Source organism: Schistosoma haematobium, chromosome ZW (genome assembly GCF_000699445.3).
Source record: "Schistosoma haematobium chromosome ZW, whole genome shotgun sequence".
Lineage (NCBI taxonomy): Eukaryota > Metazoa > Platyhelminthes > Trematoda > Strigeidida > Schistosomatidae > Schistosoma > Schistosoma haematobium.
In genome coordinates, this window is record NC_067195.1 from 19,942,234 (window position 1) to 20,049,846 (window position 107,613).

At 35.0% G+C, this 107,613-nt stretch overlaps 5 protein-coding genes across 9 annotated transcripts; 1 reads left to right on the forward strand and 4 right to left on the reverse strand.

Moving 5' to 3' along the window:
- Positions 1 to 9,884: 9,884 nt before the first annotated feature.
- MS3_00002964 (uncharacterized protein) lies at positions 9,885 to 37,098 on the reverse strand. 2 transcript variants are annotated; one of them, XM_051210637.1, is made up of 4 exons: positions 36,273 to 37,098; positions 27,506 to 28,386; positions 19,381 to 19,713; positions 9,885 to 10,747 (listed from the first exon to the last, which is right to left on the reverse strand). In XM_051210637.1, exons 2-4 carry the CDS (start codon positions 28,337 to 28,339, stop codon positions 10,046 to 10,048), a joined length of 1,869 nt encoding a protein of 622 aa, XP_051070652.1. In that variant the 5' UTR covers positions 28,340 to 28,386; positions 36,273 to 37,098; the 3' UTR covers positions 9,885 to 10,045. The 2 variants fall into 2 exon arrangements, with proteins under 2 accessions (XP_051070652.1, XP_051070651.1); XM_051210638.1 differs by lacking the exon at positions 36,273 to 37,098 and having other exon boundaries at positions 27,506 to 28,148; positions 28,187 to 30,225.
- Positions 37,099 to 58,280: 21,182 nt separating this feature from the next.
- Positions 58,281 to 63,478, reverse strand: LIN54_4 (Protein lin-54). Its single transcript, XM_051218685.1, has 8 exons — positions 63,329 to 63,478; positions 62,993 to 63,290; positions 62,881 to 62,951; positions 62,720 to 62,844; positions 62,542 to 62,682; positions 62,337 to 62,505; positions 60,302 to 60,757; positions 58,281 to 59,161 (listed from the first exon to the last, which is right to left on the reverse strand). The coding sequence occupies exons 1-8, from the start codon at positions 63,404 to 63,406 to the stop codon at positions 58,685 to 58,687; spliced, it is 1,815 nt and encodes a 604-aa protein (XP_051070653.1). The 5' UTR covers positions 63,407 to 63,478; the 3' UTR covers positions 58,281 to 58,684.
- A 5,064-nt stretch (positions 63,479 to 68,542) lies between these two features.
- Positions 68,543 to 80,293, forward strand: MRTO4_1 (mRNA turnover 4; the record flags this gene model as incomplete). Of its 3 annotated transcripts, XM_035730612.2 has the most annotated exons (6): positions 68,546 to 68,573; positions 68,612 to 68,667; positions 68,703 to 68,806; positions 68,839 to 69,049; positions 74,173 to 74,340; positions 79,116 to 80,293. In XM_035730612.2, the coding sequence occupies 6 exons, from the start codon at positions 68,546 to 68,548 to the stop codon at positions 79,347 to 79,349; spliced, it is 801 nt and encodes a 266-aa protein (XP_035586790.1). In that variant the 3' UTR covers positions 79,350 to 80,293. The 3 variants fall into 3 exon arrangements, with proteins under 3 accessions (XP_051070654.1, XP_035586790.1, XP_051070655.1); XM_051210641.1 differs by having other exon boundaries at positions 68,543 to 68,573; positions 68,612 to 69,049; XM_051210640.1 differs by having other exon boundaries at positions 68,546 to 68,806.
- Positions 80,294 to 84,315: 4,022 nt separating this feature from the next.
- On the reverse strand, positions 84,316 to 87,431 carry LAMC1_18 (Laminin subunit gamma-1). Its single transcript, XM_051208613.1, has one exon. The coding sequence runs from the start codon at positions 87,134 to 87,136 to the stop codon at positions 86,525 to 86,527; it is 612 nt and encodes a 203-aa protein (XP_051070656.1). The 5' UTR covers positions 87,137 to 87,431; the 3' UTR covers positions 84,316 to 86,524.
- Positions 87,432 to 91,632: 4,201 nt separating this feature from the next.
- On the reverse strand, positions 91,633 to 97,815 carry MRPS31_1 (28S ribosomal protein S31, mitochondrial). 2 transcript variants are annotated; one of them, XM_051210642.1, is made up of 9 exons: positions 97,447 to 97,815; positions 94,658 to 94,775; positions 94,555 to 94,620; positions 94,452 to 94,520; positions 94,386 to 94,418; positions 94,297 to 94,334; positions 94,182 to 94,256; positions 93,985 to 94,149; positions 91,633 to 92,863 (listed from the first exon to the last, which is right to left on the reverse strand). In XM_051210642.1, exons 2-9 carry the CDS (start codon positions 94,687 to 94,689, stop codon positions 92,589 to 92,591), a joined length of 753 nt encoding a protein of 250 aa, XP_051070657.1. In that variant the 5' UTR covers positions 94,690 to 94,775; positions 97,447 to 97,815; the 3' UTR covers positions 91,633 to 92,588. The 2 variants fall into 2 exon arrangements, with proteins under 2 accessions (XP_051070657.1, XP_051070658.1); XM_051210643.1 differs by having other exon boundaries at positions 92,546 to 92,863; positions 94,452 to 94,620; positions 97,715 to 97,815.
- Between the last annotated feature and the right edge of the window lie 9,798 nt (positions 97,816 to 107,613).

Consider the following 107,613-nt stretch of genomic DNA (forward strand, 5'->3'; position numbering starts at 1 on the left):
CTGCTAGCTTTAGCAAGAGGAAGGATTTATTATTTGTGAGTAAATGACTTTTCGTTTATGCAAGTAACTGAAATTCACTTTTTTATCTTATGAAATATCAAACTCCAAGTATCTGTGAAGTTAATATTTAAAATGAGCGATTCTTTTCAAGTTTTGTCGCAAATTTTTAAATCATTTTGTTTGGTCACAGAAGTTTTCAAAGTTAAGTCTTAGTCCCACAATTTTGTAGTGACTTTTGTATAAAAAAGGCTTAACAAGGCCATCAAAAAAGTAGTAACAGAAAAAAGGAATCGATGGGAAAAGTGTTCTGTCGTCACAAAACCTCTCGAAATATATAACGTTCTGAGTTTCTGAACTGAGAAGAAACCAAAGATCATTTAAGCTCATAGATATGTTAACATAATCTAATCACTTGATGGGAACTGGAAATTTATATCACCACTCATGTTTGTACATAAAATAGTATAGAGTAATCAAGAACATACTCTGTTGCTATATGTGCATCGTAACCAAATCACTTTGATGTAACTTTATATCACAAGTTTTAGTATGCTTGTTATGCAACTAGGGATGGAATTCGAATCTCCCATTTCGTCCTATATTGTAGTCATTAGCTGAATATGCCTGTATCCTAGTGTTGATTTTTGCACTAGCACCAGAACTTAGGAACTTTCTCTTCAAATGCCCAGAGTGTTACCTACTGAGCTACTGTGTCCAGATAACCACAATCGTGTTCAATAGATATGTGCGTATTAGTAAGATTTTGTAAGATCGTGCTATGAGTTTAAGGGAAATTATCATATCTACGTCGCTCTATTGCTAATATTTGAAAACAAGGAACCACCATTATTTCCACATTGAGAAGTAAGAACACAAAATAACGGTACAAGTGAATGTTTATTCACTCAGAACACGACGACAGTAGTAAAAAATACGCTCATTTATGTATTGATTTGTGCATCCACTTGATTAATAATTAAAGAAAAGTTGCATATTCGAAAAATGCTCAGAGCTATAACTAAATCACAAGCTGCATTTTATGCTGAACATGGTTCACGTTAATTTGATACCAATAAAGTCATGCTGGATGAAGATCATATTAAAAATAAAACCAATCTTTCGTTGAGTAAATTACTAAACTGAAAATTAAAAAAAGAATATTATTTTGAGCAGTAATCACACCAGATTAAAAAGGGAAGTAACATTCAGCAACAATCACAATGAGTAAAAAAATTGTGATCTCGTATCTTTATCCCGTCTGATCAGAATGGTCTTCATATGGTGAGTGAAATCACCAATCCTGGGCAGTAAAATTCCTGTATCCAGCAAGTTGTATACTTATCGCATTCGAAGAGGAATGTAGTAGGTTCAAGTCCCAGCATTGGAACGCAGGTACATTTAGTTGATATCTCTCAAACAGAACTCATCTTCGATTCGACATATCGAATATACTACGTAGAACGCACGCTGGACGGTTCCGTAAAACAATGAAAAGCGGTTCTGCTTTCAGTTAAGCTGAAAAGATTCAAATAACATTTAAAGTAGGTGTTAAAAAAATTTTAAAGATGAAAGATGTCATGTCGGAAATAAAGAAACTACTGCACAAACATTATGAGTTAGAATATCTGTTTAGAAATTTTCGAAGTTCCTATACTTCGATTAGGTTTGCGAAAATATAACTTTTTAACTAATTATGCACTAAATAACAATCAAAATTACATTTGAGACAGATAAACTGATTTGTTTCAGGACTCATATAATACATTATACATAACCTTCAATCTTCTATTTTCATCTTTCGTTTTGTTCCACCATCTGAATTGTCTTCTAGTCTGGTCTTCAAGTGTTCTGCCAGCTCTGTGCATTCAATGCACTGAAACTCTTCACATCGTCTGACAATTGTAGCAACTTCGACGTCACATTCCGCTACACACTACTTACAAACAATTTTGTGAGTAGCGTTCACTACATTAGAATCATTGCGATGGATGAGCACTTTTATCATCTATTGTGAATTTCAGAACAGATTTTACTACTGAATTAATATTTATTTAATTAGTTTTTAGAAATCTGTATTCCTTTGTTCAAATAATGGCAAGTCACTAGTAAGCATATTGTAACTTGTAACTACTTTTAAAAACTAACTCATATATATGACTAGTATCGAAAGTATGAAACGTTCACCTTATCTAGTAGTTCATATTCCCAACAAAGGACGGAATATTAGAAATAGAAAATTAATAAACTTTAATATCTAACAGTAGTTTGCTCAAATCATGGAACACTATGGTGTTTGAAACGTCAGGTATTCATTTCCAGTTTCGCCACAAATGTCAACATTTCATTGGACGAATATCCATCTAGCGAGTTTGGTGAGATAACCTTTAAGCAAAGCTAAAGTGATCTTGAGGATGTTCACTTACTAGTGCTAAATGAGGGTTATGAACCAGTGTGAGGAATTAAGGTTATGATTTACAGTTGATGGTTAGGGTTAAGAATTAGATTTAGGTTTTTCAATACGAACTAACATCAGCTAAATTGTCAAAACGCTATATAACCAAACGGATGAGTGAATTGTAATTTAAATACTAAAACGTTGTTTTACCATAAAAATGAAACTTTATTTTATGACAGTGGCCTAGTTTCAGACCTAAAGATTAAATAATAATAAAGTACATTACTGTCCTAGAATTGTTTCTTTGTCCACTTTGTTACGACTATTTAGTCAGTGACATCCTTAATCTGAACTATCTATAGGTTGGTCATCAATTTATGTTTTAAATCCATGCCATATATATTTTGACGAGTACATTGATTTTCACACAGTTTTACTATTCAATCATTACCCGTGATATTATTTCACTGATAGTTTTAGGATGATAATTTCTATAGCATTGGCCATATATATATATATATATATATATATATATATATATATATATATATATATATATAACTGTACTAATTTATTAAGGTTAATTACTAACCGGATGTCGACTTTATTATTATTTATATTTCATTAATTTACTGATATTTACTACCATATTCTTTGTTTCTATCGGACCTTGTGATACTGCAAACATGATTATAATGTATGATAAACCTGTTGTATTTCCTTAAATAAAGTGTTCTATTTTTCTAAAACATCTGGTTTTTCTGATACATTCTAATTGTATACAAAGAGATGAACTTAATAAATTTCTAATCATGAAGATGACCGAAAACTGAATTATCTTTACCATGAAAATAGGGCACACAAGTAGGTAGTTTACATATTACTTATCTTGTTATTTTATATGTACTTTATACATAAATTGGTTGTTGTTAATAAATCCAATTCAGTGGGTTAAAGCTTAATTTCATTAACAGTCCTCAGTGCAATACATTTAATCATAAACGAATTTCTACGCCTGTACTGAAGATCAATGATAGGTAAATTGTTTCACAGTCAATATTTTCTTGAGCGATCGATATTATTTTCTGGTGCCTGGGTTTTAGGGATTTACAAAATAAATTATTAAGACTCTTTCATTCTACGAGGCGGTTATTATACGGGAATCTTGAAGGATTATAGTCAGATTAAAAGTGTCAGCATAAATGAAATGTAGTGTAGTTTGTTTTTTTGTCTCAATAGAATTGTCATAAAAGGTTAATGCAAATATACGGATGTATGGCGTTTATCTTTATCTACATGTACTGAGATATAATTCGAATGTCAAAAGAATTTTCGACTCTTATATGATGAGAAATACCATTAAATTTATCATCTTTTCTTGATTGTTACAAAGAAAGTTCTGCCTACTCTTAGTGTTACATAATAAGCTGGTACTTTTCGATATATCTTTAACTGTGACATTTTTTATAACAAAACTCTTTATCAATATCTTTGATAGTTAAATCTGCATATTTTTAGTGAGAAGATATCAACACCAAGAGAGATGAATGATCATTTACTCTAGATTGGTTACAACCAGGACATTGGTTCTTTATTTTGATATTAAATAATACACCTGTTGATTACTAAATGTTAACTTATATTTAAACCCTGGAGCTAATTGGAATGGATTGTAAGTTATAAGTTAGAATATAATGTTAATCAGTCGACATTTTGGTGTATCATGCTTAATGTTCGTTGGTTAACAACAATTTTTAATAAAACACTTGACTTTAGTTCCCACATAAGTTTGTAATCATGGTATTAGAGTATATCAATCGATGAATTGGTGAGAAAACATGAGACAGAAGCAATTGAGAAATACCTGATATCGTGAAATAAATCCTATATTACAATCACTTGATCTCTGATTTACAAACTGATCTGCTACTGTTAATCAATACATTCAGACAAATTTAAGTAATACACAAGTCTGAGGAAGAAAAAAGGTTACAAATCTATCATAAAAATAAAAATTTTCAATTTTTTACGGTAAATCATCTTCAGTTAATAATTCATTTCGAATAGAACACTACAGATGTCTCATAATACACTACTTGTTACTATCTGAAATTTAATATTTGATGGTGATTATGATATAAATCCACTTTAATGAACACCAGTTTTCTCATTCATTTTTATGGAATGGCATAGTTATTAAACATCGAGTGGTATTAGTTACCAGTGATTTGTAAGAACGATAGTCCATTAATGAAAAAACAACTAGATTCGTTGAAAAAGATTCTTCCAATTTAATCCAAGTGCCATAGAAATTATGGAATAGAATGAACTTTTAAGTTTTTTTCTTCCAACATTCCACTCACAACGCAACGTCAGAAATTCCAGTAAAATTCCGTTAATCTATACTTTGAGAAATAATTAGATTGATAGTATGATTTAAATAAGAGTTTCTTTTTTCAAAAAAATTATTCAGATTAAAAAAGAGCACTTTAAGTCACTGATCCTACACAAAATATATAATATTCCCCAGAACATGTTTTGAATATACCATCTTTAACACATATAAACGTTCATGGGCAAAAATCAAAATCGATAAGAAAATCTGGTTTTCTCCTGGTTGACACATATCAACTATCTATATCTGAAATCTTGAAAAAAATCTAGGAAAAGATTGAAGTGCATTCAATTATTCTCAATCACCTTATATCAAAACAGGAACTCAAATCAACAAAACTAGTTTAAAAGTTCCAACCTGATCGATAGAATATAGTCAACGCTAAGGACATAAGAAACATAACATTTACTACTTAGGGATCAATTAAACTGGCCAAAAGTGAAAACTCAGCTTCCATGTATATGTTCATTTTTAACAAAATTTATAGATAGATATGTTTCACTAACGAGTCTTTTAGTGATTCACTCAACACTTCTTTCTGATTTAAACAGGTATAAATTCTCAAAATGAATTTCACTAAAATTTCCGTTGTCAATCTTTCTAGGATCTTCGTAACTTAAGTCCCAATTTAAATGGAACATGCGGAAATCATTCCAAGTAGGATAATACTTTAAAATTACTGTTGGTTATACATGAATACTAAAAAAATGTATGGATAAACTGGAAACAATAACATCAGTTCTGTTATGATCTCATTAATTTCTTCCTCATTGTTTCTCTGTATACCAATTTGACCGAAGTGTAAATTAGAAAGGAATGATTTATGGATAAATTATCTTCTATTAATGCATGCTCACTCATCCCATCATATAACCAAAACCGAAATAAGTCACACAATACAGAAAACAGGAAATTTCCACATTATTGAGTAATGTAAATAAAATGAGTCGGTTAACTAATTATTTATTTTTATGCTTTTAGCTTTACATGATTATATGGGTTATATAAAATAAATGAGATAATATTCCCTGAAATGATGGAAATTTGCAGCCTAGGTAAATATTTTAATTATTATTGAACCATCTGAGATAGATGTATTAATTAAGGAGCATTAATTGGTGCTATGGATAACATTATTGGCGCCTACTTCAAATAGATGTAAGTCTTTCAGTTATTGCTCAAATGTCAAGTCAGTCGTTGTGCTCGTTTGAAAAACTTATTGTGACCAGTTGTCTTTGTGAGCTTTATCACCTTCATTTGTTTTTGCATTCATGTTGATTAGCTTTTTTTTGTTGGGTTCGGAACATATGGTTGACTAACCTTTTCTGTATGAAATGACATCAGTTATGTATTTATACATAACTCTTGATAAAGAATTGATATGTGTAGTATAAGAACTTCACTGTTAATTTTTTTAGAACTTCCAGATTCTTAATTTCAACATCCTGTTTGTTGTTGGTTGCCTTCTTCTAGGTGACGAAAACAAAAGCTGTGCAATAATTCCGTCTAGCTCAGAGAACATAATCCCACCAAAAATGTTAACAGTTAAATTTTATGTGATTATGTCATTAATTTAATAACGTGGTGAAATATTTTAATTGTCCCGTTAAATACTGAATTTTATTAACAGTATTTATCACGACTGGAGTATCTACGTTCAAATTGATGACGAAATGCTATGTAATTAACTGTTTCTAATTAATAAATCACAACAAATAAAAGAGTGATGACATAATCATTTTCATTCAAATATTGTAACAAGTGTCAGTCACCGGTACAATGAAGGATAGTTGGCAACATCGTTAATTACGACCATCTAAAATAAGAACAAATGTCGTTCGTATCTTCGTTAAACATCTTTACTTACCTTGAACTAAAATCACGAACTGTCAACACTAGATAAAACTCTAGCTAAAACCAGAGACACAAATATAAAGATCATGTTGCTAAAGATGGAACGTTTACATGACTGAACGAGAACATTCGTATCAAAATTTCAGGATTCGTGACATCACTGATTCCTTAGTTATTTGTATAACCTTTAGATAATTAAAAAAATTACAATTATACTCTAACTGTTATAAAGTGCTTCTTCTAATGGTTTATGTATTTTTACTTTAATGTATGAATATAGTGTGTGTGTGTGTATAGATTCTTATTTACACAAATAAAATCTACCAATATTAACTTAGCTGTCTGTAATAATTTTTACTGATTTATTAAACTGGATATAAATGTCCCCAATTAACATGTTACTTTCTTTGATAAAAATCACTTTCAATTCAAGCTACTTGTTTCATGGAGTTGTGAAATGGTGAAGCCAAGTAAAATAGTGGGTTTTGCTCCAGACAATTATCTCTAACACATACAATATGGTGAAAAACAGGTATGTGTTAAACAAGGACGAATCAATATATATTGATAGATATATAGATGGACACCATGTAACTTGAGAGAAATCGGCTTTCATCATGAGGCGTCATAGTTCTTCTAAATGAAGACCTTCTAACTCCCAGGGCAGAGTTTAAATGGTTTGGATTATTTTTTCCGGTTAACGTTTTTTTAGCGAGGATTGTCCAGGACAGCGTTGGATGGCGAGTGCTGGTGGGCGGCCTATACTCCTCCACGAGGAGTAACAGGCGTAAGTAAGTAAGTATGCAACTTAAAGTAGAGAAAGTACTTTTACACATAATCTTCACTGTGATTTATCATTTGTACAAAAAGTAATTGTCAAAGTAGTGCTTATCAGTGTTCACACTTGAAATTCGTATTTTCTCCCGCTATGTTCTTGTAATAAAATCCTTAGGAACATTCAATATTCCATAAATGTATTAATACAGAGAGGTATTATAACTCAAGCTTATCTTCACACTCGTCAATGTTAATGAAAATGTCTGTTTGATTTGATAAATATCTAAGATAAAATTGATTGGTATTTAAATAGAGCAAGAAGAACAGTATTTACAGGATACAATAAATTCGTCCTAAGTAACCACTATCTCTATAAGTATTGCATTTCATTTCATGAATAAGTAAGTTTTTGATTGAAATGTTAGACACCAACACCATTGGATGCCGGCTCAGTGGTCCTGTAAGTTAAGCATTCACACGCGAGACAGAAGACCCTGGATCAGAATCCCGCGGGCGGGATCGTGGATGTGCACTGCTGAGGGGTCCCACAATGGGATGAAACGGCCGTCCAGTGCTTCCAGGTCTCCAACGGTGACCTAACATCAATCGGTTCATGATCACAATCAAAAATTTAATAATCTCCACAGCCCGTATACTGGTAAATCACTTAGTTTTTCGACATCAACAGCTGAACAACCTTGGAGTTATTTGTAAATGTGAACAATGATAATTAAGATAGAAAACATGTGTTTAAAATTGAAACCGATTCATTGTCGTGATAAAAATATAAATGATTTATGTTATGAATAAAACAATACTATTACATATTTGCTATGAATTGAATGAATCATGAAAGTGCTACTTTAGTTTAGAGGAAATACAATTATGTAAATAAAACAATATCATTGTTAGATTTCAATTTATGGATTAAATGATCATAGTTTATTTTGAAAAAAACAAACTCTAGGAATTATTATTTCTGATATCGAAACCAAGAATCAACCTTGATAAATAAGGATACTTCGAAATGCTGTCATTGGACCATAAGAAAATAGCTTCCAAACCTACCGACCGGTGATATCTTGCTATATACCGACATTTATTGTTACATCAGCAATCATGTTAATTTATTTCACTTAATGATCTAGTTAAACAGTTGCAAATCTGATATCAATGAAGCGTAAAGTCATCTGCAAGATGAACAATCTTCGATCTTTTAGGTTTTACTGGTGAATATTTTAGGGACATAGTTACTGAATACAATAAAGTAGTATCAACACTTTTCAACTATTTGTGATAAATTTTCATGGTATGAACGATTAATGTTTGTCCTTATAATCTATCCTATTACGTGAACGTTCTCAGTAGATGGACTACTTTCATATATTTCATGATTATAACTATACATTTACATGTAAAATATTTCACAATGAACACTGAGCTACTAATAAGTAGCTACGACATCTATAGTAAATTATGTATATTATTATCAGCTTTATTCAATATTATATTTTTGGTACAATATAGAATTCTCAGCACAAAGTATTTCAAAAATTTCTCGTTTCTTACTTCTTGATCAAACCTGATGATAAATATTGATTGATCACCAGGTAGAAGTTAGCAATCCAGTCAGTTGACATCTAAACAATGTACATTCTTTTCGCTGCATATTGCCAGCAACCACGATATCTGTGATTGTGCCTTTTGTAACTTGTACAACGTAAGGTTGTACACTTTTTCAGAAACGCACCTAAGTAGGTAATATGATTAATAACCATAATGGTGTACTTAAACAAACAAAGTTAGGTAACTAGATGGCAGGAACAGCTAGCCCAGATGTTCAAGCAGGGCACCATCAGATAACTGTGAGTAAATGTTAAAAATTTGTGTCACTCCTAAAATATTAATAAATCACATCACATAATATCAGAAAAATTCATTCTATCGATTCTAGCTTATGGATTTCTTAAAGTTCTCTAAACACCATATCAGATAATCAGATATATCAATAGCAGATATTTCGGTATCGAGCAACACCTATTATCCGGTACTGATAAATTCCATCATAACTTTCTCCTAACAACAAACGAGTATAGTTATGATCACTAGAAATATGCCTTTTGATTATAAACATTTTCACTATGACAATTGATTGATCAATGGGTGGTGATCAATATCAGGTCCTTCTTAATGCAGATTGAATGCTACCGACCAAGTTGCAATGTGGCCAGTAGTCTAAGTGACTTGACACTGTGTACATTATGTTGAGATAAGATGGTGGTTGGAGGTAGTCAACAGGAAACGTTTGGCATGGGTTTCGTGCTACTTGGCACTCGTCAGCAAGGTGTACCTGTAATCTTGAGGGAACTGATGCTCCCTGACGGATTCGATCCTGTGTCACCTAACTTCATAGTCAGAGATATTATCACTATGCAATCAAAATATTTTAATGAAAAACTTTAGTTTTGTTGATTATATTCTTACGGACAAAATATTTATTAGCAGCATTATATTGAACGCAGATTATAAAGCAGAAAGTCACAATTGATTTTATTTAAGGATTTTTAAGATTTTTAAAATATTTTTTAAAATAAAAATATGGTCATTTCAATGGTTTCTCAATTTCAAATTTTCGACAATTCTTTAAGTAGTAAAGGTTTAATATATGGTACGTTTAATTTATTAGTACTTTTATTCAATTGATCATTTGATACAGACATAACAGATGGATTTTCACTTGATGTATTCAATTGAGCTAAACTAGCCGAACGTCCATGAGATTTTAATGGGTGTTCTACAAATTGAATATTCGGTCCAGGTGTACTTGCTTTTCTTTTAAATGGTAATCTAAACAAAGATTGAATACCTTTGGTTGTGGTGAATTTGTTTGAATTACTCTCTGAAACATTAAATTCTTTAGATGTATTCAAATAGACTGTATTTGATTTAGTACTGGAAAAAGTTGAATAGATTGGTAAAGTTAATTGGCTAAAATATCGTTCATTTGACAAATTATACTTTTTATCAGTTACATCATTAGTTTGATAAATAGATTCATTCAATTTATCTAAATTATTATTACTCATTGAAGATTTCGAAGATTTTAACCATTTCGAATAATTATCATTTGTTATAAGGTGATTATTTTTACGATTGTTATTGTTTTGACCAATGACTTTCGGGCATTGATCAAAATCTTTTGTTAATTTTTTTGCTTGTTGAACTGATACTGGTCCCCATGGTGATTCTGTGAATTTTCTTTGTGTTGAATGACGTTCATTTTTCTCTGTAATAGGACTTTTCCAGTCATCCTGTTTAACTGGATTCTAAGTAAATATTAAAATAAATACAAGAGAGAAGCTGAATAATTTGTTATTAAAATTCCTAATCAGCTTTTTTTAATAAGAAAATAAACACAATTATTAAGAATCGATAACTTTTGTAGAGTCACACAAGTATCACTAACGATACTGAATGATTGTTATATTACTTGATATGTACTTATTAACGTTGAGAATGTGAAATGACAGATTCTATCTCAAATGTTTATGAATGATGCTGTATGTAGTTCAATATGGATGTTCTAGGTTTCAGTTATTTGATTGAATGGTAGATGAACATTACTGAAAAGTTTGAACTAGGATAGAACACCACTTCGATGCATGTTTATTTCTAATAGATCTTTGTTTCAATTCTTGACTTAAAAAGAAAAAAACTATACATGACTGCTTGAACATTAAAACAAGAGTTCATCAAATTGGCAATTATTCAACTCCCCACTTTCAGAAGAACGTAAGATTTACATTTTACTTCATTATGACTTATGAACCAATAATATTTACAACTTTCACATTTACTGACTAAAGATTGAATAGTAATAAACAATAAATTGGATGTAAAATAAATTTATCTATTTTAATAATCCTAAGCGGCGTTACTAAAACAAAGATAGACAAAATGGATTAGAAATGTGATGAACTTGTTTGTATATAATCAACACTTACAGAATTAGAAACCTGCCAATAAATAACACTTAGTGAGTGTGTGCTATATTCGATTTGAAAATGAGTATTCCATTGTTTTTTACAGTTAATACATAAATAGGAAACTTTTTTGACACTCAATTTTTAACTCGACTCGATATTGTGTTCATCATTAACTGCTTGTTTTGTTCCATTTCCGAACTCCTCTGTAATACACAGTGATGACTAAACACAAGGTCGACTCTAAGATTTCCCAGTATAGAGGTTAATGGGATACCTTAAGATTACCAAGTTGAAATAACGGACTCCAGTATTTTTTCTAAACTTCAGTCAGAATACTTTTGTACATTTTGGTAATAGTATTATAATATATGCTGGTTTGTCTGTTCTCCTTCGCACAGATGCATGGGATATTCAGTATTTATCTATGGTTCCGGTTCATTTGACTGATAAATATGACCTAATATTTAGAATCGTGTACAATATATATTGGTCAACTCCCACGAGTTGTTCAAAATATCGAGCAACGTGGTTTCTTAAGATAAGATTGAAACGATGACAGTTTATAAGCAATTATAAGTAATTAAACCAAAGAAAAGCAGTTAGCTCCTCCTGTAGGAGGTGTAGCCCCATAAGTCCCCCAACCATTCAGATCAATATTAAAAAGTGCATTTTATAAACAAGGTTTTATTTCATATGTGACTACAAATTTCTCCTAGGTATCTCATTTTAATCTATATCTGAATTATTAGCCATCCATAGCAAACCAAATATGTACTATAAGATTTTTGTAGAGGCTGTTGAGTTTCGCAGTTTGTAACAAAGACCGATCTTAGTTCGGTAAGTTATGGAAAAGGAGAGGTATTCGAAAGCTGCTCTTGATAAAAACCGTGACCAGTTGAATCCAACCATGTAAAGTGCTATGCAGTTACTGATTAATAATAATCATATTTGGTCATTCAGTGCTGCGAATTCAAGTTGGATTTGTAAAATCGTGGATCTCAGCTCAGAGATTAATCGCCTGCCATGAGATCTTTAAGTCTTACGTTTGATCCTTAGTGGGGTTTTCGGTAGATACTGTTGAAGAATCTCATTGTAAGACGAAATCGATGTTCAATGTTTCCAGGTTATAAATTATTGTCTAATTAACATCACTCTGTGATGTAAATTATACAACAAAATTCCTAACCTCAGACATCTTTCAAAATTAAAATACCTTCATATTACTTGAAATGATGATTTCTGAGTATCAGTATCAGAAAAAGCAATGATACAAACCTACCAAAGAAATAATGACATAACATAATGCGGCTTAAAGATTTGTAAATTTTTAACCCAAAAAAAGAGCAAAACGGTCTATCCATTTTTCCGAAAAAGTATTGATCCATTGACGATTCATGAAAAAAGAAAATTAATTCATTTTGATGACCATAATGATATAGAATAAAAGATGAGCCTTGAATATAATTAATTGGTGTAATCCTGTACATAATCTTAAATCCAATCAATTAAGATGCATAAGCAGTTTGGATACCTCACATTTTAGTCTACTTTCAAAACTAGAAGCAAAATTTTTAAATGTTAAAGTCCAATAAAAAAAATTAACTATTTAATTCCCATTTAAAATTTAGATTACTGATATAGATAAAACATTTCCCATAATGATCCTTTTTTTTCCCAATCTAAATTGAATATTTGGTGTATATTTTTTTTTAAAATCGATTTTTCTTTAACCAAATCGCGAAATAGATAAATAGTTAGACAGGAAAAAATATGTGGAATGCTAAATGAGGTAGAAAAGAAAAAAAGAATACATAGCAAAAAAATAGGTCTTAAATGTATATTGTCTTTGTGTGTAACAGCGTAATATATGTACCTACTGGAAGTAGAATGCAAAGAGACGTGAATACGCAAAGTACATGTTTGACTACGTGTGTACATGTATTTGCGTGTGAAGTCGAACAGAGCTAGAAAATGAGAGACAGAGAGACAGACAGAGAGAGAGAGGAATTGAATGAATCACAATTTGTAAATGAATGATATATATTTTACTAAATACACAAAAATATTTTGAAAAATTAAGTGTAGATTTATTATTTTAAGTAGATAACAAAAGTGAAAAGAAGATACATAGATATATATCACCATACTACGTATCAAAATATACTGGGGATTTTTTTTATTATTTTAAATGATTAAAACAATAAATCCCACTATGTTCATACAATTTATGACTCCTCAATAATGCGTTATCATTCATTCTAATTGCATGTACAACAAAAATCTATCAAATTCTTCAATCACTCAACCTATATGAAATCATATATGGAACTAAATGGGGCTTTATATATATTTTTTTTTCAAAAAAAAGAATAGATATGAGTGTGTTCAGGTATGTGTGCTTAGTCAAAAGTTCAAATGTTCAAAAATTTCTGTTTCTAATTGAACAAGTGAATGACACTAGTTGTTGGGGTGTAAGTTCACAAATGGAATGGAAATCAATAAAATTACTGAATAATATAATGTAGTATAAATAAATGGATGAACAGCAGTTTCATTCTTTTTCTTCTTCTTCGTGTTGTTGTTATTATTGCTTTTGGCTTAAATAATTCCTTCATGAATGTCAATCAAAAAAGAAACAAAACAGAAATATACACACCGAATGAATGACTCATTATAATGAATACTCGATAATTTCTTTTTGTTTATCGAAATATTATATAGAAATTAAGTATAAGCTATCTGTTTATAGCTTGAACAATTCAACCCTACTGTATTCGTGAAATTAGTATGAGTTCAGAAGTTCATACCAGATGCTTTAACTGATGTTGGTAGTTATTTAATATACATATAGTCACGAGGAATGATTCCTAAAATTACATTCCAACAAGTCACCCCTTTTTCGGAAGAGATGAACTATTGACTATAAATTGAAGTTTTCATCATTTAAGCCCCTACACTAGTATTCAACTGTCTAGCCTGATTGAAAATGTGAGAATTCAATTAATCTTATTATTTAAAATGAAAAACTAAAGGAGAACAGTTAAAATTAACCCTACAAACTTATGATAAACACAGTGCAATGAGCCAACTAAAGTTCTAGTGATTAGAGCAGTCAGCTTTCAATTATTAGACACTAGGTTCAAACTCCATTACACCTTCTATTTAATCAGTCGAGCAGCATGATTGATGTTCAAGCAAACATGCTACTCCTAAAACCACGTGTATAAAGAAATGATACATGATTAATGAGTTGTATCTAATACATACAGAACATTTTAAAAAATTTGTTATTTCTCTCAGAATATCCTAAAAAATTTCCATCCCTTACATTTAATACAATATGAAAATGTGAAACATGAAAAATATGTACTTATTACTGGTCAGTAAATACAACTTAGCAATTAAATGCAGCTAGAAAACAATCCTTTTTAATTGCAGTCTTTCTATATAGTCTGACTGTTTGAATTGACATGAAATGAGCAGGCTTCATTGTATTAATTAAAGTCAAATGAATTAAGTACTAAATCATGTTTACAGATCACTTGTAATTCCTTACAGGAATAATTTATACAGTGCCAAATTGAATAACTACTTTTAAGAAAATACAAAACAATAAAATGTATAGAGAATTAACTATTGAGATTATAATTATACATAAGTTTACCGAAACTACTCAATAAATCAATTAACTGAATAAATGAATATAATAAAATTTACAAAAAAAAAACTTTATTCATGAACAGATAATAGCGATAAGTTGAAAGGGGTAACTGAAGTTAAATCAGTTTGTTAATGTATATCATATTAATAAAGTTTCTAACATACTTGATTTATATGGTAGTGGTTGATGACTTTCAATTATTCTTCTAAAACATAGTCGATCAATACAATTACCATTAGCATTCAGCATAATAATCGTTAACCAAAGTACATTTACTAGCACTTTTATCATTCAATACTCTTGACCTTAATATAATAATATAATAGTATACAAAGATTACAATAGAAGTACACTAACATTTATTCACTAATATCAATTGCTTTTTTTTAAAAACATTAAACAGTATAAACGACTAAATAAGTGCTCTGAACATTTCAAGTTTAAAGTAGAGCTGTATACTAGGCTTAGATGACCAATGTTATAGTATTTATTAATATAGCTGAGAAGAATTTAGTATGATAAGAGGATCATCAGGGGTTTTAATGACTGTAACCTAAGGATAATGTATTATACTTTATAGCTGAATAGATTCAACAAACTAAAGAGTTGTAGTGCTAAAAGTTCCATTAGCATTAACAATAATTTGAATTATATGTGATCGAAATAAATCCGAATTCATTGAAACGATGTCTAAGTTTTAAATATGAACATAAATCCTTGGTAACTTAAAAGTATGAAGATTTCGTTTTTGTATCGAAATATTAGGTTATTTTACTGTTTGCTGGATTTAACTAACATATAACCAGCTGAAACATTAATAAACAGAATGGGTTTTGTGGAGATTTTAGAAATTTCACAGATTGAAATCATGAGTCAGTTGAAGCTCGACCACCATTGAAAACCTGGTGCAACTTCGTGGATTGGTTGAAGTTAGACATTAACACCGTTGGATGCCTGCTCAGTGGTCTAGTGGTTAAGTGCTCGCGCGCGAAGCCAGTAGGTCCTGGGTTCGAGCCCCGCGTGGTGCGGGATCGTGGATGCGCACTGCTGAGGAGTACCATACTAGGACGAAACGGCCGTCCAGTGCTTCCAGGTTTTCAATGGTGGTCTAGCTTTAACTGACTCATGATTTCAATCTGTGAAATTAATAAACAGATTTTAAAATAATATATTTAAAGTACCGAAATGTCTACAGTACAAGTATAATGACACTAATATATTCTTTTGATCTTTCTTAAATCTAACCAGAAACAACGGAACAATACTGGTAATTACTATTCACATGTAAAGTCTCACTTTCAATTCATTAGTGAATACATAATAAACAACAATCCTTAGTACGTTTGGTATACGTTTATCAATAGAATTCAGATCTCATTAAAAACAATATTAACTCAATAAATTCTGGGTTGTTTTATCAGAAATAAACTAACTAAGAATCTCAACTTTCATAATAAAAACAAGATTACTACTATTGGTAATATTATTATTAGCTTTATTCAATATTATATTATTGGTACAATATAGAATTTTCAGCACGAAGTATTTCAACGAGTTTCCTTCCCTTATTTCTTCATCTATCCTGACGACAAAAATTGAATGATCGCCAGTGTCATGTTAGCAGTTCATGAATCGACATCTGCATAATAATGTACATTTTTCTGGCTGCATATTGTCAGTAACCACGATTTCCGTGATTCGGCTTTTTTGTAACTTGTACAGCGAAATATCATAAACTTATGACAAACGCAGCTGAGTAGGTTATGATTTTACTAGACATTATAATGTGTTAAAACAAACAAAGCAAAAAAAAGAACAGATAACTTGTTGAAATATCTAGGTGGCAGGAGCAAGTAGCCCAGATACTTAAACAGGCCGCCATTATTAATCATGATGCTTACAAATTTTACATCTAAAAAAAGTTGATTTATTGTCTAGACTTTATTTACTTACTTTAACTAAATCAGTTACTTTTATTTTGTTACTGTGTTGTGCATGATTTTTTTTTATTAATTTACAAAAATCTTGGGACAGTGAAAGAAATCTTTCACCATTCTCGATGTATATTTATATTTATATCGAGTACGTAAGCGATAAGACAGTAAAAGCACGTTATACATTGATAAGTAAAACATTTAGACAAAATTGTCAAAACATATTGCTATGTGACATCATCACCTGAATAAGCTGTGCTCGAAACTGTGAATATATTTTATCGTACCAAATCCCTTGAAAGTATGTTTATTTACACGATTGTAATAATTTCACTCAATCATTAGCAGTTATATACATCCTCGATGAATAGTTGGTTTGAATTTAACGGCAAATATAAATACCGTTATATGGGTACATTCAAGCGATCAGTCCCAAATAGAACGAAACATAGTTATGAGTACCACCTCTAGTTTCTATTGATAAAGATAATATAATTTGATTATCCTTCTAAACTCTATAAACAAACATCTCTAAATTCACGACTTATATGATATTGGACCATATTAATCGACTAGAGGATTGTAAATAAACCCGGTTGTATAGCGATTCCCCATTACTAATCAAACTTCATTATGAATAAACTCACATGTTTTTATAGTATATGATGAATTATTTTAAGAAACTATCTGGTTTGATTTGTCGTTTTTTTTAAAAAAAAATCAGAAATGTAATGAGACATAAAGCATTTGTCACATATACGTCAATAAAATATTTTGCCAGAAAAATCATATCCAAAACTAATTTCATATTTGCTTTTAGAGAAGGGGTGGCTACTAATACACATTAAAATGAGTTTCTATGTTCTTCATAATCATCTGTTTCTTTTTCAGAATAACTTAGAAATTTAATGTATGACAGACTGAAACTTATTTTTCGACAATGAAATCCTTGCAACCCATTCTTCTGAAAAGTCACCACGTGAGAGTAACTAGTTAAAGGTTACAGAAATTTCAGTTGTTTTATTTAAAATTAATTTATCATGTTAGAAGTGAGTACGTATCAGTGATAGCATTGAACAATTGACCTGCACATTCTTGAAATAACTGGGATTGAAAATGTAGACCGTTGGATTTCAATTTCTAAAGTCGAAAGCTAGCATGATCATTGACAGAAATAAAGGACCTTAGCTAGATCATGGGTTCCAGACTACGACAGAATACCTCATTTGAATGCACTTCCTTTTGAGGATTGCTATTTGTACGATGAATAAACCAAACTAAATAGAAAGTTGTAACTTGTTAACAAATATTTATCTTATCAGAAGGGCTTTGTGGAGATTTTAGAAATTTCACAGATCGAAACCATTAGTCAGTTGAAGCTAGACCACCATGGGAAACCTGGGAGCACTGGACGGCCGTTTCGTCCTAGTATGGGACTCCTCGGCAGTGCGCACCCATCCAACGGTGTTAATGTCTAACTTCAACCAATCCACGAAGTTGCGCCACCTTATACCATTGTCTTCAGTGAGTTGATATCTCACAACAGACCTGGTTGAACTCCACTGGTAACGGCTTACCACTAGAACTCCAGGAGTATCTCTTGAAGTTGGTCACTGGTGAGCAGATGATGCCGGCTCAGTGGTCTAATGTTTAAGTGTTCGCGCGCGAAACCAGTAGGTCCTGGGTTCGAATCTCGCGGGGTGCGGGGTCTTGGATGCTCACTGCTGAGGAGTACCATACTAGGACGAAACGGCCGTCCAGTGCTTCCAGGTTTTCCATGGTGGTCTAGCTTCAACTGACTCATGATCTCAATCTGTGAAATATTTATCTCTTAATTTTCACACGACATGGCTCCGTTTGTTTTACATCGGTAAAACGATTTGAAAAATAAAAAAAATAAAGACCAGAAAATGATGAAAAGCCAATATAAGTGAAAATAAATAATGTTGTGTTCAATGATCATTTAAGTCTCAGCATTAAACATCCAGAATCGGGAAAACGTCTAATGATTGTTTGTTGATTTTAGTAAATATACTGTTCAATGTTTTAATGAAAACGACTAATTTGTCAACACAAACATCGATCGTAAACAGGTAAGGTAAGTATTCTACTTCTAATAATATCTATTAATGTAACATTAAAATAACACATAGTTACTTTGCGAAGTTGGCACTAATTCTCTTAGATTACCTAAAAAGAATATTTTGGAAGAATTTCATACAGAACAATAATCTATGAATGAAACATTCACCTAGCTTACTACAGTGTTTAAAATTACCATTATAATTAATAATCTACAACAACAACAACAAAAAAAACTACCATAAAGTCGTAACATATAATAAAATAACCAATTTACAAAATACATATCAACTAACCTTTTCCGCAGGTGATCGACAATCTAATTTTGAACTATATACTGGATATGATTGTTGTTCATCTATAATTGATCTTTTCAAATTTTCATCTAAATTATAAATTTTCTTTTTAGAAAAATCTTTTATTCCAGTTTTCTTTTTAAAATTATTTGTAGTTTTATAAAATTCTGTTTTAAATATTTTAGGTTGACAAAAATGTTCATTTAATTGATAATGTAATGAGTTCAATAATGAAGATTCAGAAAATTTTATTGTTTTTTGTAAATCACTTATGATTTGGCTAGCATTTTGAAGTTCATTAATAACTTGCTTGTCGAATTCATGTAAACAAGTCTAAAATTGAATTTAATAAAAAAAAATAATAAGAATTTACAATTATGAAAATCTATAAATTGAATTGAAAACAAACACAATATATCTAATTACTTATATGTTGTAAGTTATATAACTTCAGATCTAATATAAAGAGAATGAAGGATACCTTTAATGTAATAGTGGATCTAATGTGATTAAACAGATTGATGAATAATACACAACAATATTTAAATGATTGAGATCATGAACCGATAGATGTTAGACCACCATTGAAAACCTGGAAACACGGGACGGCCGTTTCGTCCTATTTTGGGACTTCTCAGCAGTGCTCATCCTTGATCCCGCCTCGCGGGATTCGAACGCAGGGCCTTCGGTCTCACGCGCGAACGCTTAACCTACTGGACCACTGAGCCGGCATCCAATGGTGATAGTGTCTAACATCAACCAATCCATCAAGTTGCGCGACCATCTTCCATTGTACTGAGGTAGATACCTGTCTCTATCCGACATGAATTAGCTCCACTGGTCACGGCTTCTCACTACAACTCTGAGAATTCCCTCACGAAGCTAGTCACTAGTGAGCACATGTTAATTACTAGTATAGGGGTTGTGGAGATTATTAAGTTCATGATCTCAATCAAAAACTCAATAATCTCCACAACCCCCATACTAGTAATATTTAAGTGATTACATCTCTAGACAAACATGAAGTGACAAGGTGGAAGCTTGAAGCAGATCTTGTACGTCTCAAGAAAAGATATTAGTCATCAATTTTATATCAATTCAAGACAGTAACGTGCTCATTTTTTTGTATGGTCACTAGTGACTTCAGTTTATCAATATTTTAAAAAATAAACTTCTTATTCTCCCTTTTTTTAAACTGATTAAATACGTACTTAAATAAATTAATGTCATGACAATTGTTTAAACGACTTTAGTGAGCATAGGACTCCTCAGAAGTGTTCACCAAATAATTCTAACATAGTTCGAAACCATAACTTGAAGGTAGTTAATGTTGCACCACTCAGTTGTCTTGCAAAGGATTACAAATCAAACCTCAGTCCATTCGGGATTATTCATTATCATCAGTAGTAATTATTTGACTCCACTGATCACTATCACTAAGTAAAAAGTTGGGAATATATCTAAAAGTTATTGACTAGTAAATGCTGTGCCATTGTTAGAATGTAACGTTTGTAAAGACTGTTCAGTATTCACAGCAAAGAACGATCTTAGCTACCTAAGAACTGTAAACTATAAAGCACTAGATAGCTATTTCCCAATGGTTAGATAACTATAGAATTACTCCGTGTTATAAACTACGTTCACGATAAACAATCTTTCTAAAACTACCATCCTACAAAATACTTCACTATTTAAAGGAAGTAAATATTACGTTTCTTAAATTACCACGATATATTGCAATGTGTACATTTTTGACCAAAAAACTGCTATTCATCATAAATTTTCCTGACTAAATAACCGACTAACTTTATCACTTTATCGATTACCAATTAGTGAACAGTGACTAATTCATACGTTTTGTATTCATTTACTAACTTTTGAATGCCTATAATTCAAGGGTGGATTCGCTTCAGAATATATTCTATTAGCTATTAGGTGTTAAATTAATATTTACATTATCAGTACTTCGATAAAAATCAAAGGTCACATTATTCATTTGATAAATAAACATATTTGACCAACATATAGATTGGTACATAAAATTAGAAACAACATGTGATTTATAGTTTTTCTATCTTTGCTAGGTGTTCTTAAACGGTTGGTACTGCTGTATTAGCTAGAAATGAAGAACATAGCTTCTGATCACCCCAGAATACTATTTAAATGAAAGTATACTTCTCAGAATTATTCACTTCAGTCATTGTACAGAGCTCACTATTAGATTTATTTGTAAACATTCTCAAATAAATTCTGATGATCATAAATTTTTTACATTTTGAGCTATAGATTTGTACTTAACAGTATATTTTCCACGTAAACATTAGTTCAAGCAAAGATAGAAACTGCCATATATGATGTTCAGTACATACGTATCAAATTACACGTACTTTAAAAAAGCGTAAGTTAGGGGGATTGTTAATTCCGCATCTACACCTCTATTCGAAAGAACCTATGTCTCACATGTTTCACATAGTAAAATTTCAGGTTTCTTGTTGAATTCCATTAGTAGCGAAACACAGATACCTTAATCACAGTCGTACTAAAGAGGAACATATCAAAGTAAATTAGCGTCTTAAGAGATTATGAAAAGCCTATTATATTTATGTATACTTTAAGCATACCAGTATTAAACGATGAATTATTGAAAAAAATCAAGTATATATTTGAAGGAATGAAATAAATGGACTTAGAAGATGAACACGTAGTAATCTATTGACGTGTTTTATGTAAAGTTTTATAAACTTCGATATGATATTTAAAGTTGTTAATTGACATTTGTTAGGAAAACCAAACGGCACTAAACAGCTGGAATGAGACTCTGTAGTATTATAGAAATACAAGTTCACACTAGTTTGGGACCAGGATCTAAAAGTTTGGTGACAGGAATGATACTTACAAACTAATGAACTGGAATTCAGTATTTCATTGGATAAAAATAATAATGATATGTGCATTAACAACTGATCTGGAACGAATTAAGTTTAGTTACAGAAAACCATTACTGAGATAGATAATCAAATCAAATAGTAACTTATAGGGGATTGTTCATAATCCAAAAAAGACTAGACCAGAAATATTGAACAGTTAAACTTCATTACACCTGTTTAAAATCATCCTGGAATCTGTTCATCTTTTGATAATGAATAGGAAATAATAAAAGTTTTAAACTGTATAAACTGTATGCTCCTGGTTCTCTATATAATGTCAGTTTGTGATGAGAACCATTAGTTATTCAAGAGAGTTATATGTTGAGTCAGTTCTCTTAACATTTGATGTGTTAGATACAATTCCTATGAATTATTACGATTTCTAAACTGGATGAACTAAACTGCCTTACTTGGATCATTAATTATTTCCAACTCACCTGATTTATCATACATTAGTCATTCAGGAAACAGTTTTTAAAGTTGATTTCCTTTTTAATAACAGCATTTATGGTAAGCATTAGTTTTCAATGAACACTTCCCTTATATTTACAGAATTTATAATATAAACAGTAGATGAAATGATTAATCAGTAATGAAATATAACTAGAGTGATTTTTAGGTAACTAGAAAAAACTTATTTCAACCCATTGCAATGTGAATTTTCCATCTACAAAACATCTTAAGACTATCGATAGCTTCCATGAATTGACTGCAATATGGAGTCTAGTACAAGCACTCGTATATGGTAACTGAGTTTAAATATGTCCCCCTTCCTGCAATACATATATGTATATACATCAGAGCGGCAGGTTAAAGAAATAAAGAAAATAAATGAATTAAACTCTTATATTTAAGTGCAGATTTCCTTAGAATAATTCAAAAACAAATTTGATCGTTTCATCATGATCTCTATCACTTTTTATCTGCTTATATGTTGGTACCATGTAGAGGATTGTGTTAAACAACATTAAGCAAAGAAACATTGAACAATTAGCAGTTTTCTTCAGTGAAGATAGAGATTATGTTTTGTGTTTTTATCTTTTAAGTATATTGTCATGCTTATTGACATTGTTGTTTGTATGGTTTGATAATTTCTGTTTCTTTTTTTTAATACTAGCTAGTCTAATGAATATTCAAAGATTTATGATACAACAGTTTGACTTTTTCTTTTACCCTGAACAAAGCATTATAAACTGAGAATTGGATAACATGAATTAAAAATAAGTTAAAGTAATTTTGCCCAAAAAGTCTGTTTTGTTTACTAATATTTCCATTCTATACTATTGCTTCATCATAAGAAAAAGTCATTTACAAGAAGTATCATTCGTCTGATTTATTCAACAGTAAAAGTTTAAATAAGAAAACTTCATTTCTATTATTCTATGTCGGTTTCATTTTGAATAAATCTGTTTTTGCATTTTCTCCCACCTTAAATCACAAGAATCTAGTTGATGAAATTCAATGAAATCCAAATCTCATCTGCTTCTTATTATCAGTAACTGTAAACTAGTTCACATTTTTTTTTTTAAAGTTTTTAATTTGATTTCAATGTCACATTTAGAAAGAAGGATAAGTAAATGGATTGGTGAATTCGTATTTATCGAAAAACTTAAATTAAAATTATCGGACTCGAAGTTTTAGTTCCAGTACATTTAATTCGATTTAGGACATTGTTCAATACTACTAAGTTTAACATACAAAAGCATATAAACATAAAGGATGAGGGGTAATATTCTGTTCAAGTTTCTAAAAGCTATGAGAAAATTCCTCTTAGTTTTAATGAGATTTGACTAGCAAAGGCCAAGAATAAATAGAGAACGATATCACTGATGAAACGGTAATGGTTCATCAATGTCATCAGATGACAATATCGGCTCAATAGTCTACTTTTAATGGCTTGAGGATCATGAATCTAGAGAGATTATGGTTTGGCACCAATGTTAAAGGCGCAACAACTTTCAGTGCTTCCTTGTTCTCAATGATCAAAGTTAGTGAGTGAGGCAAACTGTCTTGACAAATCTATCATTATGATCTTAGGGGTTGCAAGAGACAAAAAGCTATTAAGCTGTTTTCTTTAAAACCATTTATGAACCGCAGAAATAAGTTGGATTGCAAGCTATTAAGAATTTAAAACTTCTCAGTCTTTCTTCTAACTAACCTGGAGCTTCCCTACAATCCATAGTTGTAACAACTAACTAACTAGACCTCTGGTAATTGACTTCACTTCTAGAGGTATGTACAAAATAAGATAAGTAAGATACTAAAACGGTACTCATAAAGACTCATTCAGGTATTATTCCACTTTGTACATTTTCCAAACTATTGCCTCGAAAAAGGGGTTAATTTTATTATATACACAAATTTTTTCAACAATATGAACAGTTTCAATCCAAGACATTGTTGTGGTACAATCTACTTCGGAGTTTATTTTGAGCTTATTATCCTTCATTATTGCGAACAAATCTGAAATTAAAATAATCAGTCTGACAACTAAAACTATGTTCGTTGATATAAGTACTAACCTACATTTTTTAAGACTATGTAAACATAAATTGGATAGGGAAGAACAAAATATTTACAGTATCAGAACTCTGAAATAAACTGATTCGAAAATATTACTGAAATATTTCCTCAGTCTTTATGATGATACTGTAATGTAAATAAGCAGAGATCTAAAAAAAACAATGTAGCTTTTGTGAATCATTATTAGTGTTATTATTACAACTATACCAAATATTATACTTAATCACAAACAGATTCACGTTTCACTATTGCCACCATACTTGCTATTTGTCAACATACACCGGTAACGAGAAGCAATTAGATTACATTAGTCAGTGACAAACATATTTAGGAAAAAGGTGGACTTGCCAAAAAAAATACAAAACCATTTTCAATGATTCATCACATAAAATGGGTTATTTATTAGAAAACAAAAAAACATTTACGTATTTATCGGTTGCTTTTTTCCATTGAATTTACTAGACCGTTTGCAAAAAATTCCAATTTTGTTGATCAACCTTCTACATACTAATTTTTATTAACGTTATTTTTCAAATTAGTGAATGAATATACTTTTAAAGGAAGAAGGGTATGAAGAAAGAGAAAAAGAGGGGAAAAAATAAAATAAAAATGAGAATAAAAAGTTACAAATGAAAAATATATAAGACATCGGGACCATGGTAGAAGAAGAGTTTGTACCAGTCGCTTTTGCACACATAATCCTGGTCTTCCCAGATGTATGGTTAATGCCTCGAAAATGCAAAAATGATGCAGTCTAATTGTTCTTGGGAGACTTCTACTTACCTTATAGATGACTTTGAACGCAAGCTCTGTCTTGATTGAGTAACCTAGAAATCTAAACACACTTGCTTTGTCCAAGTCAGTGAGTCCTCCGTAGTACGTAGTAACAACTCCGCTAAGAATTAAATCATGATCCTTCAATTGGCCGAAAAGAAATCTAGAGGTGTGGATTTTAAACTTTATTTAAGTGAACAATAATTATCAAATTCCATCAGTCTAACCGATATCTCACATCCATCATGGTTTATCTTCACTGACCACAAAATTTCACCAAAAGTTTGGAAATCCATCTCCAAGTTACTTTTTATTGGTCTAAAGGCAAGACGCTCATCTCACAAACTAAATATCGTAGATTCAATTCCTGGTCATATTTTGGAACCCTACTGTCTTCTTTTCCTCAACAAAGACTTAAACGTTTGGTCCATCTAATGAATGATATCTTCATTCGATGAAGACTGACTCATTTTCTTAGCCTAGTGATGGCACAAAAATGAGTCTGTTAAACATCAGTGTACATCACTTAATATTTATCTACGATAGAGTGAAAGTGTAAACATCATCATTAACATTTTTCAGGATGAAATTTAAAACAGGAAGAAATGGATTCGTAATTCACAAGAAGCGAGAACACTGATCGAAATAACTTCATATGATGATGCTATTTAAGAAATTATTTAACCATAATGTGTCTTAATAATGAATTTAACAGACAAACACCAATGTGTATAACTAGGATGAACTATAATTTGTTCATGATAGTAAATTTATTAATAATTAAACAGAAAATATTTTTATTCATTTGAATAAATGGAGTTTTAATAAGTTATTATTGTCATATCAAAATTAAAGAAATGATGAAGTTTCAAGCATATAATAGATTCAAAGACATCAGGAAGTTACAACTTATGTAGTGGATAAATATGCATCATTAAGATACACGAACATTTATTTTTCTCCCTTACCTCTATTCACACCCATTAGATATTTAGGTGGATTGACAAACATCTGGAATTATAAGGCCTGGTCTCAGTACAGTGTGGTCAAAGCACTACCCCTTTCAACCAATGGGTCATAGGTTCGAGATTAATCTGGCACTTTCGATCTGGGCATTTAGTTAGTTCCACAAGCTTTCATAAAACGTTTTTACTTAGAATGCTGTACATCAACCCTCAGTAAATGAGTTACATTAAGCTTGTCGTCAGTGGTGTAATGGGAAATAATGCGAAATTCCCAACCAAAGAAGAACAAAGACGAACTAAAAATTATCCCATTTTGCATAACATCCTAAATCTACACTTGAGAAATGGTATTTATTCCAAATTTCTTAATTTTCATTACCAGAATCCGAGACAAAACATGAATTGTCAGAGAAATTAGAACCTATAGCAACTAAAGACACATCACGTTCTAGTAATCAATCCATTTCCTACGTCCAATTTATCCATTAAAAATGGTAACGATGTTCATCTTAAGAAGTGAACTTCAGTATAAGTTAGTGTTACTTATAAATAAAATGATCACTTTTTAAATAACACCAATGGAATTGAATTATGTCACACAATATTGGGGATTAAATGAAGTTCCCAATACAAATAACTGGATTGTGATTCAATAGCATTTAAAAAAAGCGGTGAGACTAGAATATTCTAAACTCGATTTCTATTAGCGTAATGTATGCGAACTCAGATTTAACAACCGAAAACCACTCCTTAATTGTCAACGGTCAATCGCTTAATATGAATTCTTGATAAAAGTTAACTTCAGTCTGAATTGATCTTCACAAAACTCCCTCTCAATCTATAAGAAAAATAATTTAATAATTCCTAATGTCATGTTTAATTTTCTATATAGAGAAAAGGATAATAAAATGTCAACGCTCTCATAAAACTGCTTACCAACTTTTTAGTTATTTGATGAAATAAACCATTGATAAGTTGACATTGATGTTTTGTATTGTTTATTGTTTTTAGCATAGTTGAATTCACTGATTCTATAGGTGGGTTAGTTGTTGTGGTTGTTGTTGCTGTTGTCATTATTGAATTGTTTGATTTATTCCTTTGGCACAACTTTCTAGACTCGACTGATGAATCTCTGACAGGTGGATACATGCGAGGAAAATGATGATATTGTTTATGACCAAATTGTTCTTTACTAAAATTATTATTATTATTACTCAATAAGTGCTCATTTTGTGTTTTTGATTTCTTTGAATCGATTGTAGCTTGATAACTTGAAATAGATGAATTAGAATCATCTATTGGTAGATTATGTGGGATAGTTGATGTTTTGTGATTTAATCGCTTCACATAATTAAATGCATCGATTTTCTCTAAGTCATCATTTTTTAAGTTATTGTCATTGTAATCTAAACCATTCTCCCTAAACTGTTTCAGTAACCAGTTCATAAGATTCTCTTCATCATTATAATCATCATCACTCTTATCATCACTGCCGCTATTATTGTTAACTACCTTAACGTTATCTCTATCACTATTTCTTAATGGTTCATAATTTTTCCGAGCTAAGTGAATAAAATCACTATTATTAATATTATCTTGATGAATATCAACTGTTACTTTTGTGCACAGTGAGGGCAGTAAATCCACATCAGAACAATAACTTTCACGATAACGTGATAATCTACTCCGATCATTGGATGAAGTCCATTTTCCTGTTTTATTATCATTGTGCACATCATTTAAATCACCAATATTTAGTTCTTCAAGCATTTTATCTTAGTGGTGCTTTTTTCACTTTTGTAAGTTAATTATCTTTTCTATAAATAAATAAAAATGAACAGAATGGTTAACAATTATAATTAGACACGCCAAACAGTATGAATGTGTTCATGCCCACAAGTAATTATGTACATCAAACATGTTTGAACATCACACTGTAAATTACAAGTGTTGATATGCCAGAGTATTTTGATCAAAATCAATTCTGAAATAGGTCATTTTCTGTTCAATTTAACATTGTTGTATCTTGAATAAACCAACATAATAATATTGAAAATTACTAGAGAAGATCAATATGTAGCCAGTAATGATTAAGAAATTCATGAAATGCTAAAAGGGATCAATAAGTAGAACATATAGTAAAGAAATAACTGTTTTTGTCAGGATAAACCGTTTGATTGAGGGCTGGGATAATGCCGAGGATGAAATGGCTTCTAAGAAGCTTGACTTCAGAAAATATTCGGAAATATTTTAAGCAATAAAAACATCGAAACGATAGATTTACATTTACTCACCTAGTGAGTATTTTCAAGGGAATAAGATTGATATGTTTTTAGTTTCGTAGAAGTAAGCTTGTATGATCGCGGTTTGTATAGTCATTGAACAGAGTAGTACATCCAACTGACTAGTCAATATTGCAACAAAACAAATCTCGGAACACGTAACATCATAATATCAAGTTTAATGTGCAACTTGCTTACACACAAAACGATTAAAATGAAATCATTCCCATATATGACCGAGCCTAAAACTTGAATTCTGGAAACGAAAAACACCGATTATGTATTTTGCAGTATTTTGTTGCATAACATGGATGTAACATGTTATACTAATTAAGTCATTAAACGTCTTTTAGCATAAAGGTAATTTACTTATTTTTAACATTTTCAGCTTAACGCATATGTTCACCTGTTAATATGAATCACTTCATAAGAAGACAAAACGAGTAAATTTGTTAACAAAGTAATTAAGACTTATGTATTTGAATATCTTTTGGATGAATCAGTCATATATATCCTTATTAGAGGATCTTGTTAGAGCTGAAGGAATTGTTTTATTAAGTCTAGTTCGACTAACGTATCTGAAAGAATGTTCAAATGTAATACGGTGAAATTTCAAGGACCGTCATGCAATATTAACGACTAGTATGGCAATAATATATTTAAAATTAATTAGAAGTAGGTTACGCCTGCTTGTACACAAGTTGTTCATTTTAGGACCTTTAATTGCCAGTTAAACGGGGTATAAGGTAACCGATGGGGAGTCATAGGAATTGGAAACCGCTATATATTATCTGTTAGGATAAGGCATAGTAACTTTGTTATTGAATTATGTCCTTATCAGTTTATCCACACATTTTAATCATTTTCAAAATAAAAATCTTTTTTTCGGTTATTTCTGATTTACGCCATCATTTAATGAACATTTATTGATTACTATTAATTTAGTATGAGTGTTGGCTTGAGGAACCATTGTGAATTGGTAGAATCAGTTTGCAAATAACTAACCATATATCATAATTTATCATGTTTTACATAAGTGAACACGTGTAGAGTGTTGAGGACATCAACAAACATATGGTCGCATTTCTAATTAGCTTGACTACCCAAATTCTTGACTAATACTAAATTCTGCCATAATATTACAAAGTTCGGATGATATCGAGTACAGGAAAGTGAGACTTAAATTTTGTCATATTGTACCCCATATCACTAGAAACTACGTAACTATGAATCGATATATCTGCCACAGTATCAAAATGATAACTTCAAAACTGAATTAGTTACCATGTGAACTAATTAACTAAAATAGTTAATTGATAAAATAAATAAATATTGCTATTCATTTGTAACAATACAAAATATGACTAATGTTTATTATAAAGTTCACAGAAATTAGTGTAAGATCATATCATTCCTTATTTGTTCTAATAAGAATCTTATATTTATAAAGTGACTTTTCTAGATTTATTCAGTATTTTAGTAATATCATTAACAATCAAATATCTTTTTTTTCTCTTTTTTTAAAGCAACTAATCAATAAATCTATGAATATTTATGAAACTTATCTGCTAATCATCTTCTCTCAGTACCCAAATTATTAATTCACGTAATATATAACGTTTAGTGAATGAAATTAATTTAGCCTTACAGTTCAATCACCTGACTCAAATCAATTTTTGTTATTGTTAATAGAATATTGTGCAGTTATGAGCACATAACTACCTTAATTAATAGGGTTTGTTAGAAATAAAGCACATGACAACTAGCTAAATCATTTGCTTATAAAAGTATTGCTTGAAATGATTTTATGATTTAGTCATTGTGAAGAGTGACAAAAATTAAAGAATGTTATATTGTATGATAATTTTTTTTTGAAATCATTTAATCTATATGAAACAGGATGTTTAAGTTGAAATATTCTGGATATTTAATTAGTAGTATACGTAGTGAATTTGACAATTCCTTCAATGACAAACAATCCTCTACTATGAAACTCTGGTACGTAAGATTATTTACAATTAATAGATGTACGTAATTAGTGTTGTAATAGAATTGTCATTATTGAAAGTGATTTGAAGAATTCAGTAGTTTATAAGTAGTATAGTACACAAGTGAATGTGAAAGACTGTGCTTGAATTCATTTCGTCCAGAAAAGAAAAAGGAAAATAACCACAAAATAATTTGATGTTTTGATTAGAGTTTGATCATTTAAATGAGATCTCTTCTACTTATAATTATCATCGGGAAATTGTGTATTTATGTAATGCTTATTCTTTGGTTTGACAAACGAAAATTCAACAGAGAAATATACAAGAGAAGTAAATGAAAGTGACTGTGTTTTAAGGTTTCTAAATTATGGGAATTTGCTACAGATAAAGGTCATTTATAGTCTAAAAAAAGGTAAAAGAAGACATGCATTAGATCAAGATTTCTTACCGATATCTTCGAAATTTTTACTGCTTGGCATTTTTGACCCCGTTTCAAATATTTCAGAAATCCAAGATAGACAGATTAATCGTAACTTATTAAGTCAATGAATTAGAGAGTGAGATATAAACTTATCAATGACCCCATTGAACACTGCTTTCTAATTGAAGTTCAAAATTCATGAACATGGGATACAAGCTCTGCATTTAGATCTGAAAATCAGGGGTTCTATCCTGTGTTGAGTAGCAGCTGAGTACCACTGAAAAGTTTGTTTGTGATCCATTCTTTCTCAACTTATAATTTGCTAATAAAACAGATGTGCTCATTAGCATATATATATGTAGCAACCCGTAGGAAGCCGAAAAAATTTCATTCAGAATGTATTAGTATTAATAAATTCACCCCATCAATTCTGTCATCCAATTACATCTTTATTTATAATTGCTGGTTTCAGTTTACATTTTTAAATACCAAAATATGAAAAACGTGCCAGATACAGTTGTTCTTAGTGACAATATTTTTTAAAGTGAATTGAACATACATTGTGTTCAATTATGTTGGATATTTAAAAGCGACTGGCAGGAAGCCCTGAAGTAAGATTTAAATTTAGTTGACACTCTTCAGAAAGCTTTATCAGCGACCTATGTGCCTTATGTCTAGGATTTTAAAACTTTCTAATCTGAGATGCTACTAGTGAGCCATTTGAATGACAACTGATTTGATAAATTTTGCATTAGGTGATCACTGAGTAGAAATCGATGTGACGCTTGTTGATTACTTAGTCTTGATCTAATTCTATCAGTCCTGTCAGTACAGTCACTGGTTTACGTAAACTAACAATACGTGAACTATTTTAAATTGTTTCTTCAGGTCAAAGGATGTTGTAAGTGAACATTGTAAATAACAAAACGTCATTTAGAATGATCTTAAGCTAGCAGGTTTTATACGTATGTGGTGCATTTCGTTTTTAGCATGAACTCATACCCGAACTAATTAAAAAATATCTGTCAATCAGATTGAATGGTTGGTAGTTCTGATCAACACTTTAGTAACTATAAAAATCCATATCAGATCCATTTAAAAAATTATATAATCAGATTAAATTAATAATACACCCAGAAATTAAGTAACTAGATATAGAATAGATTATGTTCAGGTTTAATGATATGTTGTATTCAACTTAAATCCATATCAATCAATGATCTAACTATTAAATAATTTATTAAGCAAATCATCTCGAGTTTTCAATTAGGTGGAATAGCTGAACTCTTTGAGTTTCAGGTAATAACTCATATACTTATACACACACCAACAAAGAATTCAATAAAGTTAATTAACAATAGTCACTACTGTATTCGCCTTTTGAATTCTATAAAGTCACTATCAATTATTTGAGAAATGAAATCTTTATACAAATACGGCGAATTCTTGCTCTGTTTTCTAGATTTAAATTTGTTAAGTAAAGAGTAATTTTCAGTATCTTCAAAATGAATTACATAATATTCTTTGTTCAGTTTCATTGTAAGACATTTAATTTGTTAACAGAGGATTGCATTCATGGACAATCGATATGAGCTGGGGAAGTATTAGGTATCAATGTATACTGTGTGACAACTTTCCTTAAATTTTAAGCTTCAAACTCATAATACAATACAGGACTCTTAAACCTCATAATGTACATGTACAACATCATTCAATTAATGAATCAGAACCCAATGGCTGGCATTTATCATTAGAAGTTAATGGGTAATTTTCAAACATCAGTACATGACAATAGCGACTATCAAATGAAAATTATCAAAATGAAGACTCTGTTTAAATAAAATAATTAAGCAGAAACACAGCTTTCCCTTGTTCACGAGATCAGTGAAATAGATAACTAACTAGAGACATTTATAATATCCTACAAAGTTTTATTAGCTTACATCATTAAAACAACCCTACAATATAAGCTGAAATGATTTTAATTGTGTTCTAATCTAATTATTATTTGTTAAATACTGAAACATTTGTAAATTATGTTCATAGCCAACTGGTTTATTAAACTAATGCCTGTACAAATACACCCATAACCTAGGTTGTCCTAAACCTTCAGTTATCCCTCAATCTAAACTCCTGAATTGCTGAAACAATCACACACCTAAATTGCTTAGCACTATTCCACCTTGTAGCTAGTGATCTTATGTTCCCAATAAATTCATTATCGCATAACATTAAGATGTGTCCCCTAACATTCAAAAAATAATAACCGTACACGGAATTAAAACTAAGTTTTTGGATGTACTCATTGTGGATCCTAACAGACAAATAACAAATCTCGAGTTGATTTCTTATTTCTGAAAAATCCTTAGTAAGCTCAGGATTGCCAGCACTGCATCCTATATGAGACAGGTTAAAAAGGAATAATTCGCTCGTCGAAAATCAAATAAACCACATAATTTAGTTCCTGCTACTTGAATAGGCACACTACATTTTAGTCAGGACAAATGGTAATAAGTACATTATTTATCACCTAAAAACCACATACTCTATGCTTAACTTAAAAGCCAGTAAACATCCAAGTAGGAAAATTATTAATTTACAACAGACAAAGGGAATAACCTCGAGAAATATCCAAAAGATTTATCACTATGCACTGAATGTAATGACGCCAGAAATTAACATTTAAAATGGGTGCATAATTACTTGATTCTTAATACAGGTAATAAAGCATTTTCTCAATTCCATCCAATTCATATATTTCTTTTATGTTTTCTAATAAGCTAGACCCTGATTAATGACAACCAATTTAATTATCTCATCTATAAATATATATAGTTAAATATGACTGTATACTGTTTCTGTTTCCTTAGATTAAACTAAATATTTACATTAGTAAATAGTTCATCAGTCATAAGCAACGTAGAATGTGACACATGTGGATCGGTTTAAGCAGTAATTCCATATAAGCACAGCTAGATGCTAGAGACAGAAATAATAGCAATATCCGGGATAGTTAAAAAAAATTAAGCGTAGATATTAAGATTTACAAAAATATAAGTTCGTGAAATAAAAAGGATAGGCCAATCTTAAAACTCAGAATTTAAAGGAAGATAGAGTCGGCGTATCACTGTCGTTGTGACCCGTCCCGAGCCACCTCACTGAACGTCTCCAAATATTGTTTACAATAATTGCGGAAACTTCAGCCAGGTAATCTAAACCCACCAACATGACTCACTACAACAGTCAACATCTCTACGAACTGATAAGAACTCTTGATCTCGCAGCACACAGCTTCCCTCCAACTAAACTCCTACATTCCATGCTCATTAGTCCGACTAATAATGTCTCTTTACTAGTCGTTTGACTGAATGAAAGCCTAAGTTTAAAAAAGATAGGCTTACAAAGAAAACCTAAGTAGCTAGGAATTAATTGATATTACTTAATCAGACCAATTAAAACTCTGTTCATTCACTTTAATAAAGAGAAGTTTCAAAAAAAAGAAATTACTCTGATAGTTGTATCACTTGTGAAAAATCTCATGAACACTAGTGTTTTTCAAAGATATCATTGACAATATTAATCAGAATGAAAACGAGATTCATTTTAATTACTGGATCCATCATCATTTAAAACATCTATGTCGTTCTAATAATCCATAAAAGTACGTACTAAACTTTACTGACAGTTTTGCATTTCCCTAAAGGATTTCTGCTTTCTCTCAGATCTTATTAACAAAAACGCTTTATATAATGACTAAACTTTTAAATTACCGAACAAAACAAGTTAAAATACAATAGCTCTAATATAACCCTTAGAAAACACAACGTGAACATGTACATGATCTGTTTTACATAATAATGCATGAATCGTCATCAGTAACTCATTATGTACAAGTTCATTAACTAGGCCTTAGTTCAAAGTATTGATCAACCGGTTACGAGCATCCATTTTGAATAAACGATTGGGTAATCAAAATATTATATAACTCAGAAGGGGTTTTTGTGGAGATTGTAGTAATCTCAATAGTTGAGATCATGAGTCAATTAAAGCTAGACAACCATGGAAAGCCTGGAAGCAATGGACGGTCGTTTTGTCCCAGTGTGGTGCTCCTCAGGAGTGCACATCCAGTATCCCACCTCGCGGATTTCGAACCCAGGACCTATCAGTCTCGCGTGAGAGCGCCTAACCACTAGACCACTGCGTCGGCATACAACGGTGTTATGTAACTGTTAGGAGTATTAAACATAATCCTATTAACATGGCTAGGCTGATCACTGAGACCTTCAATCGATTAATTAAAACCTTAGAACTATTATCTAGCTACTACTAAGTTCATTTTACAAATTTTTAGCTTAGCCGGTAACATTGAATGTTTACACTTTTACCACAATGATGACGTGTTAAAATAGTCAATGGTCATTTTTTAACATTGCATGGATCGTTCATATTTATTGAAAAATTTTCTAGCTACAACGATATAAATATATATAGAGGAAAATTTGTTTTATTTTCTAGAACCTGTTCAGGTTGGAATTTCCCGACCAGTCCCTTTATATAACTTGATCGATTCACTGAATTCAATCATATGTAGTATTTTACCAAACAGACCAAGTTGTTGTAAAAATGATTTATCTTATTGAGAAAGTTGAAAAACAACGTGAATTACAATACCAGTTCGATAAATATATGCCCGGTAGAGTTTCTCAATCAAGTGGAATTCATAACTAATTACAATTTTTATTCTAGTATTTAAAAATCTGAATGTATATATACCGAGTGATTTAGCATAATTAAATGGGATCTAAATGCAGATCATTGTATTCCAACTTGATCGTCTGAAGAAGTCGTATGCTCTGTATAATTTGAAAGTTTTAGGTTTAATAAGGTTAGGTTAGTCAGTGTTCAACAACGACAAGTACCAAATAATGATAACAGAGCTATCTAGTATCATTATTTTGAAATAACACTATAATGAAAATTACATAAACATATAAGTTTGTAGGTATCATTACCAAGGTTTGATTTGATAATTTCGAATAAATTGAGCATTGGGTAGATTGTTATAAATAAAAGGATTCTCTGAAGAAGTGGCTTACACTAAGTCACGAAACGTCAGAAAATCTGATTTTTCTACTCATTGAGATATTACAAATGTATTATTTATCTATATACATATAAGTAACTTTTCTTTGTTTCACCAATAAACTGTACCACCAAACATCCAAATGTTACATTGCGTTGGTTACTAAATACTCTGCTGTTTATAATGTGCTTAGTATCAACTCTTCCAAGTGTAGTTTTAAGCAACATAAGTTTAAAATTATTTAGCAACAAATAATGTCATTCTGTTAAGTGTCATACTACATAAAACTTTTAGCCGGTTATCTTCAACCATTCAATACGTACTTATAACTTTGGTAGATTATGTAAATTTTTGTCAGAAAAATATTATATCAGCTGTTATAACTAGTTAACAACATTTAAAGTGTGCATTTTAAATTCATTTATTCAAAAGTCAGACATTGAAAATATTGCATGATATTGTTGGAGGGGGGAAGGGAAAGAAGTTTCCGTATATAAAATATAACTAATGGTTTGTTCATAGTTTCTTGTAAGTAGAATGCTTCCTTAAATGAATGTATGAATGTCTGTATGTGAAATTGAAAGAAATGAATTTTGAACTTGGTATTCATTGGAAGATTTATCATAAGTTGAACTCTTACTTGGATACAATTAGATAAAAGATATTATATTCATTCACTTAATTAAGTAGTAATCATTAAATATTGTAAATTATGTGTAAAAAAAAAGAGGACATAATTTAAAAGTTACAGGGTTATGATAAAATATTTTCCCAGATAATCCCATATTGAATTATCTCGAAATTTGTAACGGGTTAAATGAACAATATTAGTTTTATTATTTACTGAAGCGAGATATCATACCTAAATATATGAATGTTGTATAACTGATGGATAGAAATACATTGAAATGAAATATATTATAATCAGAATGTGTTTTGTGGAGATTTTTAGAAATTTTCACAGATTGAACTCATGAGTCAGTTGAAGCTAGACCACCATTGAAAACCTGGAAGCACTGGACGGCCGTTTCGTCCTAGCATGGGACTCCTCAGCAGTGCGCACCCACGACCCCGCACCACCCGGGGCTCGGACCCAGGACCTACTGGCTTCGCGCGCGAGCACTTAACCATTAGACCACTGAGCCGGCGTCCAACGGTGTTAATGTCTAACTTCAACCAATCCACGAAGTTGCGCTACCGTACACCATTGTCTTCAGTGAGTTCCTATCTCACAACAGACCTGGTTGAACTCCACTGGTAACGACTTCTCACTAGAACTGTTGTGAGATAGGAACTCACTGAAGACAATGGTGTACGGTAGCGCAACTTCGTGGATTGGTTGAAGTTAGACATTAACACCGTTGGACGCCGGCTCAGTGGTCTAATGGTTGTGCTCGCGCGCGAAGCCAGTAGGTCCTGGGTCCGAGCCCCGGGTGGTGCGGGGTCGTGGGTGCGCACTGCTGAGGAGTCCCATGCTAGGACGAAACGGCCGTCCAGTGCTTCCAGGTTTTCAATGGTGGTCTAGCTTCAACTGACTCATGAGTTCAATCTGTGAAAATATATTATACTTAAACTTTAATTATTAGGTAGCACTTCAATTTTATTTAGGTCACACCAGCTCACGATGGATAAGTTTTTTCTTTTGATTCTAACTCGGACTGTTATTTAAAACATTATCAACATGTAAATGTGGATAATTTGTGAATCAAGAAGTTAATGTGGCATGAAAGATTGGTCAATTCGTTGCTGAATTTCGGCAAACAAAAAATGTCAAGTACAGAGATTATAAATAAGACTGATAGGCCCTGGGTTCGAATCCCGTGAGGCAGGATACTGGATGCGCACTGATGAGGAGTTCCACAATAAGACGAGATGGCCATCCAGTGCTTCCAGGTTTTCTATGGTTATCTAGCTTTAACTGACTCATGATCTCAACCATTGAAATTATGATTTTTAGTTGATAACTTACATTTTTAATTATTTATTTCTACGGATTAAAAAAAAACCTATAGACCTTATATTTTAGCAGGAATGTGTCTTTTGTAGAATTTAGCATCCTAAATTAAAGGCGGAATGGGACTGAAGTGCACTTGATTCAGGTGTCATGGATCTTCTGAAAGTTGTACATTTTCTTGATCATACAGAAAAATTATTGGGATTTTTCTCTATACTTTCAATGAATTCTCATCATATTTTATTCCAATCAAACCAAATTAAAGATTTATACGAATATTCGTCAAGATTAGAACGAATAGTTTGACAGTAATTAGGCGCCGAGTATAGAGAAGTCTGGACGAAACGTTGGAATTAGTTAAATTTCAATCGCTGAGAATATTTCAAATATAATTTTCACATATAATGACAAATTAAAGATTGTTATAAAAGTAAAACCCGTAGCACGTGTAATTCATTTTTATAAAAACAAATTAGGTTTTAGTAAGTTGGGTGGGATCTGTCATTCAAAACGTGACAATTGATGTATCGATAGTTGATTTACAATTTTAAAGCTTGCTTTTATCATGCTAACCGAATATGAGTATGATGAAATAACTTACACTTAGCCACAAAAAGTTAGAAATTCAATTTTTTTGCCCACTGAGACATTACAAATTTGTCTTCATTTTTTTATCAATAACAGTCTCGTGCAAATCAAACCTAGGTAATGATATAAGCATTTTAAAAAATTTGTTCCATTACTAATCGACATGACTAAATAACATTTAACTCACTCACTAAATTTTGTTTTCATAACACTTGAGTTATTATGATGTTTAAAATTCAGTTATTGGTTGATTTGAGCTAAAGATGAGACCCATGCGCGGGATCGTCGATGCGCACTTCTGAGGAGTCCCACACTGGGATAAAACGACCGTCCAGTGTTTCCAGGTTTTCAGTGGTGGTCTAGCTTAGATCGACTCATCAATTCAATTGTTACAATACTACAATCTCCGCAAACTCCCATTCTGACAAAGATGATCAGTCTGATAATGAAGACAAATATAACTAAATACTCAGTACTCTTGGTTTTAGAAAGTTGTAAGCTTTAGAATTGTAGTAATATATAAATAACATCACTAGATGGTGTCAAACGACAAATAATTTTTGTTTTGAATAATGTCATTTACTACTTATGAGTATTTGTATGCAATAGACCCATAACCATCACGGAATAATCCAAGTTAACAATAATACTTCACTGCTTATTTTACAGTTCAAATATCGGACTAATCATCTAATTAAAAATGGAGAAACGTTCACATAAAGAGGACCAGTAAAGTACACTAGTTTATTGTACACAGTAAAATCATCACCACTAGATGGACTAGATAAAAATCAAGGTAAAATAGTTTCACCCTCCTTGCTCTTTACTATTAATCCATACAAGCATCTGAACATTTATAAATACATTTCAAATATGGAACTACTTACTGATTTAAAGCAATCAGTCCCTTTGATAAATTTAAATTAATGTAATCTGATAATCTTCGTCTTCTTATTGTACTTACTGATCGCTCTTGATTTACGACTATTGAATAGCGAATATCCCTTTGATTGTTTTTATAAACAAGGATATATTTCCATTACCATAGTATAATTAAGCTGACGCTTTAATTATTTTATTATACAAGTCATGACCCGATTCTAATTCCAAGCCAATAGCTACTTGATCATTGAACAGTGATAATAATACAAACTGTTATTATCATAACTTACATGTTTGACACATTCAGTAAACAAATGACCCCATAAAACAGTGTTCAATCAGTTTTAATACGAACTAAGTACTTTTTCTTAACAAAAATTCAATTGTTATTTCTGATCATTTTCTTCAGTAAACATGTAATAACCACAATAATCCTCAGTAAGTCCATAAAACAATTAATTACTAACAATAGAAGTAATTACACTGATATTACTGTTACGTACATTTCCGAATGAATCAATTATATCATTGATACCCGTAACATGTATTTACTATGCCAATTTATGACATTATGCCTTGCTTCCATCGATTTGAATCGTTTGTGAATCATCTTGTGCTATTTTATCTGTGTATACAGTAGGAAGTTATTAAAATTCAGTTATAATTATAGTTATTGCTATTACTTTTACATTCAAACATACATAAGCATTTTCATACATACATACAATATATATACATATGCGTACATACATACATACAAAAGACACCCAATTATATAACACACATGTATGTGCTTGTAAACTATCATTTTCGTATTCATATATGCCTGAAATAAAAGTATGAATGTCTATAAATTTTCTCCTATGTATATAATATTTTCCCATCTCTATAGAGTACATATGTATCTATGTTGAATGAACTTCGTTCAGAGTTATTAGCTCATTCAAATTGAAAGTACCATTTCCAGACATAATTATCACAGTAAGATACTGCTCTGCGATTGGTTTTATGTATATTTTTGGAGTCATAAGAATACAAAGGTTAGATATTAAAACCAACCAATTAAATTCACCACTTGAATAAAACAAATTCACTCTTTTTCATAAATAATAATAATAAAACGTTTCACAAAATACAAATTGCTAATTTCCCTTTCTGTTTCAAAGTCATTTTGATTATGAAAGATAATGTTCGGTCAAAATATCATTATGATAAGTAAGTAGATTAAACTCGATAAGAACGTCCAATATACAATTGAAATAACATTTTAGTGACTTTACTCAGAAAAAAAGATGAAGCAGCAAACTAGCTTGTTAGACTCAATTTAAATAAAAGTAGTTCTCGCCGAAAAATTTCCATCATATCACGACAAAATGACTGTCCGATGCTTCTAGGTGTTCAGTGGTAGTCTAACATTGATCGGTTGATGATTCTAATAAAATTCAACAATCTTCACAATCCCAAACTGAAAAAAATATGGATATGGACGAAGAATATTCTTTTCGATAAATTCTCTTCAAGTTCTACACTTATATTTCCAAATTAATAACCCAAAAAATGACTAGGTTTAAGGTAAATATATATAGTGATAAATATATTTTTTGTTATATACTAGTGAGTAGAAGAATTGTATTTCTGATGTTTCGTGACTTAATGTAAGTCACTTCTTCTCAGTAGATAAATAACTGAATTAAATTAACCCAAGTGACGGAACATCAGAATTACAATTTTTCTACTCACTGGGATATAACAAAAAATATATTTATCATTAACTCTCTACCCCATGCTCAATTTATTTGAAACTATCAAGTTTAACCTTGTCACTAAAACCTGTAAATACATATAGTTTAAAATTATATCATGAGGATTTTAAATAGCTTATAATATAAGATAAAATTAACACCTTTGGATTTTAGATGAGTGGTCTAGAGTCTGTGTTCGCGCGTGATACGAAGGTCCTGGGTTCGATTCTCACGTACGGAGTCGTGGATCCGCTCTTCTTGGGAGTCTCGTATCATCATGTGAAAGTCATTCGGTCTTTCCAGGTTTGTTCTGGAGGCCTAGTTAGGATCAGTTCGGGATTTAAATTGTTAAACAAACCTGTTAGTGTTGTGATGACTAGTATGCAATGTTGACTTGAATTAGTTTGTACGATAAATGATCAAAATAAATATAGGCAACATGAGGTTAAAGATAAAATTATAATCAAAGGTTAAAATGAATTTCTGATCAAAGATTACGTAATATAAAGAGTAATATGGATTAGATAAAAAATAGTAAATAAGAGTGGGTTCTAAATAAATTTCCTAAACATTTACAAATGTTAGAATAATTCTAACAATCATAATATGCGAGAACAATATAAATTTAAGCTGTGGAAATGCAAAGAAGAAGAATGCATGCTACATCAATCAAATTATGTCCTCATATCTTTAAAATAAGTATTAATTAATTTGGTCAAAAGAAAATAAGTTAGTTATATTTCTTCCGGATGTCAAGCTTCGACATTTTGATCCAAATAGCTGTTGATTCAGTTCTTTTACGAATTCTTGATCTGATGGATTTCGACAAGTGATTGTTAAATTCACGCGTTATAATATTAAACGATATATTTACCTTAAGCCTGGACACTTTTGTTATTGTTAATTCAGATGTATAACTGTAGAATCTCAAGAAAACTAATTCAAAAGTAATTCTGATGAAACTAGAAATCAGAGTGAGCGATAAACTTTAATTACTGACAAAATAATCACTGAAAAACAGGCTGTATTATTGGATTGTGTTAGTGAAAAATGGAGTATGGACAGTATTTTTTTCTGTTGTAGCTTGCTGATCTAAACGGATTTTGATAAAACAAAACAATATGACAGTATTTTTCTGTTTTGAATCAGTCGATTTTAGAGAGTTGTCAAAATTAGTAAACTAATCAACATTTGCAAATTGTTCCATGTTTTCTCTGTTAAACAAGAATAAACTTATCCTGGATTGTATTTTTCAGAGACGAATAGTTGACGGCTCTTCCGACGAACCTAGTACTTGAGTTTCATTTCCCGTAGTCTATTAATGATTTGTCTGAGTATTCATGTCTGAAATAACTTTACTATCTCTCTACCAAAACATATTCAACGTTTAAATAAAAATGATCATATAATCTTGCTTATCCACTTCCTACATATATCTGCAGTAATAATCGGCTTGATACCTCTGAATGTCTTTATCGCCTTTTGTGGTGCATTTCTATGTTTAATCATTACCTAGCTTCCGTCCTTAACTTTAAATGGCAGTGTCTTGCAAGCATTCAGAAATGGGATCGACATTATGTAAGCAAATCGTTGGTTAATTCGTAAATGCTTTTGAATCATGAATATGAAATTACCATCTTTTTATCTCTACAAAAATTATAATAGTGTTCGTTTTCGTAAAATACATTTTCTTGATGTTATACAGTGAACAATTTATTGTAAACAACTTTTCTAAATGGATAATCTGCCATCTGTTAAGAATACTCGACTGTAGTACTGAACAAATACGGTCGCAGTATTTGAGGAAGTATAACCTTACTGACGAATAGCCTTTCCTTATAAGTGTTCCGATGCACAATATTTAGATCCATGGATTCATGGCGACCATGGAATTCGCACATAGAATGAGACTTTTCAGAAATACGATTCCACGGCCCACCAGGCCCTTGGGGATTTTTTGGTAAAACCTTAACCTTTTGACCACCAAGTTGAAAACTATATATTCACATCTATAAGTGATACTTAGCTTTTTAAAAAACCACCTACGAAAAAACTATACATCTCATTTGAATCGGTGGTTATAGAGATGATAATGATCATTCCAGGAATCACAAACTTAATAAATGATCTGGTGCACATAATTCTATTCAAACCACAGCCGAAGTAAAATTAGAATTTCGTTGAGATGAAAACATATAGTTTTGATAAATTTCATCTCTTCATTACATTTTATACATTTATCTAAAGAAATAAATTGTTTTGGAAACGATTAGTTGGTTCAAATGAAAGTAGTCAAAGAACTTAAGTAGATTGATACTAAGTTACAGAAAATATCCCATTAAATAGTCACTGACTAATGAAGCATAATGTTAACTGTTACTGAACTGCAACTGGATTTACATAATGTTTCGTTCATTCATATTACTAGGTTGTCCTTTTGGAACAGGATTTCTCTATTTTATTTATTTTTACTTCATACGTTGCTAATTCACATAGAAGAATGAACACACATGAAAAACGAATCGAAATGTGCTAGTTAACATGGTTTCGACATCTGAAAAACATTTTGCGTCTAATGATAGTAGGATAAGGGCAATTGTGATTGACCTTGTCATGATGGTACATAGTGAATGCCTTTGAACATTTTATATGTGAAAAACCGAGGAAATTTTTAAACCTGTTTTATTATAGTGAGACAGATAACTCAGCAGTTAACTTATTAGTTATCTTACAATTATACCGTAGTACTTTGATTATCTACATTACGAATTGATGATCGACAGCGATTGCATACTAGGAGTTATTAGAAATCTGTTCGTCTTGATATGAGGCTGACTCCTCTGAGAAATGCACTCACGAGATCGTCGTGAATCGAACCTAGGACTATAATGTCTCATCGCGAACGCCTAATCTTGTTTTATTCAAAAACCCATACACTGAATGCTCTAAAAGTCGAAATTAATAATTTTCAAACTTGATACCAAATCACTATAAGTATTTCAACTAGAGGTCCAGTTACACCAGAAGACAGTTAATAGCTGTCTCAATTAGACATAATGTTTAAGAAACAGTTGGTTTAGCTGTAAGCCTGAAAACCTTGTGCAATGGTAACATTATATTATCCGTAATATGATTTCCATCAAGCATGAATATTCGACATCCAATGTTTTCAAGGTGCTACACTCCCTGAGCTAAATTATTTGATTGCGAACTTAATTTTACAGTTTTAAAAACTAAGATTCATTTTTCTCGTAATCAGTTTATAGACTTTGAAGTATCATTTCACTTGGTACTGTTTACTTGAATCTTCCAGTTGATATTTAGGACTGCAGTTGATCAGTCTCTTATTGGCATATGTGCATACTATTAGTATTGCCTCGACATTGCCCTTAATCCACAAGCATCATAAGCAAAGAACTATTATTTCAGTTCAAATCAGAAATATGCAATTTATAAAACTGTCAACATGACGTTGAATAAAACGTATTAATTAACACTGTCGAAAATAATACATGATCATAATGATGACGATTATTATCATTATTACACAAGATAAACAACAGATTTTCTGCATAAAATGTAACCAAACACTTCTGATGACAAGGATAGTAAACTTAAAAACGATGACAAAAGGTCAGCTTTTATTTAATTTTTTTAACTAAAATGACTCATTGAACTATGGTCAGTTTTAATCTTGTCCGTTTATGCTCGTTATAACTTTTCAGTTTGTTAGAAACCTGTATCAAAACGACTGAATTAATTCACAAAAATGAAATTGATGATATTTCGAAATATGGAATTCCATAAAACATAAACTGTCTTATTTGGGATTTACTCAGTGAATACACATTGATTCTGGTATCGATTTTCAGTTCAGTTTCAAGTCCAATTACTATTATGGTGTAAGCTACTGATGTCGGCAGATATAAGTAGTATGTATCATCAGTCGAAAGTGAAATGCCTAGCGACAGAAGGTTAAGAAAATCAAAGAAAAGAGAACAAGAACAGAGGATGATTGATGTGAAAACAAAGGAACAATGAAGACTGAGACGATCGATTGACATTTGCGAATGAAGTATTTACTTTATGGTTCTCAGATTTTACTAAGACATCCTGTAGTTTTGCATTCGAATACATTCGGTTGTTTCCACTAGTGTGCTCGTTTACTACACTATCATTTAAAGACATCAGTAATAACTAGTGTACTGGACAACAATTATCCTTACCATCCAAGAGAGTATAAAAGTTATGTAATTAAAGTTTACATTTTCCTTTTTTATGTTAATAATGATAATAATAATCAGTATCCACTGACACGAGTGTTCCTTGATCGAATCCCTCACTGTTGCTTTTATTTACAAGTCAATGATAAATTTTTCGTTTGTAGGATTACCTAGAAACCGATCAAACTACAGACATGATACTACTGTAGAACATGATAATAGGCAACAGGTATGTAGATTAATTCCGAGAAGTTACAAAGTATTTAGATAGTAGATATATATAACCTTCAATTGTCCATTTGTATCTCTCGGTTTATTCTGCAATCTAAAGTGTCTTCTCGACTGGCCTTTGAGTGTTCTGCCAACGCCGTGCTTTCAATGTATTGAAACTCTTCACTCTATCAGACAATTTTTGCAACTTCAACACCACATTCCGTTACACACTATTTACAAACATCCTTGTTAGTAGCGTCCACTACACTAATATTGTATTCTGATCACATGTTCATTATAGACAATGAACTTGTAGTTTCAGATATTCTTGAAACCTACAGCTAAAACTTTAAATCGATAAACCATCAATTAAATTGAAACTTTCACAGCCAAGTTAAAATGGTTTAATTGAAATGTCGAACAACCGTGTGCTTTATTCGTTGTTTAACCAACAATTTAAGGCTGTTTTCATGAATTATCATTTTATGATAATGAATAGGTCAACCGAAAAAGAAAAAAATATAAATTTCCAATGACCCTGAAAAAACTGCTCTATCAACACATAGAACATCTGTATTCTCTATCGAGTTTGATTTTCAGTCACATCCATCTAAAAGCCACGTTACTGTTTAAAGAAACTGAGATACTAAGAACAGTTTATTATCTATAAATCGATGTCGTCTTTCAGAATCCAATCTTATGAGCGATGTGACCAAACTTTTAATTGAAAGCAAATGCTGAAAATTTGGAGTGTGGCTGTACAAGAATGCTCGTATAGAAAAAAAAACTGATACTTTAACAAAAATCGTTTGATGAGATTACTATGGGTTAACTAAAATTTGACTACCAGTTAGTCATTATCAAGGAATAGAAAGCAAGTTAAGTTGATTGATGATTAACAATTAAATCTCTAATAGTTGAGATCATGAGTCATTTGAGGCTAGACAACCATGCAAAGCCTGAAAGCACTGGACGGCTATTTCGTCTTATTGTGTGACTCCTCAGCAGTGTGCATCCAAAATCCCGCCTCGTGGGATTCGAACCCAGGGCCCATCAGTTTCGTGCACGAACGCTTAGCTTCTAGACCATTGAAGCAGGATCATGGATACCCACTGCTGAGGATTCCCATACTAGGACGAAATGGACGTCCAGTGCTTCCAGGCTTTCCATAGTGGTCTAGCTTCAACTGACTCATGATTTCAACTATTGAAATTATTTAATAAACAATGCTTTTTCAACAACTTTACATAATCCTATTGTTTTGAACTTTGAAATGAAGTGAATAGTTATTCACCAGTTCATTACAGACAACGGAGATGAATTCTCAAATATTATGTTTGAAACTTAATAATAAAGTTATTTAGCATTTTAACGTACTACTGACATTGAGAGATTTTAAACTTTCATTCTAACAGTTTATAATATGAGTGTTTCGTTTGATTTTACTTACATGGTGTGCTATTTTCATATTACAATCTTATAGTCAATGCTTTGCTGCTGATTCTAGACAGTATTACCTTTCGAAATTCAAAGATCCATTCCAGTTTTATTCAGTGAATTCACTAATATTCAATACCCCTCCGATTTAAGTTATTTCTCAAAGAAGATCTGTTTTATAACGATTATGTTTCAAGTTAAAATAAGAGCAAAGACAGAGGAATAACTTAATTTGCCTCTTTTCTGTCTAGTACACAAATTTTAGATCCATTACTACTGACTGACATTAATTTAATCTGTATCACTGTGACCGAGACTTTATTTTTAAAAATTTCCTTATCGATATTTTTATAAAGATATTACTTTAATGAACAAAATATCAATTAAACAATCTATTTCATAACCTGAATTGGTTTATATGACGTAATAATATAGTTCTTCTTATTTCCATTTATCAATATCACTTTCAACTAGATTAAAACGATATATATTAACCTTTAGATATATTTATTTGTCTGTACTTCGAATAGTTAAAATGATTGAATGAAATAGTCATAAATAAATAGTCATCATGGGTTTTAAAGACCACCACAGTAAATAGAAGTTTGAATTGTTCAGTCGACGTTTAAAAATGAATTATGATGTTAATAAATAAGGTACTGTTTTACATGTATTCATCACTCTGCTTCTGATGTACGTCAGTGGATGAACAATAAAAATTTAATAATAGTAATAACTGTGCAATCTAAATTTTTGTTGGTCTGAATTCCTTTTGAAAGATATTAAACGAACGATTCTAAAACATTACAAATCCTCGTTTAATCCAAAGCTGTGATATTACCAGAAGAATATGTGTACTTTACTATTCATAAGGAGCTAGAATCAATCATGTGCTATTTTGTAAACTAAACATTTGATTTTTACTACGTTTAAAATTATGAATTCGTTATAACATGAATATAGACAGTTGATGACATAAACTTACCAATAAACTATATCATTTGTATATTCTAAACTATCATGTTGATAAGTAAAATCTGTTACATATAAGTTCATATACCTGAACATTCATTTTAAAGTGTGCTTAGATCCATAATAATTTATTTACTGATGAGTAAGCGAAAAAAGAGACAACATATCAGTAATATATTAGTAGTTCTCGAAATAGTGAAAAACAAACATCACACTATTTGTGAAGATGATATTTGACATAACTACACCGCATAGAATTTAAACAATTCCAACGTTTCGTCCAGCAAACTTGTCTGAATGTCTTGTGTAATAATCAAAGTTAAAATTATCAAAGAATACATAACATTTAACAATCAAATCTACACTAAATACTTATTCAATCATATTCAGATAGATGTCGACTCTAGTTAGTAGGAAATTAATTTGAGTCAGTAAGATATAAATCACGTGAAAGGTGCACAATGTGAAAATAAATGAATGAGTGATTGTGTGTGTGTGTAAGTTAATAATAGTTGTCATTTGGTGAATGACTATTAATCATTTGTTTATTCAACGGTAAAAATAAAAGTGCAAATTGAAAATATCTTCAAATATCGTTAGAAACAAGACACAAGATCAACTTTGAAGGGACCGAAATACTTCAGAATGAGTTTGGTGTGCATCAAGAAACATTGACAACAGGAGCACTATATATATGGACCATTCAGAACAGCCTGATCAGAAGAGATGGCATTCAACTAGCCTCCTCCTAGCAAATGATCATCAACAAGTAATTTGAACCTTTTCTCTATCCACTCTGTTTATGTTACGTGCAGCCCTTTTTCTGACAGAAATTAATTCGAATATTTTAACATCATAACTATGTATTTGAAGATATTTTCAATTTGCACTTTTGTTTTTACCGTTGAATAAACAAATGATTAATAGTCATTCACCAAATGACAACTATTATTAACTTACACACACACACAATCACTCATTCATTTATTTTCACATTGTGCACCTTTCACGTGATTCATATCTTACTGACTCAAATTAATTTCCTACTAACTAAAGTCGACATCTATCTGAATATGATTAAATAAGTATTTAGTGTAGATTTGATTGTTAAATGTTATGTATTCTTTGATAATTTTAACTTTGATTATTACACTGAAGACATTCAGACAAGTTTGCTGGACGAAACGTTGGAATTGTTTAAATTCTATGCGGTGTAGTTATGTCAAATATCATCTTCACAAATAGTGTGATGTTTGTTTTTCACTATTTCGAGAACTACTAATATATTACTGATATGTTGTCTCTTTTTCGCTTACTCATCAGTAAATAAATTATTATGGATCTAAGCACACTTTAAAATGAATGTTCAGGTATATGAATTTATATGTAACAGATTTTACTTATCAACATGATAGTTTAGAATATACAAATGGTGTAGCTTCCTTCAAAAGCTCTTCCGTGCATCATATACTTGACATAAATAATTTGTCAAAGCAATTTCAAAATAGGAATTTTAGATTTTACTATAAGCATAATTTTAAAAAATAAAACTCAGCATTCTGAGAAATCTAGACAGCAAATGATATCTTGTTTTTATAGATATCGTCTAGACAAATAAGGATTTTGATTATTACCAATCATGATTAACTGTTTATAAGAATATGTAGTTCTGATCAAAAGATGTCAGACATAAAGATAGACACGATTGATTGACCAGTGTCATATATATCAGTTTCTTCTTAGTGCAGAACGAATTCTGTCGGTCAGGTTGAGATACGGCCACTAATTAAGGTGCCTTGACATCGAATGCACCACGTTTAGATGCCATGTGGTGATTGGAGGTTTTCCAGTAGGTTACCTCCAACCACCACCTTACATAAACATTCAGACAAGTCTTTAGATAATTAAGGTATATTATTATATTAGTTATATTCGGACTACTTACAGTACATCTACTAGGCCATTTGAAAATGTGTGGAAATACTTTAGTAAAGAAAAAACAAAATCACAACATGAGTGTATTGTAAATACGTAAATAACAGGTTTACTAATTGGAGTTAATCGTACTAAATTTAAAAGTAGTGAGTACGGTTTGATGGACATATTTAAAGTAAATTAGTTTAAACATGGTGTTCATCTTGTTACACTCCGTAAAACTTTTTCACATATACCCAGATCATGTCCAAATTATCATCTGATTCTTAAACTTCAAATTCGTAGGATCAAGCGTCCATTCCATAGTACATACACTTATAACACAACGATTAATTTTCTTTACCTGGCTCATTTAAAAACGAGAAAATTCATTAATCAAAGTAGCCCGCTCATGTCATGTCATCAATTCCTGGCAAATAAATACACTTATGATAGATTGAATTCTAAACATATTCTCCAACTTACGAACACGTGAAAGCTGCAAAATCAAATAAATCGTACCACAAAACATTCTTAACGTTATCGTGAAAGCTAACTTTGTGCCTTCAAGTTCAATGGTCAATTACATTTCAAATCCGTGGTTGGGATTTAATAGTTTACAATTTTAATGTTAGCCAACTTTAGGCATAACTCAATCATTATCCGAATTAAGACCAAACAGTTATTCAGTTCTCGCTGGTTCTCAATAATTTTTTAGTTGATACAAGTTTGAAATGAGTTTTACTTTAATATTTATTAAAATTATAAATATAGGGGTGAGTAATCACAGCAGTTAAACATTTATTAAAAAGTGGTATCTTTATGAAAAGGCCATGCTTAGTAGACATAATTTGCATACACGAATAATAACGTAAATCACCATAGAACTATAAAACAAAATAAAGCATTTGTGCACAATCACTGATTTGTGATGACGTATTTAGTGAATAATTTTCTCTAGAGTCTAAGCAAAGAAACTTATGAAACGAGGAACAGAGGTACCTTCGTGCAGTGCTTGTGGAGTTCAAAATGGCAATTGAAATCTCTTCTTATCCCTACAGAGTAAAAATTATGGTGTTAAACATACCGAATACTCAGTTTTTTCTGCATAGATTGTATATAACAGGCAAGGCGACAGGATACGTAAGTTCCAATCCTAAACCCTTAATCCTGAAACAAACGTTAAGCCACCAGTATTAAACTTTCTGGACAAACGTATTAGATTCAGAATTTTGCATAAAATTCATTCATTTATATCCCTATAAAGCATTTCTGCATTATAGCTGATATCAGTTAGTAACGAAAGCGCTTACTCCAGACACGGCCAATTTGATGACTCTTAAAAACTTTGTTATGTCCCTAGAATGATTCGTGAAGATCGACAGTCTAGATCTACACGGACGAATTAATATATTGTTTTTTTTTGCTCAGAGAGAGTAACCTGTTAATAGATTCATCAATTATGTAAACTCTGTTTGCTTTCTCTTCCACAAATTATCAAGGTACATGAGTTGTTTTATGATTGACTAACAGTTGGCCTGTACACATATTATTCTCTTCCCCACTTAGTTTCTATACTTTCCGAGGACCATTTACAAGACGGTTTTCTTATTATATGGTTTTATCCTGACTTAGTACAAACCACTGATTTAAGAAAAATGAATATGAACTAAGGAATATATATAATTATAGAGTTGTGGAGATTGTTGAGTCTTAATTGAAACCACCAACCGATTTATGTTAGACCACCATTGAAAATCTAGAAAACTTAACCCTATACTAACAATTATCATGTCCTCACTAGTGACTAGCTGCGAGAGGCAATTTTCGAAGTTCTATTGAGACACCGTGCAGTGGAGTCCAACAGTGTCGGATGTGAGGCAGTTACTCATCGAAGATAATGGAAGATGGTAAAGTTTTAATAAAAGCAAACGATAATTTAAGCATTTAAAAAGCTATTCAGACTTTCTGTTAACACTCTTTTAATCATTTAAAATACTAACACAACTTTTACTATACTTTAAATTATTTGTAATTTAAGCTTCAAATCTTATGTCATTGATTTTTGTTAACTCTTTGAAACAGACTTTGGAATAATTTGAACATATAAAAGTGTTAAAATCCTATTACAGAGGTAATGAGCAGTTGATTGCTCACTTCTACAAACTTCCTTAAAGGGCACACTTTGGAAAGGACTTTATGCTGATGATTTTGAACTGTTCTTTTGAATAAAACTCACTGAACCTAACAAGTTCTCCATTGGTTTATTTTTAGGATATAAGTAGTTACCGTACATAACAACGGAAGACAATTCTGATATATTACTTGAACGTTAGTGTTCTTGATGTGTTTGAAGTGATTACGAGTTCACCTAATCTGAGAACGGAACAAAGACTCTGTAACACAATGACAGATAAGCTAGCTATTCCGACGCGTCCCAGCCCAGCTAACTAGAGAGAGAAGTTCAAGTTCGGAAGAGGGAAATATATTCTACAAGCAGCCAGAAGCACGAACAATCACAACAAGTCTAGTCGAAAATACACTCACTTATTTATTGGTTTGTACACCCATTTTCGATTAATAATCAGAATAAACCATATATATGAAAAATAATTCATACAAGAATGTGGCATGTTAGACAGAATAAAATGTTATAGGGGAAAACAAAACAAATACTATACTGAGTGGTCATCGAATTGAATTAAACGGAATTAACGTTGAACAAAAATCACAATGAGTAAATCAATCTAATTTTGACTTTTCATCCCGTCATAACATTTCTAGAGATTGATTCTAATGTATGAAAACATTAAATATGTTGATTTTTCAGGTTAATAAGTGGGCACTGAATAAAGTTTTAGATACTATAGGTATTAAGAACCAAATTTTAGAAACTTTTGATTAGGACGATGTAATAATAGAAGGTCCATATATTGACAAAATTTGATTTTCTAAAGTCGTAGCTGTTTACAGTACGAACGAAAAACGTGAGATAGGTTTGCAACTTTAATAAGATGCTACTGAAGTAACTTAGACGAATCCTCTTAGATTTAGTAAAGTCAGACTATGACTGACAGTTGAATCTATGACGCGTGTTTTATCCAATTTGGGATTAGTCAGCTGTATGTACGTCCATCACTGTTAGTGTTCTCACTGAGACTCACACCTAATACCTTTCACTCCAGACGCCAACTCAGGTTCCACTGCTAGCCACAATTCAACTTTACCAGAATTTCCGAATAAATGCCAATGCCAAAGCAATTTTCTCAAGATGGAAATATGCCAAGACAGTAATCATTTGCAGTCCCTAACATCAACAGCGAAAAATGCAAACTTACAAATGAAACCTCTTAGATGTTATAATCGAATAAAGTAGAGTGGTTAGGAATAAGTCTCACAAATATATTGAAAATACGCTTGATAATTAAATGAGTCACCTATCTACATTGGCTGTCCGTTTACTAATGAATACTAAACTCCCATACCCATGCACATTTTGTGTACAGTCAGCTAATTGTATTTATCACTTATCAGATTGCTAGTATTACTGGTTGTCTGAAGACAGCTATTATTTTTATTGTCATTATTATCACCACTATTGATAGCTCTTGTTTTCATTATGTAAAAGTGTATAAGGTTATGTTCTAGCTCATGATGTAAGTACTAATCTATATCTGTTATTACAAACAACTTAGCAACTAACTATTCCTCTCGGGTTCTGTTTGTTTGCTAGCTGACTCATTCTCATTTACATAGGTTAAGATATAATTCTAATAATAGTTAAAACCAATACGGTCGATTACTTTTTTCTACATTGTAAAGAAACAATATCAGTTACCTAATTCAATATATATGGAATCAAAATGTATCGGCAATTTCCGAAATCTATCACTTGTCAATAATAATATATAAGGAACTCTGGTGTCGTAAAACCTAAGATTCTTCATGCTGAAGTTAATTCGAAATTAGATAAACGTAGTCTATGATTGGGAAATAATATTTAGAAATATATATTTTCAAAATTTAAGTCAAATGGAAACGAATACTAAGTCTAATATCTTATTATGTTCTACAACTAACTCATTTCTTAAATATGGTTTTATGATTCAGATCCTTGCAAATTCGCTTTTCAAAACATTTGAATAGTTGACACATTTTGTCAATCCTGATGAACATTTAAACTGTTAGAAAGGAATGTCCATATAACTCAACAAATGGGTAACATTTTTTTTATTGTAACAGCTTAATCTCGATACTGGTTATATTGATACCTTGCGTTACTGATTAATTAACACCTAGTACTATCCAGTTCATTTTTTTCAAACTTAATTATTAATCAACGTAACTAAAAACCTATAAAACTCAGTGTGCTCAGACATAGCATTTGATTTACATTCGACGTATAATAAAACATCTGTATTCTTTTCTTTCTTATATCGAGTCATATCAGTCTTTGTTCAGTTTTAATACGGACATAGATAAAAGACCATGACACACTAAACTGATAAACATTCTGATTAAAAGGGATATCTACATTAATGGTTAAATTTATGTACCTCCAAACTACAAATATATGTTCTACAAATATTTACTGACAGTAAATTTTATTCCTCCTAGACGATCTCACCTTTTTTTATGATTCATTAATGTTAATTAAATTGGTGAATAAATTCAGTGTTGGATGAGCTAATATGTCAGTAATAAACAACTAAACACTGTTGATAGATCTTTTAACTTGATATTATATTTCGTTTAATTTGTTATGCTGGATATAGTTTATTAACTTCATTGAAATGTGAAGTCAGGAAATTTTTTGTCTAACTGTATAACACATGAAGCTTGATCACTATGGAATTTGACCAATTACCAATTAAATACTCTTAGAAGCGCACACCTTAACCAGTCTTATTAGGAGAAATTAATTTTATTATTTTAGACAACCGTTCAACTAGAAACATTACAGTATTTAGGATGAAAAACTATTTTATTAACTTCATTAGGCTACTTACCAGTAGTTTAACCTATAGCTATATATTTTGTCTCTTCTAGTAATGAGGAAAATTGAAGTATTCAAAGAAATTAATTGGAATATTTGTAGATAGTATAGATTTTTGGGAATTAAAGTTGATGAAAAGTGAAGTATTTTCACCAAGTCGATAAAAATAGAAGTTTCAAACTTTTAAGTAGTTAGAGTGAGTAAAGACGGCTGACTCAAAAACTGTATTGATCCTGAAAATCAAGGTTTAGCAGCTAATTCAAACTGCTCAAATATCTATTTAGATGACATTACTTGACGAAGGTTTTTCAAAGTCCATTCTTTAAGGTGTGATTCAATTTACTCAACTTTCATCGTTGTTTGCTAATAATCTTGGTAAATGTACTGAAAAAATACTAGCTGATTTATTATGAATGTGACGCTGAAATGACAAAGTGGTTATCAACATTTTTGGGACTTAGCGGTAACTACCGATTTAGATGGTTTGCTAACTTTAGTTCTGTGATGTAATGATATAATGAAGAACCTAACAAGTTTATCATAGAATGGTACTGTAATACATAATTCACTGAACTGAAGACAATCCTATTGTTTTGCTTTTATACTACTTATGAAGCCAGCACTAAACAGGTTAAATGATCACTGTAGTTGACAGATTAAGCATAGTTCACGAGCTCTTCTCTTGAACTCTTCTGAAGCTATTGAAATCCACATTTATAAACTTAACCTTTTCATTCAAAAGTAGTGTATTCAACTCGTCTGTCTGTCTTGTCTACCTATATATAAGCAGGCTACGACCGAACTTTGTTTCACCTCATACTTTAGTGGAACATTTTATAATTCCTTCCACTTTTTGGATTCTTGCGTGATTTAAATATTCGCCCCTTGATTCTTACGCAACTGTTATTAAGCTGACTAATTATTAGAATATTTTGTCAACGCACTTGTCAAATATTGTGTAGTCTGATAAACATGTGTTTTCGATTGTTACAAATAATTGCTTTACTTATTACAATTGCCACATTCCTCTTCTAACAAATTGATCAGTCATTTAACATTATTTTCATAATTGTTTGTGAAATTATAGTACTTTTATATGGACGATTACTCAGTTATTATTGGTTAATTGTAGATCATATACGTGGTGTAGAGCCATGATGAAGAACCAAGTGAAACAGGTATTTCTCCGCTCTTTTTTACATTAAAACTTATTTACTCTTTATTTAAATACATAAACATTGGTACAAGGAGGCACCAAACAGATAGGCGCCAAATAAATCATTCGATTTATGTGAGGGTTGAGATACTGCCTTGGTGCCCGAACCGGAGCACGTGGTTTTCTTGGGAGGTCACACTGCGAGACTTTGACCCAAAGGTCTGACCCACAAGGCAGTGGAGCAACGTAAGGAGATGCAGTCCCATGGTAGCCGGTGACCAACAATTGGTTCATACGCTATTTGTTTCCTTAGAATCCTGGAGCCTATGTACACCATTGGTTTGGAATCAGGGTTTTCCAACTCCCCTAGGTGGATCCTCAGTATCCACCAACCCGGTTAAGGTGCCGACCATTCGCTTTTCGTCCTCTCAATTTCGCAAACAACACCCATAGTGCGAGAATGTAGTGAGCAGGATTTCCCTGGCAGTGGTTGTATGCACGTGGTCATGTGGGAGCATTTCGAGTAGGAGAGATGACTCTACCCTCTCGGTCGTATCAGGGCATTTGGGAGCGAAATCTTCTTTTTGATTATTCTACCTTAGGTAGTTACACTCAGCTTGACATATCACGTCTAAGCTTAACAACCCACCTATGTTGGTGAACAGGCATTTTTCAAGAGCCAGTTTGAATACTTTATTATAAAATCGTTTTGATGTATCAATGGACAGTAACATTTTACGTTTAGTTTGTTTTAATGATTAGAGAAAAATATCACTTATTCTGTATCAATCCACATACCTTCCTACGTATTTGTATTAAATTAACTTCATTATCATACAAAGGACCCCAATAACATTCTCAAAATAACAATATTTTTTAATTACCAGAAAAAATTGATTTGGCACCACAAAATAGTAGTACTTAAAGATACCTGTTGGCTTTATTTTCATGTATAAGAGAGTATTCTTTATTGCTTTGAGTGTATATTTAGTATAATAAAGTTCAGAGAAAACAAAATTTGCAGGTTCAAAACTAAATGTATCTTGATCTAATTTAGTGCTCTAGTTCAAAATAACGCACAAAATGTTTGTATTGCCTAGAACTAACGTTTTAACCAGATAGCTAAATTTAATAAACAAAACGTCTATTTTTAAATTTACGTACCATATGTGACAAACTTAGAATTGTTTTGAAAAACCTTACCATGAACAAGTTTGAAGGTTTACAATTAAATCTCTTTTCTCTGAACAAAATCATTGCTGAGGAGTCCTGTGATAAGACGAACCGAACACCCAGTGCTTCAAAGTTTTCAGTTGTGGTACAGCTAAAACTATAAAAATTCTATTTAGGTTGCATCACATTATCTTCCGAAAGTATTACCCTTCAATGTTTTGTTTACAAATAAGACATATTTGAATAAACTATGAAGTAATAGAAAGTTTGCATGAGCAGAATCACATTTTGATCTAGTCGGGTGTTGAAAAATACACAGCTGTAAAAGTAGGGGAAAAACAAACAGTAACCAGATTATGGTTCATTACTTCATACACGGGTTCGAGGAATGGTGATTCCAGTTGTAGAAGGAATCGCACTTCTAATTCAAGATTCATGAAAATATGTTTAAATAGTATGTTAGAATACCAAGGTTGGTGTCATTTTAAATCAATTTCTGTAATAATAATGTAATCAGTTCTTATTTTGTTTTGAAGCACTTATTTGTTTGGACATTCATCATTTTCGTCTCCGATAATCCTCTTTTTAGTTTGCTGTGACAAGTTATTCTCTTAATAAATTAAACCAGTACGTAATTGTGGTAGATTTTAGTTTGATTTGGTTATTTCTAGCCGAAAAAAAACAAAATGTTTAGCACATTTTTTGTGATTTTTACAAACATTTTTTAGAATTAATTCAAACTAATAACGTTATAAACTATGTCTAACGATTCTTAAATTCACCTAAAACATATGAAAATTCAAATGTATCTTCATAAACAAATAAAGAAACAATAATTAAATGGTAAGGTAAAATGATGCATGTTAGTTCAAAGAGGTAAGTAACTTAAATTGTTTCGAGGAAATCAAAATTTAGTTACAATTCAAATTAACCGGGACCATGAAGCATTTCATAAGTAGGTAAATCAGTAAATTCAATTCAGGGGAATTTAAACTAAGAAATATATCTTATAAATCACAAACGTCAAATTTCGGACTAAAATTTAAACCGTATGTAGCTTCTTGAGCTCCCTCCGATTCAACAACTGACGGTTAATGTCTGTTTCCCAAAACATTTCTTTTGGTAGAGTTGTCATTAATAATAGTATCTGAAGGTACATTAACTGAATGTAAAAAGAAATTTTCTTTCGTCTCAGCTGCTTCACCGAAGTTAACTTCAGATGACAAAATGAATGGATTTTGAGGACAATGTAGAGAAGAGTTGAGTAAAGCAGTTGTAGCTGCATAAGTTTCATCGTCCTCATACGTAGTTGTTAAGTGCTCATGTCTACTAGGACAATCCTGCAAAACTGTTCCCATTGGATTCATTAATTCAAATTCTTCAATGTTGTCAATATATTGAATGTTTGGATGTAATGCAGGTTCCATCGTAAACGACTGAATGTGAGGTTTGTCATTAATCACCAAACGAGAATCTATATCTCTAGAAAAATAAGGGTTTGTTGAGAAAGCACAAGATTCTGACAGAAAAACAGTTGGATTTCCAGCTTTACTGCAGCCTTGATGAACCTATAAAACATTGAGAAATGCTTCTTCAGTTGTTTGAAAGACTAAGAACTGTAAGGATTTGCCGATAATTACTAAAATATCTATATGACTTGTGTGGTTACGGAATTATATTATACGCGGTATTATGAGCTGAAAGAACTATTATATCATAAACACTTTAGGAACAAATGTAGATTTATTCTCGCTAATAATCAATTCTAATAGTATAACAATTCTTTAGAAATGGGATGTAACTAAGGTTTTTAAACGTTGTTACTGAAAGACAAAAGTCACCAAAATAGGTCCTGAATTATATTTTAAAAGAACAACGGAAGTTTGTAACGTAACCTTGTGCTTATAAATACTATAATGTTTGCTTGATATTTGTAAGCCTCTAAATACCCGCATGAATTTTTCGGTTCCTGCTACACTTTCTTTTGGTTCAAAGAATACTATTTCATCCGCTGGTGACCAATTATCTCTTAACACTTTACAATAAAAATCTTGAAATAACAAGGAAACGTGAGACAGAAGTGCTCTAAAAAAGATTAGACGGACATTTTAAACAGGTTTTGGTGGTGGATATCATTGTAATCCTATTGGGTACTCGTCAGCTTCCGACCACCAGTAAACTCTGCTTTAATGTTTTTGTCTTAACGGCAATTTTGAAGCGATCCGTACGGACTGCATATACTCCAGAACGGCTGACCGACTGCAGTCCTAAATATCAATAAGAAGATTCAAACGACCAATACAAATGTCTTCGAACTGATTTTTATGTAAACAGAATAATAACAATGACTGCTTAAGTGGAACGAAGTAATGTTAAACTTGAAACAACATTGGTATCTCGAATATAAAAACTATACCTTAAGCCATAAAACAAAGGCAATTAACAAGATCAATAATACTGAATACTTGATTGAGCCTTTTAAAAGTAAAACTGTACTAAATGAGAGGATTTCAATCCTCTACAAACACCAATAACGTTAAGATAATATGGGAACTAAAACTAGCTTATAGATACAAATCAGTGGTTCCAAAAACTCTAATTTGACCCACTGTGTGAACTGAATAATTACCTGCAAAAACTTTTAAGTCGGCCTCACGATAAAATCAAATGTGTTCACCAAGGTTACTAATTACTTTTAATCAACTTACATCCTGTATATTGAGGTGAGATGATTCTGACTGATACTTTGAAATGTCCGTCAAATCACAGTCTTTTGAAAAACTCAATGGGCAGTTTTTAGACCTATAGTTAGGTTGGCTGTAAAAAAACGGCAAATCTGTAGCACTTTCAAAATGAAACTCCCTAGTTATTGCGGGAAGGCATTCGCTGGGTTTTACGTTACCAAATCCATGGCCTTCATTGTACAAAGAATATTTTTGATCACATTCAACAGCTTCAGATCCGTATCCAGTGTCTAAATAATGCATCGGTTGGTGCAACTGAGAATCGCAACTTAAACTTTGATGAAATTCAGAATGATTTGTATCTATCGCTTGAAAGACCTCGGATTGTGTACAAGACAATAAAGTGATTAAATCTGGATTGTAGTTATGTTTATAGATTTCCAGAAGTGGATTATTGGGTAAATCGTTTGCAATTTGTAGCTAAAATGGCAAACGTGAAAAACCTTATTGGTATAAAGATATTTGACGTGCTTGAAAACATCAGGTTAAATCTATCATAATTATAGAGGAAAAGCATAACCTATAAATTGAGTGAATCTGTTTTAACTTTTCTCCGTTGTACTATTTAAACTTGGATTAGTTTTAATTTGGTTGTTTATTCTCTAAAGAAGTGACTTACACTAAGTCACGAAACGTAAGAAAATCTAATTTTCTACTCATTGGGATATTACAAATATATTATTTATTTATTTCTCCGATAAGTTTAACTTTATTATCTCATGAAAAAGACAGAGATAGTCACTAAGGAAACCTGTAAGCATAGTCGAGAAAACTCACATTATGTTCAGAAACCATCTCAGGTGATGACTATTTTCCTTATAAACAACCCAAACAGTTTTTGCCTACTGATCGATATCAGTATTTCCAGATGTGGTATTAGCTTGCAGTTGCTATACAGCAAGCCTCCGACTCTAGACACATTTTGTGGCCTCACCTTTCATCACAACTTAACACAAGAGTCGCTAGTATATTAATCAGATCATACCTTTTTGAAACCCTGAAGATGTAGGACTCATACTGTAACCGATAGCCATTACAATAGTAACGTAGAAAAAATTAGTTGTTCAAATTTTATTTCTACTCGCAAATAGACAAGTTGTTAGTATCTTCAGATTCTTTCAGTCACCTGAAAATCTTATTTTGTAGGCGTCTGACAAACGTTATGATGGCTTCATTAAAAAGAGGTTAGTGTATTGGGGAGTATGGTCACATTTTGAAAAAAAGTCAATCTGAACTTTACTGTGCCTGACTTTCTCGGTTGTCTCGAAACATGTATAATTTATGTTCATCAACAATACTCTATATCTCTGGAGTAAAGAAATGTTAATAAAGATAAGCAAACTGTCAACTTTATCACCCGTACTTAATTTGACAATAATTACTTACAACAACCCTTAAAAACATTGAGATTTAAATCAAAATGGTAGGGAAAAGTCATTGACGTTTTTATTAATTTTGTGACTACCAATGCATACGGAACCCAATCTACTAGGCAAGAGTACATATAAGAATACTGAGACGTACCTTGGCAGAAATATGCTGTCAATATGAACTAACCTCTAGTATCACATAAAAAGTTACAAATACAAATAAAGCTTGGTGTTTTTACCCAAATTCCTAACGAACTACTTCATCACTCATTATTACAAAGAAATATTTGATCACCTCGTAATGCAACAGACAATTTGGAGATAACGCGAATTTCATCCCCAATACGTAAATTATTATTTTCTGTATATATTGCGTGAGGACAGTTTGGACACAAAACATTAATTCATACTTCCCTTATCTGTGTTGACTTCCTTATTGTTTTGAACGTCAAACATAATTTCTAGATCTAAAATCAATGTAACTACTAAGTATTATGTGCTAAGTCAAATCCTATTTCATGATTAATGGCACCAACCAAAAGATAAAAAATCAGAAAGCAGAGCAGAGTGTCAACTTTTGTGCAAAGTTCAGTATTGACTTTAAGTGCTCATCAGTAAATAAAACAAACCCCGGTAAGCGATTCAAGTATTTGTATCAAGCATCTTCCAAACTCTTCAATGACGATCTTCTCCTGAATAAACAGAGGGAAATTTTTGTATTTGGCTTCTTTGAGTTGAACTAAGATGCAACTACATGCAGCTTCAACAACTTCAAGTGTAAAGAGCCTTGAAGACAAGCTTTAAAGTATAAGCTATTTAAATTATATGATTTACATTAAATTTTTGTAGAAATGACCACATGGCAGGTTCAACATAGATGGATGTGAAGCCTGGTCAAAAACCTGGTTAATTTGTGGTAACTCAATTTGATTATTTTTATTGTACACTGGATCTTGAATGACCATGCAAGTTGATCTAGAAGAAATAAGAAAACACGATGAGAAAGTCCTACCTGATACTCGAATGAGGTTTTTCTTTGATGGAATGAACAGGCGGTAATTGTAAATGCCGTTGAATTCGATCTTCAACGTTTCGACATCCTTGACACCGGCACATATTCGAACATCTGACTTTTGCCTGTTATCATAAACGAATAAATGGTGACAGAAAAACCTCATAACAGTCGCAATAATTTTTCAAACATTGAGACTTCTTGCACGTACATCCTTTAGAATAGCTACGTTCTTCATCAGCTAATGTAAGTCATCTAATGAAGCAACCATACCGGTCTTTGAGTGAAATGCAGACGGATTTCTCCCCAAAGTACGTTTGAAGGCTTTTTTACGGTCTTCTTCGTGTGATTGGTTGTTCATACAGTTTATACAGTTACAGTTATCACAATAGCTTCCTCGAGCAAAACATTCACAGTAAAGTTTAAGACAGTGAGACCTAACACAGTTACACGGTTTGAGATTAGATGAAGGGAATGTAGGAAATGAAAATATTTCGTTTTTAGTTTCTATTTCAGTAACGCCTGTTTGAGTAGAACAAATAAAGCCGTTTAACTTATTTTTTAAGAAGCCCTACGTAAGAACGAGTTATACATGTTATGTGATATTACTTTTTCAGACTGTATGTCACCAAATGCTTCACAAAAGATAAGCTTGTCATCTAGAGGCATTTTTTGTCCCATGGACATTGAAATGTTATGGATGTGCGAAATCAAAGATAGACAAGGAAAGGAGCGCCTAGAACAATCAATAAAACAAAATCCGTAAACAGTTTCAGTTTGGGAAGGACAAGAGGCTTGATGGCCTATGTTAGTACTGGCAATGATGGTCTCTCAGGTGGTCCAACTTTCTTTTAAAATAGTCGACGGATGGAGCTCCAATCACGCGCTGAGGTAATGAAGTCCACGCGCTGATGATTCGATGGGAAAGTCGATAGTCAGCTGACAAACAATTTGTTTTGGGCTTGTGAACTGTTTTGGAGTGTCCTCGTAAATTCTCTGTTTTGGAAGACAAGAAAAATGAGGGCGTATCAGGTGCAAATTTATCACTAAGCAATTCGAAAACTGTAATCAAGTCGCCTCTAGTTCTGCGATATGACAACGGGTAAAGGTTCAGCTTGGCCAGTCGAGCATCATACGGAAGCCTCGCTATTCCGGGAATCAGCTTAGTTGCTGTTCTCTGAACCTTTTCCAGAAGCTCACTGTCTTTTTTTAAGCAGGGGATAGCGCTTGTATGCAGTTCTCAAGTTTAAGACGTACGAACACTGAATACAAAGTCAAAAAAGTTCTAGCGTCGACATGACTAAAAGCCCTACGTATTGACCATAAGGTTTGAAAACATTTGGCGGCTGTTGCACGGCAGTGTGCAGTAGTCTTTAGGTCTTGGCTAACGATGACTCCTAAGTCATTATATGTCTGGACGACAGGTAGCTCAGTGTTATTCATCGTGTATGTATCTGTACCTTGATGACCGATATACATCACAACACACGTGGGAGTGTTTGTCGGCAACTGCCAGGTTTGAGACCATTCAGATAACTTCTTCAGGTCATTTTGGAGTTCTAAGCTATCACCCGTACATCGTATCGTTCTCCATATCTTGACATCGTCAGCATATAGTAAGACCGATGATGATAGGAGACGAGGAAGGTCATTTACATACAAGAGGAATAGCACTGGCCCCAAAGATGTACCCTGGGGCACCTCACTGAGCACAGTTTCCCAGCTAGATAACTTTGAGTTCACTCGTACTCTTTGTTGGCGCCCAACTAAGAAGTCTTTTATCCACATCAATAGATTACCTCCAATTCCGACATTTCTTAACTTATATAACAGCCGGTTGTGCGGAACTTTGTCAAAAGCTTTGCTGAAATCAATGAAGGCTGCGTCTTCAGGTGACTTTTGGTCCTTAAGAGCGCGCCAGCTTTCGCGAGCCACTAATAAATTAGTGAGACGAGAGTAACCTATTCTGAAACGAAAGTATCAATAACCGTTGTCTCGAAAACGAGCTCATGTAAACATATGCGTGGTGATTGCAACAGTAATGCAATACAATGTTGTGAAAAACCAACAAATAACTTTTGAAATGATGGATAATATGTTCATGGTGTTCGTAACATAGAAAACTACAAAACAATGAACTCGCCACTTTATCTCCATGATGGAAATCAATTAATTACTCAACCCAGGTCACATGAGTTGACGTTCGCGACATGAATGCAACAAAGAGAATCAACTTCCGCTCGATTCAATAATAGCAGCTGAAATTAAATCTGAAACCAAACCGAGAAAAGAGAGGACAAAAAGTGTCATCTTAAACGGCTTAAAGTGATGACGGAAGTAACACACAACCCTCCACTAGGGTATGGATCTAGTTGGTTGTCAAAATATAACGGCGGGAAAATGTGGTATACAGCCAGTTGATAAATGTGCTTGACATAATAAAAACCACCTCTATTTCTGTGTGTTTCATGTAGTCTCTATATTCGTCAAAACTGCTAAAAGTGAATGCCATGGTTAATGTAATTATAGAAGATTTAGTTTTCGTGGCAGAAAGTTTTGTTAAAGCGTTTTCCATATTGGATTACCACCTTAAATATGATAATGACATGGATTGAAGAGGGATCGTCTCTTTATCATTATCAACTACAATCTAGTTTTGTCCATAGGTTTGTTGTTTTTAGAGTCTCAAGTTAGATTATGTAGTAGTTACACGGAGTTGAAATTAATATTCGAAGTTGCAACTTCAAGAACTGTCAAAACCACACTCCAATAGTCACATACGGAAAGGTATCAGAGTCAAATGGTAACCTGTGAGCGTAATCTAAATTATTACACATGAAATTCTCTCAGAATCACTAATGCTCTTGAATAGTGCTTATTTCAACAAACTGTTTTGGTAATAGGTGGATTTATGATGTATTTCGACATTTATCTTTACTACTAGAATAATAGACCCAACTCCGAAATTGCTATGATCTGACTATCTAACCATAGGATCTTACGTGGAAATCGGACCATAGCCTATACTGACTCGTCCCTCCGTGACAATCAGTAACAGGACGTCTAGCACGTCTGAAGAACGTATTTGAGAATACGCTTTGGTTTCTAGTGACTAACTTTAATCACAAGAACACGATTTGTTTAGTGAAAACAATTATTACTATAACCAATTGTACCAGTGACTGTTTTAATGTGCTTTTTGTTTAACTGTGCTAAGAAAACATCCATTGTACTCACTTCGATTGTGACCTCGCGCGAATCCGGTTACGCTCAGTAACCAAGCTTGTATCCTGGCCCGATCTCGGTATTCTTTCGGTACCACGAGATCGCCAGCAAATATATCTCGACTTGGTCCATTAACTGCCTTCTGATATTTGGCTTCCGGGGGATTTTCGGGATATCCTGACACATGTTCTTTTGTAGTGGTGTTCATAGTCAACCGGGACTCGACACCACGCCACAAATTAACTAATATCATCTCCGCATGCCCTCTGTGAACAGGTTTATGTACCATATCTTAAATTGCTAGATAGTTAAAAGTTAAATTAAGTCCCCATCTAATCTTAAACAACTAGATTCAAATTGTACGCAACATCCTTAACTAAATGTAACATGTGATATTTTTGGACAAGATAATTGTAACGTGGCTTAGAACTGCAAAATTATGCATACATACCGTGAATGTTACGACATAACATCCAAATTGCGCTAAAAATCTTCCATATGCTTTTTCCATCACTGGACTGTTGAAATGATTCGAATGATATATTATATATGGTTCACCAATGTAAATAGTTTGTGTCGATGATTAGGGTGTGATAAGTAGGAGTACTTGAATTATTGTAAGAACCAGGAATCCCTAAAATAGTGCAATTGCGACCAAAAAGAACAAGGTGAGCACAAACGAACGTACTGTATTTGGAATTCAAAATCAAGCACAAATCGAGTACAAAAGAGTCATTAGTTCATGTAAACACCACACAAGGTCTATTCGGATTGCATGGGAATGGCTTTGCCTCTTAGCTTATATCGACGTCATTCTGTGTGATTATTGCCTAACGTGGATTACCTTCGCAGTATCCCAGTCTTGCGACAACCCAAATGACCGCACATAACAAACATGGTTTTGTTGGAGAAGTGAATTAGTTAGAACAGACTGTCGGTACATAGCGTGATTACACTTTTATGAGCCATTTCATGACACGCAACTGATTATTCATCCTAGAGTTCATGATGTCTGGTAGATTTTTTAACTGTCTGTCATAGAACAGGGATTCAGCATTGGATTCCCAACCTTATTAAGAGAGTGGGCCAGAAATTATATAGGATGATCATAAAAAAGAAGAGTCTATGACAAACTATTTCGAGGCATTTTCGCCGCAGCAGCCTCTTGTAAACGAAGAACTAGATCCTAATACAAAGTCAACAAACCGTCTGTGGACTTTGATCAAGACGATATACTTAAGGCTCTTAGGACCTTAGACGCGAAAAAGTCAACAGGATAGATGAACTTCACCCCAAAATCGTGAGACGAAATTCACAATATATTGCATCCCCACCAACTGTGATATTTAATGTCACTTGACCAAAGTGTGTTACCTACGGACTGGAAGGATGCAATCGTCACTCCACTACATAAAACAGGACCAAGACAACTTTCATTAAACTACAGATCTTTCAGCCTCACCATCGTCATAATTAGAACGCTGGAATAGTCAAAAAGCCATAATGACATTCGTGGGAATCACCAAATTGTGAAACAGTAAACAACATGCTTTCAGAAAAGGTTTGTCTTGCAGAGCAAACCTCATTACAGTAAGGGAGCAATGGATATAGTCTCTGAACAATGGGCGATCAGTGGATCACGGCCTACTGCCGAGAGGTTGAGACCAAGGGGTTTAGAACCCTATTGGCTCTAAGACGCACACCCATCAAACTAGATACTACAATGTTCACTACAGTATACAAAATCTTAGTGAGAACTAAGATTGAAAACTGCGTACAATCTGCAAGCCCATGTTTTAAATGTGACTCAGATATCCTAGAAAAAGTACAGAGGGCAGCTACTCATGCACCTCTAAAACTCTGTGGTTTACGATGCAAAGAACGACCTGAAAACCTAGACATATTTACTCTGTTCTATCACAAATTAAGAGGTAATCTGATTTTGATGTATAGAATACTGAAGATGCCACAGATATTTGGAGCGTGACAACGCTTTAACCAGTAATACCTCCCATTATGAATCGTTCCCACTTAGTGAAATCAAGAGTCAGAAACGAGGAGGTTCGAAGATATATTTTATAGGCTATCAATATATTGAGAATCGACTGGGCTAAACTGGCTAACGATTGTATGTTAAGTTGAGCACGGCATCACCACTCGTGATCTACTACAGATGCATGACCAAGCGCCTTTAGCTAGGTGAGTCCATTAAAACTATTATGTGGTCAGCATCCAATGTCGAAGACTTACAGAGCTATTTATTTTAGGGATTTATTTACTACTACAGTGCTAAGAAATGATTTTGGAACAAATATATCCTCTCTTTTCCCTTCCACTAGATCGAGGCATATCATGGGACATCACAGACGAATATAAAATGCAAGAGCGAACAAAATATCCATGGCATACAGGTTTTTACAACGAGTCGTTAATTCTAGGAACCTGTTACTTGAAGCAGTGGTGTGTGCAGCTCATTCACAGAAGCATACTAAAAAAGAATATCATAGGCCGTAGGCCTTCTGTCCTTACTACACAAATAAAAAATCTGAATCTGACTTCTGAGCAAAAAAACTGAGCATCGACAAAGGCGGTCCGATCAAAATGCCTGTTTCAAGGCGTGACAAGAAAGGTAAGCTCAGGACGTTCTCTGTATCCAGTCCTTTTCAGTCGAACTTACTCAGGTTCTAAAACATGCTCCTAAGAAAAAAGAGCACATTGCAAAGGTAGTAAATCGGTGGTAATCTTATGCAGCTTTAAGGTTCGTCAATATCTGGATGAATATGGAAGAGTATATGTAGTGACTCTGCAAAATCCTCGCACCCAAAAAGTTTCCGAAATGCGAAAAAGCATGGTGAAAATCAAGTTATTCCTGATTTATATGATACACTGTTTAGGCTTCTATTTGGTGTCAACAAGGTGACGACTTTGGCGTTGGGTAAAACTCATGAAGATAGTTATCGACCAAAATTGCACCTTTTATCCAAATATCTTAAGGGACAGTGTGCCCTCCTATTTTCACGATCATCGCCTTCGGAATTACGCGAGCAGCTTGATGCGTTCCGGTCGTCAGAATACAGTAGACCAGGTGTACTTGCTGAGCAGACTGTGAGTTTTAATATTTCTTTACTGACCTAGTTCGTAATGCCATATATCATGTGACCCTGCAATTAAAAAACCTAATTAGATGTAACCCACAGTTGTGGTTCAAGACTTAATCGGTAATGTTAATCTCCATTTTATTCCACTGAAGTATTTGTCCATTAAAATGAAGAAATCTGTTCTAAGAAGTGTTGACCCATAAAAATTTCTACAGAGAAATTCGGGTCGTCATTTCCATTATTCCACTGTTATGTTTTGCGTTCTCTAAAGTTATTGCATCGAGTCGTTCAAGAATGTCACTTTGAATGAGTGAGTGTTATCTAAGTGCTCCACAGTAAGCGGTGTCATTTCGAGCAGACTATCCCGTATATACATCATCGGTGGCATTTGCTTGACTGGCAGACCCTTAAAGGTGATCTGTTCCAGGTGGTCTAACTAACACATTTTCTAAACTTTCGAATCCTAACAAACTTCATAACTCGGTTGAAAAAACAAAGTGGTTACTTTCTGGGCTGAAATAATTTGATTTAAGCGATCGGGTGCCGTCATAACTATGATCTTACTTGTTACTAGGGTGACTCCAAACCGCTCATTTATGTTTTCAATAGATCGTACACGAAACCGTGCTTTCAACTGTCTTCTGAATCTTCAGTTTCATAAGACGATGGATATCAAAGATGGCAATCATGTGTAAACTCATGTGACGAAAAAAACTACTGTCAGCCCCTTCGGGCTCCATGCCTATCTGAACACTACCAAATCTCATTTAAGAATAACAGTGTAATGGTAGTTAGAAATTCAAAGAGGTAATTTGTCAAAAACGATAACTTACATGATCTAAAGAAGTTAGTTTTCGGCCCGAAATACTATTCTCTTGGATTAAGATGGCGAGAAACTTATTTTATAACTTGTGTAGGTCAGTCGCACTCATCTTTTTCGTATTTATTTAATAGTTGATTACATATAAGTGAAATATCTCGCATATTCCTTTTCGTTGTTTCGTGAGAATAGCATATTCACTTAAATTTCCGTCTGCTTCCCATGATTTCAGTAGGATTAACTTTCTCACGAAGCTGAACATGTAATATTATTGTAAGAGTACCTTCATTCACCTGGTCATCTATTCTAGAGGCCTATGCTTGTGCAATTCTGTAGTCCTTATCCAGGTTCCTAAACACGTCGTGACAGACCATATATTACAATTTTCTACCCTGTCTCATATCAAGCCTACCAACCCCAGTTTTTCCACCCAGTTCCAACGTCTGCAAATAATGCACGAAGTGGAATCCACTGAGATGACATTCGTAACATATGTTCGAGTCACTGAAGCTAGTGTTTCAAGACGATGATACCAACTGGGTTTTCTTCACCGTTCCTAAGCACTCATTGCCAAACCTCAGAATTACTTGTATGTTGCTACCAACGTAAGTCAACAATTCCTCCGTAATAAAGATGAATAAACAAAGAAAGTCATCGATCTTCGACTCGGAGGCCAAGTTTCATAACTATAGAGCAATGCTCCTCTCACCGATGTGTTTCCAACCAGAATTCTTAATGCCTGGCCAGCATTAAAACCACCATGGATGACCCAGATCCCCATATTTCTCTTTGGTTTTCGTTATACATGAGTTGGTTTTATGTCACTCCACCACTAGCACTCACAACACCACTACTGAGTCATATTACCCGTCTATAATTAGCGCGGACCCCAGATAAGTGATCTGTGCTCATTAATATGGTTCAGTCCACTTGCCAGTGACTCCGTAGACTGGTGTCTTGTTTTGGTTTGTCTGACCCTAGTTTCTTTCCAATCTGCTCATACACCAGTAAATATTATGTGTCAGGTGGTGATTATACGTAAGTAAAACATGTCCCAACCACTTCAGTTGATGAATATTCACTATTTCACCAACCAATCTACCGTCTTTACCCCGTACTGCGCGTATAATCTCATTTCTCGTTCGGCGCTAACAATGCATAATTCTTTGGAAAAAGCTATGATCAAAAACTAGTGGTTTACGAACACTTTATTACTATTGGCCTTATCACAGTCATAAAATGAGTATAGTATAGTATAGTCATCCTCTTGTTGGAAGATTTCTATCGTGTCTACTATACAGATGAAATAAGTCGGCAAACGCCGACCGTACCTACTGAATCTGTGTTGAAATTACGTCCGATACCAGTACGTCAGGGCTAATAAAGACTCAAGATGTGTGAAGCGGTCAGCACACTCAACTGCTTCATTCCCTATCATTAACTCACTCATTGGTGTAGGCCAGTCCTAAAGCAAAATTCCGCACTTTAAGGGAGGAAATCCCATTCTAAATGTGCCTGGATTGTTGATAAAGGTCGTTAGGAGAATGTATTTTGTTAGCGTCGTCGACAGATTACTATGTCATTTGAATAATCAGTGAATCCTTTGGTAGAAGTTAAATCCTAGACCAGGCAGAGGTCGAATGCATTGTCTCTAAAAAGTTCTGAAGTTAAATAAAAATTGAGAAATTGCGAAACCCTTATCGACACCTTAAAGCCGGCAATTGTGATTGTGGTTCTCCATAAGCTCTAGTTCTGCCAGTTGCAGAGAGTTTGTACAAGGTTGGTTCATTTCTTTGGTACGCCTTTCAGTGACAAACACTCGTAAAACATGACCAAAAACGTCGAATACTCCCTTAACGTCAAGAAATACGACTATAGTCAGATATAGGTATGCACACCTCGGTTCTATGACACGACGATGGGTAGGTATTTGATCGCCATTCCCATATCCAGATCTAAAACTAGTCTTGTTTTCTCAGGTTTGTTGTTCACAAGCCCCAGTTAAGGATTGGAATGGGCTTTTGAGTTATTCTTTCTACTAACTAATTCTTTCTTCCTGTACCATATATTTATATGCAATCTTCCTTTTATATATTACCACCATTGAATTAACTACTTCTATGTATTCGGTGTTCATCTTATGCTAATGAGGTATGACAACTCGGACCAGTGCATATATATGCCTGATCCTACATTGTAACTAACTGAGTTATTTCACAAGTATTATATCAAACAGACAAATACCAACATGGAGTCTAGCACAGATATGTAACGGCCCAAATCCTCACTCCGGGTTAGCACGACAAGATGAGAGTAACACAAGAAATCAAAGTAATATGTTATCAATTAAGAGAAAAAGACTAAACCTTTGAGATTTAGTCCGAAAAGACTATGAAAACGTATGTATGCAAGAAACAGATCGAGAGGAAGATAAATAATGAACTCATCTGCGCCGATGTGAACGATTCTGAGCTGTATCACCTAACATCTCCAACCAATATTGGTGGTCTTTATCGCTCAGACCTCAACTAGGTAGCCTAGATTGGTCAATACGGCTCAAACCGACGGTTAATAACTTAATAGATCGATGCAGCGTTTTGATTTGTTCCCTCCTAGCTTTCTTCCAACCTACTTCTGAACTAGTAAGCATCACTTATCAAGGTAGACTGTAGCCAGGCCTACGTAATTCATGCTTCAACCATTTCAGTCGATGAACATTTACAACTTCAACCAATTCCCAACCTTTGCCAAGTACGATATCCTTGACCTCATTATTTCTCACTCGGTCGTTCCACGAAACCCGAACAATATTTCAAAGACAAATATGATCAGGAACATTCAGCTTTCACATGTCTTCTACTCCCATGTACCATGTGTTATATCAGTTCAGCTTTATTTGTGAATAGTTGTCGTAGGTTGGTTGCCTCCATTTGTTCTTGCGCGCTTGTTGACTGTCTTTTTGGTCGAATTCTGACCTTTTGATTGACTGATCATGTCCATATGGGTTGGTTTGTCGTACGTTGGTGTTTCTTTTGATTACCAATTGGGTTTAACTCCATGCTCCTAAAAATTCTCTGGGATTCTTGAAGTTTCCCAAATGGATATACGTCTATTGTTACTCACATGTATTGCTGTAAGTGATCATATAATATTTCGCCCCACTACTAATCTGTGCTTATATATGGGCAGGTAAACGAGACACCCACATTGTCCTATATGGTCTTTATCGTAGTTGATACGACTTCTTTTGTAAATAATGTTGCATTTGTCTTCTTTCACTGTTATCTTTGTCTCCGTTAACTGCAATAAAGTGATTGCATTGGTTCGTTTATTTTATGGAAGTAAAATTCATGAGCGTGTTTGTACTAGATTACTTTGATAGGTGATTGCTGAAATCAAAGAGACGGTGGGGATATTTTATAATGACCGCTTGTTTGAAAACTAAGTTACTGTGTTCTAGTTCATACTACTGTAAAATTCGAAGGCTAATGTATTCCGAGGACCGCTATAACTGTTTATAACGGTAGATAACTTTGTTAATGACTTCCAAGAATTAGATAAAGATAGCTGTTTTTTGGAAACGATTGGTTTGGATTATGATCTCATGTTGGTTCAGTTATATTTTGCCTACGTAAATCTAAACTTGATGGAGAAAAACTTGAGTGACTTCTCCGAAATCGCTTCTAAAACAATAATTCTAAGCGTATTCAGAATAAAATCTTATGTGTTGTGCTTCAGACAGTTTTGCCCTATTTTTGTTCTTTTCGGTTACCGATTTATTTTCTATCGAAAATACCAGAGATTACTTACTATGATTTAAGGATCAATGTTCATTCCTAGCTAAAATAAGCTGTTCGTAAGTTTACGTGATAGTGTAGTGAACAGAACACAAGTTGGGACAATCTAATGTATTTGGCACAAAATTACAGGACTTGTTAATAACTAACAATCATGTAGTAAATACTAAATTTGCAAAATGTCCATCAGTTGTTTCAAAATGACTCAGACTTCATTGTTCCTGCATTTTCATAGAAATTGCATTCTGTTTCTATTCTTTACTGTTCGGTCCTCTTGTCTGCTACCACACATTCTGTTCACGACTAACATATACTACTTATGTCAATATAAGTAGCACACTCCACAATAGTATTGATGGGTTATTCTCCGTTATGAAATAATCACAGGCAATTTATACTCAACATTTGACGAAGTGTAGTGTATTTGGATATTCGCTGTTGATCCCTAAACTATGAATGCAATTTAGTACATCTGATTGCTCAAGATTTTCTTCGTGTACATCCTATTTTCAGGTCTGGATTGCATCTGGTCCGTTGCCCAAATTTCCTCACTCTATAGAGCCTGTTTTGCGCCAGTTAGGAATGCCTGTTAAACTAGTCAAAGGTGTTGTTCATTTGGAGAGAGAGTATCTTGTGTGCCGCAGAGGGGATGTACTTTCACCTGAACAGTGTCGTATTCTAGTAAGTAACGGTTGTGTTTATACAGCTCCACAATATTCATTCGGAACTTTTTCAAATAACAAAATAAATTCGTCAGATATCGCACACTAATATTCTTGTTCAACAACTTTCGGTTATTTTGTCAAACTTACAAATACATTCACCGATAAGTTTCACTCCATAAACTCTACAATGATTTATACTAATCATTTTGGTTGTCAGTAATACTCAATAAGTACATTTAGCGTAGTACTAAGTTAATTTGATTTTGCACCATAGACCTATATTTTTCTTTTCAAACTAAATAGTTCTAATATGTTCGATGTATATAAATTACAATAAAACTTACTTTCTTCAACAGGTTCTTTGTCGTTCACATTTTTTAGCTTTTGTATTAAGTATGGTCACCTAATACTAGTTTTTAAAATATTTCAAATGCTTTACATCGTTACCATTTAGTTTGAGGTTAAACTTGTAGTTTCAGTTAAACAGGATTTCATTCAGTAAAATAATCAACAGACTTGAAATGCTCTTCGACGGTCTCATGTATACTCACTGCCTTCTCGCACTGGCAGTGTATAACGATATTGGGAGGACGGAAAGCTAATGTTTCGGCACTTTAACCGAGTTTTTGGGTACGGAGGATCCACTTAGAGGAGTTAAAGAATGATCTCAAGTCACTAACTGGTTGGATGTTGAATGCTGTCACCGACTACAAGCACGGAACCAGTGATTCAAAAACCACGTATGTCATTCTAACTGGTCTCCTTCAGCGTTTGCATACTAATGCAGATCGGATGACATATAAGGTTGGCTGTCTTTAGAAAGTTTCAACATCGATATCTGTTGTCTATCCGAGATTCATACTTAAGACTCTAGTGAAGTACTACAAATTCGCTCTCCATCTGTCTCTTCGAAAAGCTGGTTTCACGTGCGTTTATCCGAGCACCTTGTGGCACCTTCCTCTGGTGTGTTGACGTTTATGTCGCACTCAGCGTTAAAGTTGAGGCAGTACTTATCGATTGGATGCCTATTAACAATCGGTTATATATTATTAAGTTAAAAATTCCCATCAAAGTGCGAAGAAATCGGTGTGAGATACGATGTCTTTTTGTTATCTCCGCCTATGCAAGACCACAGATGCCTTAGAAATATTGCTGGCGTCTGCTGGGATCACCGGGTAAGTAATAGTGAGGTTAGACGCAGGGTATTAGGGAATGATGGTAAATCAGTTGATGAGGTTATGAATCTTCATTGACTGAGATGGTTGGGCCACGTGTTACGTATGCCTGAATACCGATTACCACGACGTGCAATGCTATCCGGTATTCGAGATGGTTGGAAGAAAGTTAGGGGCGGCCAAACCAAAACGTGGCATCAGTGCTTGAAGTCACTAACTTCTAGTCTGAGCCATGTTGGTAGATGCAGACTACTTGGTTGGGGTCCGCGTGACTATCGTAACCGATGGTTGGAGACTCTTGGTGACATGGCTCAGAATCGATCACAATGGCGTCGGTGTATAGACTCCCTGTCTTCCCTTAAACTAAGAGGTTAAAATCGCTTCATATCTTTCTTTCTACGAACCAATTTTTTCTTCTTGTACTATATCTCTATATGCAATCTTCCTCTTATATATTACCACCTTTGACCTAACCACTGCTATCAATCCGGTGTTCATCTTGTTGTGCTGATGCGGTATGGCAACCTGGACCGATGCACATATGTGCCTGGTCCTACGTTGTAGCTGACTGACTGACTGACTGACTATGCTAAGACCCGGATGCGTTTTATTACCAGTTACCTGTTCTAAAATGTGTGTCAAATAGGTATTGTAGTACTAATCGGAGACTTGAATCCACATATCTGGCGTCTAGGCATAGAGGAGAGTCGTTTTGGTGACCAATGGGGACTTGTTGGTCGCAGGTTAAATAACGGCGACCGTCTACTGCGACTTTGCGCAGAGTACAACCTAACTTTGGCTAGCACTACCTACTGTTACAGTCATCGCCGATGTGCTACCTGGCATCCTCCTTTTGCATCTCAAACCTACCTGAACTTAGTGATTACACAGCGATCAGCTACCGCTGACATGGTTGTATACAAGACTGCCGTTCCTTTTGGAGCACCTATCTGAAATCTGATCATTGTCGTGTTTGCGCGAACTTTAAGTTTCAGTAGCCAAAAAATTCATCGTCCCGAAAGGGTCGATGTCAGCAAATTAGTTGCAGCTTCTACTTCAACTAAATATCAAACCGAGCTAGGTTCAAGGCTACTTGTCAGCCCATCAAAACATACCGATGAGCATTGGCAGCTATTGCATGACACCATGAAAATGGTGAGTAAAGTCGCTTGCGGCTTCGCGAAACGTATCACTTATGAGCACTGCGTTTCTTCAGGCTCCTTACAACTCATCGAAGCCCATTGGTCTACTCCGGGTGATCGCGAGTTTGACCACAAACATAGACTGTTACATAACAAAATTGATCAAAGCCTGGGCGAGGACCGAGAAAGCTGGTGGTCGAAGCGTGTCAATGAGTTAGAAGCAGCAGCTGCATCTGGTAACTGTCAGAAGCTCTTTCAACTCATCCGAGTCAGTCAAACAATCTGAAGATGATAGGATATCAATCACTGACATCTATCGACGTATCGGACGATGGACAAAGTTTTTCGTGAGGAAATTCAACTGGTCTGATGTCCCGATGACATCACTTAGACTGTCCTTCACTAAATGGCCAATGAAGACTGATCCACCTGACGAGGCAGAAGTCTGCAAGAAGCTCCAACTTCCGAAGAACCACCAATCACCAGACTCAGATGAATTCCTGCGCCTCTTAAAGATATTTTGGCGACTTTTTAACTAAAGAGTTGACTGAATTGTTCCATTCAAGCAGTGGGGTTGGGCAGGGTTCCTCAACCTCACCATTCCTCTCCAACTTTGATATCTATGACGTTCTGGAAACAGCTCTGGTGGATGTAGGTAATGGTGGTGTAGATCTGTTACCTGGAGAAAGACTTCTCGACCTTGAGTATAAGGATGATATTGTCTTACTGTGTGATTTTACTCAAACAATGTAATTTCCGCTTAGTCAGTCGACAATCAGTGTTCGCAGATATGGAGTGTACTTTCTACTTTCTAAATGCGAAGTAATTTTACAAGACTAACAGAAGCCTGTTCCTGATCTTACTTTTGGAAGTTAGAAGTTGTTGAAGAGTTCATGCGAACGGGTAGTTGTGTAAGTGCTGGTGGTGGCGTGACTGAAAGGTAAGAGAACCACGAAGGAAAGCGTGCTTGAAGCATTAGGATCGTATTGACAACTGTATAGATTTGTCTGCCGAATTACTAGGAAGCTACTTTGTATGTTATTGTCTATGCTGATTGGTTTTATTGGTGACAGTCATTTATAAGCTGATTTACTTGGTCTCCACTAAAATGTGACGTTTGTAACATTAGTTTTTGCTGGTTTATGGTCACTTCAATTAATTTATTGATAATAAGATCGAATTGAATATGATTGTGGTAGTATATTGTGCAGTTAATGAAATTTTAAGTATTTCCTTAAAACTAGTCTTCCCAAGTAAATGGTCCGTAACAAATCTTTCTAGAGCATTACTGATATTTACAATTACTGTGCTTAAATTCAAGGTGGCAAAATGGTGCATACTCAGCTACTTGAGTCTCGTCTAATCAAATCAGATTTAGTTATAAAAGATAACGATACCCAGTTTTCACTTTCGATTCTAAAATGATCTCACTTTTTCGTTGTCTATTCCGGAAACATTTTTTCGCCTAGAGATATGATTTTCAAAAGACTGCATACCTTAACATCTTTCTCGACATCGGCTTAATGGCGTTGTAGTAATGTAGTGAACGAGAACACAAGTGGGGACAACCGAATGTCTTTTAATACAACATTACAGAATATCTTTATAAAATCTGGGAACCATACAATAAATACTTCATTTGCAAAATACCCATCAATTGTCTCAGACTTTTTTGTCCTTTCGCTTCCATAACGATCACTCTCTGTTCTCGTCCTCTTCGATTTTCTCAATCTTCTGCCGTTAGGCACTCCACTTTCGATTGGTGATACATACATACATACTACTACACACACCACAGAAGGACTTAATTTTCCCGCATGTTGATCTGAAAACTACTCAACCACCTGTCGAAACAAACTCGGTATCTATTATGAAGAATAATTGAATCTATAAATACATTGATTTATTCGGATGTATTTTAGTGAGTCTAGTATGTTTCTTGAAACGGATCGACATCTTTCCGAAAATAAAGTGATGACCGTACGATAACGACATTATGTATATTAGTAATTGCGACTTGGGTAGGTTCAATTTTCAATACAATGTTTTATTGTTTTGGTAACTAAAAAGAAAACTGTTTCAGCACCTCCATTGACTCTGATTTCGAACTGATGCATAATTCCTTCAACTTTTCGGAATGAATCTTAGACCGAAATAACCATTTTAATTTCATGGTAATGTTTCACATAATGACGACTTTTCTCAGCATCTGTAGTAGCTGGACATGGTTGTAGTTTTTGTCAGACTTGTTCAACTGTTTTTATTGATACTTGTGGGTTTATGTATGTATATCCATTTAAATTGTACAAATTATTACATGTTGTTTCGTCTTCTGATGAAATTTTCATTTTTATAATCACCAGTGTTAAGAGATGTGTACAAAATATACACCACCCTACTGTTGAAGTAGTAGTTTGTAATTTTTTTTTGTATTTGTTTATAAGTTATTATTTTCGAATTATTTTGTATTTCAGAAGTTATTTCAAATTGAAATCTCCGAATTTCGCGTTGGCCTGCTTGCAGTTTGGACAGACGGTGAGGGGGTCGAAGAGTTAACAGAAAAAGATAGTTGTATGATGCGCACTTCGCTCCATCCTGAAGTTCTTGTTGTTTGTAAACAGTTAGATGATGGTTTGTATTACTTTATTCCGCAACCATATGAAAATAAAGGCGAATCACCTGTTAACGAAGCTATGGAAGAGGACTAATACTTTTCTAAATATATAATTGTAGATACTATTGTGAATAATTTTTTAAGTCATTCGAGATAAGGTTTGCGATGAAATATAAGGTTATTCAGTGCCAAATGTCTTCCTTAAATACTCTGACTCCGACTCAACCATTTAATGAAGTAACACTCAGACAAATCTAATTAAATTTAGTGTGAGTTAACCTACTAAGACTGTTCAAACTATATTATCACTGTGAAGGTGTCAATAAACAAATTGTCATTATTATTACTAATTGCCTTGGTTTCAATTTCACTTCAGAGCTGAATTTTTATAAACGCTAGTTTTCTGTTAATCAATTTCTTTTGTAAGAAGTGTTTCCATTATTAGGATAGAATTATTCAGTCTGAATTTGTCATCTTTATACGCCAAAGTGGTTCGATTGTATCCTCAGTTATCGTCAGAAACGAACATGAACAACTTGTGACGTTGGATAATATATGGTTTAGAGTTGGCTTCCTACAGTGAAACTATTAGCTAATTTTTCTATGCTTTATCATAAGGTACTACCATCCTTTTCGAGTGAATCCATAGACATGTTTATCTCGTTTATACACATATAATGACGGCAGAAAAGGCTGCAAGAGAAGGAAACATGAGACAACTGTATGACACGACAAAGAAACTCTGGAAATCGCCGCAAACCAGAACGACCAGTGAAAAGCAAGGAAGGCTAGGTAACCACCAACATTGAAGACCAACAAAACAGGTGGGTAGAACACTTCAAAGAACTCTTGGATCGACCAGCTCCACTGAACCCAATCAACAACGAAGCAGTACCCACGGACTTCCTAGTCAATGTTGACTCACCAATAATTGAAGAAATCAGCATGGCCATCAAGCAAATCAAGAGTGGCAAAGCAGCAGGACCAGACAATATTCCGGCAGAGGCACTAAAAGCAGACATAGCGGCAACTGCAAGTCAGTCAGTCAGCTACAACGTAGGACCAGGCACATATGTGCATCGGTCCAGGTTGCCATACCGCATCAGCACAACAAGATGAACACCGGATTGATAGCAGTGGTTAGGTCAAAGGTGGTAATATATAAGAGGAAGATTGCATATAGAGATATAGTACAAGAAGAAAAAATTGGTTCGTAGAAAGAAAGATATGAAGCGATTTTAACCTCTTAGTTTAAGGGAAGACAGAGAGTGTATACACCGACGCCATTGTGATCGATTCTGAGCCATGTCACCAAGAGTCTCCAACCATCGGTTACGATAGTCACGCGGACCCCAACCAAGTAGTCTGCATCTACCAACATGGCTCAGACTAGAAGTTAGTGACTTCAAGCACTGATGCCACGTTTTGGTTTGGCCGCCCCTAACTTTCTTCCAACCATCTCGAATACCGGATAGCATTGCACGTCGTGGTAATCGGTATTCAGGCATACGTAACACGTGGCCCAACCATCTCAGTCAATGAAGATTCATAACCTCATCAACTGATTTACCATCATTCCCTAATACCCTGCGTCTAACCTCACTATTACTTACCCGGTGATCCCAGCAGACGCCAGCAATATTTCTGAGGCATCTGTGGTGAAATACTAATAGCTTACGAGTGTCTTCTACTCTTAATGGCCATGTCTCGCTGCCGTAAAGTAAAACAGAATGGACTGCCGCGCAGTATACTCGTCCTTTTATTGATAGATGGATATCTCGCCTTCGCCAAAGGTGACGCAAGTTGGCAAAAGCCAAGCGAGCTTTTCGAATCCGTGCTGAGATTTCGTCAGACACCAACCCATTAGGGCTGATCAGACTTCCAAGATAAGTGAAGTTGTCAACGCGTTCAACTACTTCACTCCCTATCCTTAGTTCAGGTGTTAACGCAGACCAGTCCTGAAGCAACAACTTGCATTTAGAGGAAAAGAAGCGCATTCCAAACATTCTGGCATTGTTGCTCAGTGCTACCAGGAGACTTTGCATTTTGTCAGCGTCTTCACCAAACAGGACTATGTCATCTGCGTATTCTAAGTCGATAAGTGGACCTCCTGGTAGGAGATCAATACCCGAGAATTCAGTTGACGAGAATGTTATTTCCATCAGTAGATCTATGATTAAGTTAAACAAAAATGGAGAAAGTGGACAGCCTTGACGGACACCACTTGAGGTTGCAAAAGTAGATGACAGTTCGCCATAAGCTCTCACTCGACTAGTAGTGTTCGAGTAAAGAGCCTTTACAAGGTTTATGTACTTCTGAGGTACGCCTTTCAATGACAGACACTGCCACAGAATCTCGCGGTCTACAGAGTCAAATGCTGCTTTTAAGTCGAGAAAAACCACCATTGTCGGACGCCGATAAGTATGCCTGTGTTCTAGAATCTGACGAATGGTGAATATGTGGTCGATGCAGCCACGATCAGGTCTGAAGCCAGCTTGAGTCTCTCGTGTTTGCAGTTCACGAGTCTTAGTTAGGCGTCTGATAATTATCGAGGCTAGTATTTTAGATATTATATTAGTTAAACTAATCCCTCTGTGGTTGTCACAGGATGATTTTGACCCTTTCTTATATATTGGGACGATAAGTGATTGTGACCAGTTAGATGGGATAACGTCTAACTCCCAGATCTTAGCTAAAATATTAGTCAACCTAATCGCTAAAATTGGACCACCATCCTTAAAGACCTCTGAAGCCAGTCTATCTGGACCAGCTGCCCTTCCTCGTTTCAGACTAACTATAGCCTTTTGAACTTCAGCAAGATTTGGGGGACCTACTTCAATGTTCCATTCACGCTGTCTGCGAATGGAGGGTAGTTGTAGAGTAGCTGAAGGCCAGTTGAACTGTTCTCTGAAATGTTCCGCCCATCGTTCTAAACGTCTGGACTGGGAGCAGATGAGAGTGTCGTCTTTTTCCGATATAATCTCACTTACACTTGACTTATTAATTCCAGTTTCTTTTATTAGTCTGTAAAGCTGTCTTGTATTCCCTATAGTTGCCGCCTTTTCCATCTCTTTTGCTTTCGTTGCCCACCACTGCTCACGGTCGTTTCTTAGACTTTTTCTTAACCTAGATCTGATTTGTTGTCGCTCTTCATCATGTTCGGAACCTGATGGGACGAGTTTACGAGAATCCATCAGTGTGATAGACTTTGAAGAAATCCACTGGTCCTTTGTAACTCTGTGGTTTAAGTCGCTAATAGATGTCACTGCTGTTTCCACAGCTGCTTGTATGTCTTTCCAAGCAACATCTGGGTCAGCCTAGTCTTCAGAACTACCTAATTGTGAACTCAGTTGTTCTTGGAACCTATTTATGGTTTTCTCGTTACTCAACTCAGTTCTAATGGGTCTTTTAATGTGGCTTTTTGCGTCCAGTGAGGCGCAAGCAGATGCGTGCCCGTATTAGGGCGTGGTCGGAGTCCAAGCAGGTACTCCAGAATGAGCGACAATCTTCTACCGACCCTCTCCAACGATGTCTATTCGAGTCCATCGTTGGTTTGGTGTAGGGGATCGCCATGTTAGACGATATCTCTCCTTATGCTTAAAATTTGTGTTTGCTAAAAATAAACGATTGTCTGAGAACAGTTGCAGCAGACGATCACCATTATCTGTTCGCTGTGCCGGAATGCTAAAATATCCACCTAAATGCCTTTCTGTTTGGTTTAAGCTATCTATCTGAGCATTAAAGTCACCCCTACGAGTACTATGTCTGAGCGTTTAGCTTTCTGAAGAAGTTCAGAAAGCTTTCTGTAAAATTCATCTTTCACATCATCTGAGCTGCAGTCAGTGGGAGCGTAGGCAAGAACGACGAAAAGGCAACGACGTGTGTCCCTATCCTTCCGAGTTCTTACGGAGCCGTTTAGCCGAATAACACATAGACGACTGTTGACCGGGATCCACTCTAGCAGTGCTTGTTCCGCCCTCATGCTTAGTGCTATGCCTACACCTGCCAGTCCACGAGAACTGGCCATCGGGTCACCAGATACACATAGGGTGTATCTCGTTGGCTCTCCGTTTTGCCGAGGTGAGGTCAAGTGAATGACCACACTGGAATCCTGTATGCGTGTTTCGGAGACAAAGCATACATCAATGGAAAGAGACTCTAGGGTTTTAGCCAAGGAAGCCTGCTGACCGATTTGACATAGGGTGCGTACGTTGAAGGCTCCAATGTGTAGTTTGGAGCGAGGTTTCAGTAGACCTGGGACAGAGTTTTGAGCACTAGAATCGTTGGCTATGGTGACACTTGAGGAGGAAGCCGAAAGAGGACATTTAGAGTTGAAAGTCGATGTAGGAGGAATAATAGGAATTGAAGAGGAAGGTTGATTATGAATACAGTGGTCTTGGATGCTGTTAGAGGTATGAGGGCCGTTATCACTTCCCGGTTGCCCACACCGTGGAAGGGTTCTTCTGGAGGTACCTGAAAAGGAAATTGGATTAGAGGCGGTCTCAGTGACCTGAGAGCGTGACCGCAGTGCCCAAGGGACAACTGCTTGAGGCCGGTCGCGCACGGCCTTTTCGTGGGAGGTTTTTGACGTGTTAGCTCCGTTCTTCAAAGGGCCTTACCGCCGGAGACGGAAATCCGTGAGGTAAGGTGAGGTGTGCATTTTTAGGGTCGACCTTTTCTAACCCCACCACTCCTTGTGGGAAGGCAGCATCGCTGTCATGCTGGTTGTCTGAAGGAAACACCTTACTGCTGTCACACCTCTGTACAGTCAGCAGTACGACTTCGCCTTCGGACCTTGGGTTTGTTGCTTTTAGTCTTACCGCTCTTCAACCGACCTGTCTGACATGGTAGGACCTTGAGGAATGATTGTTCCAGCCAGTATAGCTCGGTTGCCTCATCACGATAGGCAAGCCCGACCACCACGTCAAGGTAGCAACAACGGTCGGGAGAACATGTCCAAGCCACCGAAGTCGGTGTTTCAAGATGGTGACATCGATTGGACTATCGTCTCTGTGCCCGAACACACGATGCCGAACCTCTGCATTACTAACATGGTGTTGCCACTGGATGTCAGCAATCCTTCGGAGACAATGATGATCGGACACAGAGAGTCGTCTAACGTCCTCAACTCGGAGAGGCCAGGTTTCACAAGCATAGAGCAAAACTGCTCTCACCGACGCGTTGTAAATCCGACCTTTTACGACCAGACTAACATCACGAAGGCGCCAAAGGTGGCCCGGATTGGCATAAGCCTCTCTAGCTTTCACTATACGTGCATTGATCTCATCACTCACACCCCCACCAGCACTTATACAGATACACAAACTTCTCGACTACTTCTATCTGCTCACCATCTAGGGTGAGTACAGGATTAGGATCCTGCCAGTCTTGTAGAAGTACTTTGCACTTCGAAGGTGCAAAGCACATACCATACCTACGGACACTGATTGCCAACTGATTAAGTGCGGATTGCATGCCTTGGGCATTATCGCACAGTAAGACAATATCGTCCGCATACTCAAGGTCGAGAAGTCTTTCTCCAGGCAACAGATCCACACCACCATTACTTACATCCATCAGAGCTGTTTCCAGAATGTCATCGATGGCAAAATTGGAGAGGAATGGTGAGATTGGGCAACCCTGCCTAACCCCACTGCTCGAATAGAACAATGGAGAAAGGTGGTTGAATGCCCTCACTCTGCCTGAGGTGTTTGTATATAGGGCTTTTAGGATGTTAATAAACTTCTCATGCACACCCTTCTTCAATAGACAATACCAGAGAACAGTCCTGTTCAACTAATCGAAGGCAGCCCTGATGTCAACAAACACTATGATTGTTGGCCTGCAATAAGTATGACGGTGTTCTAACATTTGGCGGAGGGTGAAGATATGATCAATACATCCTCGACCAGAAGGAAACTCAGCCTGCTCCTCGCGAGTCAATCTTTCTCGGGTTTTGAACAATCTACGAAGTATGACGGAAGCCAATACCTTGGACGCAATCGGAAGTAGACTTATCCCCCCATAGTTGTTACAGGAACGACGTGAACCCTTTTTTAAGATAGGGACAACTATCGACTCATTCCATGACGTTGGTACACTCTCTAGTTCCCAAATCTTTGTAAACAACGTCGTCAAATCCTTAGTCAGAAAGCGGACCCTCCCCACTCTCGGCCGTACCAGGGCATTTTGGGGGCAATAAGGCGGATGTCGCTGCCAGCGAACACCATTTGATTTTACTAATCTGCCTAAAAGTTTGATTAAGTCCACTTAGGTGTTGCAAAGAGCTACTGCATAATTCACTTAAAGGTTGGATTTTCTTGTTAGTTGCTCATAAGTTAACAAATCCCATATGAGTACAAAAATTTAAATTCAAACAGCACAAGGGGTCCTTTGTACGTCACCTTGGTTTACCACGGAGTGAAACATTAGGTAGAGGTTTGCCATACGAAGCAGGTTATTATGTTTTTCTGATGATTACAACTCACTAGTCGGATAAGATAGATACCAGTGCTTTAGTAATATTTAGTAGACATATATGTGAGTCATGCAGACTAGTATTACGTAACGAAGGTCTTTAAGTAGGCCACGTAAGTCAACTTAGTACCTAATATGAGAAACAAGCCAGGATACTTTCAGGAAGATGGGTTGAGAAAAAGCAGTTATGAGAATTAGAGTTTTTTAATGTGGTTTGAAGTTATTTTCACAAAAATGCAACCGCCAGTTGAGTTCTTGTCACTCGCTTAACAACTCAATATTGGAATGTTTCTGAAGGGGTTTATCAGTTTCTGCGTGTACTGGCGTTGAGTGAAACTCCGGATTTAATCGGTTTTACCACCTTAAAGCACCGACTTTCTGACTGAGAAATGTCTTCATCTGGAGCATATGATATTCAACAATAAAGCAAACCAGTTGTATTTATTACTGCGAAATAACAAAGAGAAACCAAAACTTCTGATTGATGTACAAAAACTGAAGTTACCAAAACAACTATTGATCCTCAGATTTACTGCTAAGGTGTTGAAAACCTACCTACTTACGCCTGTTACTCCTAATGGAGCATAGGCCGCAGACCAGCATTCTCCAACCCACTCTGTCCTGGGCCTTCTTTTCTAGTTCCATCCAATTCTTGTTCATTTCTCTCATGTCTATTTCAATTTCCCGGCGTAATGTGTTCTTTGGTCTTCCCCTTTTCCTTTGGCCTTGAGGATTCCATGTGAGGGCTTGTCTTGTGACGCAGTTGGGTGCTTTCCTCAATGTGTGTCCTATTCACTTCCAGCGCTTCTTCCTGATTTCTTCCTCCGCTGGGATCTGGTTTGTTCTCTCCCACAGTACGTTGTTGCTAATAGTGTCCGGCCGACGGATCCGAAGTATTTTGCGTAGACAACTGTTAATAAACACCCGTATTTTCTGGATGATGGCTTTCGTTGTTCTCCAGGTTTCTGCCCCATACAGTAGAATTGTCTTGACATTTGTATTGAAAATCCTGACCTTTGTGTTGGTTGACAGTTGCTTTGAGTTCCAGATGTTCTTCAGTTGTAAATATGCTGCTCTTGCTTTGCCGATCCGCGCCTTCACATCTGCATCAGATCCACCCTGTTCATCAATGATGCTGCCCAGATATGTAAAGGTTTTTACATCTTCCAAATCTTCTCCGTCAATTGTGACTGGATTGGTGCATGCTGTGTTGTATCGGAGAATCCTGCTTTTCCCTTTGTGTATATTGAGACCTAATGCTGCTGCCACACTGTTCGTCTTCTCCTGAATTTGTTGTTGCGTTTGGGATAGAAGGGCCAGATCATCTTCGAAGTCTAGATTGTCCAACTGCATCCTAGATGTCCATTGTATCCCGTGCTTCCCTTCAGATGTTGACGTCTTCATGATCCAGCCGATCACCAGGAGAAAGAGAAAGGGTGAGAGTAAGCAACCTCTCCTGAAACCGGTCTTTACTTCGAACGACTTTGTCAACTGTCCTCCGTGCACAATTTTGCAGTTTAATCCATCATATGAATTCTGTATTATATTGACTATCTTCTGAGGCACGCCGTAGTGTCGAAGAAGCTTCTATAGTGTTTTTCTGTCCATGCTGTCAAATGCTTTTTCGTAGTCAATGAAGTTGATGTAAAGTGATGAATTCTATTCAAATGATTGTTCCACAATGATTCGTAGAGTTGCGATTTGGTCTGTACACCACCGATCCTTACGGAATCCTGCCCGTTGGTTTCGAAGTTGAGCGTCTACGGAGTCCTTCATTATGTTTAACAATACCCTGTTGAAGACTTTTCCCGGTATTGAAAGAAGAGTGATGCCCCTGTAGTTATCACAAATGCTGAGATCGCCTTTCTTCGGTATTTTGATCAGAAGTCCCTCTTTCCAGTCTGTAGGTACTTGTTCCTCATCCCAAGTCTTATTGAAGAGAATGTGGAGTATCCTTGCAGTTGCCCCGACCGTTGTTGCTACCTTGACGTGGTGGTCGGGCTTGCCTATCGTGATGAGGCAACCGAGCTATACTGGCTGGAACAATCATTCCTCAAGGTCCTACCATGTCAGACAGGTCGGTTGAAGAGCGGTAAGACTAAAAGCAACAAACCCAAGGTCCGAAGGCGAAGTCGTACTGCTGACTGTACAGAGGTGTGACAGCAGTAAGGTGTTTCCTTCAGACAACCAGCATGACAGCGATGCTGCCTTCCCACAAGGAGTGGTGGGGTTAGAAAAGGTCGACCCTAAAAATGCACACCTCACCTTACCTCACGGATTTCCGTCTCCGGCGGTAAGGCCCTTTGAAGAACGGAGCTAACACGTCAAAAACCTCCCACGAAAAGGCCGTGCGCGACCGGCCTCAAGCAGTTGTCCCTTGGGCACTGCGGTCACGCTCTCAGGTCACTGAGACCGCCTCTAATCCAATTTCCTTTTCAGGTACCTCCAGAAGAACCCTTCCACGGTGTGGGCAACCGGGAAGTGATAACGGCCCTCATACCTCTAACAGCATCCAAGACCACTGTATTCATAATCAACCTTCCTCTTCAATTCCTATTATTCCTCCTACATCGACTTTCAACTCTAAATGTCCTCTTTCGGCTTCCTCCTCAAGTGTCACCATAGCCAACGATTCTAGTGCTCAAAACTCTGTCCCAGGTCTACTGAAACCTCGCTCCAAACTACACATTGGAGCCTTCAACGTACGCACCCTATGTCAAATCGGTCAGCAGGCTTCCTTGGCTAAAACCCTAGAGTCTCTTTCCATTGATGTATGCTTTGTCTCCGAAACACGCATACAGGATTCCAGTGTGGTCATTCACTTGACCTCACCTCGGCAAAACGGAGAGCCAACGAGATACACCCTATGTGTATCTGGTGACCCGATGGCCAGTTCTCGTGGACTGGCAGGTGTAGGCATAGCACTAAGCATGAGGGCGGAACAAGCACTGCTAGAGTGGATCCCGGTCAACAGTCGTCTATGTGTTATTCGGCTAAACGGCTCCGTAAGAACTCGGAAGGATAGGGACACACGTCGTTGCCTTTTCGTCGTTCTTGCCTACGCTCCCACTGACTGCAGCTCAGATGATGTGAAAGATGAATTTTACAGAAAGCTTTCTGAACTTCTTCAGAAAGCTAAACGCTCAGACATAGTACTCGTAGGGGGTGACTTTAATGCTCAGATAGATAGCTTAAACCAAACAGAAAGGCATTTAGGTGGATATTTTAGCATTCCGGCACAGCGAACAGATAATGGTGATCGTCTGCTGCAACTGTTCTCAGACAATCGTTTATTTTTAGCAAACACAAATTTTAAGCATAAGGAGAGATATCGTCTAACATGGCGATCCCCTACACCAAACCAACGATGGACTCGAATAGACATCGTTGGAGAGGGTCGGTAGAAGATTGTCGCTCATTCTGGAGTACCTGCTTGGACTCCGACCACGCCCTAATACGGGCACGCATCTGCTTGCGCCTCACTGGACGCAAAAAGCCACATTAAAAGACCCATTAGAACTGAGTTGAGTAACGAGAAAACCATAAATAGGTTCCAAGAACAACTGAGTTCACAATTAGGTAGTTCTGAAGACTAGGCTGACCCAGATGTTGCTTGGAAAGACATACAAGCAGCTGTGGAAACAGCAGTGACATCTATTAGCGACTTAAACCACAGAGTTACAAAGGACCAGTGGATTTCTTCAAAGTCTATCACACTGATGGATTCTCGTAAACTCGTCCCATCAGGTTCCGAACATGATGAAGAGCGACAACAAATCAGATCTAGGTTAAGAAAAAGTCTAAGAAACGACCGTGAGCAGTGGTGGGCAACGAAAGCAAAAGAGATGGAAAAGGCGGCAACTATAGGGAATACAAGACAGCTTTACAGACTAATAAAAGAAACTGGAATTAATAAGTCAAGTGTAAGTGAGATTATATCGGAAAAAGACGACACTCTCATCTGCTCCCAGTCCAGACGTTTAGAACGATGGGCGGAACATTTCAGAGAACAGTTCAACTGGCCTTCAGCTACTCTACAACTACCCTCCATTCGCAGACAGCGTGAATGGAACATTGAAGTAGGTCCCCCAAATCTTGCTGAAGTTCAAAAGGCTATAGTTAGTCTGAAACGAGGAAGGGCAGCTGGTCCAGATAGACTGGCTTCAGAGGTCTTTAAGGATGGTGGTCCAATTTTAGCGATTAGGTTGACTAATATTTTAGCTAAGATCTGGGAGTTAGACGTTATCCCATCTAACTGGTCACAATCACTTATCGTCCCAATATATAAGAAAGGGTCAAAATCATCCTGTGACAACCACAGAGGGATTAGTTTAACTAATATAATATCTAAAATACTAGCCTCGATAATTATCAGACGCCTAACTAAGACTCGTGAACTGCAAACACGAGAGACTCAAGCTGGCTTCAGACCTGATCGTGGCTGCATCGACCACATATTCACCATTCGTCAGATTCTAGAACACAGGCATACTTATCGGCGTCCGACAATGGTGGTTTTTCTCGACTTAAAAGCAGCATTTGACTCTGTAGACCGCGAGATTCTGTGGCAGTGTCTGTCATTGAAAGGCGTACCTCAGAAGTACATAAACCTTGTAAAGGCTCTTTACTCGAACACTACTAGTCGAGTGAGAGCTTATGGCGAACTGTCATCTACTTTTGCAACCTCAAGTGGTGTCCGTCAAGGCTGTCCACTTTCTCCATTTTTGTTTAACTTAATCATAGATCTACTGATGGAAATAACATTCTCGTCAACTGAATTCTCGGGTATTGATCTCCTACCAGGAGGTCCACTTATCGACTTAGAATACGCAGATGACATAGTCCTGTTTGGTGAAGACGCTGACAAAATGCAAAGTCTCCTGGTAGCACTGAGCAACAATGCCAGAATGTTTGGAATGCGCTTCTTTTCCTCTAAATGCAAGTTGTTGCTTCAGGACTGGTCTGCGTTAACACCTGAACTAAGGATAGGGAGTGAAGTAGTTGAACGCGTTGACAACTTCACTTATCTTGGAAGTCTGATCAGCCCTAATGGGTTGGTGTCTGACGAAATCTCAGCACGGATTCGAAAAGCTCGCTTGGCTTTTGCCAACTTGCGTCACCTTTGGCGAAGGCGAGATATCCATCTATCAATAAAAGGACGAGTATACTGCGCGGCAGTCCATTCTGTTTTACTTTACGGCAGCGAGACATGGCCATTAAGAGTAGAAGACACTCGTAAGCTATTAGTATTTCACCACAGATGCCTCAGAAATATTGCTGGCGTCTGCTGGGATCACCGGGTAAGTAATAGTGAGGTTAGACGCAGGGTATTAGGGAATGATGGTAAATCAGTTGATGAGGTTATGAATCTTCATTGACTGAGATGGTTGGGCCACGTGTTACGTATGCCTGAATACCGATTACCACGACGTGCAATGCTATCCGGTATTCGAGATGGTTGGAAGAAAGTTAGGGGCGGCCAAACCAAAACGTGGCATCAGTGCTTGAAGTCACTAACTTCTAGTCTGAGCCATGTTGGTAGATGCAGACTACTTGGTTGGGGTCCGCGTGACTATCGTAACCGATGGTTGGAGACTCTTGGTGACATGGCTCAGAATCGATCACAATGGCGTCGGTGTATACACTCTCTGTCTTCCCTTAAACTAAGAGATTAAAATCGCTTCATATCTTTCTTTCTACGAACCAATTTTTTCTTCTTGTACTATATCTCTATATGCAATCTTCCTCTTATATATTACCACCTTTGACCTAACCACTGCTATCAATCCGGTGTTCATCTTGTTGTGCTGATGCGGTATGGCAACTTGGACCGATGCACATATGTGCCTGGTCCTACGTTGTAGCTGACTGACTGGACATGTTCTACGAATGTCGTCCCAGAGAATTCCACGTCGTGCATTATTTGCCGACTCTGGGACTGGTTGGAAGAAGCGGAGAGGTGGTCAGTGCATGACATGGTGTCGTGGTACGAAAGAAAGCTGCAAAGGACTGGCTTCTGTCGGTCCTTCACGACTCCCTGGTTGAGGTCCGAGAGATGGTGCTACACAGTGGCTAGAGACGTTATCATATATGGCTCAGAATAGAAGCCAGTGGCGATCCTGCTGTAACCTTCTTTTACTTTCTTCATAATAATTGGTTGTCTCCCTTAACTGAAAGATTTCTTCTGATTGTACGTTTTCGTTCCCTCATTATTATTATGATTATTACTACACTACCTTACACCAACCTCTTCGTTATTGTGCCTTTTTTCACGCTCCTTATCTTTTTTTCTTTCTCTTCAAATTCTCATTGTTCTGTGTGGCGCATATATATTTGGCGCTCTCATGTACCAATATTTATGTGTTCAAATAAATAATAAATCGCACCCGATTTTCGTGTGTCATCTAAAATCTCCAAGCTTTGTATGATGATCGTTTTTTCTTTTAATTCAAAAACTGATTTCTCAGCCAGTGCAATTAATTACAAATTAATCAGTTCTATTCAATAACATATTACTATACTAGCTACCCAGTAGGAAATGGACACATTAATGTAAAGTCATGGTAACAGGTTAGTTTAGAATAAATATAGCTTCATTTGATACACCTAAACGAGAGTTTGATTTTGGACCGTCACTTTAGGAAAGAAGTCCTTAACTAGTATTTCGACAATAAAACTGGGAATATTCATGTTTAATAACGACTACGACACATATATTCTACCAATTAAAAGTCTGAATATGTACACTGACGTTTATAGTACTTATAAAGTAATGAGCAAATCATTATTGTAAAACATAAAAAATTCTAAGAATTTTCCTAGGGAATGGTTTATTTGAAAAGTAAAAATTATTAGATTATGTCGAAGTTCCTCTAGAAATTTCCTCTAAATTAGCCATATGTTCTTCTTTTATGGAAGCGTTTATTCGCGTTATCTTATCGTCAAAGAACTGTGTGAACCACTCAAGATGTTGCTTTTTATCGTCAACACTAAAATATGGGTTTTTCGAAAGACCAGTGCAGACAAGTTCCAAGAACGATGCCAATGGTTTACACTTGAGATGTTCCTTGTTTAGATGATTCTCCAGAAATACATGTTCATAAAAGGGTACATCTAACTCGGAATCCCAATCTGTAAAGTATACAAACAAGGCAAGGATTTTTAGTAGATTGAGTTGTTGATGTTGGTGTTTTCAATTTTGATGACAACCCACAATAAACTCTGATCTGATCACTACTGTTTGAAGACGAAGCCTGGACAGGGTCTATGAACTTCTCTGGTATCATTTTCAACTACAAAGTGCTATAAAACCTGTGCATTTAGGGAGTTGAATAGCGTCCTAAAGTTAAAAAATATAACTAGGGTTGGTAGTCGGCAGAATCCCATTAATTTTGATTAAAAGTTTCACATCAACCCTGATGGACAACTCACGTGAATATTTTGAACCTTACAAGGAAAATGTGATTCTAGGAAATATTCGACAATGCTTAGTTCGTAATAAGTTATTCCACTGCTCTTATATATATTTACGACGGCCATTTTAATAACAAGCTTGTTTTTCCAGAACGAACTATCCTTATGGAGAGCTAGCCAGTGTTGATTTTCTAGAATATTAAATGCCTAGCTTAGAGATACTGGTTCTTAGGGTGTTGTCAAACAACAGCTTAAATAATTTACTGAAGAACAGTACAGTAAAAAGGTATGAAACAGCATTAAATCAGATGATTCATGGAAACTTCCACTTACTGACTTCTAACTGAAGAAACAGTTCTCCAAAACAGATTTTGAGTTCATTGAAAACATCCAGATTTTGCAGGCTTCAGTCAGTCAGTAACAACGTGGAATTTCGTATGTACGTATATCAGTTCAAGTTCACAAGCATAATATGTTTTCAATAGAAGTTTCTAGAGCTTTACTCTGCAGGCTTGAACTCTGGAAACTTTCATTAAAGACAAATTAAGTATGCGAAACTAGTACAATACTACTCAAGTTAAAGTTATATATATGCAGTCATCACTCTATGATCTATTTTTTTACACGACCTTATTTACAGGATGCTAAGCGACATTAATGAAAAACGCTCGGCATTCGCACACAGGTTACTAGAGTCGAGAAGTGAATTAGGATTTATGTGTCACATGGTCAATATTTCTTGACCGTAACCATACCACATGCCAAGAAGTTAGGATATCTTAAAGGAATGGACTCATCATAAACGGTTATTTTAATTCACACGAAACAAATGCATATACCTTGTTCATTATTAATCGGAAAACTCCACATTTTCTTTTCGACAGTCCACTTTAACCATTCTTCGAACTGGTTGTTTGGAAGACCACAACTGAAAATTGAGGCTTCCAAATTCTCAACGGCATCAAAAATGGGGTTTAATGAGTTACAAGAATCAGCAGGTAGGACTAAACATTAACTAGATCTGAAGATCACCTACCATCTTGATGAGTGAAAATATTTACATTAGCCGGTGAAGGAAGATCAACAAATGCTGTTGATGGTGCGTCATTACCTTGCATGAAGTCGCAATTAAAAATAGAAAACAAGCTTACCAAAACGATATTCTTTAATAAAATCACCAAGCAGATCCCTAAAATTGTCCGTCAAAAGTTACTGATATAACAAAACAGCTCTAACATACTTTGACTTTACGATGTTTGCAGATTTTGCATAGCTATAGAGTAAATCATTAAAAAAAGCAACTTACTCAGACATACCACCCGATGTAGCAACAGGTTCCAGATTATCGCCCTTCCTTTTGGGGTGTTTTAATTGTCTTAAAATACAAAACTTTAAGGTAAACGGCTAACTTTGTATTCGCTGATCTGGACGGTGTTGCAGTCAAGCATTTGAAATGATTAAAATTAACACGAAACCTAATATTTACTAAGCGACAAACATCAGTGAACCAACCTTGAAAATATACTCCAATAAAGGGCAGTCATGAATAAAATACAAAGTTTGGTAGAGAACCGACTTAAGGACTGGTTACTCGGAAGTTCTCAGAATAGTCCTTCAATCAGTGTTTGACCTACATGAAGAGAACAACGTACGTATGAACGTTTTCCACAAGCAGATTAGTCATACAGATCCCGAAATTTCCACATGGAATAATCTTAAAAATTTTGCAGTGACTTGGAAACGGGCTTATGAACCATACGAAATATATGAATATAACCACAAAATCAGAAACCTTCAACTTACTTACGCCTATTACTCCTCGTGAAGGAGCATAGGCCGCTCGCCAGCCTTCAAGCTAAGGAACAATTAAATAGACAGCCGGAGGGGATTGTTTTCTTATTTCAGAAACTATTGTTACCACCAAAACCCTTGTTAGATAAAATGGCAGGGCCAGTAACAGATTGAAATATATTTAATCACAATCCAGCAAATATCATGCGTTACAACAACCGATTGACGTCTCTAAGTAAAGTCTTGAAATCAATGGGATTGTCTATTGAAGAAGGGTGTGCATGAGAAGTTTATTAACATCCTAAAAGCCCTATATACAAACACCTCAGGCAGAGTGAGGGCATTCAACCACCTTTCTCCATTGTTCTATTCGAGCAGTGGGGTTAGGCAGGGTTGCCCAATCTCACCATTCCTCTCCAATTTTGCCATCGATGACATTCTGGAAACAGCTCTGATGGATGTAAGTAATGGTGGTGTGGATCTGTTGCCTGGAGAAAGACTTCTCGACCTTGAGTATGCGGACGATATTGTCTTACTGTGCGATAATGCCCAAGGCATGCAATCCGCACTTAATCAGTTGGCAATCAGTGTCCGTAGGTATGGTATGTGCTTTGCACCTTCGAAGTGCAAAGTACTTCTACAAGACTGGCAGGATCCTAATCCTGTACTCACCCTAGATGGTGAGCAGATAGAAGTAGTCGAGAAGTTTGTGTATCTGTATAAGTGCTGGTGGGGGTGTGAGTGATGAGATCAATGCACGTATAGTGAAAGCTAGAGAGGCTTATGCCAATCCGGGCCACCTTTGGCGCCTTCGTGATGTTAGTCTGGTCGTAAAAGGTCGGATTTACAACGCGTCGGTGAGAGCAGTTTTGCTCTATGCTTGTGAAACCTGGCCTCTCCGAGTTGAGGACGTTAGACGACTCTCTGTGTCCGATCATCATTGTCTCCGAAGGATTGCTGACATCCAGTGGCAACACCATGTTAGTAATGCAGAGGTTCGGCATCGTGTGTTCGGGCACAGAGACGATAGTCCAATCGATGTCACCATCTTGAAACACCGACTTCGGTAGCTTGGACATGTTCTACGAATGTCGTCCCAGAGAATTCCACGTCGTGCATTATTTGCCGACTCTGGGACTGGTTGGAAGAAGCGGAGAGGTGGTCAGTGCATGACATGGTGTCGTGGTACGAAAGAAAGCTGCAAAGGACTGGCTTCTGTCGGTCCTTCACGACTCCCTGGTTGAGGTCCGAGAGATGGTGCTACACAGTGGCTAGAGACGCTATCATATATGGCTCAGAATAGAAGCCAGTGGCGATCCTGCTGTAACCTTCTTTTACTTTCTTCATAATAAGTGGTTGTATCTTCCTTAACTGAAAGATTTCTTCTGATTGTACCCTTCTGTTCCCCTACTACTAAGATTATTATTACACTACTTTACACCAATCTCTTCGTTATTGTTTTTTTTAATACTTTTTTTTACGTTCCCCACTTTTTTCTTTTTCTTAAATTCTCATTTTTTTTGTGTGGCGCACATATATTTGGCGCAATCCTGTACCAATATATATGTGTTCAAATAAATAAATGGCATGCAATGCTTCTAATGAAATCGCTGTTCAGAGTATATTTAGATGTAAATAGTGAAAACTATCTGCCAGTGGACAAGACCTTGGTCTTAATTATCATGGAGAAGAACTAGCATTAGGACTTGAAAGCATATACCTACTCCTTGCGAAACTCTACTGCTGGTAACCAGATTCACGAAGGAATGGGGCATATACTGGAAATGTGAATATTTTTACATAAACGGATCGAAATTTCCCTAGTGAACTGTTCAAAAAGCGAAATAATCACAATTTTGTCTCTCATTCCAAAATCTAATAGTCGGAGTAGAATGATTTAACACCAGTTCACCTGTACAGACTGACTAAAGACTTGGCAACATAAAAATTGCGAGGATACGGTGATAATTTAATATTAAACAAACTTGGGTATACATTACATTGATTGAATGACTGTTGACAGTGTGCTGAAATACCCTACCAGGATGAATCTACGTGATGGTAGATCTCAAAGGCCATACAGATCGGACACCAAAAGCGACGTCGGAAACAAAATTTTCTACACTCATAATTGTCAACTCTTGAACCATATTAGTTATGTTGTATTTCTTTTGTATATGTCGTAGATTCCCGTCAATGTGGGAAAGTTTTCTACTGTTTTATTCTAAAAGTTGTTTCCGACTGATTTTTTCCCATGTGGTCCCGTACTTAAGATTACAGACAGGACTTTTAGTGGTGAGTTCTAGGTTAATGATGACTAACTGAGTGACACCAATGTTGTGTTGCGTGCACAAAAATAAGTTATCAGGCCGTCGTGATACGGCAGAGTGTATATCGTTTTCTTAAATTACAGGCAACATTATTAAGTGACTGTTCAGCGGCCTGGACTACGAAGAAAAACATGTGAATATGCTTTCAAATATGAGTAAAATTCAAAAAGTATCCACTACTTTTCATTCCATCAAGAGTACCAATAAGATTCCCTCCATGAGACAGAAAAAACTCCTAAAAACGGGCCTAAGGTGAATTTGTCAACCCTGAACGATTCACCAATAATATTTGTTGTTGAAATGGTCTTTAAAGGCTAAATGCACAAAAAATATTTATAACGGCGGTTCACTAAATAAAAGATTGTTATGTTTATCTCTTGATATAGCTTATGAGTACATACAGTGTGGAAGAGGGTAGAAAACTTCATGACCAACCACAACAACATACATAAGTAACGACCAACGAGTTACGCGCCCGAGAGATTTTCAATATTTAATCTCAGTAATGGGGTTAGTTGGTCATTTGAGTTAACAGGAAGCATGCTGCCCTACCATTTAAATTAGAGAAGACGAACTCAGATTCATGTGGATCAGTATATATAAGTCGGAATTTCATCATGAACTGATCCCGATCTCCCAAGTTTGGGGAAATCCCCAAAGTCAAATGACTTTCAACAAAGTTAAAGGAGAATTTTGAAAGATTTCCTCAAAGTTTACCATAGCGGCCCCCTCAAAATGGGTTAAATCTTCTCCGAAACTGGTAGCTCGGGACATAATGTCGAGAAAGATTCCGTGATCATCTGTGGAGTTGATATCACTCGTTCGAAGGAAACTCTGTGGGGAAGATAGAGTGGCACTCTGAATTTTCCGAACGTAAACTTGTAAATCATCTTGTTATGGGCTCACAGATGATTAGCCCTTAGGAGAAGAGAGACATAAAACATCTTAACACACACTTGTCAGTTTTACTAGCATCGCAGTTTAAGTATTAACAAAGCAATTCGTGCTACATTGTTTAGCTGTATAGAATCCTATAATCCGTTCGCTTCGGAGTAACACAGGTTCTGTAATCAGAGTTCTTGGTCGGCATACTAACTTCAAGGGAGAATTTACAGTGGCCTAGGATAGCAGTTTGTAAACCGGCGTGATATTCGTAGATTTCGTCAAAGTATTTGAAAAGATGTCTCCTTTGGGCTAATGAATAAGCTCTTCAACTTTGAAACAACAGGCACTATACAAGACTTAGTAAAAAACCTCCTGTGGTTGAAGACAGTGAGGGCAAATGGGACACTCTCTGTATGGAAGTCAGTAAATGTGGCATGCTTCAAGATACTATCTCTAGTCCTGCATTATTTTTACCCCGTGTCACGACAGCTCAGGTTTTTGACACTCCGGTTGCAATTAGTGTTAATATGTGGTTAATGACCTCACGCCAAACCTCCTTCATTTACCCAAGTTTCGGACGGACAGTGGCCCTAGAAGAGCTCCAGGAGTTAAGTAAATTATATAAATATTCCAAAAGTGGGGATATAAAGGACAATTCTGAAGTGGTTGAGCTAGTACGAAATGGAAATGGCAACAGTCTACGGTATACCATCAACAGTACGTTTCCATATCTTCGTGAATAACAAGCCCTAGGAACAATCTTTAATCGGGACCTAGAAACAAAGTCCACTGAACTGCTGCAGCTTCAAAAAGATCTGGTGGGAGGTTGCAGCGGATCAGTTCAACCGTTCAAACTTTATGCGTAATAAATAATACAGATGTTGATGTCAGCAGCAGGATCTCGGTATAACCTCATAGATGGGCACGATGCCTGGGGAACTTTAAATACGACACAGAAAGAGTCCCACTGTAAGCATAACCTATGGAGTTCGAGTCATTAAACGAAGCTACAACCTATAAATCACCCAAAAGATCGACAACAAGAATAACCACCCGTTATCATTTGTTAAAAAACAACCGCATAAGTTGCTGATAATTTGACCGAGAATCTACCATTGGGATTAAAGCATTATCGCTTAAGTATTTATTTACCACCCTATGTGGTGTGGGCGTAATATTTCTTGTCATCTTATATTTACACAAAAAAAGGTTTGTGCATTTGTAGCAAAACATCGTGACCCTTCTCTCAAACGAATCGCGTAAAAATTATTTACCCTCACATAAACATGCTGGGGAAGGACAGCAGTCAATGATAATAATCCACACATTCCACGTTTATTCTCTTAATCGTCTAATACATTTGCCTACCTCCAATATCCACTCATTCATAGTATTGACTTTCATTTTCTCCATTTATTTACTTGATTATAAGTAAGAACTGGTACCATTCCATGTTCAGGAAATTTCAACCTCCTTTTCTTAAAGCCCTAATTCGAATCATACGTTGAATTCTTTAATAATTGAAGATTGTATGAGCCAAGAGCAGAGACTCCATTCCAGAAATGTGTCGTTCCAAAAATTGGAATATTCACAATCTCCTTGTGAAAAAATATATTTTGGCATGATCTCAGCCAATTTACAAACGGACATCTCACCAGATGGATGGATGTACACATGATAACGGCCTTTCATGGTATCATGGGTGTCAGCTTTTGAAAATAGAACTGGCATCTGAGAACTGTAGTTAAGTCGATAATGGTATACATAGGGTCGGTTTGATGGGATTACAAAAACTTCAGATGAATCGAGATGTTCAATGTCTATGAGTTGGAACTAGCAACTGTGGAGATCAAACAGGAGCACCAACGTTTTTACACTTTATTCTGGTGGTTGACTGGATCATGAATACCTCCTCATCTGAGGGGAAGCATATGACACAAGGGACAGCTTGGATGAGACTAGAAGATTTGGACATGGTTCATCTATCCCATACATATGAACAAATACAGGCCAAGACAACCAGTGTAGCAGAAGCTTCTGCAGCAATAGGCCTCAACATACACAATGAGAAAAGCAAGATCCTGAAATACAACGCGGAGAACACCAACACAATCACACTTGATGGGGAAGTTCTGCAACTGGTGGAAAGTTTTACGTATCTGGACAACATCATCGACAAGCGATAAGGATCTGATGCAGACGCAAAGGTATAGATTGGCGAAGCAAGTACATCATTCCCTCAATTGAATAATTTGGAAGACTCGAGACAACTGTAAACCAACACCAAAGTCAGAATCTTGAATACGAATGTCAAGACAGTTCTGCTGTACGGAGCTGAAACTTGGAGAACTACTACAACCATCGTCAAAAAGTACAACTGTTTCTAAACAATTGTCTGCGCAAGATACTCGATGTCCGTTGATCGGATATCATCAGCAAAAACCTATTGTGAGAGAGAACAAACCAGCTTCCAGTTGGAGAAGAAATCAGGATAAGGCGCTGAAGGTGGATGCGACATGCATTGAAGAAGTCAACAGACTGAATCACGCGACAAGCCCCAAGCTGGAGTCCTGAATAGAAACGGAAAAGAGGAAGACCAAGGAACACATTTCGTCGGGAACTGGAAGAAAACATCAAAGGAATGAATGGCAACTAGAAACAGCAGGAAAGGAGAGCAGAGGACAGAGTTCGATGAAGGATCCTGGTGGGCGACCCATGCTCCTCCACGAGAGATCACAGGCATAAATAAATAAGTATGTAACCAAAGTTTGTCATTCGCCATTCGGATCTAATCATTTGTTGTGTCTGAATATTCTTCCATAAAAACTTCAAATATCCCCAAAATGGGAAAACCAATGCTTCTTTTACTTCAGATCAAGAATTTATAATATTAGTTCTCGTGACTTATAGCTTTTATGCTACCCAAATAATAAAGTGCACTTATATTTTAAAAATGGGTAGAAACGTGCTACTATCAACAAAAGTTGGAAAAGTAAATACCTGGTAGATCTTTTGTGTTGTAATTTTCTTTTAATCAGAGTTCTACTACTCGTCCTGTTATCACATTCGGAAACTTGGAGATTAAGAAGTTCATGAATTTATTTACTATGATTTATTCACAACTTGAAATCAAATTAAAATGTTCTTTATTGCAAACTGAGATAACGCTCCGTAATTTGTGAAGTTTTTCATAAATTCATTTGTAATAAAAAAATATATAAAAATTTCTCAATTAAATTCATTGCTAAAAATCAAAACACATTAAATTTAGAACTCCAGAATAGTGTGAAACAACAATGATGTTGGGACAAATAGTAACAATTTATAACCTAAATAGTAACGTAACAAATTGCAAGAGTGAAATAAAGAAGTTTTTAGATTGCACAAGTTATTAAATATAAAGTAATAAAACATGATTTGTATTAAATATACAGTTTTTTGAAACGAGATATGGTAAATTATTTTACAGGATGCCTACCATAAATTACAGAATATGTTTTTTCATTATTTGAATAGTTATCATTGTAGAAAGCATCACGCACAATGACTGGTAGCTTATAAGTATACTGAAACGTACACTAACTTCCGGGAATATTCGTGAAGGTCTAAAGGATGTTGAAGATGATCTAATAAAATCAGTATTTATCAGTACGAGGTTGTGGATATTGTTGAATTTCTATTGAGATCATGAAACGATCAATGTTGGACCATCAATGAAAATCTAGAAGCACTGAAAAACTGTTTCACCCTAATATGGGAATCTTAAGCAGTGCATACCCCTATCACACAGTCGAGACTCGAACCTCACATCAGTAAGCTCTCCACAGTTCAATATCGTGAGGCCAGAGCAACATTACTGAACTCTAACCAAATCATGAACAAGGCTAGTTTTTGAGTGTCAGACGGTCTTCCTATCCACTTCAGGATCAAGGGTAATCATTGTGTATTAACTGATTAAAGGCCACGGACTATTCGGTTAAACAGTGGTCTCATTCTGTTCCTTTGATTTATTCTTGCTAATACGTATCTGTGTTGACTTTGCTTTCGTTCTATTATGCGGATTGTTGCTTGGCAAAGAAGAGAGAGGATCGGCAAATCATACTTGCTGGATTTCAGCTGGTAGAACTCGGCATGGCCCAGTATCTCACGTTCCGGTAAAGTTCAGAGATAGTACACGTGAAGAAACTTTCTAATCTCAGCACTACATCCAGCTGAACTACGCCGATAAGTAATCTGTAGTTTACGACTTGCCTTTCGTGAAACTGTGTTGTGCCATATGAGAAAGTTTATGGACGTTTGTGGACTGTTTCATTTAGTCGTCAGTCAATCTGGATGACATGCTCTAGTGTTAGTAGTAGTGCTACAAATTTGTGGCAGCTTAGATAGATTTTGTCATCCGTCTGAAGATCAGAGAGAGAATCACTAGCTTCCACTATTTTGGCAGCTACTTAGATTTAGGAGTGTTAAGAGAGAGTATAGAACCCTCTAGTTTGTATATGCGTATGTTTTTGTATGAATGAAAGTAAATGAATCCCTTCTATGTGCATATCACTTGTCATAGACGTTTTAAATCTTCTGGGATAGTTTCCCCATTCATCTGCTTTTTACGTCATGTTTCATATTTTATTCGAGACCAGATTGGAGCTAACTGTTATCAGAAAGTATGTTTGCTTCATTTCCATTTTTGTTATTTTCTTGATTGATAGTGATCTTCGTTTGCTTGACACTCATTATTTCATAGCTGTCATATTGACTTACTTCCTTTTAAATAGCTTTACTATACTGATTCGGGTTAAGCCTTTAGGATCAAAAAGCTATTCCAACTTGTCACAGACGCCCAATATTCTCGGACAGCCTTTGCAATTGCTAATATCTTGTTGATATGTGACTTTGGTTGTTCGCCTTTAGACGGACTACATATAACACAACAGTTCGTTTGGAAAGATCTATCCTCTCTTAATCTTACACTGCACTCGTCTCTTTGCCAGGTGTAATCGATTGTTAAGTTTCCTTCGTGATGTCCTTCATCTTGTCCAGTTTGTTTCATTTGCCTGAAACGATAATTCAGTGCATCTTTTTATCTAGAATACACTCTTCATTGGATTATATGGCACCAGTAAAATACTTTCCGAAGTAAACTCCGAGATCGGAAGCACTTCCTGTACTAAGTCGTCAACAATCGCTAGTTGGACGTTATTTATTACAATCACTTTTAAGAACTGTTTAAAACAGTGATGCCGGTGGGCCTTTTGATAATCTAATTTTTTGTTAGGCTATCGTGTGACCAAATTTTTTAACAAGAGTCATTCTGTCCTTCGAACTTACTTCTGTAGTGTACATTCTGCAATTGTTACTGATGCATCACCTGTGGGTATTGTTGTACATTTCGGACAGGAAAGTAGACCAGTAATTTGTGTTTCGCTCAAACTTACTATTGTTGAAGTAGGTTATTCACAATCTCAGTGAGAAGCATTAACTGTACTTTGGGGTGTTAAAGAACTTCATTAATATTTATTTAAAAAGTATTCACTATTGTTACAGATCATGAAACTTTAAAGTTTACTTATCATGCTGAGAAATCTTGAGAATGAAAATAAGTGTCGTACAGCAAACAATGGTGGAAAATATCATAGGTTAAAAAAAATCAAACATCGGAGTAAACTCAATGGCCAGTATCGTCTAAGGCCTAGCAGAGTATTCATGCAGACTATCGTGGTCTATTTCTTGACAAATGCTATGCAAGTGTAGTCATTGATTCTTTTTCAAAGTGGCTTGAAGTTTTCTTCACAACTACACATAATTCTGACTTCACAATCCAAGCATTAAGGAACGTTTTTGGTCTAGAATGGGTTCTCATGGCCTAAGTGACTAACAGTGGTTCCCATTTTGCTGCAGACACAGTCACTACTTGATTGAATGGTATAAGATGCAGACATCTGTTCACTGCTTTCAAGCACACTTGTTCTAATGGCCAGACAGAAAGTTTCATCGGCACATTGAAAACCGCCATTGATCCAATTTCTGCTTCAACATTTGATGAACTGTGGAGGGGAGTTGATATATTTTTACTGTAATATAGAAATGTTGAACGTGCTGTAACGAATGAGACTATCAAAGCTTTCAAAGGAAGGATTCTTCGTTCGAATATGAGGTGTTAAGAGTTCGCAAAAGTTACATATTATCGTGTATATGATCTTTGACCAACCAAGAGGATTGTGGTGGAGAATATTGGAAAATACTTTGGTGTTTATCGCTTAGTAGTGCATGTGCATTGTTTGTGTGTCCATAACCATGATAATGAAGAACTCTGTATTATTTTGTATAAATATAACATGGTGTTCACTAGCGGACGGCACCACAAATGGAAAAAACATTTGTGGTGTTTGAATGAACTAACGATACCTTTGTACTTGTTGCATACTTGATTTCGAATTCTAAATACAGTACATTCGTTTATGGTTATCTAGTAATTCTTGATCCGATTACGTTATTTCTGGGATTTCTAGTTCGTACTATAATTCAAATACTTCCGAATATCATACATTTACATCTTGTTGTGCAGTTAAGTGAGTAGTAATAGCCCTGCAAGTAAAGTCTAAAGCTTCTCTGAATACTCCTCATTCGTATCTTTTTGGTAGCATTCATGTTTGAGAAAGTGAATGAACAGTGTTCAAGTAAAGGTTGAATACATATGATAAAAATGACACTTCTTTATCATGAAACCAGCCAGCCATCTGTATTTAGAAGTATAATCAAGACATCTCTTAGTTTGAGGCTTCCTATATGATTAATACCAATATCATATGTTGTTTCAGGAAACTACATCTATTTAAGTGATGTGACGGTTTATAGTGATGTTTCCCTATACTAATTGTCCCACACCTGCTGTTGCTTGATGACAACTGTTACCATTTACTACAACAACAATGGTTATCGAAGCTATTTTAAATCTAGGACATAATTCGATGAAGGCTGTGTGTCTGAATATGTATACTGTTTTCAGATCACCAGCAGATAGGTAAAACCCTCCAAATTCTATGATTTTACATATATCGTTTACATGTATAAGAAAAAATTGAAGACTTTGTGTACTTCCCTGGAAAAATCTATGACTTACTGATCTTAGCGATGAGAACAAGCAATTGAAACTTGCTACATATTTACGTTCGGCTGGGACTGGGTGAACTATGCAAACAGAGAGCTGTTGGTTCTGAAGTATTTTAGTTTAACGAAAAGCCTTTTGAGTGGGGTCTTTTCAGAAGCTTCCTTGAAGACAAAGACAGGAATTGACACAAAGAGCCGGTTGTTTTCTTTATGTCAAATCGTTTCGACAGTGTAGCAGACATTCATCGAATGAATTGAACGCAAAAACTCAGGCAGGGACGTTCATATGGCACCATTATCAAGTACTAATTTACCTCGTGGTGGAGCATAGGTCGCCCACCAGGATCCTTCATCGAACTCTGTCCTCTGCTCTCCTTTCCTGCTGTTTCTAGTTGCCATTCATTCCTTTGATGTTTTCTTCCAGTTCCCGACGAAATGTGTTCCTTGGTCTTCCTCTTTTCCGTTTCTATTCAGGACTCCAGCTTGGGGCTTGTCGCGTGATTCAGTCTGTTGACTTCTTCAATGCATGTCGCATCCATCTTCAGCGCCTTATCCTGATTTCTTCTCCAACTGGAAGCTGGTTTGTTCTCTCTCACAATAGGTTTTTGCTGATGATATCCGATCAACGGACATCGAGTATCTTGCGCAGACAATTGTTTAGAAACAGTTGTACTTTTTGACGATGGTTGTAGTAGTTCTCCAAGTTTCAGCTCCGTACAGCAGAACTGTCTTGACATTCGTATTCAAGATTCTGACTTTGGTGTTGGTTTACAGTTGTCTCGAGTCTCCCAAATTATTCAACTGAGGGAATGATGTACTTGCTTCGCCAATCTATACCTTTGCGTCTGCATCAGATCCTTATCGCTTGTCGATGATGTTGTCCAGATACGTAAAACTTTCCACCAGTTGCAGAACTTCCCCATCAAGTGTGATTGTGTTGGTGTTCTCCGCGTTGTATTTCAGGATCTTGCTTTTCTCATTGTGTATGTTGAGGCCTATTGCTGCAGAAGCTTCTGCTACACTGGTTGTCTTGGCCTGTATTTGTTCATATGTATGGGATAGATGAACCATGTCCAAATCTTCTAGTCTCATCCAAGCTGTCCCTTGTGTCATATGCTTCCCCTCAGATGAGGAGGTATTCATGATCCAGTCAACCACCAGAATAAAGTGTAAAAACGTTGGTGCTCCTGTTTGATCTCCACAGTTGCTAGTTCCAACTCATAGACATTGAACATCTCGATTCATCTGAAGTTTTTGTAATCCCATCAAACCGACCCTATGTATACCATTATCGACTTAACTACAGTTCTCAGATGCCAGTTCTATTTTCAAAAGCTGACACCCATGATACCATGAAAGGCCGTTATCATGTGTACATCCATCCATCTGGTGAGATGTCCGTTTGTAAATTGGCTGAGATCATGCCAAAATATATTTTTTCACAAGGAGATTGTGAATATTCCAATTTTTGGAACGACACATTTCTGGAATGGAGTCTCTGCTCTTGGCTCATACAATCTTCAATTATTAAAGAATTCAACGTATGATTCGAATTAGGGCTTTAAGAAAAGGAGGTTGAAATTTCCTGAACATGGAATGGTACCAGTTCTTACTTATAATCAAGTAAATAAATGGAGAAAATGAAAGTCAATACTATGAATGAGTGGATATTGGAGGTAGGCAAATGTATTAGACGATTAAGAGAATAAACGTGGAATGTGTGGATTATTATTATTGACTGCTGTCCCTTCCTCGCATTTTTATGCAGTTAAGGACGCTTTCAATGAGCTTGGCCCAGCTACTTCATTAGCGAGAATACTAACAATGATCATGAAGCTATTAGTGGCAAACGGAATAATATACACAAATAAGTTTTATACATACAACTATTCATGCAACCTAGTAACGAACATACAGGCCATGTCATTGACTTAGTGTATAACCTATTATGTCAAGTAGCATGTTTTTCCATCATCCCTCACCTACCGTTTAGCATAGGAACGCGGTATATCCTAAATCTTTTCGTCTACAACGATGAAAACATATTAAAGAGGTTCATTACTTACCTAGTACCTTCAAACAAGAAAATTAAACTGGCTGGAAACACCTTCGAGCGATTTAAGTCCTAAAAATAAACTATTTTCCTTTATACTACTTTCTAATCTACCTATCTTGGATGGCAATACCACAATAGAAACAACCCCATTTGGTAACCACAGAGTTTTATCATTTGTTATCTAGCATTTTGTCATATCAATGTCATGCTTGTCTAGTCCTTATTAGTGCAGATCGAATGCTATCGATCATGTTGCAATGGGGCCACCAGTCTAGGTGACTCGACACTGCGGGCACTATGTA

What these genes read in the sequence shown, in the direction of transcription:
- LIN54_4 (XM_051218685.1), bottom strand. Translation starts at nt 63,406, where the DNA reads ATGTCCATGGGACAAAAAATGCCTCTAGATGACAAGCTTATCTTTTGT. An exon ending in GTGACATACAGTCTGAAAAA is followed by an intron (nt 63,291 to 63,328) that starts GTAATATCACAT and finishes GTTCTTACGTAG; the next exon opens with GGCTTCTTAAAAAATAAGTT. An exon ending in TGCATTTCACTCAAAGACCG is followed by an intron (nt 62,952 to 62,992) that starts GTATGGTTGCTT and finishes TAGCTGATGAAG; the next exon opens with AACGTAGCTATTCTAAAGGA.
- MRPS31_1 (XM_051210642.1), bottom strand. Translation starts at nt 94,689, where the DNA reads ATGACTGCCCTTTATTGGAGTATATTTTCAAG. An exon ending in TCCAGATCAGCGAATACAAA is followed by an intron (nt 94,521 to 94,554) that starts GTTAGCCGTTTA and finishes TTGTATTTTAAG; the next exon opens with ACAATTAAAACACCCCAAAA. An exon ending in TCCGATTAATAATGAACAAG is followed by an intron (nt 92,864 to 93,984) that starts GTATATGCATTT and finishes TATACTTTACAG; the next exon opens with ATTGGGATTCCGAGTTAGAT.
- MS3_00002964 (XM_051210637.1), bottom strand. Translation starts at nt 28,339, where the DNA reads ATGCTTGAAGAACTAAATATTGGTGATTTAAATGATGTGCACAATGAT. An exon ending in ATCAAATAACTAAAAAGTTG is followed by an intron (nt 19,714 to 27,505) that starts GTAAGCAGTTTT and finishes ATTCAATTTTAG; the next exon opens with ACTTGTTTACATGAATTCGA. An exon ending in GTCGATCACCTGCGGAAAAG is followed by an intron (nt 10,748 to 19,380) that starts GTTAGTTGATAT and finishes ATATTTACTTAG; the next exon opens with AATCCAGTTAAACAGGATGA.
- LAMC1_18 (XM_051208613.1), bottom strand. Translation starts at nt 87,136, where the DNA reads ATGAAGACGTCAACATCTGAAGGGAAGCACGGGATACAATGGACATCT.